At 43.4% G+C, this 124,736-nt stretch overlaps 2 protein-coding genes across 7 annotated transcripts; one reads left to right on the top strand and one right to left on the bottom strand.

Moving 5' to 3' along the window:
• The first annotated feature begins 8,208 nt into the window (after positions 1-8,208).
• Positions 8,209-27,575, top strand: MCRS1 (microspherule protein 1). Of its 6 annotated transcripts, none has more exons than XM_058170319.1 (14): positions 8,209-8,304; positions 14,550-14,679; positions 16,329-16,467; positions 17,223-17,381; positions 18,155-18,264; positions 20,735-20,843; positions 21,503-21,641; positions 21,749-21,824; positions 22,266-22,294; positions 22,857-22,949; positions 23,762-23,844; positions 24,737-24,824; positions 25,825-25,952; positions 26,639-27,575. In XM_058170319.1, the coding sequence occupies exons 2-14, from the start codon at positions 14,570-14,572 to the stop codon at positions 26,723-26,725; spliced, it is 1,350 nt and encodes a 449-aa protein (XP_058026302.1). In that variant the 5' UTR covers positions 8,209-8,304; positions 14,550-14,569; the 3' UTR covers positions 26,726-27,575. The 6 variants fall into 6 exon arrangements, 5 of the variants coding, with proteins under 5 accessions (XP_058026302.1, XP_058026303.1, XP_058026304.1 ...); XM_058170320.1 differs by having other exon boundaries at positions 8,216-8,299; XM_058170321.1 differs by having other exon boundaries at positions 8,246-8,304; positions 14,460-14,679.
• Positions 27,576-27,677: 102 nt separating this feature from the next.
• Positions 27,678-110,936, bottom strand: KCNH3 (potassium voltage-gated channel subfamily H member 3). The gene is made up of 15 exons (XM_058170315.1): positions 110,861-110,936; positions 66,651-66,884; positions 63,323-63,457; positions 55,612-55,742; positions 49,607-49,859; positions 47,592-47,749; positions 46,441-46,648; positions 41,315-41,581; positions 38,934-39,133; positions 35,119-35,368; positions 33,845-34,059; positions 31,812-32,092; positions 31,240-31,343; positions 31,058-31,125; positions 27,678-28,976 (listed from the first exon to the last, which is right to left on the bottom strand). The coding sequence occupies exons 1-15, from the start codon at positions 110,934-110,936 to the stop codon at positions 28,365-28,367; spliced, it is 3,192 nt and encodes a 1,063-aa protein (XP_058026298.1). The 3' UTR covers positions 27,678-28,364.
• Positions 110,937-124,736: the final 13,800 nt, after the last annotated feature.

Genomic DNA, 124,736 nt, shown 5'->3' with positions numbered 1-124,736 from the left:
CACCACTGATACAGTATACTCATGTATCACACATCCATTTTCCAGTGAACAGTAAACTCTTTATATTTCAGAATTCATATATGAAATCTTGATCTCCAGCATTTATCTGCTGTGAGTGTAGCAGCAAAATCAAAATTTGGTTTTGGTGGCTCAACAGACTAATGCAGTCTGTTATTAACACAGCTGCTTGCAATTACTGCAGGTTCTAGTCCCACCAGGCCCAAGGTACACTCAGCCTTCCATCCTTTATAAGGTAGATAAAATGAGGACCCAGATTGTTGGGGGCAATAAGTTGACTTTGTATATAAATATACAAATAGGATGAAGACTATTGCTAACATAGTGTTAGCCGCCCTGAGTCTTCGGAGAAGGGCGGGATATAAATGCAAAAAATAAAAATAAAAAATGGCTAACCTGAATCGGGAATAAGGAACAATGCTTTGACCACAAGGGATTTACAACATTTTTTTTAACCTCTTTTCCATATTAGCAAATAGAAAGTCTGTAATTACATTTTTATCCTTTATGGAAATAACTAAATCCATATCTATCTCTCATATACCAGTTCATTTAGATTCCCCTAGTTATAAATCTAAGAAAAATATAACAAGTGTAGGAATGCTATATAAAACAATGACTTTGGTTGTGCCAATTTTCAGTATTCTGAATATCCTGTTGTTCAGAGGACATAAAAACATACTTTAACTTTGGTTTCACCAAAGGAGTGAGCAACAACCACTGTTATAGCAAAAAATGACACAGCTCTCAACCCTACTGTCCACCACCAGGAAAAACCTGATCACTAAGAATACTTCCCATGAAAGCATTTTTGGAGAAGAGAACCAATTTCAAAATATTTTGCAGTGCTCAGCCTAATAAGCTCACTGGATTTAAATAAATACAATGCAGATGAAAAAAGAATCCTTCAGTGCTAAAAAAACCCCTCTCTTTATGTGAGCATTGTAGGAAAAGAATCGTATCAGTGGATGGTAGCAAACAAAACGGCTCGTAGCACCTTTCCCATCTATTGCATTTTATTAAAATAAACACCATAAAATTTGTTAGGTGGAAAAGGTATTCCCAGATTCTTTCTGACTCTCTGTGAAGTGTTATGAACATTCCTGAACTGAAGCTGCTATTCAGAATATTTCAAGATGTTCCAAATAAGAGTTTAATGAGCGAGCGGGTGTGATTCCCTGCTGTTCATCTTGTCTAGCCATCACACCATGCAAGTCTATATACTCTTAGAATCAGTCGTGTATATTCATAAATAACCGCACTTTGGTGCTTAACTCTAAATAAAATTAGTTGCTATGGCATTATTAGCATCACATATACGGCATGTGGCTGAGAAGGAAGATGGTTATAAGGCAGCCACACTAAGAGAGGGATTTAGGACCGGACAGCTGGAAGGAGAGGCTCCAACAGCTACTAAAAAACCAGTCCTGGTCTCAGAAGTAGTTCAAAAACTTCAGAACACTTTGCTTGTAAAGCAGCTCAAATGCCTTCTCTATAGGGCCATGATGGCATGCCGCACCCTCTCTGTGGGTACCTGAGCTGTCGCCACAGTTCAGCTCCACCGCGGATGCGTACATGCCTCCTGTCAGCCAGCTGGTCTTCAGGTTTCTGCCGTGCGTGGGGGGCGGGACAGGTACATGCATGGGGGTGGGCTGCAGGCGGACACATGCGTGGGGGGCGAGCGCATGCACAAGGTGCATGTGCAGGGCCACGTGACACACGCATTGCGTTTGGGAGGTTCAAGCATGCACTTCGGGCACTCAGTCTGGAAAAGCTTAGCTATCACTGCTATAGGGCAAAGAGAAGATCTTCAAAGTATTTTTCTTTTTTTTTTGTGGTCCAACTATGTCCCTTATCAAAAGAATGATGAAGCAGGGTTAAACCTCCTTATTTTTTGAATTAAAGATTTTTGTAGACCAAAAACAGGGAAAGAAAACTGTTAAAATACAAAATATTTAGGCAAAAATTCACAGCAAGAAGTCAATACACCTGTATCATGTTCAGATCCATCATTGTTATGGCACAGAATTTAGTCACCTTTCTAGAGACTTAGTTAGTCCTGCTCTTTTAATGCGAAACACTTCCATCCTGCATTCCCACAATATATGCGCAGCCACCTTGATTTCTTCCATTTCTGAATATATATATACACAAAAGCACACTGGATAGGGGATATTTACTGAATCTCTCAAGCAGCAAAGCTTTCAAAAATTTTGCTTACGATTTTTGAAACAGTGCTTAGCAAACTGAAGGATGGCCGTTTTTTAGATTCAGAAAATGTGGTGATCTCCAAATTAAACTCTGCCTCCCATGATTTTGACTTTCTAAAAGCATAGTAGCTGATGACTTCTGAGAATAAAATTTTTATAGCTCCACATGTATATGTTTCTTATTCCCTATTCTAAAAGAATGATTATAGCTCCGTAAGTGTATGCTTCCTATTCCTATTCCTATTCCTATTCCAAGGCCCTTTGAAGCTATGTTTTGGACGTAAGTCTCACCTAGTGTGTGAGTGGAGGCAGCTGGTCAGGAACAGGTTTTGGTCAGTAAATGTGGGGAAACTGAGGCAGAGCACCGGTTGTCTAAGGATTATGCTTTGAGAATCACTGATAAGTATTTTAACCCCATCACTTGGTGCCTGGGTCTCAAAACTGGCAACCTTCTGGTCAACAAGCCCAGCATCTTAACTGCTAGGCTAATATGATGCATATAATACATAATGTAATGTATAAAGATACATTGTATCTATTTTGTGATAGCACTAGGTCTCTTTTCAAATTTATCAAGAGCACCTCTCTTTTACTATTATGGCACAGGAAGCAAAACGGTTGATAAGTTCATTATTGATGCTTTAGGACAGGGGTCTCCAGCCTTGGCAACTTTAAGCCTGGAGGACTTTAACTCCCAGAATTCCCCAGCCAGCTTTGCTAAGCCAGATCTCTAAAAAAAATATTTTATTTTTTTATTTTATTTTTAAAACGTTTTTTATTAGTAATCCAAATTAAAAAACAATGGACATTATTATTATTACTATTACTATTATTATTATTATTATTATTATTATTATTATTATTATTATTATTATTATTATTATTATTATTTAGATTTTTATACCGCCCTTCTCCCAAAGGGCGGTGTACACCCAGAATAAAAACAGTACAATATACAAATTAAGACAAAAGTTAAAATAACATATTCTATAAATGGCCGAAAATTTAAAACCGTCAAATTTGACCCATAAAATTCATAAAAATACCCCAATTAAAATTATTAAAATTCAAAAGGTTAAAAATTAAGCCAGTCCCGCTTGGATAAACAAGTGCGTTTTCAATTCACGGCGAAAGATCCGGAGATCAGGTAATTGACGCAAACCAGGGGGAAGTTTGTTCCAGAGGATAGGTGCTCCGACAGAGAAGGCCCTTCCCCTGGGGGCCGCCAGCCGACATTGCTTGGCGGACGGCACCCTGAGAAGACCCTCTCTGTGTGAGCGTACGGGTCGGTGGGAGGCAAAAGGTAACAGCAGGCGGTCCCGTAAGTACCCGGGCCCTAAGCCATGGTTTAACATCTCTGGTTTTAGAATAGAATCGAATAGAATTTTTTATTGGCCAAGTGTGATTGGACACACAAGGAATTTGTCTTGGTGTGTATGCTCTCAATGTACATAAAAGAAAAGATACGTTCATCAAGGTACAACATTTACAACACAATTGATAGCCAATATATCAATATAAATCATAAGGATTGCCAGCAACAAAGTTATAGTCATACAGTCATAAGTGGAAAGAGATTGGTGATGGGAACTATTGTCGTCAAATTTAAGCTAATAAGTAATATACTTATCTTTGTACAAATTTACATTACTTATTACATGTCAAGTATATAGGTTAATTCCTCCTAAACAGCTACATCCATACTCAATATAATCATATCTCACATATAAGTTTATCATACATTGACATATCCATTTTTATACATTCACTACACCTTCATCTTAGCATTCCTCATCTCTAAAAAAAAATATTGATGGCAACTTAGGGCAAAAATAAGTTGTTTTTGCCGTAGCTGCTTCTCCAAATTGCTTTACTCAAATATTGCAAACATTCTGTATAAGCAAAAGAAGACTATAATAATAGTTTAACAAAAGCTGCAAGCTTTGAAGGAGGTTTAATGGCAGCAATCCTAGAGGATGCTGTGAAGAAATAAAGACTAAATCTCACAGCATATGGACAAGGCATAAGCAAAATCTATTTTAATGAATTACCCAGTTTTTTAGAGAGAGAAAAGAGGAAATAAAATTATTTTAAAATCCTTTTTAAAAGGCTCCAACATTCACATATATCTATACACTAGCTGAATACCCGTGGTCCGCGATGAAACTATGTGATTGGCTTGATAAATCGACACTTACAGCTTGAAAATTAATGAGTAGTTATGATTGGCCTCTCCTCTCCCCTTCTCTCCCTCAGGCCTCCCCTACAGGCGCCTCCCCTATCCTATCCCCTTCGCTCCCTCAGGCTTGCCCCACAGACACTTCCCCTATCCTATCCCCTACTTGCTGCTGTGAAAGTAAAATTGAAACTGAAACTCCTCTCCTCTGCTTGTGTTTTGCATTTGGAACAGATTTCTTTTCAAGTGGGGAGGGGGAGTAGAACTCCTTAGCATCAGAACATGTTAATAATAATACAGAAATTATAATGCTCTGATGGTCATTTTGAAAAATCTTTTTATATAGATATAAAAGCCAAATACCACTCACTCATCACGAAATCTCCAGAATGGTAAAACCTACAAACTTGAAATTTGACACGTATGTTCCTCTTGGCTTCTAGGTGCTCGCTAAGAAAGTTTTTTTTCGAAATGAACATCAGATCATTAGTATTTCATATACAGTATTATATTCACACACTCTAATGCTAAGGAGTTAGACGTTCTACTCTCCTTCCCCACCTGAAAGGAGCTCTGTTCCAACTGCCAGTTGCCTTATATCAACATGCTCTGATGCTACCCTTCGCTAAACCGGGCATGGCCAGCGCGTGACTCATCTGGCCTGCGGCTGGGACATTCTACTCCCTCTCCCCCTCTATTCCAACTGCCAGTTGCCCTATATTAAAACGTTTGATACTACAGAGTTACACATTCTACATTAAGTTTCAGGCTTTAAGTGTCAATTTATCACACCTGATCACATAGTTTTGTAGCAAAGCACGGGCATCCAGCTAGTGTGTGTGTGTGTGTGTGTGTGTGTGTGTGTGTGTGTATCACCCATTTCACACGTATATAAGATTACTATGTTAAACAAATATAAATATGTAGTGTTTCCAACCTATATGGTCCTGAGCTTTCTTTTGCCAATGGGGCCCGCAATACTTGCTGATATCATCGATTCATCTTGTTTTAGGTCTCTTTTGTGGATGCTTTTTATCAAGTGGGATCCATTCTATAACTGCCTTGGTCTAGCTGCCATCTCTTCTTCTTGCTATGTGACCAGCCCATTTCTATTTCCATTCTTTTACTCTCTTGATAATATCGTATACTTTCGCTTGTTCTCTAATCCATGTGCAGGTCTTTCTATCTTGTCTTCTAATGCCGAGCATGTATCTTTCCATGGCTCTTTGTGCCATTTGTAGCTTTTGTATCGATTGTGAGCTTAGTGTCCATGTTTCACCGGTATATGTTAGAGCAGGTAGCACACACTGATCGAAAACTTTTCTCTTCAGGCATAGGGGGAGGTTGTTCTTATTCATGCTTAGCTTGCTGAATGCCTGCCAACTACATTTAACATGCTGTTTAATTTCCTTTTTTGTATCACTTTCTTTTGAGATCTGTTGGCCAAAGTATACAGTGGTCTATTACATCTAGTTCTTCTCCACATATTTTTTTTCTTTCTTTAGTTAATTTATTAAACATAATAAATATTTGTTCATTTTGGTCCGTAATGTTCATCTCTTCCAAATCTTGGAACAGAGCAAAACGATTAATCTCAAAATCACTGTTCTCCTTTAACAGCTTTATCAATCTTTATTTTTGTTTTTTGTGACGTCTTTATCATTTTCATAAACTCTTTTTGACAGTTTGTCTTCACTTTAGCTTGTACCATTCTACAGTCACTTCCAATATTAAAACGATTGATGACAGTACAATTGCAGAATATGGTTTTATCACATCATGATGTAGTCAATTTCACTTGTGTGTGTCTGCACACATACATATAAATAAAATAGGAGACCTATTAAGCTGATGTCACCTTTGCTACTGCTGAGTTAACAAACCTTAAATTTTAAAAAGTTGCAATAGGCATCAAATCGACTAACATGTTCAGTCTTGGCACATAAACTAGCTGATGTGCACATCTGTAGCGAATTAGAGATTATGTTCTAATTTATTCATAATAAATTATACCAATTTTTCATTAACAATAACACAAACAACAAAAACATTTCTTCTCTTGCTGTGGCATCAATATCTTTGCTACCATCTCTAATTGCTATATAGTACCACCGTATTTTTAAAAAATAAAGATCAATTATAGATTAATCAATCAATCAATCAATCAATCAATAATTTTAAAAAGAGACTGACCCAAGGCGTTTTGGTGAGTGAGATGTACCCAAATTACCACACCATGAAGACTGCTGCCAGGCCAAGGGACATCCACTTATAATCTCTGGATGAATTGTAAACTCCCAAACTTTAACACAGGCTTTTGTAACACATGACATAAAATGAATGTAACTCAGAATCATGTTTCTTGCTTAACAATTACAGTTTCTAAGACTTGATGATCCATCTATATAGATGCTGTGATGGTTAATTATGTTTGTGCTATAAATAAAAAGTTTGCTTCCAATTAGATAACCTTTATTATTATTATTTTTTCCTGTGGGACTCTGGCACACATTAAAAATGAAATTCTGTTGCCTGTTCTCAAAAGTGTACGCATATGCTATAAACATAGAATAGAATTTTTTATTGGCCAAGTGTGATTGGACACACAAGGAATTTGTCTTGGTGCATATGCTCTCAGTGTACATAAAAGAAAAGATACGTTCATCAAGGTACAACATTTATAACACAATTGATGGTCAATATATCAATATAAATCATAAGGATTGCCAGCAACAAGTTATAGTCAAACATCATAAATGGAAAGAGATTGGTGATGGGAACTATGAGAAGATTAATAGTAGTGCAGATTCAGTAAATAGTTTGACAGTGTTGATGGAATTATTTGTTTAGCAGAGTGATGGCCTTCGGGAAAAAACTGTTCTTGTGTCTAGTTGTTCTGGTGTGCAGTGCTCTATAGCATCGTTTTGAGGGTAGGAGTTGAAACAGTTTATGTCCAGGATGCGAGGAGTATGTATATGTATACATATATACATATAGGAGTATATGTATATACATATACATATGTATATACCTACACACTATAAATACATATAAATATTAATCATAATTATCCCAAAATCAACCATTTCCTTCATGCCTGGACTGAGGTTTGATGGCTGTTTAATTCCAAATAATGCACAGACATGCACTAACTAAAGCAATGTCTTCTGGCACCCAACTGCAACTTCTCCGAGGAGTCCCAAAAGCAAGGCAAATGCCATCCCGTTGTTTGCAACTCATACTCAAAGAGACAGAAACACGAGCTTCTGTTAACAATTGTACTTCGCTGACAAACCAAAAGGAGACTGGGATGGATTTATTTGATCCATCTTATTATAGCAATTCAAGCCACCGTCCTGTCTGCACTCTGTCCATCGTATTTCGTAGTTCCTCTACAACAGGGGTCTCCAACCTTGGCAACTTTAAGACTTGTGGACTTCAACTCCCAGAATTCCCCAGCCAGCAAAAGTCCACAAGTCTTAAAGTTGCCAAGGTTGGAGACCCCTGCTCTATAAGGCTGAGAAAATGATTTTTTAGATCTAAATGTCTGTGGCAGACCGAAACCCTCCTGCCAATCAGAAGGTGTGCAGGTACATCAGGAAATGAATGACATAAACTGAAATCGCGATGTCCGAAAAAAGATCTTTTTGAGGGCAATGAGGTTTCTACATGTTCTGGACAAACAGCAGTGGAACGGTGCCCTTAACCAAAATGGCCGCTTCCTCCGCCCGGCTAGGCGACAATTAAACCGGAACTGATCTTTCGCTTGTGTCGGTTTTTCCTTTTTTTTTTCTTTCCCCGGAAGTTATTGGGATTTTTTTCCCCTCGCGTTTCCGAGATGGACGTTGGAGGGAGGCGGGAGTCGTTGTTGTTGTTATCGTAACGATCGGGAATGGTGAGGTAACGCCGCTACAGCCTTTATATAACATATTGAGATCGGTTGAGATTAAATGGAGAGAACAGCTTCGCTTCTTGGTTAAGGAAACGAACGAGTGAGGCGGACGGGGGGGCGCATGCGCAAAAAGGGCGAAGGGAGTAGAACTGCGCAAGCGCTTTGCTTTCGCTCTTTTCTTTTCCCCCCTTTCTGGGGAAAAAATCTACACTCTGATTCGCTTGGGCTGATTTAATTCGCCTTGTTTGCATGGTTTCATTAATTGTGTATCGTTTTGCTTTTGCTTTTTTCTTTCTTTCTTTCTTGAGGCAGTTGTTTTGTCTTCTAAATACGTTGGATCCCAGATTCCCATAAGGCCAGACTTCTGGAAGGCATTAAAACTAGGGAAGGCTGTCAAATTTTGAACAAGATTCTTTGCTTTGGGACATCTGTTTTCATCCTATCAGTCCTTTTCTTAACCTGTCGTCCTCCCAATGAATTCCTATAATCTTTGATCACGTTAGACTCGGGCTTAGAAGAACTTTATTGTCAATTTGAATGTACAACTAGTTGGTATACATTAAAATGAAATTTCATTGCATACAGCTCTCAAATAAGTCGATATTTTACACGTCTGGGAGGGCTCCAGGTTATTAAACAAGGCTGCACCGATATAAAAATGGGAGTTACCCAGAACCAGATCAATGCATTTGAAATTCTGAGCAAAGATTATCACTAACCATTGTACCACACTATCATATTGATTTGTTTATTTTGTCGTATTTCTTTTTAAGTCATGGAATGAAGCAGCGGCTAAAGTAGGGCTGGGATCTGGTATTTCTTTTGATCCAGAATTGGAATCGTGTCATGTTAGTAATTTTACTTTGTACACCGAAAGAGGCAGCTGTGACAGCACTCTTAAACCACTTTGGGCCTGAATGTTGTATCATTTTATTGTTGTATTATATTGATATCCTAGTTTTTTTTCTAGGAGTTACAACAGAATGGATGGGAGACTATCCAGAAATCCCAGAGTCGTAGAACTTAAATAGGCAACACCAAACCATTTCTATATTCCTACCAAGGAAATAACAGGGACAAAGTGAGGAATTGAGCTTGATATACAGTCATGGCCGAAAATGTTGGCACCTCAGAAATTTTTCCAGAAAATCAAGTATTTCTCACAGAAAAGTATTGCAGTAACACATGTTTTGCTATACACATGTTTATTCCCTTTGTGTGTATTGGAACAAAACAAAAAAAGAAAGGAAAAAAAGCAAATTGGACATAATGTCACACAAAACTCCAAAAATGGGCTGGACAAAATTATTGGCCCCCTTTCAAAATTGTGGATAAATAAGATTGTTTCAAGCATGTGATGCTCCTTTAAACTCACCTGGGGCAAGTAACATGTGTGGGCAATATAAAAATCACACCTGAAAGCAGATAAAAAGGAGAGAAGTTCACTTAGTCTTTGCATTGTGTGTCTGTGTGTGCCACACCAAGCATGGACAACAGAAAGAGGAGAAGAGAACTGTCTGAGGACTTGAGAATCAAAATTGTGGAAACATATCAACAATCTCAAGGTTACAAATCCATCTTCAGAGATCTAGATTTGCCTTTGTCCACAGTGCGCAACATTATCAAGAAGTTTGCAACCCATTGCACTGTAGCTAATCTCCCTGGGTGTGGACAGAAGAGAAAAATTGATGAAAGGTTGCAACGCAGGATAGTCTGGATGGTGGATAGCAGCCCCAAACAAGTTCCCAAAAAATTCAAGCTGTCCTGCAGGCTCAGGGAGCATCAGTGTCATCACGAACTATCCGTCGACATTTAAATGAAATGAAACGCTATGGCAGGAGACCCAGGAGGACCCCACTGCTGACATAGAGACATAAAAAAGCAAGACTACAGTTTGCCAAAATATACTTGAGTAAGCCAAAATACTTCTGGGAACACGTCTTGTGGACAGATGAGACCAAGATAGAACTTTTTGGTAAAGCATATCATTCTACTGTTTACCGAAAATGGAATGAGGCCTACAAAGAAAAGAACACAGTACCTACAGTGAAATATAGTGGAGGTTCAATGATGTTTTGGGGTTGTTTTGCTGCCTCTGGCACTGGGTGCCTTGACTGTGTGCAAGGCATATGAAATCTGAGGATTACCAAAGGGTCGCACTGTAGAGCCCAGTGTCAGAAAGCTGGGTTTGTGTCCGAGATCTTGGGTCTTCCAGCGGGACAGTGATCCCAAACATACGTCAAAAAGCACCCAGAAATGGATGGCAACAAAGCGCTGGAGAGTTCTGAAGTGGCCAGCAATGAGTCCAGATCTACATCCCATTGAACACCTGTGGAGAGATCTTAAAATTGCTGTTGGGAAAAGGAGCCCTTCCAATAAGAGAGACCTGGAGCAGTTTGCAAAGGAAGAGTGGTCCAAAATTCCAGGTGAGAGGTGTAAGAAGCTTACTGATGGTTATAGGAAGCAACTGATTTCAGTTATTTTTTCCAAAGGGTGTTCAACCAAATATTACGTTAAGGGTGCCAATAATTTTGTCCAGGCCATTTTTGGAGTTTTGTGTGACATTATGTCCAATTTGCTTTTTTTCCTCCCTTTTTTTGTTTTGTTCCAATACACACAAAGGGAATAAACATGTGTATAGCAAAACATGTATTACTGCAAAACTTTTCTGTGAGAAATACTTGATTTTCTGGAAAAATTTCTGGGGTGCCAACATTTTCGGCCATGACTGTATTTTCTTTTAATTGGCCCAGTAAGTGGCAGCAACTGTTCACTAAATCAACCAACAAATTCATATTGAAATAACAAACAAGCTTAGTGTGGCTAATACTTAGATAGGAAACAAGTGGACTGTCCCAAAGCTGTCCCAAAAATAAAACAGGAGATTGAAAAAAATATCCTGGAAGAAGAAAAGTGGCAATTTACTTCCATACTCTGGCCAAATAAACAACATTCACATATAAATAACTCAGGAATAACTCAGGATCATCACTTTTTGTCCTTTCAAGAACTCAAGATGGTGTTTGGAGAGAACTCTCTCTCATTTTAATATTCCAACAATGAAACTGTGGAAAAAAGCTGAGCTAAAAGATAATGATTGGTCCAAAGACTGAGTTCCAAACTGAGTGTACAGGTAGTCCTTGTTTTGTGACATCTGGGACAGTCACCATTTGCAGTTACAACTGTGATGAAAAAGTAACTTTGCGACTGATGCCTGGATGTATGATTGTCTCTCTTAGTCATGTAGTCACCATTAGTCGGTCAGTATGCTTTGAGCTGTGCCTGACCCACTTGTTTTCTCTCCTTCCCTACGAGTGGAGAGATTGCCTAAACCAGGGATCCTCAACCCCCCAGTCTGTGGACCAGCACTGGTCCGCGGCATGTCAGAAACCGGGCCCTGCAAACAAGTGAAGCTCCATCTGCGGGATGCAGGCAGCACGCAAAACCACACTCTGGTCTGCAGAAAAAACTCTCTCCACAGAACTGGTCCCTGGTGCCCAAAAGATTGGGGGGCCGCTGGCCTAAACAACCTCTCTCATCCTGAGCTGCTTTTCTCTAGAGCGCTATAGCTCTAAAGAGTGCTAAAAAGCACTAACTGCAAATTAACAAGCTCAGTTCTGCCTGACTCTGAGATGACCCTAATCAGTTCCACACTAAGGATTTTCTTTCACCCCTTAAGCCAGCCTTCCCCAATCTGTCCAGGTTAGCGACCTGGCGCGGGAGGAGGGGAGAAGAGGAGATGGTTTTGTGAGAGGGGCAGGTGTGTCCACATGCACAGTGGCATTTGTGAGTGGCCCGCCACTCCCATGAGTGGAGCTGTAAATGCCAGCACTCATGCAAGTGGGACTGTGAATGCTTGTGCCCATGTGAATTGGGTTGTGCACGCATGCCAGCCCACCACTCACACGGCCCAGTTGCAAATAGGCCGTGGCCTGGTAGTTGGTCTCGGCCCACAAGTTGGGGACCCCTGGTCTAAGCAGTTCCTGGTCAGCTGGCAAACAAGATCTAGTTCATTCTTTTCAGTGCTTATTCTCCATTGTTTGCCTGATTTACAGGTACTCCTCAACTTACAACTGCAGTGGAACCTGCCCATCATAGTTGTAAATTGTGACAGTTGTAAAGCAGTTAAACAAACCGCGGCAGCTGCTGTGACACTCTGGTCATTCAGTGGCCAATTGTTCCTAAGAGCAGTTTTGCTGAAAATTGGAAGTGAGGGCAGGTTTTCAGCAAAAGCCCTTGTAAAACATCATGAGACCATGGGGTGCTGCAAACAACTGTAAATGCGACTGTGTGGCTGAGTGACCAAAGTTCAGTCATGTGACTGTCAGGGAATGCCCAACTATCAGAATCCTGGTGGTAAGTAGCCCCAAAGTGGGTCCATTGTAACTTTGAAGGTTGCCAAGCGACCGGTTGTAAGTCAAGGAGTCGAGTTAAGTCAAGGAGTACCTATGCGCTGTCTTGTAATTCCTTCCTTTCCAGTGAATGTAAACACAAACATCAATTCTCTCCTTGTTAATTATCCCAGGGCCAGGTTGAGCATTCCAAAGGGCAGGAATGGGAAAAAAAGAGCTATAAGTTTTGCCCTTTTACCTTGGCTTCTTTGTGAAAAGAGTTCTGGAGTTGTGTTTGGCTCGTCAGACTGTTTGGAGTTTTATCCTTTTGACAATGTAAAGCAAGGGAAAGTTGAAATAAAATCATAAACACAGTCACAGTCCTAAGTGATTTTTCATTTAGCAATCACTTTACCTAATGACTGAGTCTCTATAACCAATTGTAGTTGCGAAACAAGGACTTCCCGTAGCTGCTCTTGGCAACCAAGCAGAACAATAACCAAAATGCTTATGTCCACTGTTATCTTCCTCGAAAACCATCATGATGGAAATATGCCTTCTATGTAATACTAATTATAGTAGTGGGGCATATTGCTTATTTTCCTCTGAAATCAATTATAGTATAATCCCAAGCAAAAATGTATTAGAATAAAACGGGTGCTTAACTTGCTTTTAAGTTCTATATTCCAAGTACAACTTAAACTTGCTTTTAAGTTATATATGCCAAGTATATATTCCTTGACTTAGAACCACCATTGAGCCCAATATTTCTGTTGTTAAGTGAGACATTTGTTAATTTGCCCCATTTTACGACCTTCCTTGCCACAAGTGAATCACTGCAGTTGATAAGTTAGTAACCCAGTTGTTAAATGAATCTGGCTTCCCCATTGACTTGGTGTCAGCCCTGGAGACCATCTTTTTCTTTGGATTTTCAGGGCTGCCCCACTTAGTGCTGTGGGAATGTCGTAAGGTTGCGAAAGGTGGTGTCGTGTCCCACTCCTCCACTGACGGCCGGGTCAGGGAAATCCAAACCAGGCTTGCCTCTGCAGCTCTGCCCAAAGTCCTAGCAAAGTCCTCAGAGCAGGCAGGAGACCAGAAAGTGACTTCAGCAAGATAAGTTCGACTTTGCCTGACTCAGAGACTGCCAGAAAGCAGATCCTTTATATAGGCCATGGGGTGTGGCTCCATGACTCAGCACTCATTAAGGCCTGCCCCTCCCTTCCTTCTGTTGCCTCCGCCTATCCAGTCTTCTGATGCGAGGGTCACTCCAATCAGCAGCTGTTGGAAATAAACTTTCCTCAGGCTCACATGCTGTGGAGGAGGGGAGGTCTAGCTGCTCCGTTGCCTGGGCATGGAGCCAGGGCCGGGCCGGGGTGCTCCCTCCTCTGCAGCCTGCTTGGGCATGGAGCCAGGGCTGGGGCCGGGAGATGCCCCCTCCTCAGCCTGTCTGGGCATGGAGCCAGGGCTGGGGCCGGGAGGACATTCTTCAGCGTTCGGAAGCAGATAAGCAGACCCCAGCTGCGGTGAGAGCGGGCAAGACACAACAGGTGGTTGCATGACCTTGGGGCGCAGCAACAGTCATAAGTATGAATCATTTGTCAAGCGTTTGCATTTTGATCACATCACGGGGATGCTTCAAAGGTCATAAGTATGAAAAGTATAAATCATAAATCACTTTTCAGTGCTGTTGTAGATTTGAATGGTCATTAAATGAATTGTTGTAAGTCGAGGACTACCTTTATACAATTTCTTTTAGACTTCTGAGACTGCTGGTTAGAGATGAACCCATAATCAGTTTGCACAAAAGTGCTTTCCTTTGCTTCTCTCTGCAGCAGCTACCTAATAGGCATGGCTGCAATTTGGGATCCAATCGGAACTAGTTACCACTAGGCACTGAATCTGTGCTCCTGTCTCTGTGGCAGACACTTTGGATTCCAGACCGATGGCGTCGGGTACAGCTAGCCGCTCCGAAGACGAAGAGTCTCTAGCAGGACAAAAGAGGAGCTCGTCGCAAGTATCGGGTGCCATTCCAAAACGACGGAGCTCATCCAGGTACTGTGATGGACGTGGTTGGGAAGGAAGGTGATCCAGGAAAAGGAAGACATCTGGCTTTCAAACATATCTTTATTTTGGAGAGTTGAGAATTTGAAATTTAGAAATAACGATGCTTCTTGGAAATGAGGGCTAAGGGATGGTTAAATAGGCTGGATTCTTTTCATATGCAGATGCAATGTAACCATTGTTTTCTGAGGATGTTTAAAAGATGGATGGTCATTTTGAGTAAAACCTATTGAAGTTGCAACTTTTGGAGCAATCACAAAGCGTTTTGCTTTCTTTTAATTTGCACCGATTAAGTCAGGAGGTTGGCAACAAACTGTCTAATCAAACTGTAGTTTTCCAGCCAAACGTAGCAGTTTCCCTTGGTATTTCTTTAATTGAGAGAAAAGGATGGAATCCTGGGAGTCATAAAACATACCAGAAGTGACTATATTTCTTCTCTTCTTGAACATAAAATGAGCCATGGTGGCACAGGGGTTAGAATGCAGTTTTGCAGGCTAATTCTGCCCACTGCCAGCAGTTCAATTCTCACCGGCTCAAGGTTGACTCAACCTTCCATCTTTCCAAGGTCAATAAAATGAGGACCCAGATTGTTGAGGGCAATAGGGTGACTCTGTGAACTGCTTAGAGAGGGCTGTAAAGCACTGTGAAGCGGTATCTAAGTCTAATTGCTATTTCTTTAAAAACAAAGAGAATAGTTGTATTCTTGCTGATTAGAAAACAGTATTTGATTTTTCTTCAGTACATTTCATGGGGTCAAATGGCCCTAGATCAGAGGTCTTCAAGCTTGGCAGCTTTAAGACTTGTGGACTTCAACTCCCAGAATTCTCCTGTGCTATGCTGGCTAGAGAATTCTGGCAATTGAAGTCCACAAGTCTTAAAGCTGTCAAGTTTGGGGACCCCTGCCCTAGATGCTACTGCTCTAAGGAACAAGATCTGTTCTTGTGGAATTGCATATAAATTAATAAAATATGTCTCAAACAATGATGTCTACAGAGACATGTTCCTATAATGCATTTAAGTCCCTCGGAGCAGGGGTCTCCAACCTTGGCAACTTTAAGACTTGTGGACTTCAACTCCCAGAATCCCTCAGCCAGCAAAGCTGGCTGAGGAATTCTGGGGGTTGAAGTCCACAAGTCTTAAAGTTGCTAAGGTTGGAGACCCCTGCCTTAGAGCATTTTATCCTGTGCAGATTCTTAACCACAGCTAATAGCTTTCCCATGATTAAACGTATTGTTTTAACCTGGAACAGTCACTACTTTCAGTCAGCACTAACCAGAATTCTACACCAACAATTAATCTTAGTCTCAAGTAAATTGAATTAAAGCTAACTGGAAATAACTGCTGCTCTTAATTACTGCAAAAGTGTGACAGTAAAATCATTGCATGTGATTTGCATATTAATCAGCCAAGTGACTGAGGGTAATTGTGCAAATGTGGAACACTTGTTAAAATGCTGGTTGACCTATTAATGACTAATTATGCCCTCTGCACCTATAGCTTAGGCTTTTCTTAAAAGACTTGGAACACAATTCTATTAAGTGAAAGAATGTCCACTGAAGTCATCCGTGACTCCCTGTTGTTAAAGAAAGCGGGTAGCTGTTTCCTTGAGATTACAGCAATGCGGATGTTCACCATTCTAGGTTCATCAAGCGGAAGAAATTTGATGATGAGCTGGTAGAAAGCAGCCTTGCCAAATCATCCAGCCGGGCCAAAGGCCCCAGCGGGGTGGAGCCGGGACGCTGCTCTGGCAGTGAGCCATCTTCTAGTGAAAAGAAGAAGGTGAGTCAGTGACCGATTTGCATCATTGTGTTTTGCTGGGAGAGGGCCTTCAGAAATCCTCTTATTGTTGTCCATGCCGCACACAAGACACTTTTTACCTTTTTAAATATAACTGACTCTTTTGTTGAATCCACATTCCGGTACAAAATATCCGGGCATAACTTAAATACATAGATACATATTGAGAAATAATGGTGCCCAACCTTTTAGTTGTTTCCCCCCCCCCCCCATTCATTTTTAAGTCTGACTGGCAGTTTCTTTAGAAGCAGTCTTCTTTTGTTTCTCTGTAACTGACAATATGTTTTAAAAGTTGGGCTGGTTTGAAAGTTGGGCCGTGGATAGCTCAGGCTGTTAGGAGCCTGTTATTAGAACACAATAGCCTGCAATTACTGCAGGTTCAAGCCCGGCCCAAGGTTGACTCAGCCTTCCATCCTTTATAAGTAGGTAAAATGAGGACCCAGATTGTTGGGGGGGCAATAAGTTGACTTTGTAAATATACAAATAGAATGAGACTATTGCCTTATACACTGTAAGCCGCCCTGAGTCTTCGGAAAAGGGCGGGATATAAATGTAAATAAAAAAAATAAAAAATCCTCTCATGGAATAAGCCAATCCTGCCAAGCAAAGTTAGATTCCTATGTCCTTGTAGGAAAACAGGAATCCAGGGGCTTCCATTTCCTGGTTGCCTTCTAAATGTAAGGCCTGCAGAAGACTCATTGAGTAGGTGAAATAATCTTCCCCCTCTGTCTCTTCAGGTGTCCAAGTCCATCTCAACCCCTGTCACGCCAAGCCCTGCTCCAAATCCCAGCCTCACCAAACGGATGAAGAAGAGCAAACAACCCTTGCAGGTCACCAAGGATTTGGGCCGCTGGAAACCCACCGATGATCTGTTGCTGATCAATGCTGTGCTTCAGGTAGTGGAATGAACTTACGGTTAGAGAACACAAGTTCCAGATGTTTATTCACCGTGGCTCAGAAAGGCTATTTAAATCCTTTGGATACCAGGAAAACTAGAATAGCTTACCTGAGGCTCCTAAGCGGTTCTCTTCCAAATATGTCTGGAGACCATTCTCACCCTCTTCCTGACTCTTTTTAATGTGTGCCGGTACCAGTTAGAACAGGTAGTCTTCAACTTACAATCAGTTGCTTAGCAACCAAAGCGATGATGGACTCCCCCCCACCCCCACGGGTAATCGCGTATTGGGTGCTCTGCAGCTGGCCTGCATTGACTGCCATTTGCAGTGTCTTGTGGTCACATAATTACATTTTACCATGTTTTTTCCAATACCTGGCACTCACTTCTGGTTTTCAGCAAAAATGCTGCATAGCAAAAAAAATGGGTTTGCTTTAGGACTGCTGTATTCACTTTACGGCCACCGCATCTGCTTAATAACAACAGTGGGAGGCACCATTATGCTAGTAAGACGAGGACTAGCTGTAGAACCAATATTGGAGCTGATTGGTCAGTGGCCTGACTCAGTCCACCTTAGCTGCAGAAGTATATTGATTTTCTAGAAACATCCATTCCTCCCCAGCATTTTTTTGTAATCAGTTTTTGATTGTTCTATCCTCCTTCCCTTCCTTCCCTCCTTCCTTCCTTCCCTCCTTCCTTCCTTTCCTTCCTTGCCCCAAACCGGACTGTTTTGCCCACCCTAGAACTGAGACCTCTTTTTCTTTCTCTCTGAAGACCAATGATCTGACCTCTGTGCACCTGGGAGTGAAGTTCAGCTGTCGCTTTAATCTGCGAGAAATCCAAGAGCGGTGGTATGCGCTCCTCTATGATCCTGTGATTTCCAAGTAAGTTTGGTCATATTCACACAATCTTGATTCTCAAAAGGAGAGGAAAGAGCTCTGGTGAAGGCTCCCACTCTCTTGTTTCCAAAATTAGGCAGGTGGCAACCTGAGCCAGGACCAGTGGGGACTAAAAGCAGATCATTCTCTTAGGGGAGACAAACATTCTGGTATGCTGAAAGATAAATGTGTGTTGGTCTAGTTTCCAGAGAACTTGCATTTGTGGAGATCCTATATGTTAGGGGTCTCCAGCCCCCGGTTATGTGGCCGGCTGGGAACTGGGCCAGGCAAGCGGTGGGCAAGCAGGCAAGCCCACGAGTGTGTGAAGCTCCATTTGTGCAAGCAGAGGGCAGGGATGTGAAACCATCCCATTTCCCCTTTACTGCCAGTCTGCGGAGGTGAAAATATTGGGTACCGCTCAGGGGTGAAATGCTACCAGTTCGCTCCGGTTTCGCTGAACTGATAGTGATAAAAACTACCAGTTTGGGTGAACCGATAGTAAGAAAATGCTTTAAAAAAGTAAAAAAAAAAAAAAGGTTCCGACGATCGCGCAGCACAGCTGTGTTCATCATAACCTTTTGTTTTACTTTTTTAAAGCATTTTTTTTACTACCGGTTCGGGCGAATAGGTTAGTAAAAATGCTTTTAAAAGTTAAAAAAAAAAAGGTTGGCCATGCCCACCAAGCCATGCCCACAGAACCGGTAGCAAAAAAAACTTGCATTTCACCACTGGTGCTACTGCTATGTGCTCTTATTTGGAAGCTTAACGGGCCCTACTTTTAAGCAGTCACTGAAGCAGTAGGCATGAATTTAAATGGACTCCAGAGGATGGTAGAGGACAGGAAGGCCTGGAGGAACGTTGTCCATGGGGTCGCGATGGGTCGGACACGACTTCGCAACTAATAACAACAATAACAACAGTTTTAAGCAGAGCCTTGGAATTAAAGGTTATGTGTGGCTATGTATGCGGCAAAGTATATATTAGGTCTCTCTCTGCCACCCTTATTATATGGAAGTGATTGTCTGGCGAGGGATTCCCCATTCCTTTCAGCATAGCTGCTACTGCTACTTCTTTAGCTTCTCTTGGTAGGAAAGAGAACCCCTGAAACCCCAGTGAGGGTTCATTGAGGGAACCTTCCCCTTATGTGGGGAAGCATGATCGGGGTTCCCACCCTTTCTCCCATTTTATGTGCCGTTTCACAGCTGTTGAGAAGCAGTGTTGATTACCACCTCGCATGACTGTCGGTAGGGAGAACAGACGACAAACAGATGCAACTGCACAGGTGTCATCACCTGGGTGTCATTTCAGCTTGCTGCAGGTGCCATTACCAGCCGAGATCTTTTCTTCCATACCACAGGGGTGTGATCTGACTGCTCAATCCAATTCTTGCAAATTGGATCAAGCAATTAAATTTTCCTCTTTGAGGAAGACGCAAGCTCAGTGTGTTCCAGCCAAGGAGAGAGTAAAGAGTCTCCAGCAGCAGACGTGGTCTGCTTGTACCAGGACTGTTACGGTCTGTTCTCGTGCTGGCTGCTTCCTCTGCAACCATGGCTCCTGCTGCTGCCTGGCTGTTTCATCCGGTTCGCCACTAGGCAGAGTGTCCAAGACAAGTCCAGAAGGCTAGTCAAGCTTGAAGCAGGAAAAAAAGACTGAGACAGAACTGGTTGTTTTCATTGAAACTGGCCATTTCCTGATTTAGATAACATTCCTGCATGTGGTTCATCCATTCCTCCTGCAATTCTTATGGGACAGAGATAGCACACCATGTAGTAAAAGCAGAACGTGGATTTTGCTACATCGTTGATGGCCTGATAGAACCACAGGTGGAAGAAACATAAAAGTAGCACAGATTCCAGATTTCCAGAGGGTTAAAACAAAGTAGTCCAGCTTAAATATTGATGCAGTTATGTTTGTTCTAAATAAGCGTGTCTTCATAGCAGAGATGAATAATGATTCCTGATCATTGTAAGAGATATTTTGATGTTCTACTTCCCAGTCCATATTTTGTTTACTTTTTCTTAGCTAAAGAAGGTTTTTCTAATCATGTGGCACTAAAGACTGGAATCCCACCAGTAGAAAAATAATAAAATTCTTAAACATGACTGAGAGGGGAGGTGGTTTTAAGTTGAGAGAACTAGTTTCTAGTTCATCGGTGCTGGAATAAATATGAAACGTTTATTCTGACATCTCCAACTATGAAATGGTCATCTTGCATTTCTTTGGATATGCAAATATCAGGATAGCTTTCTAAAGCATGAAAAATCCTGACATACCCCCATCGAAAAAGACAGGATGCCTATATCAACTACTTGGGACTTTATTGAATCTGTTTGCATATTAATGAAGAGAGAGGTTCAGTTTACAGCCTTGTTTTTCCTCTTTCGTTCTTTCTGCTGGAGACGCTTGGACAGACAACAATCCCACTGAGTAAGTGAAGCCAATGAATTTTTGGTTCCTTTGTCTTCATTCTCTACAGGCTGTCTTGCCAAGCAATGAGGCAACTGCATCCTGAAGCCATTGCATCTATGCAGAGCAAAGTGCTTTTCAGCAAAGCAGAGGAACAGCTGCTAAGCAAAGTGGGATCGGTAAGGAGCAATAAACCTGGATGTCACACCCCCAGCCTGACAAAGCAAACTTGGGTTTCTGAGAGCCCTTTAGTATCAGTCTTTAAGTTCTGCTTTTCCCCCTTATAACTCATAGCAATTTCCTCTTCTCAGTGCTCAGAAAAGCTTTTTATGAGAGTTGTTCTTTGTTTCTCCAGTTAATACAGATAGTATAATAGGCCAGGTTAGAGGCATTTTAGAGTTGGTGCCATTGCAAACCTTACTGCGATGGACTTTCAGGAAATCTGAAGTTAGCAAATGCATTGCACAACCAGCTTGAGGTAAACTTAAACCTGATTAGCAATAGCAACAGACTTATATACCGCTTCACAGTGCTTTACAGTCCTCTCTGAGCGGTTTACAGAGTCGGCCTATTGCTCCCCCTCCCAATCTGAGTCCCCGTTTTACCAACCATGGAAGGATGGAAGGCTGAGTCAATCTTGAGCCTGTCAGGATCGAACTGCCAAACTGCAGTCAGCCGGCAGTCAGCAGAAGTAACCTGCAGTACTGCATTCTAACCACTGTGCCACCATGGCTATATTAAGATCCTTTGTAGTAAAAAAAAATTACAATAATAACAATAAACACCACTGTGTGTAATAAGAACTCCTCCTTTCACTCCCTTTCTGCTGTTTGCCTAGACCAGTCAGCCTAATTTGGATACATTCCAAGATCTGCTGCACAAACACCCAGAGATTTTCTACCCTTCCCGCACTGCTAAAGTCTTGCAGACACATTGGCAGCTCATGAAGCAGTACTACCTCCTGGACGATCAAACAGGTAAGGCGGTCTGCTGATTCCTTGGCTGAGCCTTGAGCCTGAGCCTGAGCCTGAGCCTGAGCCTGGGTTCTAAATTCTAAACTACCCTTGTGCCCTCCTCTCTGCAGTGCAGCCACTGCCCAAAGGAGACCAGGTGCTCAACTTCTCAGATGCTGAAGACATGATAGATGACAGCAAGCTGAAGTAAGTGATAAGCTGGTAGATCCCTCCCCCTTCTCTCCTTTTAGCCATAGAGTATTGTGCCAGTGAGCTGACTTGGGGGTGGGCAAACATTCCTTCAGTGTTTAGAGTGACAGTTTGAAGCCACTCCTGTTCCCTTCCACAGCGGACTGATTGAATGTCATCTGATGACAGTTATTGACTAGCTTTTACAGCGCCTTTCATTTCCATTTGATCTTCAGCCTGGCTGTCCTGGGGAACTCCAGCTGGAAATGGTTAGCTGTTTGCTTTTTGAAGTTGCCTGTATTGCACCAGCGGTAGAGTCTTAATCTGACCTAAGATGCAGACATATAGAATAGAAGCAAATGCCAAACTGTTCCTGGAGTAATCAAGGGGCAGTCTATGATCTGCTTAACCGTCTGCGTTCTCTCTTTTTCTCTCTACCCTTTTCCCCTTTCCCTATAGAGATGTACGGGATGAAGTGTTGGAACATGGTGAGTTAGATTTGGTTTGATAACGTGAAGCTATGTATAGATTGAAAAGAAGCTTCCTCTTCAGATGGCTGTGTTTTTGCATTATTGGCTTTGGTTCTGATTGTTTTCTGTTTGGTCAAAAGACTCGGAAATACTAACTCAAAGGATTAGAATCCGTGTTGGAAAGCTGGGGAAGAAAAGTAGGGCTGAACTTTACTTGCTTGATGTCTAAGGAAGCGAGGCTACAGGGCCTTCTACCTCCTTTTGGTAAGAACCTCTGAAGTCAGAAGCCTGACAGCAGCAGGGCCAAACGAAGGAAGAAGCCTTGCTGAAGAGATGCGAGGGCTTAAAATGCTAGGATTCTTCAAATGATTTCTGCCATGTTCTTGAGCCTTTCCTTGGCTTTCCTGCAAAAAGGGGAAGAAAGAGCTGCCAAGATTGAACGATGGTAGGAAATCTAAGGAAGGGGATTTGAAAAACAAACACACACCAGAATTTCTAGGAAATTATGTATACCGTTATTATAAAATAATGCCGTGGCATTTCTCTGTTAAACGTATGGTTGTGACCTTCCTCCTTGCAGAACTGACTGTGGCAGACCGCAGGCAGAAGCGTGAGATTCGGCAGCTAGAGCAAGAGCTACACAAATGGCAAGTGCTGGTGGATAGTATAACAGGTGAGAAAAGTCTGCAGAGGCCTCTTGTAGTGGAAAGAGCTACCGGAGAATCTTGGAAGGATGTAGATGGAAGCCAAGCTTTGAAATGGGAGTGGTATAATTCAGGGGTCCCCAACCTCTGATCTGTGGACTGGTACTGGTCTGCGGCCCATTGGGAACTGGCGGGTGAGCATATAAGCGGCCCATTGGGAACTGGCGGGTGAGCATATAAGCGGCCCATTGGGAACTGGCGGGTGAGCATATAAGCGGCCCATTGGGAACTGGCGGGTGAGCATATAAGCGGCCCATTGGGAACTGGCGGGTGAGCATACAAGTGTTGGCTTGTCAGCTGCCGGTCCCTCCGCTAGCCGAATCAGAGGGGGAAGAGGCATGGGAGTCAGGGTCAGCATCAAGGCAACCTGAGAGCACCAAGAGGGAAGAGGGAGTGGAGTTGGCAGAGGAGAGACAGAGGCAGAACCTGGACCATCCGTCAGCCCTCAGATGGAGATTCAACAGCCCCCAGGTCCGGAGGTGGCTGATGAGGAAGAAGAGGAACAGCTGGGTCCAGTGCCTGACGTGTGGATTTGCACGTGCAGGGGATTCGGTTGCGCACACAAAATTGCCCCCTCTCACGCACACCCCGCCGGTCTGCGGAGCCGGAAAGGTTTGGGACCGCTGGTATAAATAACACCCGAGCACGATTGATATATTTATTTATTAAACTTATATGCCAAAGGCGAGCCTAGGCACTTTGCTCTTGCCAAGCTTGCTACTGATCAGCTCCATTTTCCAAAACCTTGCCAGTCTGTTGTTGGGTTTTTTCTCCCTCCTAGGGATGAGCTCCCCTGATTTTGATAACCAAACCTTGGCGGTGCTGCGTGGACGAATGGTGCGCTACCTCATGCGCTCCCGGGAGGTGAGTTCTGTCTTTCATTCAGCCATGCCCAAAAACTAAGGAGGTGAACTCCTTATTACCAGCTTGGATCATGGAGAGGAAGTTGATTCATTTTTCAATAACGCAAATCAAGCGCCACAATCAAGCTGCATTTGATTTTGAGGTACATGGCATATTTGTGTGTTCTGAAAGATCGAAGACTCCGGGCTATTTCAGTAAGAACGTTTTTTTTTTTGTTTTGTTTACATTTATACCCCGCCCTTCTCCGAAGACTCAGGGCGGCTTACAGTGTATAAGGCAATAGTCTCATTCTATTTGTATATTTTTACAAAGTCAACTTATTGCCCCCCCAACAATCTGGGTCCTCATTTTACCTACCTTATAAAGGATGGAAGGCTGAGTCAACCTTGGGCCGGGCTCGAACCTGCAGTAATTGCAGGCTACTGTGTTCTTAATAACAGGCTTTTACCAGCGTGAGCTAAACCGGCTCATGGTTTTGATAGAAGAACAGTTTTTAATTCAAGAGATATTGGTATTTTTTATTTTCTTTCCAGACAGCGGAAGATAACACTGTACTGGCACTGGAGTGGAAAATGAATATTGGTTTCTGATTTACATTACCTTTACCGTTACTCCATTAGGATCTATGTAATTTACTTTGTGACAAAATGACAACCTGAGAACCCATATTAAAAGTGTACTTTTCAATCCAGTGATGAACTTGGCTTCTTTTTCCCCACTTATCTTTGCTTGTCTCCATGCCATCATGTGGTCTTTTAGAAAAGTCAGCATTTGCAAACTCAAAAACAATGTACTGTGTCAGTTCACCTTATTCATTTTGATCGCTGAAGCCGGCAAAACCGTCACCGCTTTGTTACGCAAAGTGAATTCTTTATCTAATTTCCTTTTCTAGATCACGCTTGGCAGAGCCACCAAAGACAATCAAATTGATGTAGATCTGGCACTGGAAGGCCCTGCTTGGAAAATCTCCCGCAAACAAGGTACCGGAAGTGATTCTTGCCTCTGAATTACTGAGGAAAAAAAAAGATAGTTTGTTGGGCAAGATACGTACAGCCATGGTTAAGAAAGCATTACTATGAGGAACCAGATCCCAGAGTATTGTTTGTGGTTCCTGATACACTGGCTTCACAGTGCGAGATGCCCGAGAGTTTTTGTCTTTTTGCTAGAAGAAACAGCTGTCTTTAAAATTTGAAAGTAGGGCAAAAGTAAGATGCTATTTGTTGTTCTAATGACCCTATGAAATCTTTCAGGCATTAGGTAAAATTCTATGGACCCTAGCCAGCTCTGTGGTTTTTCCTCATAGATTTACTATCAGCATGTAAAAAGTACATACAGGTAGTCCTCGATTTACAACTAATTGAGCATGGAATTGCCGTTGTAAATTGAGGCATGACTTGAGCTGATTTTTTTTTTGGGGGTAGTTGTTAAGTGAATGCCCTAGTCATTAAGTGAACACCATGACTAAGCAAATCGGTTTAATCCAATGGGCATTTTTTTGTCAGAAACTGGAAGTAAAGCGTTACAAACTGGCAACGGCATCAAAAACCGCAGTCACATGACCACGGGATGCTACAGAAAGGCCAGGAAGGTGAGCCGATTGCTAAGAGCCCAAAATGCAATCACATGACTGTGGGTGGGTAGGTGGGTGTGCATCCGTCGTAACATTGAAATCAGGTCGTAAGTAGCTTTTGGAGAAAGGGGGGGTGTTATAACCTTGTAAGTCAAGGACTACCTGTATTCAGTGGCCATTCATCAGGCTGCCCAGTTTGAGAACCTTCTCTGGGTGGGAGATCGGCTCTTTAACTTTTGAAGGTAACCGTTTCTCAAGAAAGGTCAACGAGTTCTTTAAAGGCAGTGGCTGGCATGGTGGCCGTGGCCTAAATCCATGTGGCTTAGGACCCAGTGACAGTCCATAGCGGCTTTGTTCTCTTCCTCCTGGGAAAATCCAAGTCGTTGTCATCTCTTCCTAAATGCACCTAGGTGTCATCAAGCTGAAGAACAACGGGGACTTTTTCTTGGCCAATGAAGGCCGACGGCCCATTTATGTTGATGGGCGTCCAGTGCTTTGTGGCAGCAAGTGGAAACTCAGCAATAACTCTGTGGTTGAGGTGAGCAGGGGCCGGCTGTCCTTCATAGCCGAAAGAGTTTGACTTAGATTTTGTCTTACGTTCTTGTTCTAGTCGTGTTTTTTTTTTCCTTTTAGAGGATGGGAAGACTGGGAATTTAGAGCTCAGATTAAATTAAATAGAATTTCTTACTAATCGATGCTGAATCGATCATTTTTATTCTTGTGTTATTTTTTTATTTTGGTTTTGAGGACTTAACTATACTAAAGCATTGAGAACTTTAGATTGGCTACTGTTCTGCCAACTGTTACCTGTGTATTTTTTAAACATTGAACTGCTTGGAATTCCTTAAAGTGGCCAGAATATAAATATTGCTGTAAATTTCGTAATAATAGCCAGGGCAAATTACCAGTGGGTCTGCACCATGGTTACAGCCTATCTGCGTGGACTCAGTTGAGCCCATGCTGTCAGTTCTCATGAGGGTGGCACCTTCAGAAGGGTTGGGACTGCAGCTCTCAGATGGGGAGGCTGCATTAATAAGAGCCTGGCAAAGAAGGAAGACACATGAGTCACTTTAGTTCAAGAACCTTCTAGTTAGCTGCCATTGCAGATCTCCACACCGGTAGAAAAACTTCTCAAGGTGGCTCATGTCTTAATTGGGTGCGAAAGCAGAATCTATACGAACAGACTGATTTAACTCTCTTCTCCCTCCCTCCCTCTTTTTCCAGATTGCCAGCTTGCGCTTTGTTTTCCTCATCAACCAAGATCTGATTGCTCTTATCAAGGCAGAAGCTGCCAAAATTGCCCAGCCCTGAGGCTTGGATCAAACCAAAGGACCCCCCACCACCACCACCTCTCCTTCCTCCAGCAGGGACTGCTATTTTCTTTGCTGCTTGATGCAGCTTCCTCTGGTTTGCCTCCTTTGAGGTTAAGACACAAAGCAATCCTGGGTCTCTCTTTTTTTTTTTAGCATAGAGGAACTCTGTTTCATGTGTGTGCACACACACAGCCACCGGAGAGCGAAAGGGTGGGTGGGGGTAGAGAGGCTCGGGCTTAAACACAGCCTTTTGACTAACAGAAGCCCTTTGCGGAGTATCCTGGGTTGTGTGAGAAATGGCTTACTGCTTCCACCAACTCTTGTGCTTCACTCTCTTTGGGATAGAGTGACAACATTTTTCAGAACTGGATTTGGAGAGAGCCAATGTCAAGCTAATATAAGAGTGATTGGTCCTCTCGTTCTGCACTGTGTTAGTGCCAGTTTTAGATGTCAGTTTTTCCAATATCGTCCACTAGAATCTCAGTTCCTTGGGTATAAAAAAAGGAACTGTTTATTCCATATAAGGTTGGTTGTAAAAATAGAGGTCCATCTGTTCCTATCTGCTTATGTGGTACAATATTACTACTTAACGGGTGTTGACAGACTAATGAGCTATTTTAGCTTTTGGCACTTGCCTCCTAAGTGCAAGCACATCCTTGCCTGTAAGTAACTGTATGTAGAATAAGCTTACCAGAGTGTTGTCAGTCAATAGTTTGATTGTTTGGGATTTTAAAAGCAACGGCAAAAATGGAAGTAAACCGAATTATTTAAAATGCAGCCTTTGCATTGCTAGCTTTTTAAAAAAATCTAACTTTTGTGTGTCCATTAAAATTTCTGATGCAACAGTGCCGACTGGCTAGTGGTCTCTGTTGAACTGGCAGTGAAGTTTATTGGAGAATCTCCTTTTCCGTATATTTTACAACTGACATTTTTTGTTTTTCATTTAACTGTTGGTAGTGGTTCTACATACCGTGATCTAGCATGGGAAAGGTCGCTCACAAGCCTCATAAGGACAACCTCTGAGCAACAGCCGTTCATAAATTAAACAGTCAGCGTTCAAAACATACTTTTTATTTTATAAAAAGGGTGCCCAGCATCACTCTTACACAGGGCTGGGCAAAGTCTTGGACCTGCCTTCCCATTCGAAAAATTACATGCTCAGGGAGAGTTTCCACTCCAAGTCCACTCACTATCCCTGCAGCAATGCCTAACAATCCATCTGCCTGAAGGAAGAGTATCGAAAATTGAATCATGTACAAATATGGGTACGTTTGCATATTTCAAGCTGTGACGCATGGATGTATTCCCCAAAAAACCACTCAGATGGCCCAGTAGAAACTCTTGCCAGTAGAAACTCTTACAGCAGCTTGCAGTTTTCTGCTTTTGCCGAGACAAAAGGGGCCTTAGTGTTCCAGGGTGCTTCGTGGCGTTTGCTGTCTTTTTTCTTCCGTCTCCATCGTGACAACTGCAACTCTCTCAACCTTGGAAGAGCTGATTGTAACCTTTCTGTGTGGTGTTCTCTGTCCCCTAACGTGGGAGAGCATCCGGTCCCATAAAACAAGGGCTAATCCTTGATATTCCCAGGACAGAAAAATCCCAGGGCCGGATTGTCGTGTAATCAGTTGTGCTCAGCACACTCAGATCCCCGTCCCTTCTTCCTCTATCCAGCAGGGCCCACTGGAGGTAGAACCATCATCCCCAGCACCAATCAGCACCATCTCAAGGCTGGAGGAATCACAGTCTTGAGTCCTAGAAGGTTTGGTTTCGGGAGAGCTTCTGTGGTATACTGGATCTGTGGCGGAGCAAGCTTGGGGCAGAGAACTCTCTCTTTGGCTCAGGTTTGGCAGTGGAGTGTTGTTCCCTTGGTCCTTGGGGCCATGACCAGAGGGTGAAAGCACTCCTGCCTCAGAATCCCTCGCTCGGTGTCCCAGGGTCCAAAACGTGCCAGGCCAAGGTGAGCTGTGCCCAGCTGGAGGGGCCCACATCCACTGAACTTTGCCACAGGCTCCATTAGGGCATGTTGCTGGCGGTGGACTATGGGAGCAGAAAGCTGGTGAAAGTCCTGTGTCAACCCGCAGGGGGCTCAGCAGAGGCGTCGTCGGAGCATCTGGATGGGGGAAAGGCCCACAGGCAGAAGGATCAACTCGCTGCTGGGCTGATGTCTGGGAGAGAAGGAAGAGCTGGACAGCCTGGCGCAGAGAGTACAGGCCTTCCCGCATTTGCTGAACTTGTCCGGAGAGCTCAGCCACCTGGAAAATGATGCAAAGGAAATGAGGTCATTGGCTTGGACTGGAGCCCTCCCTGCTTACAAAATCGCTTCGTAACTACTTTGCATTGCATAAAATCTTTCCTCGGGGGTGAGGTGACTTAATAGTTTTGGCAGTAGCTCAGTCGGTCTCTGGAAACATACAGGACCAGTTGGGAAGAAAAGGAGGAATGTGTATACTTTTTCTCACTCCCTGTTTTTTGGCCATTGAACGGTTTGATTTTGGACGGGGTGGGGTGGGGGGATTCTTTTTTTCCCCCCCCACCCAGAACGATATTGATAGCATGAACACACGCACTTGCAATGCTTTGAGCTATGATAAGGCAGAAGAGAAAATAAAAGCTGCCGTTCGCTCGGATGAGAGTCCTATTTAGGTTTCCCTAATTGGGGAAAGTATTGGAGGAGAGGTTAGGACTGCTGCCTCCGCAAAGAATGCTGGGTGAAAGCATCCCTTTCAGTCAGGCTTCAAAGGGGAGTGAAGCTGCCCTGGATGGTTTTGGCTGAGGATGCTTTTCTTGGAACCAAGCTGGGATTTGCAGGGGTTGGGAATGGGAAGCACTGTTTGGGCTTGATAATAGGCGGGCTGGGGGGGGGAGAAGAGCAGTTGAGTTCATAGGCATTCTGTGTTTATGTAGGACTCGGTCCTTTTCCAAATTGTTTTAACACCTACATGAAACTGTAGGTTGGTTTGGATTATCATAACAATTATACACCCCTCCCTCCCTCCTAGATGTGGGAGGTGGGTGGAAATTTAAACAGTTCAAAAGTAATTCCAAGCAAGACAGTTGCCTTTTGTTCAGAAGCCAGGAGGTTTGGTGGTCACCCTTAATCTGACTAGGGATGGAAAGCAGATCGGCAATCGACTCTGGAGATTCTCAGTTATCCAGATCATGGTTGCCCCAAAGGAGTTTTTTTTTTTCTTTCAAAAAGGCCACTGGATTCTCTTATGTTTTTCCTGGAAGATAGTTTTCAGTTTTTCCTCTTCAGTTCAGAACCGAAGAAGCTTCGTGGATGAGGAGCGAAACGTCTTCAAGGAAAAACAAAGGAAGTCCAGTGGCCTTTCGAAAAAACACCTTTCGGACAGATCTGCAATTTGTGGCTTCTGATACATGACTTTCTGCTGAAACTTTTGCTCAGCTTGGAGCTGTCTTTGAAGACTTCCCAGAAGCCAGGCATGTGGCAGAGGTGCATTGGTTGCCACGGATTTTCCAAGTATAAATAAAGTGCTGTGTTTGACCAATTAAACTCTGTAATAAGACTTGAGCCCATCTTTGTCTACAAGGCTGCCTTGTATCCAAGTACAACACGCCTACCCCACAATCAGCTCAGGGAGCGATGCCTGAAGACAAGGTGGGGGGGAGGGAGGGCTTGGAAGCAAGTTTTTTCCTAGGATGACCTTCTCATTCAGGAATACTCTACTCCAAAGGCCAGATCGCCTTCGTTCTTAGAAATTAGGAAAATAGCAAACAAGCCATTTTGTCAGTCTTGAGGGGAGGGTTTGGGATGCTCATTACATTCAAATATCTGGTTTTAGGTTTTCAAAGAGGATAAATACCTCTTTAGTTTTTATTTAAGCTAACTGGACTACGTGAAAATAGGTACGAGATAAATTATGTAAGTATGATTACTGACCCGGTCGGTTGCACCCGAAGAGCCTAGTACCTTTCCTTTGGTGCTCAAAAGGTAAATCACGAGTTTGTGTTTTCAGAAGATCATTTAAATCTACTATTCTCTGTAGAGAATATTTTCTAGACTATTGTTTTGGATTTCCAAGGGTAGCCTGCACATATATGCAGTCTGCTTCCCTGCTGAACAAAAAGCCAGGAAGCTCAAGGTAAACCTCTCTCTAAAGCAGGGTTGTCCAACCTGGGTAACTTTTAAGCATTGCCGGCTGGGGAATTCTGGAAGTTAAAAGTCCACAAGGCTGTCTTTACAAGCCTGCTATTTTTAAGCAGGCTGCTCATGACAGGCAGAGACATGTCCTTAACTTATTGGATGTCAAGCATGGTAAAGTAATGCTGTCAAAGGTACAAACTGATTCTTTTGAGTTAAGAAAAGCCTTACCGCTTGGCGCAGTTTCTCAATGGTGTCCGCACCAGATAACTCAGGAGGGATAGTGAGCAGGCCGCTATCTGGAAGACGAAAAAGGGGATCGAGCTGAGGAAGGCCACAAATTCAGCCTCCCAAGTGCTCTTGTTTCTTATCAACCCCTCTGGGACCCTTCCCCGCATGATGCAGAATATTACCTGTACCAGGTGAAGGGCTGCTGTAATCTGGTCCTGACGGGCCAAGGCGGAAATTGAAAATAGGTTTGTCTGAATTGGACCCATCCTCAATTCCATCTACAACTCTTTTAGAGAAGAAGGGGTAGAAAATCAGTAAGCATTTCAGGAAAGAGAGGCGCCTGGAGAAACATACGTACCTGTGCTTCAACATCTAAAAAAGATTAAAGTCATGGCAACTGGACCGAAGTTTGTGAATCTTGACATGTTTCATTACTCATCCCAGTCAAAAGACGAAATTTAGTTAGGCAGAGAAGCAGAGCGTCGTTGGAATATATTAAATCTTGCCACACCAAATGAAGAAGTTACTTGGATGAGTAATGAAATGTTTCAGATTAACAAACTTTGGTCCAGTTGCCATGATTTGAACCTTTTAAGGATACTTTTGGCCTGGGTGACTGAGTCTTCATTGAAGTACTGTGCTTCAACAGTAACCTCTGCCTGTCAACATGGGGAAAGGCATTTCGATGGGGCCTTGTAGTTGGGTCCCCATTCCCAAAGCTGGCCTGCACCTCCTTTCCATCCTGTGACCTTACCTGGGGCTGAGATCTGGGGGACCGCTGCAGGGCACGCTGTGCAGCCGCAATGCTGTGGGACGTGGGGATGTTTCAGAGGCCACGTGGCGTGGCATTCCTGACCGTGAGGGCAAGTGGCTGTGGCCCCCCGAGGACTTGGGGAGCAAGGGGCTGGCGGGCTCATCCTCTATCTGCGTAGGCAGGCAGGGCATTCTGCGGCATGGAGGAAATGAAATCTCTCCGTCCTTCACCACCGACAGCAAAGTAGCAGGTTCCCTGCTGCTTGGAGATGGTGACTCTGCCTGTGGTGGAAAGAGAACAGTGAAGGAACCCTTGCCTTTCACATTACAGCTGCCTTTGTCTCTAGAATCGGAAAAGGACTATCTAAATGTGTAAACTATATTCCTCCCATAGGATTCTCCCTCTCATTGGTAAATGAGTCTCATTGCCAGGTCCCTTTTCTCCCCTTCCCCAATCTTGGGGATTTTTTAAAAGAAATGATTGCTGTAAGACAGGAATCCTCAAACTTTTTAAACAGCTGGCCAATTCACAGTCCTTCAGACTGTTGGGGGTGCTGGACTGGCGTGACTAGGTGGTCATGCAATTGGGTAGGCGTGGCCAATTTAGCAGTCCATTAAACAATAGGCACAAATTAAACTTTAATTTGTTATGCTCCTGCGGGTAGAAAGGTGATTAGTGAAGGGATGTGACTGCCTTGGTGTGTGTGTGTGTGTGTGAGGGACTTCCGTTTGTGTGTGTGTGTGTGTGTGTGTGTGTGTCCCTCCCTCCCTCCCTCTTTGGAGGCTGGGAAGGCCAAACTCCCGAGGCCTGTGTATGTCCTGTTTTTGGCCTCTGAAAGGCGGGTGAGGGCTGGTGGTAGGTTGGGCGATATGGGCGGGGCAGCCTCATGGTCCCACAAGGGCTGGAATAATGGCTTCAGCAGGCCATATCCAGTAAAAGTTCAGAATCCACTTGATTTTTTTTTTCATCTAAGGGCTGGTTTGAATCTGGAATCGTTCGTATAGATATTAGGAATTAGCCGCCTCAGTGGGATGTCCTGTGCAAGCTATTCATGACTGTCAAAGGTTTCTGAACTAAGGAGGGATAAAATGCAAACTGATGCATTGAAGTAGCTGGAAAGGCATGGAAGCCCAGTTTTATCACCAATTTTCCCAAGTCCAGGTACGTGGGTTAAGATTTTGGATTGGTCAGTAGATTTATCCCAAATTTTCTTATTCACCTTGAGTGACTCTGGAGGATATACTGAAGACCTACCCAGCTGTATAGCTACTCCTTTCTTTCTAGTGGCAAGTTGGAAGCCCAAGAAAAGCATGCTACAGACAGCTATTCTCCTCTAGCTTCCCATGGCCTTTATGGGTTCTATGTTGGCTCTGTGCAGATATATTTAGAATAGCACTTAGACTTATATACCGCTTTACAGTGCTTTACAGCCCTCTTTAAGTGGCTTACAGAGTCAGCAAATGGTCCCCAACAATCTGGATCCTCATTTTACCCACTTCGGAAGGATGGAAGGCTGAGTCAACCTTGAGCCTGGTGAGAATTGAACTGCCAAATTGCAGGCAGCTGGCAGTCAGCAGAAGTATCCTGCGCCACCGTGGCTCATTGGTTACAGTCTTTTACATATTACAGTCTCTTACTAATTTCAAGTAAACCGACTCTTTTTTTTTTGATTTGTCTCTTTTTCTCCCAAACTGCATTTTGTAATTGGATTGGATATACAACATATAGTATCAGAGTGCCAAAATAGAGCCTAAAATGGAGACTTTGCTGATATCCTGGCTGTGACAAATGAAGCAATTCTATCTGTAATCTAGACCTACGTTTATAACATTTTACATTTTGCATTTTCATCTCTTTGTGTTTTTTTTTATTGAAATGTGATGTGGATGTGCCATACGATAAATAATAATTCGTAATTGGATTTACCTCCCTGGCACAATAACTGAATGAATCACTACTGTACCCGGAATGTGGCAATGGCAATTGTTATCCAATAATAACAAATATTTCTCTTATCACCCTGCTCCGCTCACCTGGAACACACTGCCTCCACCCAGGTTGTAGCTGAGTTCACAAGGAAGTTCACGGCGGAATTTGCTGGCAAATTCTGGGTAGTGCTCCAGGCTAGCCAGCAGGCCAGGCAAGCTCAGGCACTGCAGGTCGCAATAGGTGAGGCCCCGCACGTCTGCATTGGCCTGGACCCCCGGTTCCTTGGATGAGATGTGGCAACCAATCAAGTCTCCCTTCCCTGCAAGGGAAAGAGCTCAAGGTGAATCCTTATACCAAGTGGAACAAAATGGAAGCCCTTTCAGACTCTTGTTCTGAAAAGAGGCTCACTGAAAAACCCAAATGGACAGCAGCATCAAGATGAGCAGGATGGGATAGAAAAAGATAGTAGAGCAGAGCTCTTAGAAAGCATTCATTTAAAAAAAGCAGTAATAAAAGGCAAAAATATTTCAAGTCTTATAACATGGGGGGGGGGTGAAACAGCATGCCAAAATGAAAGTTCAGGCCTCTATTTCCATCTCTTTCTGGATATAGAAACCTTTTTCTCGGTGCTAATCTTCAGAATGTGAGCGTTTCTTCCCGAACGCCATCACTCTGCTAAACAAATAATTCCCTCAACACTGTCAAACTATTTACTAAGTCTGCACTACTATTAATCTTCTCATCGTTCCCATCACCCATCTCCTTCCACTTATGACTGCATGACTGTAACTTTGTTGCTTGTAGCCTTACGATTTATATTAATATTGATTGTTTCCTGATTGCTTATTTGTACCCTATGACTATCATTAAGTGTTGTACCTTAGAATTTTTGATGCTTTTCTTTTATGTACACTGAGAGCATCTGCACCAAGACAAATTCCTTGTGTGTACAGTCATACTTGGCCAATAAAGAATTCTATTCTATTCTATTCTATTCTATTCTATTCTATTCTATTCTATTCTATTCTATTCTATTCTATTCTATTCTATTCTATTCTATTTAGAACTTCTCCCATTATACCTGGATTCACACGCCATATGTCAAGTCTAGGTTAAATGGGCTTGGATAATCCCCAGTTTGCTGTGTCATGGGAATTGCCATTGTTTTAACTGCTATGAAAAACAGGCTGTAAGTTGGGATGTGGTTTATTACTCTGGTCATACCCAGATGTGAAGACAACGTGACTGTGTTGTGTTCACCAAGCTTGAGGCTGCAGGAGTTTTGCAAGTCCAGCCAAGTTTTTGAAACTTCCTAGTCTCCCAGGCTTACAACATGGGAAGGGGAAAGAGCAAGGACCGAAGGGGAAGCAGGCATTACCTAGGATGGCAAGCACGGTTCCATCTTTCAGCACCTCCATGGAGCCCGAGCAGATAAGATACAGAGCCTGGAGCGCATCTCCCTGCCGGATCAGGTATTCCCCCGGCGTGCAGAAAGACGTCCGGACACTGAGCGACAGGGAACGCCGGCAGCCTCGGCTTGCTCCCTCAAAGAGGGGCAGCTGGAGCAGTTCCTTGTGAAGGTGCAGGGCAATATCGGCACGCAGCTCATCCGGGAGGCTATGCAGCAACTGGTGAGAAGGAAGACACAGCAGCAGGGTTAGAAGGCCTCTCTTTCCTTGGGAGACCAGGGAGGCTGCCTTTGTCCAGGGTTGGTATAAGGACTCCTGGAGGTTGGAGTAGAAAACCTCCAAAGTCCCTTCTCCAACCCTATGATTCTGTGAGGTTTCTCAATGCTGGGAAAAAAAGAAGAATTGATTGGAAATAAGGTTGAAGGAGCTGCCCTCAAGATAACTAGCAAAGGGGCTTCTCAAACAGGATAGTCATCTTCCATAATTTCTAATGCCCTCCAATTTACACAACCACTCTTGATTCCAAAACTTCATAGTCTCTAGGACTTGACTCCAAAAAAAGGCTTTATCGGCTGATGGTAATGTTTTAAAAGGCTACTAGATATTTTTGGTGAATTCAAGCCTCGGTGGCGAGAGCTGGAATAGGCTATATCAAACTCCCTTGTCATGTTAGGGTCTGTCATTGTCTCCAAAAGGTAAAATAAATTTCTAGAAATATTTCTGAGCTTTGTGGAGGAAAAGTGAAATACTGATGTAAAACGAAGTTGCTGTTTCATTCCACCTTGAACAGATAGAAGGATGTAAATGTTTTAGCTGGCACCTAGAACAAGCGTAGAATTGGCTTTGGGCAGCAAATCCAGCACCCAAAGGAATGTCAATTCTGTTATCAGTAGAATTTGGCTTCTAATTTTTATTACAACAAGAACAAGTTCTCATTTTATTTTCCTTCTTTTAATTCTCTTTATAACTCTGATCTAACCCTTCACCCTAAATTTTAATTTTTATCAAACATTTTCTATCTCTCCCTTTTCTACTCCCTTTATGTTAAACCCCTTTATTCCCATTTAATATTTATACTCTTTTATATCTTCTGCTTATCAAACATCAAAATCAATCATATATTTGCAATTCAGTGACAATTCATGCAATATTAATCATAATCAAATAGAAGAAAAAACCCCAATTTTTCTTCATGATGTCATTTCTAAAACTTTTAGTAAAAGCCATAATAACCTTTATCAATATTTAAGTCATTTAATATATTGCCAACTCTTTTTTATACTTTCAATTTCATTAGTACTTCAACCAATATATATTTCAATCTTTTTTTATTTTCCTCCTTTTTCTATTCCTTTTATTTTTCCTTTGAAAATATATCAATGAACGCATGTAAGATGCGTTGGGAAAGAGCTAAACTTTGTATGAATATGAAACCTGGCTGATATTCTGTTCAGAAAAAATGCATTGTATGTGGTGGTTTGTGTTAAAAAAATAAAAAACTTTACCAAAAGAAAAAAGAAAAGAACAAGTCTCATCACCTAGAGGGGAGGCTGAAAAAATGTCCATTGGTCAGGTCAGCTTATCCATTATCCAGTCCAGCAGAAACACTATAGAAACATATGGGCCAAAATTTCAGAGGGAAGCATTTCAATCATTTTCCCAGCTGTTTCTATACAATATTTTTATTTTTCCACCATTTACTGTTTAGTGATCACGTATCCCTGAGATGGCTAGACAGACAGCCTTGCTTACCTGAGGTTAAGCCAGGTTTTGCTCTTTGTGGGTCCTCCCCACCCCAAGCCCCAGTTCTGATGGGCTGATTCCATTCATGAAAATACAGATAGTCTGTGACTTATAACCACAATTGAGACCAGCATTTCTGCTGCTAAGTGACTTGCACCCGATTTTGTGAGCTTTTTTTCGCCAGGTCATTAAGTAAACCATTGCAGTTGTTAAGTGAATCATTGTTAAACAAATACAGCTCCCCCCCTGGTTTTGCTTGTGGGAAGTCGTCTGGGACAGTTGCAAATCGCGATTCTGGGATGCTGCAAACTTTGTAAATACAAGGAACATGTGACCAAGGTCATTAAGTGCAAAGATTGGTTGTAAGTCACCTTTTTTCCTGTGTTGTAATTTTGAACTGTCGCTAAATGAACAGGTGTTAAATGGAGGACTACCTATATAACAACAGAGTGAGAACAGGGACCAGAAGGTTGCAGTTAAGGCAACTGTGTACAGGCCAAGACCAATTTCAGTGCGATGGGAGAGGAGCACCCACCTTTGTTAGCAGTCTGTACTATTTATACTCTGCTTTCCTGTTCTGCTTCCTTTCTCCAGGTAGTCTCTTTCAATTCCACAACTAAGACAATGTGGCTCATTTGTCAACCTCCTGATTGTTCCCTTTGCTCTTCCTCCAAGAACTTCAAGGTAATTTCCCAGCCATTGACCAGATATTGACCTTCACAATAATTCTGGGAAGGCTGCTTAAGGGCAAGATGGGTATGGAGGAAGAAATTGGCCTAGAGCTCTCCTGTGATTTGCATAGCACCTAATCAATAGGTGCTATGACAGAATGGCTGAAACTCACCCTTTTTATTTGGAAGGCATGGTGCACACATCACATAAATTTTCTCTGCTCTGGGCATGCCCCAAATCAGGGGTCGGCAACCTTAAACACTCAAAGAGCCACAACGGTCCTTACCGGAAGCCTCCCATTCAATTCCCGTAGCTCCCATATAACACCGCTCCTGCGCAGACTGCACTGGCTACCTGTGGCCTTTCGAGTGCACTTTAAGGTTTTGGTCACTACCTTTAAAGCGCTCCATGGCTTAGGGCCTGGGTACTTACGGGACCGCCTGCTGTTACCGCATGCCTCCCACCGACCCGTACGCTCTCACAGAGAGGGACTTCTCAGGGTGCCATCCGCCAAGCAATGTCGGCTGGCGGCCCCCAGGGGAAGGTCCTTCTCTGTGGGGGCTCCCACACTCTGGAACAAGCTTCCCCCGGGTTTACGCCAAATACCTGACCTTCGGACCTTCCGCCGCGAACTGAAGACACATCTTTTCATTCGCGCGGGGCTGGCTTAAATTTTATTGATTTTAAATTATCTATTATTAATTTTAATGGGGATGGGTATTTTAGTATAGGTCAATTCGACGGTTTTAATTTTCGGCCATCTTTTGAATATGTATTTTAATTGTTATTTTAATTTTGTATATTATTGTTTTAATCTGGCTGTACACCGCCCTGAGTCCTTCGGGAGAAGGGCGGTATAAAAATCTAAATAATAAATAAATAAATAAAATAAATTCTGGAGCCAACCAGAAGTCCAGTTCCCGCATCATAGAGTCTCCTCCTAGCACGGCATCCTTTTTCCTCTACCTATCCTAACTGAAAGCCCTATCAATTGTGGAGCTGACTGGTGACAGGGAGCCGCAGCAGAGGGATGAAAGAGCCACATGCGGCTCCAGAGTCGTGGGTTGCTGACCTCTACCCCAAATGCATTGGGCTGCAACTCTGGTCACACATACCAGCATACCTATCAGCTGTGCTTAGCTAGGAATGATGGGAATTGTAATCCAATGCATCAAGCAGGCCATCTAGTTCCTTCCCAGCTGCTCTCTCAGAAGAGTCAGGCGGTCCTGGGTAGAATCCTCTACCTCAGGGGTCTTCAACCATGGCAACTTTAAGACCTGTGGACTTCAATTCCCAGAATTCCTCAGCCCTGCTCTACCTTGTCCACTTTTTCTGCCTAGATCTTGCCCTCATCAGGGTTGGATCTCACCTCCCGCGTATCAATCCCATTGCTGGCACTCCAGGTGGCTTGGAAGTATTCCAGCATGCGCTGCTTCAACGGCGGAGGGATCCGATGGATACGGATGTAGTCGCGCAGATCACGTGTACGGCTGTGATAGAGGAAACGCCGAGCATACATGCGTTGAATGATGGCTGTTACGTTGCCGAAGACAACAGCGTGCATCAGTGCTGGGGATGGAGGAGAAAGAGAACAGACCAAGGCTATTCTGGCTGAGATGGCCAAGGAGAAGGTGAGCAGCAGAAGCACCACCTGGTTTTGTGAGGCCAGTAATGCAGGGGTGAAATCCAGCAGGTTCTGACAGGTTCTGGAGCACCGGTAGTGGAAATTTAAGTAGTTCGGAGAACCAGCAAATACCACCTCTGGCTGAACCCAGAGTGGGGTGGGAATGAAGATTTTGCAATATCCTTCCACCAGGAGTGGGGTGGGAATGGAGATTTTGCACTATCCTTCCCCTGCCATGCCCACCAAGCAGTGGTGGGATTCAGCCAGTTCGCACCACTTCGGGAGAACCGGTTGTTAACTTTCTGCGCAGTTTGGTGAACTGGTTGTTGGAAGAAATCATTAGGGCAGAGAACTGGTTGTTAAATTATTTGAATCCCACCGCTACCACCAAGCCACACCATACCCACCAAGCCCACAGAACTGATAGTAAAACCAATCAAATTCCACCACTGCAGTATTGCCAATGATCACTTCGATAGGAGGAACAGGACAAACTTCATGAGCAAATAAAAAAGAATGAAGGAAGCGTTGGGATTAAAAGTTTTGGACATAAACTTTTATCTAGATAGGAGAACAATGGAGCAATAACTGAGCTAGAACAGAACGGCCTGTAATGCAGATTCAAGAGGCAGGTTAAGTTTTGGGATATTCAATTTATATGGATGGTTTTAAGCATGCTTATATATATATAAAAAAGCCAAGGGAGAAATCCTCTGACCTGGCCTGCTCCTTAGGATGATAGTTTTCTATCTGGCAAGGTGGGTTTTTTTGGTAGAAGAGAGTATTTCAAATAGGTTCTTCTTCATCTACATGACACAGGACAGATAGTCCTTAACTTACAGTCATAATCAGGACCAGAATTTCCATTGCTAAGCCCAATTTTATAACCCCGCCCCCTTTTTTTTGGTGCAAATTACTGCTGTAGTTAAGTGACTCATGTTCTCGGTAAGTAAATCCAGCTTCCCTCATTAACTTTGCTTGTCAGAAGCTAGCTGGAAACATCGCAAATGGTGATTACACAACTCCAGGACGCTGCAGCTGTCATAATTACAAGCCAGTTACCAACAGCACCAAATTTGATTGTTGTGACCATGAGTATGTTGCTACGGTCGTGAATGCAAGGACTGGTCATCAGCTATTTTTTTCCACTCCTGTTGTAACTTTGAACGGTTGCTAAATGAATAGTTGTAAGTCGAGGATTACCCCTCGTCCAATTCATAACTTTTATTATCTCATTCAATGGACATGTTTCTGCATGTCCTGGCACCTAAGATGAAATTGCTTATTTGAGTGGTCAGTTCATTATTTATTATGTTTCTGCCTCTTTCTCGAAAAAAGCAACATCCTCAAAAAAGCCTGGTCTCTAACATACAGACTCTTGCCCCATAACTGTAGTTGTGGCTGTAATCCAACTATCCTGCAATTAAACCACAAACTAATCTTTCCCAATCTTGCTATCTCTAGCTGCCTTGGACCTATAAACATGGCAGCCAAGAATCTGGGGAGCTGAGAATCTGGGGAACATCCAGAGCATATCCAGGTGGAAGAAGCAGCACTAAAACTGAATCAGGAGAAGAATTCCAGGTGGTACTTTCATTGCAACCAATGAATGAGCAGGGAAGCAGGCCTCTCCTTACGTTGATAAGTCTTCTTCTTTTTCCCCTTTCAGTAAACCTTGCTGGAGGTTAGCCCCAGAGCATATGAACGAGAGGAATTTGGTGTGCCCATCCCCTCCCGCCCCACCCCCACCCCAGCCTCTTCTTTCATCTTGGTTTCCTTAGTCTAGCCGTTACAAGTTAGGTCTAAATTTAAAAAGGCAGCTTTCATTTCCCACCACTAATGTGTTCCACAATCTGAGAAGAACTGAGATCGGCCATCTGGTTTTCTTTTCTTACCATTGGAAGGAGGCTAAGGACATAAGAACTACCTTGCTGGTTGTTGGCGATGTACCAAAATAAAACTCACAATAAAAGAAGGTGCTTGGCCCGTTGTCATGAGAACTAGATCGCCCAAGAACCTGAGTTAGAAGCTGAGAGGAGGAGGAGGAGGAGGGGGAGGAAAGATGCTGGGGAGATCTTGCGGGTTCTCCTTCTTGACATCCCACCCAGGGGCAGAGACCAACTCACCCCCCACCAGCATGGTGCAAATGGAGAAAATCTTCTCTGAGTCGGTGTTTGCTGATACGTTGCCAAAGCCCACACTGGTCAGGCTGCTGAGGGCAAAGTATAGGGAGGTAATATAGGCACTGCGCAAGGAGGGTCCCCCTAAGAGTTCCCAAGTTGTGCCATTCAGGGAGGAAGTAGTCTGGTTGGCAGGTTCCTCTTCACCACTGCTGTTCCTCTGAGCCAGGTAATAGGGAGTCTCCAGACGTCGAGCCAGCTCCTGCAGCCAACCTGCAAGGATGGGGAAGAAGAAATCAAAGCTAGAAGAAAACCCTCCTTCTCCTGAATACTATTCCTTCACCCTTATAGATGGGGTTTCTTTCCCAAAAGCATGCCAATTGCAGACACAGCCTGCTCTGGTCCAGTGTCCTGCAGAAGAACCTAAATAGTAGGCCAGGAGATAGAAGTTCCAACACTGGTCCATCAGACAGCTTTGGACAACCAGGGCAGGCAGGCAATTGCCTTCCTCTGCTGCTTGTCTAAAGTATCTGATCCGTCGTGTTCTATGAGGTTTCATTTGAATCTCTTTTAACACTACTGTAGTAAAAAAAAGGGGGGGATACACAACTTATTAGCCTGCCAGGCATTGTTGAACCATAATTCCTGGCATCTTTCCCACTGGTCATACTGCCCGGGATGGATGGGACTCAGAGCCCAACAACTTTTAGATCAGGGGTGTCAAACTTGATTTCATTGATGGCTGCATCAGGGTTATGTTTGACCTCAGGTGTGTGTGTGTGTGTGGCCAGGGTGGGCATGGATAGCTCGATGTCACCTGTGTGTGGGGCCCTGTGGGGGCCAAGTGCTCTGCCAGTGAAAACAGGCTCCTGACCTCTGTTTCCGGTTGCGACGGTTTCCTGCAACCTTCTGCCAGCGAAAACAAAGCCCACAGGCCTTGTGTTTGATAACCCTATTTTAGATGATCACAGTTTTTCTGGCTGGCTTTAATGATAGTTTCTGTGGATGTGTCATATCCTTCTACAAATATAATATCTTTCACCATACACTGAGGGCACACATTCGCTAAGTTCATGGTCGCCCACCCTTCTACAGATCAGTGGTGTTCAAATTTCCCCCCCCCAATTATGGAACCTCTTGGTTCACAAAAAATAATTAATTAGTTCTTGGAAGCCCTGATCAAGTGGTGAAGCTCTTGTTGGTAGAAAAATAGCTGGATCTGACTGAACTATTTTTATTTTTAATCTTCACCTCTCACAGAACACACCGGGTCCTTACAAGACCCCGGGGTTCCATGGGACACAGTTTAAAAAATCCTGGCCAGGGCTGTACACATCATAAGCTTTCTTCATGCAAACTAGTCCCACCTGGAATCCATGCTTAAGCAAGGTGGCACTATTTGTCCCCTGTCACAGCACGTTTAAGCCAGTCATACCCACTGGCATCTAAATGAATGTTCACGCAGGGATGTCAAATTCACATTGTCACTTGACCTATCGGGACTTTTTTCCCCTTCAATAAACTGGGCGGGGGCGTGGCCAGCACATGACGCCTCTGGCCCGCGGGCCGCAAGTTTGACAGCCGTGAGATAGCGCTTTTGCTAAAGCTTCTCTCTTGCAACCATTTATTAGATCTCTCAGAGATCTAGCCAAGTGCAATGTTGAAAATAAATATAGTCAGCACAATCTTCCACTTAGACCAGTGATGGCCAACACATGCGTCAAGGGTGACACGCCATGACATTTTGGGTGACACACCAATGTTCACCCATACCTAACAACAATTATTCTTGAAAGCACATCCCATTCTCACATAATTTTTGGAGGCTGTGGAGGATGCAGAGGCTACGGGAGAAGGCTGTGCTCTTGTATGCGCTCCACAGCCTCCAAAAATTGTGTGAGAATGGAGCTTGCTTTCACGTGGTTTTCAGAGGCTGTGGAAGAGTGTACTCGGAAGCTGCTTCATGAAGGAAACACTACAGAAACACTACACTACTAACCAGAGCTTATAAAACATTTGCTAGACCAATTCTTGAATACAGCTTGCCTGTCTGGAACCCATACCACATTTCAGACATCAATACAATTGAACGTGTCCAGAAATATTTTACAAGAAGAGTTCTCCACTCCTCTGAATACAACAAAATACCTTATGCCACCAGACTTGAAATCTTGGGTTTAGAAAACTTTAGGACCTGTGTTTAACTCATAGAATCATCTATGTGCAAAAATGCACAGGTACCGTATATGTGGTACCTTGCTCAAAAGTAGTAACTGTGAGAGGGATCTTGGAGTCCTAGTGGACAACCATTTAGATATGAGCCAGCAGTGTGCAGCAGCTGCCAAAGAAGCCAACACAGTTCTGGGCTGCATAAACAGAGGGATAGAATCAAGATCACGTGAAGTGTTAATACCACTTTATAATGCCTTGGTAAGGCCAAACTTGGAATATTGCATTCAGTTTTGGGCGCCACGATGTAAAAAAGATGTGGAGACTCTAGAAAAAGTGCAGAGAAGAGCAACAAAGATGATTAGGGGACTGGAGGCTAAAACATATGAAGAACGGTTGCAAGAACTCGGTATGCCTAGTTTAATGAAAAGAAGAACTAGGGGAGACATGATAGCAGTGTTCCAATATCTCAGGGGTTGCCACAAAGAAGAGGGAGTCAAACTATTCTCCAAAGCACCTGAGGGAAGAATAAGAAGCAATGGGTGGAAACTAAACAAGGAGAGATGCAACTTAGAACTAAGGAGAAATTTCCTGATAGTTAAAACAAATTAATCAGTGGAATAACTTGCCTGCAGAAGTTGTAAATGCTCCAACACTGGAAATTTTTAAGAAAATGTTGGATAACCATTTGTCTGAAATGGTGTAGGGTTTCCTGCCTGGGCAGGGGGTTGGACTAGAAGACCTCCAAGGTCCCTTCCAACTCTGTTGTTGTTGTTGTTGTTGTTGTTGTTATTATTATTATTATTATTATTATTATTATTATTATTATTATTATTATTATTATTATTATTATTATTATCTATTGCAATGTCCTTCCCGTTAAAGACCACTTCAGCTTCAATCACAACAATACAAGAGTAAACAATAGATTTAAACTTAATGTTAACCGCTTCAATCTTGATTGCAGAAAATATGACTTCTGTAACAGAGTTATTAATACTTGGAACACACTACCTGACTCTGTGGTCTCTTTTCAAAATCCCCAAAGCTTTAACCAAAAACTGTCTACTATTGACCTCACCCCATTCCTAAGAGATCTGTAAGGGGCGTGCATAAGAGCACAAACGTGCCTACCGTTCCTGTCCTATTGTTTCCTTTCATTATATCCAATTAATATAGTTATTACATACTTATGCTCATATATATGCTTATATATGATATGGTTATTTTCATGCTTATGCTTATATATACTGTTGTGACAAAATAAATAAATAAATAAAAATAAATAAATAAATAAAGGAAGGCCCGGGGTGACCCAGAGCAATTCTGGGTAGGCTGCAGAGCCCTGTCAACAGAAAGGGGACACCGTATGAAGGTTAAGTGGCATGTGGTAGATCCTCAGGGGCAATCGTGCCATTACCCAAGGCTCACACAGGGCAGCTTTTTTGATAGCAGCAATGGTGGTAGGGTTGAATTTGACGTCCAGACCTTGTCTTCAGGCCCAGGCTCATTCCTGCCGCTGCTAAGTACCACTGTTCAGGATGGCCTAGATGGGGGGTGGAGGGGAGAGAGTTTTTTTCCCCTTTTCTTCCTGTGTGTGTGTATGTGTGACACAGCAGCAGAGTCAAGTTAGTCATTTTCTGAATTTTTGACAAGCTGATCCCAAGACGTTCGCCGTCACTGACTTAGACACTGATCCAGGTACAGTATCTCTGAATTTATCCCAATCTCTAATCATTGTGTGTTTCCATTAAGCCTCAGAATAGAAGAATTGCCCCAGTTCAGTAAGATCAGTAAATCCTGCAGTGGTTAAAAGTGAGCTAGAGAATAGAAGAATCCTCGATCCTAATTGCTTTCAGAGATCAATGTAAGTGGGACCGTGAGGACTCAAGAGCTCCTCAGGACTCATTCCAGTTCTCGCAGATCCCAGAGAATTTGAAAAGCCAGAAGATGAAGGGAAGCTCTCTATACAGGCCCCAAACCAGTGGTGGTATTCAGCCAGTTCTATCCGGTTCGGGCGAACTAGTAGCGCCGGCTGTGGAAGGCTGTACACACCTGTCTGGATGTCCTCACGTCCCGTTTTTGACCCTCTGTGCATGCGTAGAAGGCCCTGCATACACACTCACATTTGCGAACCGGTAGCGAAAGTAAGCGAATACCACCCCTTGCCCCAAACCCAAGGTGAAATTCATCCCAATCTTTCTGTAGCTCATTCTCCCAACATCGGTCGCTTTCTTTCTCTCTCTTTTCTATGCGAGATAGTGAGCCAGAGGCAGCATTTATGAAGGATTAAAACAGAATTCCCCAATGAAGTACCATCTGGATGTGCTGGATATCAGTTGCCGTCATTTCACCCAGCGAGCCCAAAGGGAATGGGCCAAATCAGGAATCCGTACCGTCCCCAGTTGAAAGCCAAGGCACTGTATCAGAGGGTGAATATAATTTGAAAGCATGGAGGAAAGAGATCCATCGCTAAACCAAAGATGAATTCAGAGAGCCTGGAGATCTCCCAGCTCTCCTCATTTAAAAAAGAAAAGGGAGGGGAAAAAAAAAACCTTGCTTCACCAAGTTGCAACAGATATATCACCCTTGAGCACTGAGTTTCTCTCTCTCCACACTCCCCTAGGGATTTGGCAGCCCTATCTCAAAGCCAATGCAGCAGTTACTTGCTAATTTGTCGCCATGCGGTCCCTAGAGTCTGCTGGAGAATGGTAATTATGGAAGAGCTCATGGTCCCTAACACGAGAGAGACGCTGCAGATTATTTCTGCCCTTGACTGGCCACAGCCATTCATACATGCCTTTCTGTTTCTACTTGGCCTTACAGAGAAGCTTCCTCTGAGTTGCAACATGCAGCGGTCTGGGGAGCTCCAACTCTAATCTGGGAGAAGGAAATAACACCCCCCCCTCCTCAGTTGCCTCCCTCTGAGTCCCACACCAAGGAAATTAGGCCCCGGCACGCACCTATCCCGGGCAACTGGGAGGGGCTGCTCTCAACTTCCCGTTGGCCGATGAAGTACCAGACGCAGGCGACCCAGTGAGCCAGAAGGGCAAAGACAGTCATGAGTAGGGTGAGCACCACGGCGCTATACTGGGAATACCGATCCAGGTTGGGCAGCAGCCGCAGTAACCGCAAGAGCCTCACCGTCTTCAGCAGGTGTGCCCCAAAGTACTGGGGAAAAAAGAAAAGACCAGATATGCCTACACAGCACCCTCTGGGGTTGAGGGGGAAAGCCGTGATGGCAGAAGGGAAGAAACTTGGCAACATCACCAGGGCCCCTAGCCAAAGGGTACTTGGGTTGCTTTTAAGGGATACAGCTCTCTTGAATTCAATTTAATTTTAAACATCTCTGAAATACCACACCAGCAAGAGAAGAAGAAAAAAATAGAAAAGTCTTCCTTCTTTTAACCTGACAACCAAATTATTTATAGCCATTTGGGTAGTAAGTTTAAAATGCACCCAACTGATACTTCGGTTTCTGAAGTTTCACGCTGGCTTGTAATGAACTTCAGACCCAAGTATGCTCCTTGGTCTTCCCAACATTTCTGAGTTGCAATTACCTGGGCGAAAAGCGCTAAAGGGTACCTTGGATCCTAGAACTGATCCAAGCCCTGCACAATCACCAACAAGCTGGAAATAACCAGACTTAGTTGCAACCATGAACAAAGAGTCATCGGCACTAATGCAGATCTGAACAGGCTGCAAGCCTTCCCAAGGCCTTCTCTGCACTGGTCTGTCCACACTCCCACTCTCCTCATCAGTGGCCTGACCTTCTGCTGGAACAGACATTTCTCCAGCAGGCTCAGTTCAGTGGAAGGCTCCGTAGCCACAGAGCGTTCTCCCTATTAACAGGGAAAACTCTCGTTAAAGTATGTGAGATTCCAGATTGGGAGCCATAACTTTTGAGGACGAAACACTCACCAGCAGTATTTTATCCAGAAATGAAATATTGAGGGAAAGACCAAGTTCAGGAAGCAATAGTGGAAAAGCCAAAACCAACTAAGTTGCAACTCTGACTCTCCACAAAGATGTACCTATGGCTGCATGATATGGCCTTGAATAGTTCAACACTTCTCCTGTGTGCTCCATCATGGAGGTTCTGAGCCCAACTCACCACGTTGACCTTGAAGGCATAGAGAAGGTCGAAGGGTAATGCTGCTAAGAGGTCCAGCACAAACCAACGGGTCAGGTAGTGTAGGAATATAGCATGTGGATCAAAGACCACCTGCCCTGATTTGCTGACAAATGTGGTGCGAAAATTCAACACGATGTCTGCAAAACAACGTAAACAACAACAATAAAAGAATGGCAAAAGTTGGCAACCATTATGCAAGTCGTCCTCCCCTTGGTGTCTTGCAGATATCCTCAGGTCATAATTCTGACAATTCCTGGTCATGCCACCTGGGAATTGTGGACGTTACGGAATGACACAATTCCAAGCAATCTGGTCGCAAAGGCCAGGCTACGTAATACTCTCACCAGCTGATGCTTTCAAGCTGTGAGCCCACCATCATCTGTTTTTCTTACCATGCAAATGGTCACTTGAGTGGAAGCCAGGGAGTGACACTCACGTATAGCTGAAACTGCTCCTTTGCCAGTGAAAGGAAATCACCTCCTGGGAAGGCCCTAGCTTGTTAGAAGTGAATCAGAAGGCCTGGGAGGGAGGCAAAAAGGGCTCCCTTGAAGCCAGCTATGAGCAAGAAATCCTATGAGCTGGTCAAGCAGGATCTAGCTCCAAGCCTCAATTTTGATCTGGGACCACTGTTGCCAGTTCCTTGGTAATCTCCAATGTTGGAAGCAAAGAACTTTTCAGGCAGATGCCATCAGAGCCGTGGTGATGCAGTGGTTAGAATGCAGTATTGCAGGCTATTTCTGCTGACTGCCGGCTGCCAGTAGTTCGACTCTCACCAGGCTCAAGGTTGACTCAGCCTTCCATCTTTCCGAGGTCAGTAAAATGAGGACCTAGATTGTTGGGGGCAATAGGCTGACTCTGTAAACTGCTTAGAGAGGGCTGGAAAGCACCGTGAAGCGGTATATGAGTCTTAAGTGCTGTTGCTAGTTCTATTGCTATCACAAATCTTCACAGGCTTTCCTCAAAACCAGATCCTACCTCCTTTGATTTCAGGTGCCAAATTCCCAAATACATAAGTAAGAGTCTTTCTAACCGACCAGAATTGGGACCAGAATTTCCGTTGCTAAGCAAGGCGCCTGATTTTACATTGTTTGCCATGGTTCTTAAGTGAATCACTGCAGTTGTTAAATGAATTGTGTGCAATTGTGAATCAAATCCAACTTTGCTTGTCAGAAGCCAGCTGGGAATGTCACCAAGGGAAGGAAGGCATGCAAATGGCGATCCATGACCTTGGAATGCCAACATTGTGGTAAATACATGGCAGTTGCTAGGTGCCCACATTTTCATTATGTCACTTTTTTCAGGGTCGTTGTAATTTCAAGCAGTCACTAAACGAATGATTGTAAGTTGAAGGCAACCGGTATTTACACTGACCAGCAATAGATAGATAGATAGATAGATAGATAGATAGATAGATAGATAGATAGATAGATAGATAGATAGATAATAGAGATAGAGATAGATAGAAAGATAGATAGATAGATAGATAGATAGATAGATAGATAGATAGAGATAGATAGATAGATAGATAGATAGATAGAGATAGATAGATAGATAGATAGAGATAGATAGAGATAGAGATAGATAGATAGATGATAGATAGAGATAGAAATAGAGAGAGAGAGAGAGAGAGAGTTAGAGATAAATAGAGATAGAGATAGAAGTAGATAGATGTAGATAGATAGATGATAGATAGATAGATAGAAAATAAATAGATAGATAGATAGATAGATAGATAGATAGATAGATAGATAGATAAGATGATAGATAGAGATAGACAGATAGATAAATAGAGATATAGAGATAAAAGAGAGAGAGAGAGAGAGAGAGAGAAATAGATAGATAGATAGTAATAGAAATAGATAGATAGATAGATAGAGGGGATAGATTCTCCTGTGTCTTGGAATGTCAGGAATTAAACAGGGGATTGTTTGTGTCTTAATCCTGAAGGTTGACAACACGCCCCTCCTCCCAGGTGCTGATACCTGTCCCCATACCTAAGATAAAAAGGATTTCAACAGAAAGATCACAGACACTGGGAGGCGCACGAGAAGCCTCTGGAAGCCCTTCATCCTTGGTGCCATTGAAGCAGACACTGTAGGGCACTGTGACAGCCACGTACAACGTGGCCAGGAGAATCAGTCCGTCCCAGCCAGCCTTGAAGGTTCCGTAATGCAGCAGGATGAATGGTGACTTGCGAGCAGCAGCAACTTTATACTCAGGCAAGGCAGGCTTCTCACCAAACACACCCTGGAGAGAAACCAACAAGAAAGATTAAATGCTTAGAAATGCAAGGCTAGGAAATCACTGCCAACAATGGTCACCGTGCAAAGCAGGGGTCCCAGGATTGAGCAAAGCCTCTCCACCTAGCCTATACGGGCTGGTAGGCAGTGAGACCCCGAGGAATCCATCAAGCAGGGAAGTTAAGAGTGAGTGGGTGATTTTGCATCCAACTGGTCCACCACTGGACCTGCCTGCTTTTTTGGTCCTATCTTTGGGTACTGGTAGAGTGATGGAATATGCACCTGCAGCATCGGGGTGGGGGGAGTATTTTGCCAACTCAGTGCCTTCCTGGAAAGAGGCTCAGATCAAGAGACAGTCCTGGGGAAGAGGTTCAGGGTAGCCACACCCTAGAATCTCTCGGGATAGATCTAGTACAGGGGTGTCAAACTCAAGGCCCGTGGGCCGGATCCAGCCCGCGGGGTGCTTAGATTTGGCCCAGGGGGCCGCCCTGGAAACAGTGAAGGACTGGCCCATGGTGTCTCTGCCAGTGAAAACGGAGCTCGCGCAGGCTGCATGAGGCCCTCCTGAGCTCCATTTTTGCTGGCAGAGGGTTGCAGGAGGCTGTTGCAGCCATTTTCGCTGGCCACCACAGTCACCTCCGACACGAGTGATGCTGAGCTGGCCATGCCCACCCTGGCTACACCCACGCCGGCCCCCTGATACAACCCTCAATGAAATCGAGTTTGACACCTCCGATCTAGTAGATTGGGAGGTTATAGCTTTAGTTTGGCAAGACTTTGTCCACTAGCTGCAAGCAAATAAAAGATTGAACTCAACGGGATCTCATCGTCTCATCTCTAGGCTTGGGCCTGAAAGATAGTAGGTTAAAGAATGTCTATTTGAAATCCTGCCTGGTGCAGCCCCTCTAGGGATCCCAAACTGGTGATCTCAGGTCTACAACTCAGTGTTGTGCCATTGCCTTCCTAACCAGGAAATTCTAGAGGATGCAGAATGAGAATATTTAGAGGGGGCCAGGATGGCCCAGGCAAGATTTAAAATATTAAATCCGTTCCAGGATTATTTTGCCCTGATCCAGTAAAGCTCAGATACATACATCTCAGTCGCTGAATACAGATCTTCTTCACAAAATTATAGGCTTAAGAAGGATAACTAATTAAATATGACTACTACCCATCTGTAACTTCTGGAGGGAAGGGTGTACTGCATTTGGTTGCACGCTCCACTACTACACCACACACTACTACAACTTAAACCAAATACAAGTACATTCAATGGGGCTGTCTGAGATTGCTGGTGTTTTCTGTGCTTTTCAATTTTTTTTTGGTTTCAGTATCTGTTTTGACTTTTGCAGTGAATAAACCTGTTCCATATTTAGTGTATGTTTAATAAAGAAATGTTGATTTAAAAAAAAATGAGCCAGCTGTTTCATTAATCAGGGTGAAGAATTGCCCTGGGCAGTAGATTTTGAGTGTTATTTATAAAATCTGTAACATATTCTTGGAAGACAGAGCTGTGTATGCTGCTGCATACATGACTTATTCTTCATCCTTAAATTAGCCCTGCTCTGTCCTAAGACGTCATAAAAAATACCAACATTGAAGTGAGAATCAATTGCCGACTGGTTGGCTTTGGCATATGGAATAGAAGGGGCAAAATCATTTCAGACTGGCTTTTATTGGCATCAGTTAATGTCTAGATAATCAAGGGAGTACATAGGAGTCCTTGAGTTACGGCCACAATTGAGCCCAAAATTTATGTTGCTAAGTGAAACATTTCTTAAATGAGTTTGCCCCGTTTTATGACTTTTCTACTACCGATTACTACTGATTTTGAGTCATTTGTGCCTGTTCCGGACACAATCATTCAGATGAACATGTTACAAATATTGTGTTTCCCCGAAAATTCCCCAGTTTTATTTTCTTATTTTGGGGGGATGTTTTACTCACTTACCTTAGCACCACTGCAGCTAGGCCTCCCATACCTCAACACTAGTTGCGCCACTGCTTAACTTCTGTGGCAACTTGCAGCCAGTTTCCATGTGGCTCATCATGCCAGTACTACCGCTTGAGACAGGAGGCTGTGTGGCGTGCTGTGCTATTGTGCGCATGAGCAGCAGCACTGGTGCGATGTGCTGCACGGCATCCTGCTCCATGATGAGCCACATACCGTCTGGCCACAAGCGATGGCACCAGCACAACGAGCTTTGCAGTGTTCTGCCACGAGCAGCAGCACCGGCACGGTGAGCCACACAGCGGCCTACCGCAAGCAGCAACACCAGTGCAACAAGGTATGATAATTATGATAATCTGAGACGAGGTCTCCTCAGTGTGAAATCAACCAATTTTGAGGTCCTCCTTCAAGCACCATCTTGTTTAGATGACAGAGCAACGTCAAGTCTAGTGTAGTGACTCATCCTCCCTCCTCTCTTCAGCCGGGCCCCTCCCGTCTCCAACCGGGCCTTTTATCAGACTCAGAGTCTGATAATGAAGATGAATGGCCTGTCATGACTACAGCCCCTGGCCCTGGCCCCATGCCCGGAGAGGATTCAAGGAGTGAAAGGAGAAGCCCAATAAACCTCACTCATACAGCATGTGTTCCTTTGTCTCAGCCTTCAGAGCAGGAAGCCAGCCAGGTGGTGGAATTACTCCCTCTGACCACTCCCTTTCCCAGACACTGACAGCAGATCCAGAGCTGAAAACAATTCAAAGTGGGTGGACCCTCGCTTCCGGAGATCTGAGAGGCGACGCCAGCAGAAGGAAGGGTGGGGCAAGCCTGGATAAATGCTGAGTCATGGAGCCACACCCCACAGCCTATATAAAGGACCTGCTTTTGGCATTCCAATCTTGAGTCAAGCAAAGTCTTCTCTAGTTTGCTGATATCGGACCCTATCGCTGAAGTCACAACTTGGACTCCTGCCTGCCCTGATAAACCTCGAAGGCACTTGGCAGAGGCTTTGTTGCCAAGTTTGTTACGGACTTCCTTGACTCGTTCGTCGGAGTGGGGGTAGGACACAACATCTAGTGTCCGTCAAGGTCCACGATTTTCTTTTTCTCAGATAGTTCAAGTTGCCCCATATTCATTTAATAGTGCTGATAAATGAAGGCACTTTCATTTTAAGATGCTTCGGAAACGTATTTTCAATTATTTCCCGTCCCCCGACTCCCAAGATTGAATCGCTTTGGTTTCTGCTTTTCGGTATGTATGATCTCATCTCTTAATCTTTGAAACTTAATCAAATATTTTGAAAATTTTTTGAATTGTGAACAAAAGGTTTGGAGTAGTGAGTGAACTAGCGTTACCTTCCTTGTCCCCTATGATAAATATTCAGCTCTTTCCCTTCACTCAACAAACTGAGATCCTGTATGGTCTCTTTACTTCTATCCACTAAACTTCTGAAAATCTGTTCTTCCCTTGGCCGTGTCCATTGTTAGAGTTCCAAGTAATGAAATCAAACTTCAAGGCTTGCAATTCCTCAAAGCTAACTTTTATTAGAGATGGATTAGGACAAGTATAAAAAGTGGAAAGAGGGGCAAATAATTAAGGCAGAATATCAGCAAATAGCCCGAGCCTGTAAAGATGAAGTGAGGAAAGCTAAGGCTCACAATGAACAAAGGCTAGTGACAAAAGTAAAAAATAACTAAAAACTTTTTTCCCCAACATGTTAAAAACAAGAAAAAAGTCAAGGAAACAATTGGCCCATTGCTGGGAGAAAGTGGCAAGAAGGTGACAAGCAACAGGAAGAAAGCAGAATTACTTAACTCATTTTTTGCATCTGTCTTTACACAAAAGGAAAAAACAATCCAACCTATCAAAAACAGCACCACAAAAAAACAGATTAGGAACACAAGTTAAAGTAGGGGAAAAAAATGGTAAGTGAACACCTGTCTATCCTAGACAAGTTCAAAGCACCAGGACTGGATGGATTACACCCCTAAGTTCTGAAGGAACTGGCAGACGAGATCTCAGAACCACTGAACTAGATCCTGGAGCACAGGGGAACTGCCAGAGGATTGGAAAAGAGCTGATATAGTTCCCATCTTCAAAAAAGGAAAAAAAAACAGATCCAGGAAACTACAGACCTGACCTCAATACCAGGGAAGATTCTGGAAAAGATAATCAAACAACAATCACCAAACACCTAGAAGCAAACAAAGTAATAACCAAAAGCCAACATGGGTTTGTCAAAAACAGATCATGTCAGACTAATCTCATTGCATTCTTTAACAAAATGACAAAATTAGTAGGTCAGAGGAATGCTGTCGATATAATTTACTTGGACTTCAGTAAAGCATTTGATAAAGTAGACCATAACCTACTACTATATAAAGTAGAAAAATGTGGGTTAGACAGCACCACCAGATGGTTTCGTAACTGGCTGATCAGCCACACTCAACATGTAGTCCTCAATGGAACTACATCCACATGGAGGGAAGTATGCAGTGGAGTACCCCAAGGCTCTGTTTTAGGCCCAGTACTCTTCAACATCTTCATCAATGACTTGGACAAGGGGATAGATGGGGAACTCATCAAATTTGCAGATGACACCAAACTGGCAGGAATAGCCAACACTCCAGAAGATAGGCTCAAGATACAGAAGGATCTTGACAGACTTGACAGACTTGAAAATTGGGCACTATCTAACAAAATGAAATTCAACAGTGAAAAATGTAAGGTTCTACATTTAGGCAAAAAAAACAAAATGTACAGGTACTGTATACGTGGTACCTTGCTCAATAGTAGTAACTGTGAGAGGGATCTTGGAGTCCTAGTGGACAACCATTTAGATATGAGCCAGCAGTGTGCAGCAGCTGCCAAAAAAGCCAAGACAGTTCTGGGCTGTATAAACAGAGGGATAGAATCAAGATCACGTGAAGTGTTAATACCACTTTATAATGCCTTGGTAAGGCCACACTTGGAATATTGCATTCAGTTTTGGGCGCCACGATGTAAAAAAGATGTTGAGATTCTAGAAAGAGTGCAGAGAAGAGCAACAAAGATGATTAGGGGACTGGAGGCTAAAACATATGAAGAACGGTTGCAGGAACTCGGTATGTCTAGTTTAATGAAAAAAAGGACTAGGGGAGACAGTGCTCCAATATCTCAGGGGTTGCCACAGAAAAGAGGGAGTCAAACTATTCTCCAAAGCACCTGAGGGTAGAACAAGAAGCAATGGGTGGAAACTAATCAAGGAGAGAAGCAACTTAGAACTAAGGAGAAATTTCCTGACAGTTAGAACAATCAATAAGTGAACAACTTGCCTGCAGAAGTTGTGAATGCTCCAACACTGGAAATTTTTAAGAAAAGGTTGGATAGCCATTTGTCTGAAATGGTGTAGGGTTTCCTGCCTGGGAAACCAGAGGTCTTCTAGGCCAACCAGGGGATTGGACTAGAAGACTTCCAAGGTCCCTTCCAACTCTGTTGTTATGTTATGTCATATTGGCACATCTGGGAAAACCCGAATCTGAGAGCTTCCGGCTTTTCTTCACCCAAAAGAAAGTTCAAGACCTTGCCCACTTCTCCCACATGTCCATCACTGCTCCAATCAGTTCCTTCGGGTACAGAAGACATCCTCCACTTTCTTCTCAGTACAGCTGTCAGACACCATGGCCTTGAACCCCTCTGCAAAGTTTTATTATGGCTAATTCTACTTTACTCATCCAATCCCCCCTCTCAACTTCCACAGTAGGATTGTGGCAGGCCTGGATCCTGAAGGCACCAAGGTAAAATGGCTTCCAGGCCTGACATCCATACCACGTACCTTGTGGAGTTTGCGTTTTCCTTTGCCCTGCTTCTGGAGATGTCCTGAGAGGTGATAAAGCACAGCCCGGCTTCGCCGACGATTGGCATTGAAACCTTTAGCTCCAGCTCGGTTATAACGTCGCCGTCCACCTAGCAAAAGACAAATGCTGGATGGTACTTGGTACGTTAGAGCAAGAAGGGTTTGTATCTGCTCTTTCAACAATTACCAATGTACTCTCAATGAGAAAATATCTCAACATTTGAGTTTTCGAGAAATGTTTTCACCAAGCTTGGAGACGACGTCTACTGTTACAGAAGCTTACATATTCAATGCTTATCTTTTAGAGGAAAAGCCTTAACTGCCTTCCTTAGAGAATACAGAATGACAGGGTTGGAAGGAACCTTGGAGGTCTTCTAGTCCAACCCCCTGCTCAGCAGTGGTGGGTTTCAAATTTTTTTACTACCGGTTCTGTGGGTGTGGCTTGGTGGGCATGGTTTGGTGGGGAAGGATGCTGTAAAATCTCCATTCCCATCCCACTCCGGGGGAAGGTTACTGCAAAATCCCCATTTCCTCCCGATCAGCTGGGACTTAAGAGGTAGAGAATAGATGGGGGGGTGCGGCCAGTCAGAATTTTTACTACCGGTTCTCCGAACTACTCAAAATTTCCGCTGCCTGTTCTTCAGAACTGGCCAGAACCTGCTGAAACCCACCTCTGTTGCTCAGGCAGGAGATCCTGGCCTAGTGGTAGTATTCAGCTGGTTATATCCAGTTCGGGCAAACCAGTAGTGGCGACTGTGGGAGGCTCTGGCCACCCGCCCGGACATCATCACATCCCGTTTTTGACGCTCTGCGCAGATGCAGAAGATCCTGCGCATGCACAGAGGTGTTGCGAGTGAGCGAAGCGAGTGTGTGCGCCTGCTCATATTTGCCAACCGGTAGCAAAGGTAAGTCAATATCACCCCTGCCCTGGCCTATACCATTCCAGATAAGTGACTGTCCAGTTTCTTCTTCAAAATCTCTAGTGATGAAGCACCTACAACTTCTGGAGGCAAGTTGTTCCACTTATTAATTGTTCTTTCCGTCAGGAAATTTTTCTTGAATTCTAGATTGGCTCTCTCTTCGTTAAGCTTCCATCTGTTACTACTTGTTTTGTCCTCAGTTGCTTTGGAGAATACATGACCCCCCTTCTCTCTGTGGCAGCCCTTCAAATATTGGAAGACTTTTATTGCATCACCCCTAGTCCTTCTCTTTGACTAGACTAGACATTCCCAGTCCCTGCAACCGTTCATTGCATTTCATCCATATGTATCTGTTCATTAACATGACCAGGAAACTGGTCATAATGAGAAAGTAAGATATACAGTAGTACTATAGATGCCACTTCAGAAAAAATGTCTAAATTCAATGACCTCCACTACAAAAGAATTGGAGCCTGAGAGTTAGCTTCTTCTTATTTTTGGATACCATCCTAAATGTTATTGTTGTCTTACATCAGCAGAAATATAATTGGAGAAAAAGCCCTTGCTTATTTATTTATTTTTTATTTTGAGTGCCTCTGAAATTCTGTGTTCTTTTGCATACCCTTCTTTCTAGGCCCACTTCCTGTTGTGGCATGAATACCCATTTTTTTTTTTGTTGATTTGTGATAATCCTTCACAAGCAACAAATGGGCATCTTGCACAGACAAAGGGTTGTCAGGAATCTCATCTAGCAGAGCAGCTCTTCAGAGCTAGCAGAGGCAATTGGCTGTGTATCTATCTATTCTCCATGTGGCATCACTGTTCAAGACAATAAAACAGAGTACAGGTTGTCCTGGACTTACAACCGCAATTGAGCCCAACATTTCTGTGGTTAAGTGAGACATTTGTTAAGTATATCTTGCTCCATTTTGCCTCGGTTGTTAAGTGAATCACTGCAGTTGATAAGTTACCAACACGGTTGTTAAGTGAATCTGGCTTCCCCACTGACCTTTGCTTGTGAGAAGGTCGCAAAAAGGGGATCACGTGACCTTTGGGACACAGCAACAGTCATAAATATGAACCAAATGCCAAGCACCTCAATTTTGATCCCATCACCATGGGGTTGCTGGAACGGCCGTAACGGTGGAAAAACCCGTCAGAAGTCACTTTTTTCAGTGCCGTTGTCTTTTTGAACGGTCACTAAATGAACTGTTATAAGCCGAGGACTACCTGCACTTTGCACCTGCATCTCCAAATCTGGGAGAAGGAAAGGAGCATCCCCTACACACCATAAAACTGCAGCAAAGCTGTGCATCACAACTTAGAGGCTCAATTTAGAGTGCAATTTAGAGGCTCAAACCAAGGGATTACTTCGAACAGAGTCTCCAACCTTGGCAACTTTAATCCTGGAGGACTTCAACTCCCAGAATCCCCCAGCCAGCAAAGCTGGCTGGGGAATTCTGGGAGTTGAAGTCCTCTAGGATTAAAGTTGCCAAGGTTGGAGACCCCTGACTTAGAAGACCCAGACAGAGGCCCCAACTCAATGATAGAGATTTTTTTTTATTCTGAGGATAGAAAGCCCAAACTTCAAAACTTTACCTCTGGCAGATAAACAGCTGGGAAAGTTCCTGTCCCATGCCCAAGAAGAACCCGGGCAGCCAATACAAAATAGGCTCCACTTGGTCAGAAAGTTGAAAGTCCATTATCCAGAGATACAGGTAGTCCTCTATTTATGAGCAATTGTCTAACGACCATTTGATGTTACAATGGCACTGAAAAAAGTCATTTTTTCCCCATTTATGCCTGGTCGTCAGACTTACGACCATTGTAGCAGCCCCCCTGGTCGTGTGATCCAAATTTGGGCATTTGGCAACCGGCGTTATTTATTTCACATGACTGTCATTTTGCAACCTTCCCAGCCGGCTTCCGAGAAGCAAAGTCAATGGAAGAAGTGTGATTCGCTTAACTGCCGTGGCAAAAAAAGGTCATAAAACTGGGCATGACCTCCATTATTGTGTTGCTTACAATGGAGCTTCTGATTCTAATTATGGTTGTCAGACAAGGACTTATTATGGTTGTAAGACAAGTACTAGTACACAACTTAAGAGCCAGAGTTGTGTACGGTCTAGACTTTGGCCCTTATAGCCCCTCCAAAATTTGCTATTGAACCTTTCCACTTCATGAGACAACCTTGTGTATATGCATCAGGAATGATTAAACCAAGGGGGAATTAAAGACTAATTAAATGTAATGGAAATGATTTGATATGTACACTCTGTTACATCAGATGTAATTCTTGTCTTAGATTCATGTTATGAAACTTAGTTCTGGAATTGGGTATGTCTAGTTTAATGAAAAGAAAAACTAGGGGTGACATGATAGCAGTGTTCCAATATCTCAGGAGTTGCCACAAAGAAGAGGGAGTCAAGCTATCCTCTAAAGCACCTGAGTGCAGGCCAAGAAGCAACGGGTGGAAACTAATCAAGGAGAGAAGCAACCTAAAACTAAGGAGGAATTTCCTGAAAGTTAGAACAATTAATCAGAGGAACACTTGCCTCCAGAAGTTGTGAATTCTCCAACACTGGAAGTTTTTAAGAAGAGATTGGACAACTATGTTTCTGAAACGGTATAGAGTTTCCTACCATAGGGTAACAACTCTGGGTGGCTTACAGTTACATAAAATCTAAAATATAAAAAGTTAAATTCAAACATTAAAACCAAGGACACATGGGGGAGGATCTGCTATTACTCAATCAACCACCTCCATTGCGCCGTTCCCCCACTGGGGCCACAAGTCGACTGGCAAAGCCACGTCTATAGGCCCTTAACAAAAGGATAGGAGGATTGGGGCCAACCTCACATTGGGGGGGGGGACAAGATGTTCCAGAGGGCAGGAGCAACAGGAGAGAAGGCCCTCCTCCTGGACCCCGACATCCAGAATAATTGGGTTGATGGGACCAACAACACGCCTCCTCTGCCAGCATGAGTGGTAACAGGCCAATCACAGCGGGGTGAATAGTAACCGTCAAGTAACCTGGAGCCATGCCATGAATGGCTTTAAAGGTGATCACCAACACCTTGAATTGCACCCGGGAGCAGACTGGTAACCAATGCAGCTCACAGATCAGTGGTGTCACAGGGCCATTCTCGGGGTGGGGGTGGGGGGAGGGCAAATTACCCAAGCTGCCGTACTCTGCACCAACTGTAGCTTCCAAATGGTCTTCAAGGGTAGCCCCATGTAGAGGATATTAAAGTAGTCCACTTGCGAGATGATTAGGGACTGAACCACCGAGTAAATACACATGCAGCTCAGTAGTGGGTTTCAAATTTTTTTACTATTGGTTCTGTGGGTGTGGCTTGGTGGGCGTGGCATAGCGAGCATGGCAGGGGAAGGATACTGTAAAATCTCCATTCCCACCCCACTCCAGGGGAAGGATACTGTAAAATCTCCATTCCCACCCCAATCCAGGGGAAGGTTACTGCAAAATCCCCATTTCCTCCCAATCAGCTGGAACTTGGGAGGCAGAGAATAGATGAGGGAGGGGCCAGTCAGAATTTTTACTATTGGTTCTCCAAACTACTCAGAATTTCTGCAACCGGTTCTCCAGAACTGGTCAGAACCTGCTGAAACCCACCTCTGATGCAGCTTATAGAGGCAAAAATCAATACAGTTAGTCCTTGATTTAGGACTCACTATTAGGACTGGAATTTAGATTGCTAAGTGATGTGTTTGTTAAGCTGTGCGTGACTGAACCCAATTTTACCATCATTTCAACCACAATTGTTAAGAGAATCACAATGATCATTGAGCAAATCATGTGATCATTAAGCGATTCATGTTATCGTTAGGCAACTCTTTCTTCCGCAAGTGACTTTGCTTGATGGAAGGCAGCTGGAAAGGTTGCAAATTGTGATCATGGGACCGTAAAACACGGCAATTGTCATAAATGTGAGCCGTCTGCCAGCCACGCCTCTGAATTGTGATCACTTGCCCATGTCCGTGGCAGTGGTGCGATGGTCATAACTTCAAGGATGTTGAGATCATAAGTTACTTTTTCCAAGGCCTTTGGGAACTTCAAACCATTGTTAATGAATAGTTGTAAGGCAAGGGTTACCTCTAAGGGCCACTGTAGTCCTGCAGTTGTAAGGACAATCTGATGATGAATATTATGCTTCGTTTGTTCCTGAGATGAAAGCAGGCAGCTAATGACTGGTGAAATCACAGCAGGATTTCTAATTGTCAGGGAACAGGATTTTGATCTCTGTATAATTCTTTAGTCTTACAGTGATTGCCCAAAACATACGGAACGTGCACACATGGTCAACATATTCAGCATGCCGAGATGTTCCATAAATCTTACTGCTGAAATTGTATTAGTGCTATGTTTGCTTGGAATATCCATACTGTGGAATTTTAAGGCAAAGCTGCAGCTCCTTCAATCGTAAGAAATGCAGCATGCCTATCTTTGGAAATATTATAGATTTTCCAGAAACGGGGGTTGGGTCTAATGGTGAACTGCTCTTGTCCTTCTAAATCTACCATCATACAACCTGTCGGAAGGAAAATCCATCTGGTTCAGTTCCAAGCTGGGAGAAAGACACTGGAAACATGGAGGCTGATTGGAAAGGTGGTTTAATGATGAACAGAACCAACAGCAGTCCTGGGTCAACTGACCAATTGGTTTGATAAGTACATGGGTTTTTATAGGTTTCAGAGATACTGTTAGGGGGGTTGTGATATGTCTGAAATGCACTTAGAAGATTCTGCAATGCAGTGAGCTCTGTGTCTTCTGCTAAATGGTAGTGGGTTAATCCTGTTATGTCCCGAATGGTCATGTCCTATTCGTCTTAATCCCATCGCCCTGAAGCTGAAGGTCTTTTGTTTTGTAGAAAGGCTGGCCCAGTCTTTCTTAATGGGTACAAAATATCTGCAGGGGGAAGGGAGGCTTTTAAGGAAGACTGAGTCTGCTTTGTCTTTAAGAGCATGTTTCTCCATTTCCCCCTTTGGGAGAATATTTGGGAATATTAAAATTCTGCCTTTTTAATATTTCCTAAAATATTTCATTCTTCTAAAGGGGGGCTTCCCACAAACCACTGCTACACCACAATGATCATGGGTGGTGGGATATACTAACATTACCAAAAGAACTGAACTCTGCAAAGGCTGACACTAATGGATATCATTTAGAACAATAAAAGAAATCCGTGGGGGGAAAAGGGAGAACAGAAAGTGCAACATTTCCACATCATGTTCATACTTTATACAGAAATGAAGACAACTGAAAATAGACTGAATTAGCTGCATGGACGGCTAATAAATGAAAACTCAAGTTCCACTAGTAACTTCATACGGTGTTTGGTGAATAGTATACAGTGATACGCCGAAGAAGAGCTTTCTGGCAGATCTCCTGTGTCTGCAACAGTGCATGACATGTCAACAGATTCATCAGCCTTGAGATGCGGAAGCTTTGTTCTGTATTCCAATTGGAAAAGGCCTAGGATCCCTGCCAGCAGACTGAGTCTTCAGCTGTGCTACCATGAGGTCCTACATGTCTTTCCTTGGCATCTGAATCAGTTTTATTTACATGCTCTCTTAACTCCATTTCATTGATGCGCCACTGAACGTTTGTTTGCAGAAGGCTTGACTCTCATTTTGAGAGCCATGCATGGACTAAGAATCACAGAAGGAGAAAACACTGCTGGTATCATCATCATCATCATCATCATCATCATCATCATCATTAGAAGGAAGGAAGGAAGACATTCCTTATTGATCTCACAATTTCTTGAGCATTCTCAAGCCTCTGTGATCCAGTAACCCACCTCCCAGGTATGTGGCAATACAATACGTGCCAAAGCCCACTGCAACTATATAGCAAAAAAGGCTCTAAGAGTTGTTAACTTAATTCTACGTAGCTTCTTTTCAAAAAACACCACGCTACTGACCAGAGCATATAAAACATTCGCTAGGCCAATTCTTGATTACTGCTCTCCTGTTTGGAACCCATACCATATATCTGATATCAACACAGTTGAGCGTGTCCAAAGGTATTTTACAAGAAGAGTTCTCCACTCCTCCAAAACCAATAAAATACCTTATTCCACCAGACTTGATATCCTGGGTCTAGAAAACTTGGAACTTCGTCGCCTTCGACAGGACCTGGGTTTAGCTCATAAAATCATCCGTTGTAATGTCCTTCCTGTCAATGACTTTTTTAGTTTCAATAACAATATCACAAGAGCTACCAACAGATTTAAACTCAATGTCAACCGCTCCAGTTTAGATTGCAGAAAACACGATTTCTGTAACAGAATTATATATGCTTGGAATGCATTACCTGACTCTGTGGTTTCTTCTCATAACCCCAAAAGTTTTACTCTAAATCTATCCACGGTTGACCTCACCACTTTCCTAAGAGGACTCTAAGGGGCGTGCATAAGAGCACAAATGTGCCTACCGTTCCTGTCCTATTGTTTCTTCCCCTATATATATGTGTGTTTATAGTACCTTGTTTCTCCTCATATATATGTTTATATATTATATAATCCTCTATGTTATACTTGTATATATTGTTACGACGAATAAATAAATAAAATAAATAAATTCCCATCATGCCATAGCCAGCATGGACAATGGAGCATGGAGGAGTTCCAAGATCTCAGGAGGCCAAGAATTGGTGCCCTCATAGATAAGGTTGTACCCCAGTTTACAATTTTTTCCTTTACTCCACCTCCTCCCCACCACACCTCCAACACTAGCTTTAGCTCACCTCCTTCCTTCCAGTTTTCTGCGGACGCTCTGGTTTTGGTCTCTGTGATGTCTTTGTGGGAGACTAGAAAAAGGGCCACTTCCCCCTTTTCGTTCTTGATAGGTACCACATCCAAGAGACACCAGAAAGGGACACCTAAAAGATAAGGAGGCGTGTGAGTTGATGATCCTGGGATGTGTGTCAGGGAATGATGTTCTCCACTGCCATTCCCAGCATCATCTTTTTCTGCTGTTGCAAACTCTTTCTGGAGACCTAGGAAATGGTGGGAAAGAAAAGCAGGTCGGCAACTCTTCACAGAAGGCTCAGTGTAAAAGATGTGGCTTTACTGAGCAAAGAGATTGCTGCTCCTAGGTTCTGAAAATCCCAAATAAGGGGGTGTCAGCTTTCCTCCTGCTTTCCTATGCTTCCTGTACAAGCAATGCCACTCTATTCAGACTGGCTTTTGACCATCAAGGTCACATGCTGTGCTATACTGCGCTAACTGGGTGCTATCTGCATCCTTATGTATTTGTAATACAATGGGTTGCACATCGAAGTCTTATTAGCTGATTGGTGGTGAGCTTTAATCATCATCATAAAGGTGGCTGTGTCCATTGTTAAAAATATTGAAATGAAAATGAATACAGCAATAGAGAGAGATAAGAAGGAGAGAGACGGAAAGAGGGAAGGAGGGAGAGAGAAAGAAGAAAGGGAAGAGGAGAGGAAGGGATGGGAAATAAGAGTAGGAGAGAAAGTTAGATAGGGAGGAAGAAGGGAAGAGGGGGAGAAAGGAAGGGGAAGTAGAGAAGGAGTAGGAGAGGAGACAAGAAAGTAGGAAGGATAAAAGAAGGGCGGGAGAGGAAGGAGAAGGAGAAGAAAGATTGCTGTAAAATGGAAAAGATGAAATGAAAGAAAGACAACCTCGAATATGTTTGAATATATCAGGATAAAAACCGAAATACCTAAAAAATAATAAAAGAGAATAAATACTAGTAAAAATGGAGAAATTAGAACTGGAGGGCGAAGGAAGATGTGATTTATATAATTGAGCATGGAAATATTAAGACACGATTAAAATATGGAAAAAGAATACTTCAGCAGAAATTGAAATAAAGTGAAATGTATTTGGATATGTTAAATTGTATAAGACATGATATGGCCAATACTCTGTTCATAAACTATGTATGTGTATGTGGGGGGGGGGGAATTGAAAAATCAATAAAAACTTGTTTTAAAAAAAAAGATGGCTGTGTGAACACTTTTGAGCAAACCGAGGGCTACACAGGTAATACCTCTGCTGCGTGAGCTGCATTAAGTTGCTTCTGGGTCCAGTTCAAGGTGTTGTTGGTTATCAACTTTAAAACCCTTCAGGGCATGGGGCCAGGCTACCTGAAGGACCATCTTATCCTAACTACATTACATCTGATCCAGAGAAGGCAGAGAGGGTAAGTTACAGACCTATCAGTTCAAGAATTTTGACTGACAGGAGCTAGGAAGAAAGTTTTCTCTGTTGTGTGACCCCTGCCCTATGGAACATCTTGCCCCCTTAAGTGAGGCTGCCCACCCCCACTGCTCCACCCTCACTCTTCTGGCCTTTTGGAACTGGCATAGAAGCCTAAAAATGGTATGCAATCTTGGGGGTTGCTTGAGGGTGCTTCTTCCATCTTTTTAATTCTGTTTTTTTTTAACTGTGACTTTTTATGCGGCTTTATGGTTTTCATCTGTAAACCTCTCAGTCAGATAGCAAAATAGGCAGTATATCACTTTAATAAATAAAAATAAAATTGCATTTTTATCTTTTGTTCTATTGTTAGTTGTATCATGACCTGGTTTGATGAGAAGAAAAGCAGGAATTGAACCAAAGAATCAGCATTGAAACTGGCTGAAACGCCTAGGAATAATCCTGGCTTCATTTCTATTGCGTTTTATAGATGCTGAACTAGAAAAGAAAAATGGGAAATTAATACTGTATATGGAAACGGTGGCAAGATTATTGTATGCACAAAGAAGAAGAAGAATGAAATACCCACAGTAGAAGATCAGGATTATAAAATTGATAGAAATGGCCAAGCTGTCCAATTTGGTCAGGGAAAAATGAGAAAGACTTAAAAAGAAAATCTAGAAGCCTTAAAAGGACTTTTTGATGAAATAAGGAAAGACTGAATTGATGATTTATGGACTTGGGGATTAAAGAGAAGGAGAAACAATAAGATGGCAATTACTTGGCAGAAAAGGGTGGAAGTCATAATGAAGCTCCCTTTTTCTAACCTTCTATTTTTCTCTTCCTTTTTTTCTTTCTTTGCTCCTTTTTCACTGATTTTTCTTTACCCGTTTTTCTCAATTTCCTTGGCTTTAATCTCTTGATTTAATAAATTATTATGTTTATAAATTTAATAAAATGTGCGTTTGTCTGTAGGTGGGTATATAAATGGACCCACTGCGGCATACATGTCTATTAGTATGGTGACATCTACGCTTCCCTTGTTGCCCCAGTGCTGGTATCTGCTTCTCACGGTTATTGAATAAACCTCTCCTCTATCTGTTGGCCTCCTTTACTCATTGGGTAGAGAATTGTTATTCCACAACATGGCACTCACCATCTGCTCTTAAAACATCTTTGATGTTCACGCAGAAGTGGGAGGGGTGGTGTGAACAAATCTCAGCATGCGTGTAGGTGTGTGACTACGGGCATTCCTAAGCATGCTAAATAAAATAGCAGTCTTTTCCCCCCCAAAACTGCTTCTTCCTTGGCAATGGAGAGAGTCACAGATCAAGGATATATAGGGGAGACAGACAGTTCAATCCAGGGCACTGGTTTTGGGGTGCAGAGGCTGCCTTTGAACCCCCACACACACTTTCAGTTGAAACGAAAACCAAGGAGCAGGGGAAAGCTTTGGAAAGCCGCTTCTGTTCATGCTAGAGGTGAAGAAAAGAAAGTGCTCTAAAGCCCACATTCAATGTTCTTCACACACTTGAAATGCTTCCAGAAGGATCTCTGCTGCAAGAGGTCCAGATAGCAAAGACAACAAGAGCACTGCAGTTGTGTAGAACAGGGAAGCAGAGCAATGCAACTTGCTTAGCCAGCCCGAGCCAGTAACATTCACTTGCTGTATATTATTAAAGATCTTCTTTTCCAGCTAATTTTCTCTCAAGCAATAGTCATAACACAAAAACACAGAGAGAGAGACACACAGGAGGGGGGGCGGGCAGGCGGGCAGGCAAATAGACAGACAGGCAAACTCACTTTCTACATTATCTACTTCAGCTTCCATTTTCCACTCCATGATACAAACTCTCCCCCCAACGGTTCCTTTGCAATTCAAAGTAAGTTCTGAGAAACCGGACTCACCACTTTTCCTGTAGAGGATGAGCTCAGCTTTAAACTCCTTGCGCTCATCAAGGGCTTTGCGGATCTGGGTGCGCACCAGCTCACTAGTGTCAGGCCCATAGAGGAAGTTGCAGGCACAGCAACGTTGCATGACCTCAGCACGGGAGAAGCCGGTCAGTTCACAGAAGCCGTCAGAACAGTACACCACTGGGAAAGCTCCCCTGACTTGGGCATTGCCCAGGACAAAATTACTGTCTGAAGAGAAAAAGAAAAGAAATGATGATCACTAGCCTGGCTATCCCAGCTATCGCAGAGAAAATCAGACAGTCAGCCTGGTGTCTACTAAATGAGTTACTATGCGATTGGGTTTCCCAACCTTAGCAATTTTAAGACATGTGGACTTCAACTCCCAGAATTCCCAAGCAAGCATAGTTGCCTGGGGAATTCTGGGAGTTGAAGTCATGTGTCTTAAAGTTCGCAAACCGTGCTCTATAGCAGGGGTGTCAAACTCGCAGCCTGTTGTGACTCGTCCTCCCTCCTCTCCTCAGCCGGGCCCCTCCCGTCTCCAACCGGGCCTTTTATCAGACTCCGAGTCTGATAATGAAGATGAAAGGCCTGTCATGACTCCAGCCCCCGGCCCTGGCCCCATGCCCGGAGAGGATTCAAGGAGTGAAAGGAGAAGCCCAATAAACCTCACTCATACAGCGTGTGTTCCTTTGGCTCAGCCTTCAGAGCAGGAAGCCAGCCAGGTGGTGAAATTACCTGGGCCTACTCCCTCTGATCCCTCCCTTTCCCAGATGCTGACAGCAGATCCAGAGCTGAAGACAATTCAGAGTGGGTGGACCCTCGCTTCCGGAGATCTGAGAGGCGATGCCAGCAGAAGGAAGGGTGGGGCAGGCCTGGATAAATGCTGAGTCATGGAGCCACACCCCACAGCCTATATAAAGGACCTGCTTTTGGCATTCCAACCTTGAGTCAAGCAAAGTCTTATCGAGTTTGCTGATACCGGACCCTATCCGTATACACAACATATCCCTATGTTGTGAAGTCACAACTTGGACTCCTGCCTGCCCTGATAAACCTCGAAGGCACTTGGCAAGCTGCAGAGGCTTCGTTGCCAAGTTTGTTACGGACTTCCTTGACTCGTTCATCGGAGTGGGGGTGGGACACGACACAGCCTGCAGGCCGGATGCATCACACACTGGCCACGCCCACCCCCATTTTAGCAAAGGGGGGGGAGAAGTCACAATACGTCACATGATGGCAATGTGACGCCACGGGTTTGACACCTCTGCTCTATCGCTTTGATCTTTGAGACACCAACTTTCAAGACTCTTTCCTAAATGTTGATATTGAATTGTCACTATTGAAAAGCACTGGTGTACTTTATTCACAAAGACACATGACAGTCAATGCTTGAATTAATTATGACAACCCTGTAAAAATTTTGAAAGGCTTAGCTTGAAGCAAGTATTCATGATGATTAGGTCATGATTAGGATTGATATCTTAGCCAGTAATCCTATATACACTTAGCAGTAAGTCCCATTGCAATCAATAGGGTTTACTTATTTTTTGGTGTATATTAGATTTCACTATATATCACATTTCTTAGTTTTCCAGGATATTTGTAACCACACTACATATTTATTAATGACATACATGCTGTTAACATAAAGTTTATGGTTTAAAACAACTGCTACTACTGAACATAAACATCCACCAGGATTGGGATGACAGAAGACAAGAACCTTATTTAATTGCTTTCATTGTGATCCCAATGAACATTTTCTCCATCTCACCCAAACTGCAATTAGCTGGAAGAAATGTTTTCTCTCATGGCTAGACATTGCCTCTAATACGGTAAAAAATAACAATAGCAGTTAAAATGAGAGATACCGTTCTTAAACCTTACGTACGTCATTTCCTCATTGCAACTTATAGTGTCTTCTAGAGTCATCCAATCACTGCTTTGCCAAAATAGCAGTAATAAAAACAAGAGTCATGTTAATGAAACATTCAGAAACTAAATTGAAACAAGCTTGGAGAGCAAACCTCTATCAAGGTTCGTGTAACTCCACAATGACCGAATGCTGCTAGGAAGTTGGTTGAAGTCACTAACCAAGTTAGTTGGTTCATTACCACCACTATATATTCATACTTTGTTTATTCAATGGTTGATCAGCTTTCTGACGTCCTCCTGATTTCCACTGGACCATTAAAACCATGGAATGCTAGCAAGAGAGCCAACACATCTGTGTTGTAGGACTGTAGTTCCTTCACATCTCAACTGCACTAGTTTAGGGTAGGTTGCTACTTTTATTGCTATGAATCAGGCTCAGCTTGTAATGTGGGATTGAGACAACAGGTTATAATAGGAAGGAAGGACATGGAGGACTGTGGGTCTTTAGTGCTCTCTGAACTTAGTGGTTTTCTTGCAGATGTTTCATTCCTAAACTAGGTAACATCATCAGTACCAAGAACAGGAAGGAGTGCAATGTATCTCTGAGTGAGATGTATGGAATAATAGCTGTAGCAGAATGTGGATACTTTTGAGGGACAGAAAAAGATAAGGAGGTGGATTGTAATCCATGATAATCTATGACTGTGATGGCGAACCTATGGCACGTGTACCAGAGGTGGCACGCAGCACCCTCTCTGTGGGCATGCGAGCCATCACCCCAATTCAGCTCCACTGTGCATGTGTGCACACCTCCCATCAGCCAGCTGGTCTTTAGGTCTCTGCCGTGCATGCGCAGGGGTGGGGCGCATATGCGGGGCACACACAAATTGCATTTTGGGGATTCGGGCGCGCTTTGGGCACTTGGTCCAGAAAAGGTTAGCCATCACTGGTCTATGACATATTAAATTTGTCAGTCTTTCAAATGCACGAAGCTCCGGTAAAAGCTTTGCTGGGATTATTTATTTATTTATTTATTTATTTATTTATTTATTTATTTATTTATTTATTTACATCCTTCCTTTACTATTGTTTACAAATACCTCAAGACAGCAAACATATCCAACACACCTCCTCCCCCTATTTTCCCCACCACAACAATCCTGCGAGGTGAGGTGGGCTGAGAGAGATTGACTGACTCCAAAATCACCCAGCCAGCTGGTGTTGTAGCTCCCGCCCCCGAACCTGGCCCCATGCCCGAAAGTGCCTTGGAGTCGGGCCAGCTGCCAGAAAGTGATTTGGACAGTGAGGGGGAAGGGCCATCAGGACTTACCTCGGAAGCACCGGCCTCCCTGGATCAGCTCCAGGAGCCAGAAGCAGGCCAAGCGAAAAAGATAACAAGGCCTCCTTCTCCTGACTCTTCCCCCCCCCAGGCCACGCCTGCAGACCCAGCTGACAGCAATCAGGCTTGGCTCAATCCCAGGTTTCGTAGGCAGGAGAGAAGAGAATAACAGAAGCAGGGGAGGGGCAGGCCTAGGAAGTGCTGAGTCATGGAGTCACACCCCACAGGATATAAAAGGCAGCAAGATCTGGTGTGTCTCTTTGTATCAGGCAAATCCACGGATTGACTAGAGCTGAAGGTTGTGACTCACCAGCGTCTTGGCAGCAAACGAGGGCTCTTGGCAGACGCTGGCTTTTTTGCTGCCAGAGCTGATAAGAGCCGGCTAATTAAGCCATCGTTCGGACGGAGGCGAGGAGGACATAACAGCTGGGCTGTTGTGGCTAAGGTGGGACTAGAACTCAACAGTCTTCCAGTTTCTAGCCTGGTGCCTTCACCACTAGACATCCTGGCTGAGGCAGGGGTTAGAAACACAAGTCTCTAAGAAGACTGGCCAACAGCTGCAGTTTGGGGGGAAATGGGAAGAGGAACCATGTACTAGAGCTGGGATCTCAGCATGCCCTAGATGCCTCATTCCCCAGATGCTTCCTAGGGAGGGAGTGAAGCCACATTCTTAATTCCTTCCCCACTCTCTTCCCAGGAGTTGGCACCATCTGGTGCATCTCCAGTTTCTGACTATTTTTACCCTGTTTGTTCTGTGCAGGGTTTAGTCATCGCCTGCGGCAGCTGGACTCAAACCCCCAACTTCTCACCAGGCAGAAAAAGCCAGAGCCCATCCCCAGCCCTGCCTGATCCATTTGCATAGATTTGAATAGGAAAAACAGAGCCCTGAAAGATAACACAGATGCTGGAGGGACATTTCCATATCCAGAGACGGAAAAAGGGAAACAACCCAATTGGTCCGGAGAAGAAGACTGGAGAGAGAAGGAGACGATGCAGAAGAATGTAATCTAGTGACTGAAGCAGGATGAGGGAATGGAGGAGAGAGTTCCCAGTTTTGAGGGTTCCTTAAAAAGTCCAGGAAACTTGGACAAGTGCACACACCCTTCCTGATTGTACCTGAAACCTAACAACAAATACTTCCGACTGTTTGACTAACAACTCGTTGCAATTGCAATCAACACTAAAATAATCCAAAAAGGCACAACACATGAAAGACACACAGGGTTTGCACATTATGAACGGAAGGTAAGAAATGTTCAGGTAGAAGCCAAACGAATTTGTTATATTTGTTAGATTGAAAGAGTACCGAAAACCATCTCTGCAACAGCAGAAAAAGAGAGTTGTTCACAGAATTGGGCTGGTGCCACACTCAGAATGTCACTTTTGCATAGACACACCATGTTTTTTTATAGTGGGCAAGGACTAAGACGGGTGCTTTTCAGCCGTTCTGACAGGTTCTGGAGAACCGGTAGCGGAAATTTTGAGTAGTTCAGAAAACTGGCAAATGCCACCTCTGGCTGGCCCCAGAGTGGGGAGGGAATGGGGATTTTGCAATATCCTTCCCCCAGGAGTGGGGAGGGAATGGAGATTTTGCAGTATCCTTCCCCCAGGAGTGGGGAGGGAATGGGGATTTTGCAATATCCTTCCCCCAGGAGTGGGGAGGGAATGGAGATTTTGCAGTATCCTTCCCCTGGAGTGGGGAGGGAATGGAGATTTTGCAGTATCCTTCCCCCAGGAGTGGGAGGAATGGGGATTTTGCAATATCCTTCCCTGGAGTGGGGTGGAATGGAGATTTTGCAGTATCCTTCCCTGGAGTGGGAGGAATGGAGATTTTGCAGTATCCTTCCCCAAGAGTGGGGAGGAATGAGATTTTGCAATATCCTTCCCTCAGGAGTGGGTAGGGAATGGAGATTTTGCAGTATCCTTCCCCTGGAGTGGGGAGGGAATGGAGATTTTGCAGTATCCTTCCCCCAGGAGTGGGGAGGGAATGGGGATTTTGCAATATCCTTCCCCCTGGAGTGGGGTGGGAATGGAGATTTTGCAGTATCCTTCCCCTGGAGTGGGGAGGGAATGGAGATTTTGCAGTATCCTTCCCCCAAGAGTGGGGAGGGAATGGGGATTTTGCAATTCCTTCCCCCTGGAGTGGGGTGGGAATGGAGATTTTGCAGTATCCTTCCCCCTGGAGTGGGGAGGGAATGGAGATTTTGCAGTATCCTTCCCCCAAGAGTGGGGAGGGAATGGGGATTTTGCAATTCCTTCCCCCTGGAGTGGGGTGGGAATGGAGATTTTGCAGTATCCTTCCCCCTGGAGTGGGGAGGGAATGGAGATTTTGCAGTATCCTTCCCCCAGGAGTGGGGAGGGAATGGGGATTTTGCAGTATCCTTGCCCTGCTACACCCACCAAGCCACGCCCACAGAACTGGTAGGAAAAAAAAACTGAATTCTACACTGACTAGGAGTCCGATCCTTATGGAGAACTTTATAGAGTCCCCTCCCTCCAACAAAAACTTTTTACTGCTGACAAAATCCCCCCCCCCCCCAATAAAAAGAACTCAAGGACAAAGGAAGGTTGTACAATCTTTTTTCCTAACCAGGAAAAATTATAGGGAAAAAGTTTGAGAAGACAGGGCCTGGAAGGAAAAAAACCTGCCCGTCTTCTTCTATCTTATAGAAGATGGGTGGCATATAAATTTAATTTATTGTTCTAGTGAGATGGGCAGTATGTAAAGTTAATAAATGAAGAAATAAATAAAATAATAATAAATAGAAAATCTTGCAGCATCAGCAAGTTTCCCAGGGCCATTTAATACATCCACAAGTAAAATTAAATTATAAAAGAACTAGATTGCTGAAGGACGGAAGAAATATTTCATAGCATGAATATTAAGTGTGGAAAAGAGAACCTGGATTGTATATGTGTATGTCTGTGGCTAAAAGTGTAAAAGAATTATTTAAAGAGGACTACAAGAACCTGCCAAAACAATAATCCCTTGAATCAGAATTTACCATTTTGAGAACTTGTTATAGTCAATTGGTAAAATCAAACTCTTTGTGTTACAAAAGTAAGGAAAAGAATCTGCCAGACAAACTCAAGGTGTTTTTTTTAGCATTTTACTCTCCATTCAATTTTGAGTAAGCAATTATTCCTACAGACTGTTTCCTGCAAGGTATTTTGAAAATAGAACATTATTTGTAGGTTCTGAGTATTGTTTCTAAAATAGTGGCTCTTGAGACAGACACGCTTGTAAAGTGGAAAGATCCATCCAAGACGCCAGCATTAAAGCATGTACAATAAAATATTATATTTTCAAAACAGAGGAGTCAAAGAGAGTTTTGTTTTAATTGTCATAATTTCAGCTAATTGTCTAAATATTGAGAGGCACAGCTGACTTCATGTTTAAAATGCAGTAGTAACACATGCATCGAAGACGCAATAAATTCCGTTTCAAAAAGCTTGCATCACTGTGGCTCAAAGCCATATTTGTCAGACCCAAAGATTCCACCCACTCTTTCTCCAAAAGCAGCTCACTATTCGTCTCTAAAAACCTCTGGGTTCATGTCACTCCCTTTCTCTTTTGCCCAATCAGTGCAAAGTCATCGGGATGTTTGTCAAAAACTCAGCCTTTCCTTCTCCTTCACATCAAAGGGAGGACTGGTGTCCAAACCTGTGGGGAAGACAAGTCTTTCAACCCGCAAGAGAAACTGTGTGTGGGTACCAAGGCAATGTGACACCAGGGAAATGGCCCTATAACTAGTGGTGACGCAGCGCAACTGAACGGTTTTCAGAAACACACACATATGAAGCTGGGGCTGGTAACACTTCTTGCAAAATAAAATAAAATAAAATAAAATAAAATAAAATAAAATAAAATAAAATAAAATAAAATAAAATAAAATATCCTTCAGTGACAGGCTAAAATTCTATAGATTAAACTGGGTTGAAATAGTGAACCTATGCCAGCTGGGAATTGTAGTGCTGTATATGGAGTGCTTGTTAAGAATGTCCCTGTTTTCACCAATAGAACTACAACACCCAGGATTCTGCAGGGAGAACACTGATGGGTCAACTACAGAGATACAATAGATAGCATTAATGTATCTTGAGTGTAATTGTCCATGAAATGGAGGTCTCCTCAGGGACTGGAGTGATTTCCAGGTTAACTAATGTTCTTGCTTCCTTGGTTGAAGTTGCAGTTTCAAATGAGGTAGGCAAAGGCACCAGCCTCTTCGAAAGCACCCAGATCAGGATTAAATAGCTCCTTTACTAAGGAGTCAGATGGCACAATTGATGTGGAAGCTACTGAACTGGAATCTGATGGCTGAATAGTTGGAAAAACAAAGAAGAACCTTTGGTTTCGGCATCTTTATCTTAACAGTTTCTTTTCTGCAGAGCAAACTACTGGAAGGGATTATCCTCACATCCTGCTTATCATGCCACAACTCCTTAGTAACCTTTTGGAAGGAACACGTCCTTGTGACATCACCATTTCATCCCCAACCTATAGCTGAGACAGCCCAAAGTAATTTTTAATGTTCTAGTCTGGCAGCCATGTTTTTCCTCTTCTCCCAACACAAAACGTCCCATCAGGACAGTCCAGGAAAGCAATTTGCTTAACTCCCATTGACCCAGCATATCTGCTGTATAATCCTCGCTCCCCATCCAGTTATTGGAAGCACTCCACTTCTCCATCTCTTTGGTTTTTGCTGTGAGAATAACCAAACTCCTGATCTATAGGTTTCAGATTTTTTTACTACCAGTTCTGTGGGCATGGCTTGGTGAGTGTGGCTTGGTGGGCGTGGCAGGGGAAGGATACTGTAAAATCTCCATTCCCACCTCACTCCAGGCAAAGGTTACTGCAAAATCTCCATTTCCTCCCGATCAGCTGGGACTCAGGAGGCAGAGAATAGATGGGGGCGGGGCCAGTCAGAGGTGGTATTTTTTCCGGTTCTCTGAACTACTCAAAATTTCCGCTACCGGTTCTCCAGAACTGGTCAGAACCTGCTGAAACCCACCTCTGCCTATAGAATATAAAATAACAGAGTTGGAAGGGACCTTGGAGATCTTCTAGTCCAAGTCCCTGCTCAAGCAGAAGACCCTATAACTTGTCAAATGTTTGTTCAGTTTATTCTGAACATTATATGCACCAAGACAAATTCCTTGTGTGTCCAATCACACTTGGCCAATAAAAATTCTATTCTATTCTATTCTATTCTATTCTATTCTATTCTATTCTATTCTATTCTATTCTATTCTATTCTATTCTATTCTTAGAAACCTCCAGTGATGGAGCCCTCATAGCTTCTGGGACCAAACCATTCCACTGGTTAATTGTTCTCACTGTCTCCTTAGTTCTCAACTGTGTCAGTGAAAATCTTCAAGATGGCGGACTGTGTTGACAGGAGCCCTGGCCTTTCCGTACATCAAAAGGGTCGCACTGCCCATCCTGCAGATCTTGAGCCTTCTGCGGATGCCTCTGCTTGCCACTCTAATAGAGAGTCAACCTTTGCAAGGTGGGTGGTGCAATGGAACAATGGAAGCCTCCTCTGGCAGACCCCAAAGAAGGCAGCTCCCCAAGGTTGCCAGCATCTGAATACGCAATCTTCTGCTCTTCACACAGAATACTGAACACCCAGAAGAGCGATAGCTCTGGGTAGTGTGTGTGTGTGTGTGTGTGTGTAAGAGAGAGAGAGAGAGAGAGAGAGAGAGAGAGAGAGAGAGAGAGATCATAAGATAATAATTGTCATTTACACCCAAAAGACCTGAATGCAGAGAATATAAAGAATCCTAATGAGGCATAATGGTTAGGGTGTTGAATTAACTAGGTTCAAGTCTACTTTCAGCCACTGAACCTCACTGGGTAACTTTGTGGCAGTTGCTTCCTCAAACCCAAGCAGTGGTAGGTTTCAAATTTTTTTACTACTGGTTCTGTGGGTGTGGCATGGCTTGGTGGCCGTGGTTTGGTGGGCGTGACAGGGAAAGGATACTGTAAAATCTCAATTCCCTCCCAAGGGGAAGCTTACTGCAAAATCCCCATTTCCTCCCGATCAGCTAGGACTTGGGAGGCAGAGAATAGATGGGGACGGGGCCAGTCAGAATTTTTACTACCGGTTCTCTGAACTACGTCCGCTACCGGTTCTCCAGAACTGGTCAAAACTTGCTGAAACCCACCTATGCACCCAAGGAAGTGTTGGGCTGTTGATGTGGGGAAAATGGGAGGAGGGAGTGTCATGTATTTGCCTTGATCTCCTGGAGGAAAGGCAGGACATAAATCTAAAAAGTAAAAATATAAACCATTGGTAGCACAGTGGATCAAGTGCAACACTGCAGGCAAAAACTCTGCCCCACTGCCTGGAGTTCAATCTTGATGGACCTCAAGGTTGACTCAGTCCTCCATCCTTCCGAGGTTGATAAAATGAGGAGCCAGATTGTTGAGGGACAATATGTTCACTCTGAAAACTGCTTAGAGAGGGCTGTAAAGCACTGTAAAGCGATATGTAAGTCTAAGTGCTATTGCTATTGCTATCACAAATAATGCTTCTATCCACCCACCGAGTGCAGCAAAGCACTATGTGTCCGCATCCACAAATGTGGAATGGGTCGGGGGAGGGAGAGAAGTGGCATTTTGCTTGACTAAAACTTAGTTGGGGGAGGGGGGAAATTAGCACCAGGAAGGAGAGGGAAAAGGGAAAAAGAGACGCAATAGCAGTAGCACTTTCTCATTTTTTATTTCAAATCAGCTCTTCCTCTCACTCTGGCAGATTTTGGTGGAGGAAGCTGCATTTGACCTACCATTGATTTAATAGCACGGTTTCTGACAATACTGTATAAAATAAGGACAGCTACTGAACATGACATTTTAAAAAAATATTAATTTTATAAAAAGAGTCCTAATGCCGTAATTTTTAAGTCCATATATTGTCCTGTCTCCAAGGAATTTGGTTCTTTGGAAGATTATTATAAAATCTTCTACTCTCCCCTGAGTCCAGACCATTCATGGGTATATGGTCTATATAGGAAAAACTCCTTTAAGATTGGGCTATGTTTCAGTTTGGCTCTCAGATGTTTTCTTAACGTAATTATCTCTCTGTGTAAGTTATTTTAAGGGGAAGAAAAAGCTTAAGGTGGCTTAAAAATAGTCCACACAGTCCTAGCACTCACAATGCAAGTGAAATATTTAGAAAGCAATTCAAAGTACTTTAAAATGTTAACTCTCTTGGGTAAAACATCTATTTGCTCTTTCTTTCAGTTTTCTATAGTACAAATGGTTTTCCTATGGAAAAAAAATAGACATTTCTCCTTATATATGGGTACAGATATAAATTTAGTCACACAAGTGTATCTTGTAAAAGGTAAAGGTTCCCCTCACACATATGTGCTAGTTGTTCCTGACTCTAGGGGGCGGTGCTCATCTCCGTTTCAAAGCCGAAGAGCCAGCACTGTTTGAAGACGTCTCTGTAGTCATGTGGCCAGCATGACTAAGTGCCAAAAGGCACACGGGACGCTGTTACCTTTCCACCAAAGGTGCTTCCTATTTTTCCACTTGCGTTTTTTACGTGTTTTTGAACTGCTAGGTTCTGGGACAAGTAAAGGGAGCTCACCTCTGTTACGCAGCAGCACTAGGGATTCGAATCCTTGAACTGCCAACTTTTCGATTGACAAGCTCAGCATCTTAGCCACTGAGCTATCTTGAGGTCTCTGCAATTATGTGACTAAGTTTGTATCTGTAGCCACTTTATGAGGAGAAATGCTTAATTTTTCCCCATAGGAATTTAAAGCAAATTAAAACTTGGCAATTGCAGTGTATTGATGGCAAAAGTAAGTTTCTGGATCCTTATTTTAGCGACCTCAGAAGAATGGAAGGCTGAGTCAACCTTGAGCTGGTCAGGATCGAACTCCTGACAGTGGACAGAGTTAACCTGAAATATTGCATTGTAACCACTGTGCCGTCATGGTGACTTACAACCTATCCTCTCACAAGCATTGCTGCATCTCCACAATCATGTGGTCAAAATTTGAGTGCTTCGCAACTGGCATGTATTTATCATGGTTGCAGTGTCTGAGGGTCATATGATAACCAACTACGATTTCCTCAGCTGGCTTCTGACATGCATAGTCAATGGAAGCCGCCGAGTTTGTTTAATGACTGCATGACTCACTTAACAATTGTAGTGTTTTGCTTACCCGTGGCACAAAAGAGATTATAAAGTTGGCACAACTCACTTAAAAACTGCCTTGCTTAGCAATGAAAATCCTGTCCCACTTGTGGTCATAAGTTAAAGACTGACTACCATACAGTCTGATCTAATAATAAACATGTTGACACTCTGGAAAGAGTGTAGAAAAGGGGCCCAGAGATGATTACGGGGCTGGAGTCTATAACATATGAGGAATGGTTGCAGGAATTGGATATGTCTAGTCTAGTGAAAAGAAGGATTAGGGCAGTGGTTCTCAACCTTTATAGTGCTGCGATCCCTTTAATACAATTCCCCATGATGTGGCGACCCCTTTAATACAATTCCCAACAATGTAGCGACCCCAACCGTAAAATTATTTCCGTTTTGAATTTATCGCGCCTGAAGCCGTGTTGGCTAGCGATCTGAACTGCTTGTGATTGCCTTGAGGACGGAGGCATTAAAGCGGAGACTCCTCCCCTATTAAGTTTATCGCGCCTGAAGCCAGATTAGGCTAGCGATTGGGAGTGATTGCAGCTGGCTTGAGAGGGAGACATCAAAGCAAAGATTTCTCTCTTTTTTAATTCATCGCGCCTGAAGCCGAATTCGGCTAGCGATTTGAAGAGCCTGCAGCTGGCTTGTGGAGTCAACCATTGGAGCACAATTCTTCGACTCGCAAGTACACTTCCCATATTTCCGATGGTCTTAGGCGACCCCTGGCAAATCGTCATTTGACCCCCAATGGGGTCTCGACCCAAAGGTTGAGAACCGCTGGATTAGGGGATGACGTGATTGCAGTGTTCTGGTTATTTGACGTTGAATGGGGGGGTCAACCTATTTTCCAAAGTACCAAAGGGCAGGACAAGAAACAATGGATGGAAACTAATCAAGGAGAGAGGCAACCTGGAACTAAGGAGAAACTTTATTCTTCAGTGAGAACAATTAACCAGTGAAACGGTTTGCCTTCAGACTGGAGATGTTTAAGAAAAGATTAGACAGCCATTTGTCTGAAATGGTATAGGATTTCCTGCTTGGATGGTTGTGTGTGCGTGCGTGCGTGTGTATGTGAAGATTAGAAGATCTCCAAGGTCCCTATAACTCTGCTATTCTCAAATATTGCAATCTAAATTCTGAAATGTCGTCTTCTCCATTTCTCACTTTCCATGATGTGGATTAAGGTTTAGGAATGATCTTCCTGATCATCTGAAGAAATGAAACTTACGATATAGATAAAATAGCTTAAGAAGATGTGTACCATCAATTACAAGGAACCTCCTAAAATATAGCCTCAAATGGAGCTTCAAATAGAATTTAATTGGAACTGTAACTTACCAACGCTCAGCCTCAAATCCATCTACCTGAGCTTTACATATCAGGGTGGATAAAAATCAATATTTAAAAAAAAATCAAAAAGATCGGATTTTTAAATTTTAAATCAGATTTTTTTTTATTTTTTATCAAATTTATTTTAATAAAATGGTTTTGGAGTAAAAATCTATCTACACGTAGTTTTTCATTTAAGATACATTAATAATTTAGTTTATTCAGCATGAAATGGAGCTTGGTTGTGTAGCATGAGGCTCTATATTCTGCAATATTTACATTTTTGGTAAAGTCATTCAATCAATCCAAGCTCTGTAAGCTGAGATAACATGCAGTGCATTGATGCTTTCACACAATTTCACAGTAACCATGAGATAAATCATAAAACAAAGTTCAGGAATATTCCTTTGTCCCATTGTTTTGCAAATCTATGTACACTACAAACTGTATGATTGTTTGAAGGGAAATGCATCTGTACCACCAGGGTCGAAGTGTGAGGAGGAAGGGCAGGCGTAAAAATGAAAGTGAAACCTTCTAAGTAGCTTATAAGTATAATATTAAAGAGCACCTGTCGTTTTAGATCCATCATGGCAGTGCCTGTTAGCAGGCATCCACTCACTTACTGCCTGCCACATCCCTCACCTGGTATCACTGCTGCATCACCAGCCATCCCATTAAAGTGAATGGGATTGTCGGTGAGTCAATAGCGGGTCAGAGGAGAAGCTGCTACAGGACAGAGATGACAACTGCTTTTTAAAAATTATGATTTAAATTGAGTTGATTTAAATGAAGCCTTTTTACTAGTGATTTAAATCATGATTTAAATCGTGATTTAAATCATGACTTAAATCGTGATTTAAATCAACTTGATTTAAATCAAATCCACCCTGTTACATATGGCCCATTGTTACATGACTCCACCTTGACAGTTTAATGTAACTTGGCTGCATTAATTATCCAAAGATTACTCCTCTGTTCATCATTAAAAGTGACGAAATTTATTAAAAACTGAAATTTATTCTACTGTATGTCCCAAGAGGCTGTTGGACTTCAATTCTCAACAATACAGCCATGAATGGAGATGATGAGAATAAATTCCAACAACACCCAGATAGCTATGAATTTCCCCTCTTGATTCCAGAGTTCGTTAGCTGGGGGCTCAACCAATTTTATCACACCATCAACACTGCAGGAGACATGAGACTTGTTCAAAGTTGCACAGTGTGTTTTTATATTAATTAGGGGGGAAAAAATAACATGTTTTTCAAATGTTTTGGATTACTAGTCCTGTAATTGCTCAGGCTAGCTGGGAGTGGTTGCCAGCCTGTGTCTTAGTTAGAAAAGGGCCGTTTGGGTCTTTTTCCTTTCCTATTTCATTCTGAAACCTTTGTGGGGCAGAAGACTTAACACCTCTGAGTTTACCCAGAATGCATTTGCATCCCTGGTGATGTTATTATTGGCTAGCGGACATGGCCTCCAGATCGCAATTGCCTACCAGCTAGTCCTATTGCTGTGGCTCCAGCCCTCCCCGCTCCCCGGGCCTGCTCCCCTGCCAGAAAGTGACTCAGAGAGTGAGGGGGAAGGGCCATCAGGGCTCCTCTCTGTAGGGCCGGCGTCTCTGGCTCAGCTCCAGGATCCAGAGTCAGGCCAAGTGGAGGAGGTGACAAGGCCTCCGTCTCCTGTATCTCCCCCCACCCAGGCAACGCTTCCAGACCCAGCTGTGGACAATCAGTCCTGGTTAGATCCCAGGTTTCATAGACAAGAGAGGCGGGAACAACAAAAGAAGGGGTGGGGCAGGCCTAGAGAGAGCTGAGTCACAGGGCCACACCCCACAGGGTATAAAAGCAGGAGGGGCTGCTCTACTACTTCATGATGGACAAATCAAACTGACTGGAAAAACTTGAGCTGAACTATTTGACTGAGCATTTGGCCTGGACTGCTGTTTGCTCCTGACTTCCTGGCTGCTCCGGTAACATCAGGGAAAATAAAGAAAATCTTGGCAGACGTTTGCTGGTTTGCTGCCAGAGCTGATAGCTGCCATGGACTAAATTACTGGTTAATTGAGTCAGTTCACGTGTCACCTGGACTGAGGTGTGGGGGGACAGAACACCTATGCTCATCCAAACATCTACTTTTGGAAGTTGTGCCTGTTGTGGTCTGCTAGCAGCCTGCGGAGCTGGCAGCGGAGTCAGACAGTGAGAAGGCTGGGGAAGACAATGGGTCAGTCCTGGAGTCGGGGAAGGCCTGGACAAGGGCTCTGCATCGGAGGCAGAGATGAGATTAGGGCCATCTGGGAGTGATGCACGGACTCCGGAGCCTCCAGAGGCAGACAGCAGAGAGGCAGAGGAATAGGAGGAGCCTGTTCCTAGTGCACGCATGCAAAGAGCTGCCAGAAGGCGAGAGCAGCTAAAGCAAAAAGGACAACTTGGGAGTAAGGCCAGGAGATGATTGGCCCCTCCCATAAGGCTTAAAAGAGCAGCAATGGCTCTTGGGTACTTCGTAGGAAAGCCACATATCTACAATTGTTTCTTGTTTCCAGTTTCCGAACTTTGTGGGGTTCTTGCCAAGAAAAGCCTTTGGCAAGGTGCCAAAGAAGAGAAAAGGTTGTCATAAGGCTGAAGGACTTTTTATGAAGGATTTGTTTTGGATTTAATTTGGACTAAGCTGAGAATGAAGTAGTTCTCAGCTGTTCTAATAAAATATGTTTGTTTAGGACTGATTGTTTCTGGTAATAACTACTTGGGTGGGCCTGGGTCACAACACTGCCAGCTTTCTGAGCAAACATTCCTGATCTCAAAACACGTACTAAACTAGAGCAAGGATATCAAACTCACGGAGTTGTCATGTGATGCATTGTGACTTCCCCCCCTTCACTAAACCGGGTGTGGCCGTGGCCAGGGCATGATGCATCCAGTCCACGAGTTTGACAGACACGAGTCTGTCCTAGAGGGACCCATTTTTCTCCAAATCCTGGATATCTCACCTCATATAGAAAATCTAAAGGCTTCAAAAGTATGTACAGGTAGTCTCGATTTACGACCGTTCAACGTTATAACAACACTGACAAAGGTGACTTTGCCACCTTTGTTTTTCACACTTATGACAATTGCAGTACCCCCATCGTCACATGATCAAAATCCCGATGGTTGGCAACTGGTTCATATTTATGACGGTTACGAAGTCTTGGGATCATGTGATCATCTTTTGCTATCTTCTGACAAGCAAAGTCAATGGGGAAGCCGAATTCACTTAACAACCGTGTTACTAACTTAACCAATGCAATGATTCACTTAACAGCTGTGCCAAGAAAAGTTGTAAAATGGGACAAACAACTTAACAAATGTTTCACTTAGCAACATAAATTTTGGGCTCATTTGGGTCTCATTTGTTTTATTTATTTATTTTATTTTATTTATTTATTTTGTCACAACAGTATATATAAGCATAAGCATGAAAGTAACTATAATATATAAGCATATATATAAAAGCTAAGTATGTAATAACTATATTGATTGGATATAATGAAAGAAAACAATAGGACAGGAACGGTAGGCACGTTTGTGCTCTTATGCACGTCCCTTATTTGGGTCATAACTTGAGGAGTGCCTATGTTCTTCACCCCATAGGCCAAGTTAGTTCAATAAAAGATATTGCTCAACTGTTGCAAAATCACCTTTAGCGAAGATTAAAGGAATCCCTCCTCAGAAATATGTTCTGTTTCAGAAGTCCCCTTTTGTCATCACTCTCCTTAATGGCCTTCAGTTCAACATGGCAGCTTCATTAGGAGCCAAAGAGATTTCCCATTAATTTATCACCGGGTACATTTACCATCCAGTCCCGTCAAACAAGATACAAATGACACTTTTCTTCTGCAAAACTCAGTGACAAGAAGAGAAGGTGCAAGCAGGGATCTAAAAATAGATTTTGCCAGCCGTTCATTTCAAGCTGGTTTCTGCCAGTTCACCACTTTTGGAAATCACAGGAAAGTTCTGGGGATTTTGAGACTGTCAGAGAAATCGGACTGCTCCAGGGTTTTTTTTTTAAACGGATTGCACAGAATTCCTAAAGGATCCAAACTTTTGACAGAACATGAAGTCAAGTCCTTTCTGCTGGAAGATCATCCATGCTTTTCCACATTTCTGGCTTTTGGTTCCAGGTACTACAGCACGTCCACAAAGCATCCAAACAAAAGCCGAAACCCATACTTGCAGCCCCAACTGTGTAACGAGGATTTGTAAGTTGTGTACTATTATTTCAGACATCCAGTCCAGTTATTTTCATTTTCCTTCTGCAATAACACACAGCTTATACTCCAAAAGACACCAAGCAGAACATTTTTAAAGGGCAAGGACATGCTAGAGCCAGCTTTTATACCAATTACCCACTGATGGAACTTAAACTGTGTTAGGAAAACGCTGATTTTTTAAAATCAGTCTTTGTCCTTTGTCTACCTCAACCTTCTCATGCCATATAGAATAGAATAGAATAGAATAGAATTTTTATTGGCCAAGTGTGATTGGACACACAAGGAATTTGTCTTGGTGCATATGCTCTCAGTGTACATAAAAGAAAAGATACGTTCATCAAGGTACAACATTTACAACACAATTGATGGTCAATATATCAATATAAATCATAAGGATTGCCAGCAACAAGTTATAGTCATACAGTCATAAGTGGAAAGAGATTGGTGATGTACAGGTCGTCCTCGATTCACGACCACAATTGAGCCCAAAATTTCGGTTGCTGAGTGGGACAGTTAGTAAGCAAACTTTGTCCCATTTTACAAACTTTCTTGACACAGTTGTTAAGCAAATCCGGCTTCCCCCGTTGACTTTGCTTGTCAGAAGGTCGCAAAAGCTGATCACATGACCCCTGGGGACACTGCAAGCGTCATAAATACGAACCAGTTGCCAATTTTGATCACGTGACCCTGGGGATGCTGCAGTAGTCGTGTGAAACACAGTCATAAGTCACTTCTCCCAGGGACATTTAAACTTCAGTCGCTAAATGAACTGTTGTAAGTCGAGGACTAGAATAGCCCTTCAAAATAGCCCTTCTCCTGTTTACAATGCAGTCCTTTCAGCAGGTCCAAGAAGGTTCCGCACCAGAGGTTGGATTCACTCACCTTCCCTACTGGTTCGCAAATGGGAGCGTGTGTGCGTGCGCTCGCTTTGCTCATGCGCACCACCTCTGTGCATGCATGCGGCCTTCTGCGCATGTGCAGTAGTCCTGCATTACGTCCGGGCGGGTGGGTGGAGCCTCCCGCAATCACCGCTACCAGTTCCCGTGATCCAGACAGAACCGGCTGAATCCCACCATTGTTCCGCACTCATTTTTGCACTCTGATTCAGGCGACTCTGAGGATACAGATGAAATTCCCAAATGGCCTCAATGACTCTCAGAGTGCTAATGACCAGATGACTGCAAAGAACATAAATCAGGGGTGAAATCTACTTACTTTCCTTATCAGTCTGGACTTGCTTTGCTGGTGCGCGTGTGTCACATGCGTGCGCAGACCTTCTGTGCATGTGCAAAACCTTCTGCGCACGCACAAAGGTAAAAAGCACATTACTTCCTGGTTAAAACCAGGAAGTAATAACACCCGGGCGGGTAGGTGGAGCTTTGCTCTATCATTGCTATCGGATCACCGAACCACCGGCCAAGATCGCTACCAGATCACGAGATCCGGTGAGAACCGAGAGCATTTCACCCCTGACATAAAACCTTCCATTCGCCACCAGACAGTTGGGGAAGAAGCTTCTTGCATGAGGACTGAAATATTTTCAAAGAAAAAACAAACAAACAAGGAAATGAGCCAGCAGTGAGCAGCAGCTGCCAAAAAAGCCAAGACAGTTCTGGCTTTTAAACAGAGGGATAGAATCAAAATCATGTGAAGTGTTAATACCACTTTATAATGCCTTGGTAAGGCCACACTTGGAATATTGCATCCAGTTTTGGGTGCCACGATGTAAAAAAGATGCTGAGACTCTAGAAAGAGTGCAGAGAAGAGCAACAAAGATGATTAGGGGACTGGAGGCTAAAACATATGAAGAATGGTTGCAGGAACTCGGTATGTCTAGTTTAATGAAAAGAAGGACTAGGGGAGACATGATAGCTGTGTTCCAATATCTCAGGGGTTGCCACAAAGAAGAGGGAGTCGGGCTGTTCTCCAAAGCACCTGAGGGTAGAACAAGAAGCAATGGGTGGAAACTGATCAAGGAAAGAAGCAACTTAGAACTAAGGAGAAATTTCCAGACAGTTAGAACAATCAATAAGTGAACAACTTGCCTGCAGAAGTTGTAAATGCTCCAACACTGGAAATTTTTAAGAAAATGTTGGATAGCCATTTGTCTGAAATGGTGTAGGGTTTCCTGCCTCGGCAGGGGGTTGGACTAGAAGACCTCCAAGGTCCCTTCCAACTCTGTTATTATGTTATGTTTTGTTAAATCCAGTTGCCTTTTGGAAAAACAAACACCTTTGGGAGCCCTTACAAATCCCCAACCAACATGACCCAGCCAGCACCTACTCTAGGGAAATCTGGCCCGTTGAATACATTGAGGGGATGATTGAGGTGTCAGCAGCAATTCATTTTTCTGGTTCTCGGTTGCCTTATTTTTCTTGCTGATTCATTTATATAGTTCTGCCGGGACCCCACCCCACCATCCCACGTGTTAGAAATCTTTCCCTCTTTTTTTTTTTTGGCATCAAAGTGGCACTGGGTAGAGGGAAAAGCCATTCCTTCTGCTTTGCAACAGAAGTTCTAACATTACAAAAGACTGCTGCAGGCAGCTACCTATAATTACCTACATGCTTAAGGCTGAAATGGTAATCAGAGCATCAGATGAGGAAATACTCTATAAATAGTTGTTCCTAGGCCATATCTTGTACCCAAAGACCTTGAACTACACTCGCAGGTTGCTTTAGTTCACTGACAGGGTTGCTGTTAGTTTCTAATGTCCACCCAACCCTGAAAATGTGCCAAGAAAATTTGCAGTTTGCAACCCGTGCGATTTACACCGATTCACTGAAGCAACAGCCACAAAAAGATGCTTGTTCCCAATAACGTGTCCCTCTTCTGCCAGTTAAAGGAAGGGGACAAGGAGGGTGGAAATCCCACCTCCTGACTAGAGCCAGTTTGGTCTAGTCATGGGTAGAAACCATGAGATTGTGATTGGGCGGGTGACCTGGGCCAGTCATTCTTAACTCAACTCATGGGGTTCTTGTTGTGGGGAAAAGAGGAGGAGGAAGGAGTGTCGGATAGGTTTGCTACCTTGAATTATTTATAAAAAGAATAAAAGTGGTGGGACAGTGCAAGGGTGTCAAACTCAAGGCCCAGGGGCCTGATCTGGCTCACGGATCCTCCCTGGAACCAGTAAAGGATTGGCCCGTGGTGCCTCTGCCAGCAAAACCGGAGCTTAGTAGGGCTGCCCGCAGCCCTTGTGAGCTCTGTTTTTGCTGGAAGAGGGTTTCAGGAGGCTGTCCCAGTCAAAAACAGAGCTTGGTAGGGCTGCCCGCAGTCATTGCGAGCTCTGTTTTCGCTGGCAGAGTTTTGCAGGAAGCTGTCGCAGCCAAAAACAGAGCTCAGGAGCCCATTTTCATTGGCAGAGCGCTCGGGCTGCCATAGGCGCCCCCCGACACAAGTCACGTTGAGCTGGCTATGCCCTCCCTGGCCATGCTCATCCTGGCCCCTCAAGGTCAAATGCATTCCTGATGCGGCCCTCAATGAAATTGAGTTTGACACCCCTGGCATAGTGATTAGAATGCAGTATTGCAGGCTAACTCTGCTGATTGACAGGAGTTTGATCCTGAGCAGCTCAAGGTTGACTCACCCTTCCATCCTTCTGTGGTTGGTAAAATGAGGACCCAGATTGTTGGGGGCAATAGGCTGACTCTGTAAACTGCCTTAGAGAGGGCTGTAAAAGCACTGTGAAGCAGTATGTAAATCTAAGTGCTATTGCTATTAAAAAAATTTTTTTAGAAGTATTATTCCACTCTCTAGACAGTTTGGCAGGTGTTGCACTTTTCAAACTATGTGGAAAGGAGGAAGGTCTATGCCCTAATATCATTGAATGCCTTTCCTGTGCTTCAAATAGCCTTTAAAATGAAAGGTCAACACTAAGCCAGGAAATAGTCTTTCATTCAGCAGAAAGGATATCTCTCCAAACCAAGTTAGCTCACTATGGTAGCATTAGTCCTGCAGCTGCTCTTTTCAAGCTCTCCCTTCCTTCCTTCCTTCCTTCCTTCCTTCCTTCCTTCCTTCCTTCCTTCCTTCCTTCCTTCCTTCTCTGAACAAGCTTCTTAATTGTACATGTTGACCCTACAAGAAAGCCATTCCGCCCCCCAAAGAAAGTCTCTACTTTGAGCCAAACTGTCTTGAAGCCCCTTGCTCTCCATTGCTTTGTTATACACCATTTTGAGCCATGATGCAGCTAGTTGAAATTAAGAGGCAATTAAAATATGGGGGGGTAGGCAGAAGCCCCCGCTTTCTGCTGCCTGTTTAAACTGCACCACACAGCTCCTCACTACCCTCTAATTATACCCAGGGTGACAGCAGCTTTCAGGCTCTGCGTGCATCCGTTAGATCTGCTTGACTTGGTGCCTACGAGAGCTCCGAGACCTGCTCTGTAATTTGCCTGCTGCTGTTACTCACTATTAGCAATGTGGGGCGGGGTGGGTATTTATAGAGCAGCCGATTGCTGGTGGGATCCTTGTGAAGTCATCTGATGAAATGCAGGAGGGGGGAAGGTAAAGGGACAAAGGTGGTCACGCAGGCCTGGGCACCTTCCATGAGCTTGACAATCCTCATTCTTTGCAAACCCAGGCACAGTAGGTAGCAAAATGGCAGGAGGAAACAAGTGACCCGTAGCCTTGGAAAGTCAAAGACAGGGCTGCATGCAGAGCTGAAAGTCCTGTCTAGGTTCTGCTGTGCTACTGTTCTCCTAACCCTTATTATAACAGAGAAGTCCCATCTTTCTCCACTGCTCCTCTCTGGTTCTTGGTCTCCACAGTGGTTGCCCTTCATTAGCTGGTTCTCTTCCAGTAGCCTGCTATTTCACAGCATGGCTTCTTCCATCCAGCATTTAAACTGCCTCCCCAGGCAAGGCAAATTTTTAGACAAAGAGTCCTAGATATCAGTCCTCAAACTGACATGGAATTATTGGCCAAAAAAAAATAATCTGTAAATTGGCTTGGCTAAGAACAAAACCATTCTTCAGTTTGAAAAATATCTATCAAGGAGGTTGAGCCAATTCTCAGGAAGGGACTATTCTACAGCCAGATGTGAGTTGTTGACTTCCAGGGCCAAATATGGGTGCTTCCATCACCTGTTGTATCATGAGAAAACCTGTATATGTGTTACTCCAGCCATTGAAAACGTTGCTCATGTTTTGTTTGACTGTCAATGATAGGCCCCTCTTGGGCTTTGATACTTAGCATCCTTATTCGAAAGAAAGCCCACTGGGATCTGAATCGCAAATTGTCCTATTTCCTCCTAGGAACTAATCTATGCATTGTGAGCAGAACTGCTAAATTTGCAGTTGACTAAGAACCCATAATATCGAACAGATCAGGGTATCCTGTAAAGGTGATGTGTTTACCTGAATGTTCGTTCTTTGTATTCACTACATATTTTATGTATTTTATTACTGTATTACCTTTTATCTATATTACCTGGCCATTAGAAGTTGTATTTTATTTTGGTTTTGTATTTTTGATATGTCGTAAGCCTAATCAGTTGACAAACTAAACTACTAGTAGACTGCCTTACTTGTCATGCTTCAGATTAAGCTTTGATATTTTCTCCACCCTGCCACTATGCTACTTTATAATCATATCTGCACAAATGAATACATGAACATTATTTGCAGCATGTAGTACAAAACTGATGCAGCGGACTGTTAAGACATCAGCTGGAGATCTTGATTCTGCATTCACAGCTATTCAGCTGGAATATAAAATCTATTAGCCCCCAACAGTTATACATTACACATTTATTGTAGAAACAGAAGGATGGAAACTGCTCGTTTTGAAGAGAAGCTTCTAATTGTTACGACTGCAGGAAAGAAACATGTTGTGTAAGAGACACTTCTAGAGCAGCCATGGCACACACATCTAACAAGCTTTAAATACAACCAATTATACTGCACAGATTCGCCAAAGAGTGAGTACAGGGCAAAAACCAAAGAACATAAGCTATCACAGGAAAATGGTTTTAAAGAGCTAGTTTGGTGTAGGGTAGTGTTTTTTAATCCTGGCAACTTTAAGCTATGTAGACTTCAACTCCCAGAGTTCCTTGGGAGTTGGCTGGCTGGGGAATTCTGGGAGTTATAGTCCCCATGTCTTAAAGTTGTTTAAGATTGAGAAACACTGGTATAGGGGTTCAGGTATTGGACAAGAACCAAGGACAGCCAAGTTCAAACTCCAAATAAATCAAAGTTCACTTTGGACAGTGCTGTTACTTCAGAATACAGTTGGAAAAAGCATTAAATACACTCATGTGTTTTTTCTGGATAAGAGTGGGATGCAAATTTAACAAAGACATTTTAAAGAAATAATGCCAGTGTAAGAAAGTCTAATGCTGTGTCTCTCTCAAGTTACACTATCATTATATGTTACCTGGAATTCCTTTAAAATATGGTGAGAGCATGGAGGTGATCATTTGCCAACTTTCTATCTGTCAATTTCCATTCAGAACATCACTTCCCATCTTAATGGTCTTTTAAGTTGCCTGATAAAGAAGGAAGAAGCCACTGTATTTGCCATTACAAGAACATTTCAAAGGGCGCAATGGAAGGAGCAAGATAAACCTGTTTAATTGAGGTCCACGCGCATTCTTAGGTCAGCAGTAGACTTTAAAAAGAAGAGCAGCTAATTGTGTTTGTGTTGCTGGCACGTGCAGCTACAGTATTTGCTGCTGAGCTGGCAGTTAGTCTTTTCTCACACTGTTTTTCAGACATAGTACTTTCTGCCAAACACCCCAGAATCCAGAAAGCAGAGTCCATCTAAGATGAGTGCATTTTAAGTGTTGTACTTTAGGCAGGAACCCATGTTGACTTAGCATAATGGAGATGTGCTGTTGTGGCTCCAGCCCTCCCCCCCCCCGGGGCTCAGCTCCAGGAGCCAGAGGCAGGCCAGGTGGAAGAGGTAATGAGGCCTCCGTCTCCTGTATCTCCCCCCGCCCAGGAAACGCTTCCAGACCCAGCTGAGGACAATCAGTCCTGGTTAGATCCCAGGTTTTGTAGACAAGAGAGGCGGGAACAACAGAAGCAGGAGTGGGGCAGGCCTAGAAAGTGCTGAGTCACGGAGCCACACCCCACAGGGTATAAAAGCAGGAGGGGCTGCTATACTGCTTCGTGATGAACAAATCCAATTGCCTAGAGAGAACTTGAGCTGAAGTGCTGTTTATTCCTGACTTCCTGGTTGACACACCGGCATCAAGAAAGATAACAGAAAAACCTTGGGAGATGCTCGCTGGATTGCTGCCAGAGCTGATAGCTGCTGTGGACTCAATTGCTGGCTAATTGAGTCATTTCTTGTGCCTCCCGGACTGCGGTGGGGGGACAGAACATGTACCTTGGAAGGGAAAGGAAAAGCATTCCTTTGGAGCCCCCCTCCCCTCCCCCACCAAATGAATCAGGGAGTAAGCACACATCAATAAAATGAGGAGAACAAGAACTCAAGTTTCTGTGAAGATGCATAAGAACAAGAATCTTCATTGAAGACTTTTTCAAATAACTGCTTCCCACAGTACCGACGCAATATATGTATCAATAAAGTGTACAAAGCATTGCCAAAAGAAGTAGATATCACTTTTTCTTGGAACACCCAGCCCACCATAAGCAATGCAAAACCTGATAGGTACCTTCGTGGGAAAAATGAACATGCTGAATCTGTGTTCTTAACTCCCAAGGTACGAGTCTTCAGAATAAACTTTATCTGCTGTTTAACTGATCATATTTAAATATTATATTGTATCATCTGTCTTTTAATGGATTTAATTGAATGTATTATATTATTTTGTACAACTTTTGTACTAATCTATTCGCAAAGTATAGTAAAGAGGCAGGAATACTTGCAGTTTACACACAAAAGCTGACTATTTTTTTAAAAAAGACCATCTTTAACATCTTTCATTTCCACTCCATATTGTAGCAAATATTATGTTACTAAAATAGTTTTTAAATAAGCCAGCATGTCCTTAAATGTCAGCTCCAGTAGTTAAATTTTCCTTTCACAACTAAAATTGGCTTCTACCAATTTAGCCAGCTTTTGTTTTCTTTGATTATTGTGCTGTCTTAACTGATTTAACCTTAATAATCATTTCTTTATAAAGCTTAAGATCCTAATGCCATATTGTGAATTGTACATGAAAAATATAGAGTGGGGGGAAACGGTTTTTTTCTTTCTTTCATAAGTGCTAAAGGCTTGCTAGTAGCTAAAATATGTACTGTACTGTAGTCATTTGAATGCAAGTTCTAATATCTGCATGGAGCTGTCCTGGGTCCTGAATGCATTGATTTTTAGTAAGCTAAGATAGTTTCTACTAAATTTGATTCTGGAAGAAAAAAAATTCCCACCCCCCAAACTTCTGGTCTTATTTTTTGAAGCAGCCCATATTTTATAGAGATTCCATTTTGAAAAGAAATTATTTTAAAATAAAATAGAAGTGCACTGTTAACAATGAAGGTAACCTCAGCTACATGAATAGCAAGCAACCTGACACCATTTCAGCAACCCAAGAAAGTCTAATTTAAACATCTGCAACCTACACCCACATTCCATCTTCTGACGGTAACTAAATGAAGAACTCCTCTCTTGACTATCAGCCACTATCCATCTTCCTTTTCCCTTTGTTTGCCTTCTTGCCTAAGAAGAATTTCTGAAGAATAGAAAAGCTTGCACAGAACAGAATTGGTGCCTCTTAGGGATTTGGAATAATGATTGATGAATTATTGTTAAAACTGAGCTAATAGTTGTTAACATTTATTTTAGTCCTTGCCTTAATCTGTCACATGGAAGTACGGTATGTGTACATATTCATGCACCGTAGAGCAGTGGTGGGTTGCTACCCGTTCGCCCCGGATTGGATGAACCAGTAGCGGCGGCGGGAGGCTCCATCCACCTGCATGCACAGAAGCATCGCGCGCACACACAAGCACAAGCACGCCCATGAGCGAACCAGTAGCAACGGGTTTTGAAACCCGCCCCTGCCCTATAGTGATATAAAGCTATTGAACATGAACACACCATGTACCATAGCTATGATGGGATTCAAAGGCTCACATATTTGCCTGAATTTCCCCATTTTTCAATACCTCCCATTTTTTGTAGTAGTAATCATGTCCAACTACACTAGAGTTACATTCAGCCTTCACTGATGATTTTGGTGGTTGACAGATTGAGGAGGAAAGGAATGATAGGAAAGCTTTGTTTTCCTATCATTCCTTGGCTTAATGCTCAAAGTCGGTCGTCCCCCAATTTTTCCAGCAGAAATGTTGAATTGCAACCCCAACAATTTTCAAACGGGCATACTCAAGTTGAAGAAGGCCTAGCTAAGCTTTCGTCCCATATATTCAAAACTGTGATATTCTATAATGATGGTGAGGAATAAATGAATACATTCATATTTTTCTTCAAGTTGGGAATTAGTTGGTTCCCAAGTTTATAATTTTGGAATTGAATTGTGTTTTATCATGTATCCCCAGATTTTAGTAATTTCTGTTAATTGTAATGGATTAACTGTAAATAAATTAGTTGTAAATGGATTACTGCATTTGTTGTTTTTAATCCCCTCCATTATTATTTTTATAAATAACTCAAAACAGTGAACATGCCTAATCTTCTTCCTCCTATTTTCATTACTAGAACCCTGTAAGATGAGTTGGGCTGAGAGAGAATGGTTGGCTGAGAGTCACCCAACCAGCCTTAATACCTAAGGTGGGACTAGAACTCAGTCTCTTGGTTCTAGCCTAGTCTTAACCTCTAGACAAAGTTCCTGTCAGTTTCATTTGTGCATCATGTTCTAGGATCTTAGCACCCTCATTCTAAAGCTGTGATGTACAGCTTGAACAGAACCTAGAATGAGAATGCTAAGGTCTCACACAATGCCATAGACAAGTGAAAAACCTAGCAATAAACCAATACAATTTAAAGGACCATTAAAAATTGGAAAAGCATGATAAACCCCCATTAAGTAAGACTGCATACCACAACGAATTAAAATTCAGAATGCTAAGACAAGCAACAGATACAGTAATAAAGAATTAATCTGGAGTGAGGAAGCAAGGCTAGGATGTTTTCTTTTTAAAAATTTGGCATAGTGTCAAACAAGATAACCCCATGAATTGGCCACTTCCCTAAAAAGAATTTTTTTGAAACAGTGGCGCCTTCGATGAAACAGTCTCCTTCATAGTAGTACATTTATAGCCCTGCCATATTATTGCTAAGAAAGGCATATCTATGAAGTTACCAGCAACTGAATTTAAATTGAAGGAGACAACCTTGTTTTTTACATGTGTTGACTCTGAAATCAGTCCACTGTGGAAATCAGTCCTCTGTGATTTCTTCCTATACTTTTTCCCACTATTGCTATTAGTGGTTCTAATTTCAGATACGGCATCTTTCAGCGTCGTCATGAAACTTGGATGTTTCTGTCAGCTTGGGAAATTGAGTATGTTCAGAAGAAAGCTAGCACACATTTTGTAGGGCATCTTATGGAATGGCTTTCGGGGCTCTACACTCACAGTTAGATAAGATGGGTGGTTGGGAAAAGAGACTAGTGTACTAGAATGACATTGGAAAAGCTAAGTGTGAATTCTGGGGACAAGCTAACAAGCTGACATCTGTGCAGATTATTAAGGATTAATGACTGAATTAATAAAATCCAACTCAATAGTGTGGACTAACCATGCCTGATTTCTTTGTATTCATTTAACTGCATTTATTTATGAGATTCTTGGCTCATAAATAAGCTTCTTGGATTTCCACCCTGAGCCTCCATCACCTCATTCTCTTCAGCTACGCCAAGAGAAAGTTTTGCTGCTTCATTTGCACAGTGGTGGATTGGAGCTCATATTTTATTTCACCATAAAAATAACGGCAAGGAAGAGCAAGGCAGGTGGCAGGGCATCAGTTAGCAGTTCCTGGTGCTCCTTCCCGTGGCAGTTAAAGAGTGTGCTCACTGACGGATGGAGAGGAAAGGAGGATAATTGTGAAGTGGTGTAAAAGTGCTGTTCAGAATCAGGAGAAAGGACTTTTGATACACCATGTGGGAGAAGAAGTGATAGAACCTGGGGGTGGATTAGTCTAGGATCCCTTCATAGCCACAAGTGGACTAAGTCCAACACCCTTGAATTTTGTTGACCCTGTTCTAAATAGGTGCTAACCGCTAGTTGAGGCTATTCCTGTGCATAGGCATGAGTAGTAATAAATCAATTGAATTGAAAGACATGTAGACTTGATCTTCTGTATCTGACAATTGCTTGTGTATCATAAGCCACCTGCTAACTATGCAGATTGACCCTGCAAGTCATTGAAGGAAATAACTGTCCATGCTCTCCCAGGAATACTCGCTTTACAAACCTACTATTAGAAGAAAAGAAGCTGCTTTTCTGCGTAACAGGAAATATCGGTGAAACCATAGGGATTATTTTATTTTTTTAAAAAATATCCAGCAGGCACCAAATGAAAGTATAAGAATTCTCAAGCAGGTTAATTGTACCAGGAACATCAGAAGCGCAGGCAAAACAAGTTACTGTCTATGGCGTTAGCTTACCCAGCAACAGGAAAAGGCTATCTTGGAACCAGATAGTAGGATGACCAGAGCATAGGTGTTGTGGCTCCAGCCTACCCCCCGGGTCCTGGCCCCCTGCCAGAAAGTGACTCAGAGAGTGAGGGGGAAGGGCCATCAGGGCTCCCCTCCGCAGGGCCGGCCTCTCTGGCTCAGCTTCCTCCAGGCCAGGTGGAGGAAGTAACGAGGCCTCTGTCTCCTGTATCTCCCCCCACCCAGGCAATGCTCCCAGACCCAGCTGAGAACAATCAGTCCTGGTTAGATCCCAGGTTTCGTAGACAAGAGAGGCGGGAACAACAGAAGAAGGGGTGGAGCAGGCCTAGAAAGTGCTGAGTCACTGAGCCACACCCCACAGGGTATAAAAGAAGGAGGGGCTGCTCTACTACTTCGTGACGGACAAATCAAACTGACTGGAGAAAACTTGAGCTGAACTATTTGACTGAGCATTTGGCTTGGATTGCTGTTTTGTTCCTGACTTCCTGGTTTGCTCCGGTAATGAGCTTCTGACACGCCAGCATCCAGGAAGATAAAAGAAAAGCTTGGCAGATGCTCGCTGGTTTGCTGCCAGAGCTGATAACTGCCGTGGACTAAATTGCCAGCTAATTGAGTTATTTCACGTGCCTCCCGGACTGAGGTGGGGGGACAGAACAATAGGATTAGACGGGAACAATCTGCATAACTTTCAGCCTTACCTTAATAGCAGATCAGGTGGAAAACCTGCCTGCAAATTTTACCGTGTCAGATAGTAGATGGAGATTTGCAGCACTTATTACTTCTCTATGTAAAAAAAAATGAATACTGTAATATCTAGATGTAGAAAAGCCATATTTTACATTAACCTGATCTCCAATCTAACAAGTTCCTACCTGTTTAGAGACTTTAAAAAAATATTAGTTTATGGGAAATGATGGAGCTGTGTAAGCTTCCCACATGCAGCCTAAAATAGCTCAGATGCAAGCCCCTAGCCTTCTCAAAGAAAATGCTCTTGGCCAACTGATTGATCACACTTTCCTCTATTTATAAGCGGCCCATAATACAGGCAGCAGCTTTCAAAGTATTTTAATAGTCTCCCAGTCCTAAATTATTCTGATCGTGCTGCCAGAAAAACTCACACACATATAAAAGGAGGGGAGGGAACCTGTCAACAAAAGGAAAATCCCAGCCCTCCACAGGTATAGTTCAGCAATGCTCTCTTTATGTCCTTGCCTCGTTCCCTATGCCTCACTCCCTATCCAGAAATCCATGTGAAACCCTAGCCTTCTCTGGTAAAATATATTTTCCACTGGAAGAACAATCGGTGCTGTGGATAGGAAATAAAATTTGACTCCAAATGGCCACAGTAGAGGCATATAATATTACAAATAATTACTAGAAGTTTCCCATCAAGACGGTCATGAGCATTCATCCCTATCTAACAGAAATGTCCCATTCTGGAAGCAGACTTAACACTTTTTTAAAAATCAGATTTGTTGAGCACACATGCAAAGCTTGTTTGGGCTATGTGAAGCTAGCCACATCAAGTAATGCTAACAATACAATACTATGCACATCTTTTTCAAAGTCAGTTCCATCCAGTCCAATCCAGGAATTCATTTTAATTAAGTGGATACAGGAATAGTTAGTAAAATGCCTAGTGGATTGCTATTTTTCTGCCTCGGGGCAATAGGCATTTCTTCTTGAATGTTTAAGCAGCAAAACAAAAAAACTTAGGCTATTTCTGAAACTTGCCACCCTGCACCTTCCAGAGAAGATGCAAGATGTACAAGTAGTCCTCAGGTAATTTAATGACTGTTCAAAGTTAACATCAATGAAGTTACTTAATTTGGATAAGGAAACTTCTGCAAGAAAACAACCGAGCTCAGAGAGCACCAAGGACTCCTCATTTCAACTCCGAGCTACAAATATTCTCCTCTATCAGTTAAAGATTTCTGCTCTCCCCTCCCAAATCACAGTTTAAATACAATTATAGTCGGTGAGATATCACTTTATCTTTCTGCTGCCATCAGCCAATGCAAAAAATCTCCACATTCGTGCCAGAAGGCCAGCAGGCAAGTCAGAGAATGAAAAAGTAGACCAGTCTTCACAACTTGACAATTGCCCTTCCACAAAACAGACAGCACCCAACCCAGTCCCTTCCCTGCAGAGCAGAGCAGTGTCTAACACAACATGGACGTGTGGCTGCTATAAAAGATGAGATGTGTGTTGAGGCCATCTGACCTGTGAATACACTGCTTTTCTCCAACATTTATCCTCCCACTAATGGTTTACCACGACTGTCTTCCCCTATCTCTATAAACATCACAATGAATAATGCCTCTATAGTTATAGAGGCATTATTCTATAACTTATTCCACAAATAAGTAGTGAAGATTTTGACATTTTCCATTTTTAAAGCACTTTGCATGCCTTACTGTTCTTATAATAGACCTCTAAAGGACCTCAGCATCATAATTTCTTCACTATTGTAAAGTAGAAGCTGAGACTTGGAAGACCTCCCTTTTCTAAGGTCTTAATTTCTTAACCTCTGAGTTAAACCAGCTCAGTCTTTATAGTAGATTAAATGGAAGTTGGAATTACACAAATTCTGTAGCTCTGGTGTTACTAGGCAAACCTACAACCGGGGTTAGAACTACTTTGCCAATTGTTGAGGGATGTGTACACTTATAAAATTAAGACATATGGACAAGGACAGAAATATTCCTTCTTGAGCCTGGAAATCACACAATAAATTCTTCTTTTATATCCAGTAGTTTATTATTGGCAATAAGAGCAGGAGAGAAGAAGCATTTCTTGGCAGCTGCTTCTGATTTCTTCTTAATCTTATGGAACCAAGCCCCATTAAACACAGTGCACTGTGTTTGCAGTGAAAACTTGCACAAAATTGCATTATTGTACCTATTTCACATTGCAGGTAATGAGGCACAGCCTCTATTTATCTCATTAAGGGAGACATGATAACTTTTTAACTATTAACACCATTACAAAATTGGGCTAATTTATCCAGTGATTATGAAAGAAGGATGAGGTTATATCCACTCACTGCAAAACCGTAAAGGATTTTAGGCGTAAACTAATGAATGGTCACCCTGGATCTTGGTAAGAGTTCAACCTCTGCGATAATGAAAAAAGATAGGCAAGATAGCCAGTTTGGTGTAGCGGTTAAGGAATCGGGCTAGAAACCAGGAGATGGTGAGTTCTAGTCCTGCTTTAGGGATGATGTCAGGCGGGTGGCCTTCATGAGCCAGTCTCTCTTTCTGTTAGCCCAATTTACTCACAAGGTTGCTGTGGAAAAAAAAGGAGGAGGAAGGAATATTATGTGTGTTCACTGCCTAAAGTTGCTTAATACAAATAGTCCTCAACTTACGAACACAATTGAACCCAAAATGTATCTTGTTTAGTGAGAATCTGTTAAGGGAATTTTGCCCCATTTTATGACATTTCTTGCCACAGTTGTTCGGTGAATCAGGGCAGTTGTTAAATTAGTAATTTGGTTGTTAAGTGAATCTGGCTTCCCCATTGACTTTGCTTGTCAGAGGGTTGCAAAAAAAGTGATCACATGACCCCAGGACACTACAACGGTCATAAGTATGAACCAGCGGCCCAAGCATCTGAATTTTGATCACGTGATAGAATAGAATAGAATAGAATAGAATAGAATAGAATAGAATAGAATAGAATTTTATTGGCCAAGTGTGATTGGACACACAAGGAATTTGTCTTGGTGCATACCCTCTCAGTGTACATAAAAGAAAAGATACCTTCATCAAGGTACAACATTTACAACACAATTGATGGTCAATATATCAATATAAATCATAAGGATTGCCAGCAACAAGTTACAGTCATAAGTGGAAAGAGATTGGTGATGGGAACTATGAGAAGATTAATAGTAGTGCAGATTCAGTAAATAGTTTGACAGTGTTCATGGAATTATTTGTTTAGCAGAGTGATGGCCTTCGGGAAAAAACTCAACTTGTGTCTAGTTGTTCTGGTGTGCAGTGCTCTATAGCGTGATCATGGGGATCATGATAGTGATCATGGGGATGCTGCAAAGGTTGTAACTGTGAAAAATGGTCATAAGATCACTTTCTTTTCAGTAACATTGTAACTTTGAACGGTCACTAAGTGAACTGCTGTAAGTCGAGGATTATCTGTAAAGGCAGGATAAAGATGTAATAAATAAAATACAACACATAACCCACCCCCCATAATCTAAATATTCTTTCTTTTCTACCTCTGATATTCCTGGGGGATTAAAATTAGATCAACAGAGTAAAGGTTTTCTCATTCAAGACTAGAATTTGGCAGGGAAAACTAGGAGAAAGCCCATTTGTTATACCAGTGAGAGGGTGCCCGGGTGCAGTTGGAGACTACATCTCACTGTGCCATTTTAATTGCCCCCAAATACAGGAAGGGGTGCAAGACAGAGAGGAAAGCAGATTGGTTCAGTTACTGTTCAATTTACACAGCAGGCCAACTGCAGCAATATTTCTAAAGATTATATGGGAGGGTAATCCATTTATAGATGGATGCAGATGTTGTTCTCCCTTCACCACCTTCCATGCCTGAAGAAATTTGCAAATATATATCCCTCCAGGTCGTCTCTTCAAATGCCCAGATTGATTGAAAGATTAAACATGCTACAAAGGCATGACCTGATAATTTGGATACAACAGATTCAGAGGATTATTATTTTAGGAACTACTGACATTCATCAGTCTAAGTGTGCTGTTTTGGATGGCAGCATTATTCAAACTAGAGCCAAAGGCAGATAGCTTTGCCAGGTTGTTTCTTAAAAGAAATTATGCCTTTTAGCTGAAGCATGCATTGCTGGGATAGCCTGCTACACCCACTGCCATAGAAAAGGCAACCCTTCCCCATTTTTGTGTCACATGTGATAGTTACAAGTCACCTTTGCAAATTTGATTCTGGGTGTAATTCAAAGGGTTGGTTATGTCAGGCGCGAAGGACCAGTTCAACATGTGATGGATCTATTAAACTGATTTATTGTTATAGCCTTTGCACAGGAAACTTCTCAATTAGTGGTTGGCACCTGCTTACAGTTAAATTAAGAGTCAACATCACTCAAGGAGGATTAGATTTAGGTCACTTGTGGCTACATAAAGACTCTAGGCTGATACCTCTTTTAATCCCAACCCTCGCTTCTGCCATTCTTTCTCCCACAGATTGGGAGAAAGAATGGCATATTTTCCATTTTCATCCCCAGGATGACCTAATCAGCACAGATGTTATAAACTTCCCCCATTTATTGACCTACCCTATAGCAACTGTTACTGAAAGGAATGGGAACTCCGAACATAAAAGAATTCATTTGGTTAGTAGGCATAAATAAAAGGTAAAGGTAAAGGTTCCCCTCACACATGCGTGCTAGTCATTCCTGACTCTAGAGGGCGGTGCTCATCTCGTTTCAAAGCCGAAGAACCAGCGCTGTCCGAAGACGTCTCCCTGGTCATGTGGCCGGCATGACTAAATGCCAAAGGCAGACGGAACACTGTTACCTTCCCACCAAAAGTGGTCCCTATTTTTCTACTTGCATTTTTTACGTGCTTTCGAACTGCTAGGTTGGCAGAAGCTGGGACAAGTAATGGGAGCTCACCCCATTACACGGCAGCACTAGGGATTCGAACTGCTGAACTGCCGACCTTTCGATCGAGAAGCTCAGAGTCTTAGCCAACTGAGCTACTGCATCCCAAGGTATAAATATTATACCATATATGTTAGCATTATTTAAAAAAAAAAGTCCAAGGTGTTGTTTTTTTTTTGTAATACTGAGTTGACTGCTCTACATTTATTGTAAGAAGAAGAAAAAACCCTCACTAACCAGTCCAGGGCCTTTTCACTAATAGTTCAATGGATTTAGTCTAGAAATCAGGCAACTGTGAATTCTAGTCCTGCCTTAGAGATGAAAACTGACTGGGTGACTTTGGGCCAGTCACTTTCTCCCAGCCCAGCCCATCTCACAGGGTTGTTGTTGGGGGAAAATAGGAAGAGGAAGGAGTCTATAAATAACTCACCCCCTAGAGTCATGAACAGCTAGCACATATGTGCAAGGGGAACCTTTACCTTTATCCATATAATTATTTACTTTTGTAAGGGGTGCGAAAATATATCAGAAGCGTTCTAGGGATATGGGGCAGTGATGGGTTGCCCCCAGTTCACAAGAACCGGTAGTAAAACCAGTGGGAGGCTCCGCCTACTGATCTGGACATCATCAGGAAGCTTCTGCGCGCACGACCGAAGTTGCAAACCGGTAGTAAAGGTAAGTAGAATCCACCCCTGGTACGAGATATTGAAAAGGTATATATATTATATATATATAATGTATATATATGTTTATGTGAGACATCATTTGCATGCAGGTAATTCCTGCTTCACCCTATGACATTTCAGCAGAGTTAAAAAGGGGTTTGGAGGATTTAATCCAAAGAAGACAGGATTTAGAAGGGGGAACTTGCTGAGTTAGATAAAATAATTAATTTGGCATTGGTAGGGCTGGAGTCTTTGGGAAGATTTAAGTTTGAGGCCTGGGGTTTATTCCCAACCGACTCTACTTTGGGGAAGTAAAGCTTGTGGCAATAACTAGATAGTCTTGTGCCAAATTCATTTGATTTCTCATTTGCAACTTTACCTAGGAAATGCTGATTTGGCTTCTGCTGCACTTTCTCTCGCTGCAAACCGACTAGGCTTCTGTTCCTATTTGGCGTGGCATATGTCTGTGCCAAAGACATTTTTAGACAATAAGAGGGAAACCAGACTGCTCTTTTTTGAAAGTCCATCCCACTTGATGATGAGTGTTTTGTGACTGGATGCACATTTGATGACAGCAAGATCATGAGCACCCCTAGATTCCCTATGCACCTAAGGGCTGAAAAATGTGGATTCTCTGCTTTGCAAAAAAAACCAAAAAACAAAGTTGGGATCCAATTATTACAGGACTGCCTTCAACTATTTCTAGTTGTTTTTATTGTTTGAAAATGTTTTCAGCATTTTGACTATAATATATTTTTCTAATTATAAGCGTATTAGCCACCGAGCTATCATGTCCCCAATTATATGCATATAATTATGCATATATACTATAATTTTGAACCTTCTAAACCCAGGTTTTCACACACCCTGGAATATCCTCCTGTAATCCCCGGTTGGGAATCCCTGACATACATTGTCAGGAGAAAATATTTCCAAATATGTCTTTTTATGAAGCCAATGTTGTAGTTTCTGGTTAGCTCCTTGCTCCTTGCAACATGATGGCTATGGAAAACACATGCACATTAGTTTCTGCTTATGCTATATTTTAAGAAATTCAAACCAGCATCGCTTAGTAACCGACACTGTTAAATGCAGAGGAAATGGAATACAGGTAGTCCTCAACTTACAACAGTTCATTTCGTGACTGTTCAAAGTTACAATGACACTGAAAACCCATTAGACCCGTTCCAGTCCGGCTTCAGCACCGAGACGGCTTTGGTCGCGTTGGTGGATGACCTCTGGAGGGCTCGGGACAGGGGTTGCTCCTCTGTCCTGGTCCTGTTAGATCTCTCGGCGGCTTTTGATACCGTCGACAATGGCATCCTGCTGCGACTGTTGTGGGGATTGGTGGTGGGAGGTACCTTTATTGGTGGTTCTCATCCTATCTCTCTGACCGTTCGCAGACGGTGTTGGCAGGGGGGCGGAGATCAACCTCTAAGTGCCTCACTTGTGGGGTGCCTCAGGGGTCGGTTCTCTCGCCTCTCCTGTTCAACATCTATATGAAGCCGTTGGGTGAGGTTATCCGTGGTTTCGGGGTGGATTATCATCTGTACGCTGATGATACTCAGCTGTACATTTCCACCCCGAACCACCCCAGCGAAGCTGTCGAGGTGATGGACCGGTGTCTTGAGGCTGTGCGGGTCTGGATGGGGAGGAACAGGCTCCAGCTCAATCCCACCAAGACAGAGTGGCTGTGGGTTCCGGCGTCCCAGTACAGTCAGCTTACGCCTTCGCTGACTGTGGGGGGTAAAGTTCTGACCCCCAGGGGAAGGGTGCGCAACTTGGGCATTCTCCTGGACGATCGGCTGTCCCTAGAGGAAAACTTGACGGCCGTCGCCAGGGGAGCATTTTATCAGGTTCGCCTGATGCGCCAGTTGCGCCCCTTTCTTGACCGGGACTCTTTACGCACGGTCACTCACGCTCTCGTTACCTCTCGCTTGGACTATTGCAATGCTCTCTACATGGGGCTCCCCTTGAACAGCACCGGGAGGCTCCAGCTAGTCCAGAATGCGGCTGCGCGGGTAATAGTGGGAGCACCACATTGCTCCCATATAACACCTATCCTACGTGGCCTGCACTGGCTGCCGGTAGCCTTCCAGGTGCAATTCAAGGTGTTAGTTCTCACCTTTAAAGCGCTCCATGGCTTAGGACCTGGCTATTTACGAGACCGCCTTCTGCCACTGATAGCCTCCCAACGACCTGTGCGCTCCCACAGAGTGGGCCTGCTCCGGGTGCCATCAGCCAAACAGTGACGGCTGGTGGCCCCCAGGGGGAGAGCCTTCTCTGTGGCAGCACCGACCCTATGGAATGAGTTATCTCCAGGGCTGCGTCAACTTCCTGACCTCCGAACCTTCAAATGGGAACTGAAGACTCTATTTTTTAACCGGGCGGGACTAGCCTAAGTATTTTAATTTAATTTTAATTTAATTTTAATTTAATTTTAATGTATTAATTTATTTATAATTTTAAATTTTAAAGGTTTATATTGGGTTGGACCGTTTTAGTCAATTTGGCCTGTTTAATATTTCGTTTTAAATGTATTTTAAATCTGGGATTTATTTATTTATTTATTTATTTATTAAATTTTTATACCGCCCTTCGCCCGAAGGACTCAGGGCGGTGTACAGCCAGAAATAAAGCACAAGATATGTACAGTTAAAAACAAATTTAAACATAGCAAATTACGAGAACGGCTGATAATTAAAATTAAATTTAAAATTTAAAATATTTAAAAAATGTTAATAAAACCCCAATTTAAAATTTATGTGTATTTATGTGTTTTAAATAAGGCTGTACACCGCCCTGAGTCCTTTGGGAGAAGGGCGGTATAAAAATTTAATAAAACTAAAACTAAACTAAAACTAAACCATTCTGGCACTTTCTATGTGTATTGGCTTTTCAGTTCCCAGAATTCCAACTTTCCAGCAAAGATGGCTCTGGGAAGTTCCACTGCATATATTTTATGGGAATGAACAATATTTATCCAAACAGGCCTATTGTTGTGTCTGCGCCCCCCGAGCCGGGCCCCCTGCCAGAAAGTGACTTGGAAAGTGAGGGGGAAGGGCCATCAGGACTTACCTCTGGAGCACCGGCTTCCCTGGCTCAGCTCCAGGAGCCAGAGGCAGGCCAGGTGGAGGAGATAACGAGGCCTCCGTCCCCTGACTCTTCCCCCCCACACACAGGCCATGCCTCCAGACCCAGCTGATGGCAATCAGGCCTGGCTGGACCCTAGGTTTCATAGGCAGGAGAGGAGGGTACTACAGAAGCAGGGGTGGGGCAGGCCTAGGAAGTGCTGAGTCATGGAGCCACACCCCACAGGATATAAAAGCAGTAAGGGCTGCTATACCTCTTTGTAGCAAGCGAATCAACTGCTTAACTAGAGCTGAAGTACTGTTTGTTCCTGGTTGACTCAGCAACAGAGATAACAGAGACATTTGGTAGATGCTCGCTAGTTTGCTGCCAGAACTACAATTACTGCAACGCTCTCTACATGGGGCTTCCCTTGAAGGGCATCCGGAGGCTGCAGTTAGTCCAGAATGCGGCTGCGCGGGTGATAGAGGGAGCACCTCGTGGCTCCCGCATAACACCCATCCTGCGCAGGCTGCACTGGCTACCTGTGGCCTTCCGGGTGCGCTTCAAGGTTTTGGTGACCACCTTTAAAGCGCTCCATGGCATAGGGCCGGGTTATCTACGGGACCGCCTACTGCGACCAGATACCTCTCACCGACCCGTGCGCTCTCACAGAGAGGGACTCCTCAGGGTGCCGTCAGCTAGGCAGTGTCGTTTGGCGACGCCCAGGGGAAGGGCCTTCTCTGTGGGGCTCCCACCCTCTGGAGCGAACTCCCCAGGACTCCGTCAACTTCCTGACCTTGAACCTTCCGTCATGAGCTCAAGACACATTTATTCATCTGTGCAGGACTGGCTTAGATTTTTAAATTTTAAAGGTTTATATTGGGTTGGACCGTTTTAGTCAATTTGGCCTGTTTAATATTTCGTTTTAAATGTATTTTAAATCTGGGATTTATTTATTTATTTATTTATTTATTAAATTTTTATACCGCCCTTCGCCCGAAGGACTCAGGGGGGGGGACAGCCAGAAATAAAGCACAAGATATGTACAGTTAAAAACAAATTTAAACATAGCAAATTACGAGAACGGCTGATAATTAAAATTAAATTTAAAATTTAAAATATTTAAAAAATGTTAATAAAACCCCAATTTAAAATTTATGTGTATTTATGTGTTTTAAATAAGGCTGTACACCGCCCTGAGTCCTTTGGGAGAAGGGCGGTATAAAAATTTAATAAAACTAAAACTAAACTAAAACTAAACCATTCTGGCACTTTCTATGTGTATTGGCTTTTCAGTTCCCAGAATTCCAACTTTCCAGCAAAGATGGCTCTGGGAAGTTCCACTGCATATATTTTATGGGAATGAACAATATTTATCCAAACAGGCCTATTGTTGTGTCTGCGCCCCCCGAGCCGGGCCCCCTGCCAGAAAGTGACTTGGAAAGTGAGGGGGAAGGGCCATCAGGACTTACCTCTGGAGCACCGGCTTCCCTGGCTCAGCTCCAGGAGCCAGAGGCAGGCCAGGTGGAGGAGATAACGAGGCCCCCGCCCCCTGACTCTCCCCCCCCACACACAGGCCATGCCTCCAGACCCAGCTGATGGCAATCAGGCCTGGCTGGACCCTAGGTTTCATAGGCAGGAGAGGAGGGTACTACAGAAGCAGGGGTGGGGCAGGCCTAGGAAGTGCTGAGTCATGGAGCCACACCCCACAGGATATAAAAGCAGTAAGGGCTGCTATACCTCTTTGTAGCAAGCGAATCAACTGCTTAACTAGAGCTGAAGTACTGTTTGTTCCTGGTTGACTCAGCAACAGAGATAACAGAGACATTTGGTAGATGCTCGCTAGTTTGCTGCCAGAACTACAATTACTGCAACGCTCTCTACATGGGGCTTCCCTTGAAGGGCATCCGGAGGCTGCAGTTAGTCCAGAATGCGGCTGCGCGGGTGATAGAGGGAGCACCTCGTGGCTCCCGTGATAACACCCATCCTGCGCAGGCTGCACTGGCTACCTGTGGCCTTCCGGTGCGCTTCAAGGTTTTGGTGACCACCTTTAAAGCGCCCATGGCATAGGGCCGGGTTATTCACGGGACCGCCTACTGCGACCAGATACCTCTCACCGACCCGTGCGCTCTCACAGAGAGGGACTCCTCAGGGTGCCGTCAGCTAGGCAGTGTCGTTTGGCGGCGCCCAGGAAGGGCCTTCTCTGTGGGGGCTCCCACCCTCTGGAACGAACTCCCCCCAGGACTCCGTCAACTTCCTGACCTTCGAACCTTCCGTCGCGAGCTCAAGACACATTTATTCATCTGTGCAGGACTGGCTTAGATTTTAAATTTAGAGGGGTTTTAAATTGATTTTAATATTTATATTTTATATTTATATTTCTATTTTTAATTATCTGGGCGTTAGAATAAGTTTTTTAAGGATTATTTTAATTTGTATACTGATGTTTTATATGCCTGTGAACCGCCCTGAGTCCTTTGGGAGATAGGGCGGTATATAAATTCGAATAATAAATAAATAAATAAATAAATAAACTGATAGTGCCGGCTAATTAAGTCATTGTTCGGACTGAGGCGAGGGGGACAGAACACCTATTTTGGAAACTGCTTTTCCTACTGAAGAAAATATAGTGAGAACCATCATTTCTTCCCCTCCTGATGATACCAAGTCCACTCTGTTCCAGATTCACTAACCTGAAAAAGGATGTTCTGTCACTCAAAAACTTACCCACACACATACCCCACCCACCCACCCCCCGGTAAAGTTCAACTAATTCTGCCAGATCAACTGCTCTATCTGTATTAAGCAAACTTGATTACTGGAAATCCCTAGTTACCCAAATCCACCTCCTCCGGGTTATGCAAGACGGATTCAACCAACAAGCAAGCTGATACACCAGAGGTCAGCAACCCGCAGCTCTGGAGCCGCATGTGGCTCTTTCATCTCTCTGTTGTGGCTCCCTGTTGCTGGTCGGCTCCACAATTGATAGGGCTTTCGGTTAGGACAGGTAGAGGAAAAAGGATGCTGCGCTAGGAGGAGACTCTATGGTGGGGGAACCAGACTTCCGGTCAGCAGAGGAAAAAGGATGCTGTACTAGGAGGAGACTATGATAGGGGAACCGGACTTTTGGTCGGCTTGAGAACTGAATGGGGGCTTCCGGTTAGGACCTTTGTGGCTCTTTGAGTGTTTAATGTTGCCGACCCCTGTGATACACTAACTCTTCGGAAGGCTTTCCTTGGGTGGATGACGCTGAACTCAGATTACAATCAAGCAGCTAAATAAACCAGAGGTGCTTGATCACAAGACGATATCCTCAGGTCACCTAAGGCACAATAAACCCAGAGGCTCTAAATTCTGAAAGGATTAAACTTTGGCTCGTTTTATTTTTAAATTATTTATTAAATTTATATGTCGTCCCTTTCACCTATAAGGCAACTCTACACTCAACAGACTCCCTACCCCCGCCCACTGCATTCAACCAAAAAAACCTCAACCCACACAAACTTCTGCATAAGATGAGGCAAGAAGACCGGGAGGGAGAAGGAAAACCCCTCTTTCCTTATTCAAGAGTCTAGCAGACATCCCCTCCCCCTCTAATCAGAATAGCCCCTGTCCTTAGATTTGTAAAGCCCCTATCTTTACCAAAAGAGATTATTTTCAGGCTTTTGGAGCAGATCCCTTTTGAACATTTGAGCTCTGAAGAGAAATCAGATCAAATAAAAACACACCTAAGATTCCAACTTGCTGTAAGTTTTTTTCCCTCCAGTCTTTCTCTCATTTGGATGGCACAGGAAAAAAAAAATCCTGTCTCTTCTATAGGAAAGCTAGGCAGAGACGAGGTCTGGGAGTGGGGGGATGGGTTGGGGGGGGCATACAGCTTCTGTGTGATCAGGAAAGCTTCCCCCCTCCCCCCAATGTTGACTGCCCCCTTGCTTCTACCAGCTTAGATAGAAGTAGAAGCATGACAAGCAGATGTGGGAGATAAAAACAGAGATGAAATCCGAACGCATATAAACCAACAAGAAACATGTTTGCTGATTAGACTATCTATAGCAGCACCTTACCCATTATGCAATTCCTACTCAGAAAGTATTTTTGTGTGGAAAATACCACGCAGCCTAGATGAAGAGGGAGACATGGGAGAACCAGACAGATTTTTCTTAACTAAATAGCCTTAGGACCTGATGGCGATGTACAAGTTAATAATAATAATAATAACAACAGAGTTGGAAGGGACCTTGGAGGCCTTCTAGTCCAACCCCCTGCCCAGGCAGGAAACCCTACACCATCTCAGACAGATGGCTATCCAACATTTTCTTTAAAAAGTTGCAGGGGGAATTTACTGGAGACCCAAATTCCACAGACAGTAAGTGACCTGTGGTTTCTTAGCTACAACAGACGATAACTATGACGAAGACTGTGTCATAATTTTGTAATAGGTTTCAACGTTAAATGCATTCAGTGCTTCAGTCTCCCATGACGGACATGAACCATAGACTTGTCATTGGATACTAATTCGAAGTTGCATTTGTTTCCCTCTCTTTTTAAAGCCAATGAAGCCCCAATTTTGATTTTTTTGAAAAGTTTCCTTCAAAGATTGTGCGGCTAAAGTATCTTTGGTTCTCTTTCCTCATGATAGGATGATTCATCTTGGCATGTAGAGCAGGAGGGAAAGATATGATGAAATCCATCTCTCCTACTTTCCAATTACTCCCCAAATTAGCAATTAAAAAAAAAGGTAAGGAGCATTATAATCCTTGTTTCCCGTATATACATAGCACCTCTGTCTTCCAGAAAGTGCCTCCATTCTTCCATAAGCATCAGACAACAGTTGATTCCTTCATTTTCAGCACAATTACTTGAAAGTAACTAGTAATGACCTAGAAACCAGGAGGCTCTGAGTTCTATATCTGCCTTAGGCATGAAAACTGGCAGGGTAATTTTGAGCCAGCCAGTCCCTCTCTCTCAACTCAATCTACTTCACAGGATTATTGTGGTGGGGAAAATAGGAGAGGGAAGGAATGAATATTAGATCTGTTTGGTGCCTTGAGTTACTTATAAAGTAATAAAGTCATGATAAAAATCAAATACATTTGTGCAGATTATTTGGAGAATCAAGGAGAAGGCTTAGTGGGTAGAGTTTGATTGGAGAGAACTAGGTTCAGGATCAACTTGTGAGTTAGGATTAAATTATCTGTCACCCACCTCTATATTCTTTCTATATAGAAAGAAAGAATGGTACCTAGCTGCCAGTCTAAGTAACTTGACCTACAAATATGATCAATTTTATAAGGGTAACAAAATCATTCTTCATAAAGCAAATCATGTGGCAGGAACATGGTTGAAAGTATTGCCCTTCCATACCCAATGCCCTTTTAACCAACTTCCCATTTCACACATTTTACATGTAATACCTAATCTTTTAGGTACTTGTATTTGCTGGCACTTAGTTCTCATGTTTATATGTTGCTAATGTACCTCCATGATATCAGAGCTCCATACTATATATCCTATTACCCACACATTTTATTCTCTAATAGGAAGCCAACTTGAAGCTTCAGACCTTGAGGGAACTACTGCAAGGTATCTGTATTTGGAAAGAACTTGTTTTGCTTACACAAATGATGCATTGGGTCAATTTTCACCTTCAAGGATGTCCAATACAGGTTCAAAGATACTTCTATATTAATGACTGGGTGTGGATCTGTTTGATATGGCAACCCTTGGATGGCCAGATGCAAGGCTGAGGTTGCTGTAGTCCTTGACATGCAAGGTGGGACTTTCAAGATCCACCTGACAAGATCCACCTGACAAAATTCCCCATGGATGTATGCTGGAGGAGTTATCCCTGGCAACCTGAATGGCAAAGGATCAAAAGTTCAACCACATCAAACTCTCAAGGCTTCAAGAACCCTTTGCACTTTAGGAGATCATTAGAACAAATTCCCCAGATCATCAGAGAACCGTGCACGACCTATATGTGTGTTGCATGTATATCCTGTTCTGGAGAGCCACCATCTCTCAACTCTCCATCGGTGCCTCCATTGCACGTGCACACATGCCATGGGCAGTAGGTCAACTGACAGATGTCACACAAGGTTCCTTCCTCAAAAGGGACAGAGCCCGGCCTTTCTTGAGAAGTACAACTTCATCACTTCAGGGTTGTGGTAGCAAAGGTGAAGGAGGATGGGGCTGAGAGAAAGGAAGGGAAGAAGAGATCTTTTACAGGAAGGAAAGACAGGGAGAAACACCTGGAAGTGTGAGCCCTCGAGTTTCCTTATGGAAGACCAGACAACAAGGGGAGAGGAGGAGGAGGAGGAGGAGGAGGAGAGTAAAAAAAAAAAAGAGTGGGAAGCCAACTCACGCGTGCCATCAAAGCGGGTTGCTATGGTATCCAGGAAGGTGTTTTGGGGAGCCAGGAGGCCCCTCATTACCGGCATTTTAAGACTTGCTGAAGGACATCGACATCGTCCAGTTGGAGGGGAAAATAAACCAGAGGTATCGGAGAAGGGAGGCCCTTCGCTTCCTCTCCAGGAGTCAGGCCAGGGGGGAAGCGGGGCTCTCTCCGCCCGCTGCTGCCAGAGGGGCGCCTGGGGGAGGGGGGGTTCGTGCAAAGGCTCCAGGGGCCGCCTCCACCACCTCCTCCTCCTCCAATCTCGCTGGCGCCCAGACGGGAGGCGACCGCAGCCGCGACGGCAGAGACCGCGAGGTCAGGCAGAGGCGAGGGGAAGAACCCCCGAAGAGCTCCGACTGCAGCGAAGGCGAGCGGCCACCGCTTCCCCGGTGCGCGGCGGCAGGGCAAGTCCTGGTTTAGGCTGGCCCGAAGTCCGACGTGACTCGCTCAGCCTTGCAAACGGCCGGCCGAAAGCCGAGAGGGGGACGCCCGGGCGGCTGCCGCCTCTGGATCCTAACTGGAAAGAGCCCCCCGCCGCCGCCGCCGCCTCCCGCTCAGGCAGGGTCCCCATTCCCCTGGGCGGCCAGGGGCAGCAGAGCCGCTTCCCTCTCCAGAGCGGCGTCCAGGCTGGAAGTCCCAAGGCTTTGCGGCAGCGTCGCTCGATGCCTCGATCTGCTCTGGCTGCCTTCGCATGTCCGACGGCGAATCCCGAACGGACGGGCGCCGCTAGCCAGTTTCGAGCGCCCGGGGCGGCATCGCAGGCGCAGCCTTTTGCAGAGCCGAACCGAGCCGAACCGAGCCGCGCTCCTTCTCGAGCTCTTCTCGCAAGCGCCGCCGAGCCTAAAGTTGCTCGACTTGGCGGCGAGCGGCTCCTTTACCCGCCTCTTGTATGGGAGCTACCGCGCTCGCCTCCGGAGCAGCCGTCCGCGGTTTCAGCCGCCCCGAGGAGCAGCAGCAGCGGCAGAAACAGCACCCAGCATCCTCAACTTGAAAGTTACCATAGCTACTGAGGACACACCCGGCGGCTCTTCCTTAAAGAAACAAGCCGCTCGGGGGGGGGGGGGATAACTGGCTGGGTGTGGTTTGCGTGGCGGGGTTTCCTCGGTGGGGCAAAAGTTTCCTAGCTCCAAATTGGGGGCCGGCAGGTACAAAACTCCCCTTTCAAGGTAGTTTTAGGAAGACGGTTGACCTACTGAATGCCAATATATGCAGAGTAAGGAAGTTTTCCCATCAGCGCGTGCTACCTGTTCTAAGGTATGTCAGTGAAACACAGACACTCACCTCACAATCAATACCTCAAAGGTGCTTTTTCAAAGAGGCAACCGGACTTCTCTTTTTTCTTTTGAAGACCTTTAGTTTCTCATCCAAGAAGCTTCTTCGGCTCTGGTGGGGATTGACCATCCAGTCATCCATTCCCCACCATCTAGTCAGAACTGAACAAGCTTCTTGGATGACAAATTAAAGGTCTTCAGAAGAAAAAAGAGAAAGTGCAGTTGCCTCCCTGAAAAAGCACCTTTGGGGCAACCATCACCTGCATGACTGAGAATCTCCATAGACCCTCACAATAGATACAAAAGCTGGAAAGATACATGCTTGGTATCACAAGATAGAAAGACACCCCCCCCACATGGATTAGAGCAGGGGTCTCCAACCGTGGCAACTTTAAGACTTGTGGACTTCAACTTCCAGAATTCCTCACCCAGCTTTGCTGGGAATTGAAGTCCACAAGTTGCCAAGGTTGGAGACCTCTGGATTAGAGAACAAACGAAAATATATAATGCCATGAAAAGAGTAAAAGAATTGAAATGGAAATGGGCCGGTCACATAACAAGAGGAAGTGATGGCCGGTGGATTAAGGCAGTCATAGATTCCACTTGATAAAAAGCGTCCACAAAAGAGACCTAAAACAAGATGGAGTGATGACATCAGCAAGTATTGGCAAAGGAAAGCTCAACCTCCTGCAGTGGATAAACAATGGCTAGAATAATGATGAAGGAAGATTACCAGAAACTCTTTGTAGGCCAACACTGGAGACTGGAATCTCAGTTTTTTGTGATGGTTGTGGCTGAAAGCTGAAGCACCAATTTACCTACTCCAGAGATGGGATATTACTCTAACCCGGGTTAGGCAAACTTTAATTGGTTCATCTTGATTTGGTTCAAATTGCCTGACCTGAGCTTCTTTAAAAAGGGGTAGGAACAGGGGTGAAATCCAGCAGGTTCTGACAGGTTCTGGAGAACTGCTAGTGGAAATTTTAAGTAGTTCGGAGAACCGGTAGCGGAAATTGTCAGTAGTTCAGAGCAGAAGTCTCTTTAAGACTTGTGGGTCTCTTCAGAGACAGAGGTTCTTTAAGACTTGTGGACTTCAACTTCCAGAGTCCCTCAGCCAGCTTTGCTGACTGAGGGACTCTGGGAGTTGAAGTCCACAAGTCTTAAAGGGACCAAGGTTGGAGACCCCTGGTTCAGAGAACCTGCAAATTTTGCAATATCTTTCCCCCAGGAGTGGCGAGGGAATGGGGATTTTGCAGTATCCTTCCCCTGCCACGCCCACCAAGCCACGCCAACAGAACTAGTAGTAAAAAAAATTGGATTTCACCACTGGGTAGGAATAAGCCAAACTGGCCTCCCAAATAATGCCAAGCAAGTCAAAAAGAGTAAACTCCTGTCAAAGTGAACAAACCCAAACCCAGCATAACTATGTGTATGAATCAGATCAACGTCTCTGTACAGAATTACCAGAAATACTGTGTTTGGAGTGCCAGATCACCAAAATAGGTTGGTTTTGATGGGGTTTATTGACAAACCTAAAGGCTTAAATTGGGTGTCATGATTTTAAGATAGCCATATAATACCCTGGGCCTTTCATACAGAGCAATTAATTGAAACCTTACCCATCACTTGCGTTCCTGCCAGGAAATGCATCATCACTTAGTAAACCGAAATGTGACAAGCTTCTGTTAAGCAAAGGGCCAAAAAATGTGGTATGTTTGTCAGCCTCTCGAACCCTGGAGGACATTTTCAAGCCTCTTCTGCCCTCTTTCTATTCATAGCTACTCATATTTGGTAGACACGGAGAACAGAATCAATCCAATTACACCTAACCCTAATTTTCCTTAAAAGCAAATAATTTCCCCCCCCCATTTCAACATGGGGACGACACACAGCGAAGCAGGAGGCAGACTGGAGATTTGTTAACTTTAAAAAATGGGGAATGTTAGCTCCTTATTCGTTGTTCCTGAATGTGAAGTTTAATCTGTTGCTAATGAATATATTCAGTTTGTAATCTTGAGACTGACTGTAAACTGCAGATCTCATGGCTAAAATTGCTGGCCTAATTTTTGGACTTTGCTGCTTTGTCCACTTTCCGGATAAAGGGTTTGCAGGCTTCAAGAGTTTGCAGGGGTCCCAGAGGTCTGGTGAGATCTTGAGGTGGCTTCCTTGTCAATCTAATCTCTTACGTAACTTGTGCTTTGTGACAATGATAGTTTTTTAACATGTTCATTGTTTTATCCCTTTGTTGTATGGCACCCAGAGTCACCTCTAGTGAAATAGGCAGCCATCTACATTTGATATAGAAATAAATATAGAAATATTTTTTAAAAAAACATAACATAGGTCCTGCCTTTATCAGAGCTGATGATGAGGAAGACAAGAGGCCAAAACAGAAGTAGCAGCACTTCATTTTAAACCAGGATGACGGTAAAACAGCTGCTTTCCCCCTAGCCAGTCTAAATTTGTACTGGAAAATTTGAACCAGAATTTAGGATTTTGAAGGTGGCCATGAACTGATATTGATGTGGTTGTTGAACAGATGCTGGGTTAGGATTAGCACCATTGAATGTAGGTTTTGTTCTGTAGGAAGTTAGCACCCCCCCTCTCCTAGAAGAATGAAATATTTTAGGAAATATTAAAAAAGCAGAATACATTTCCCTGGATGAGAAATGGAGAAACATGTTTTAAAGACAAAGCAGCTCCCACTGTCCTGCCTCCACCCCTACCTTTGTCAATGGACCAGAGGCAGAAACCCAATCCCACCCCATCTTTGTCAATGGACCATCATCTGCAACACAATAGGACCCATCTAGCAACAGAAACTCACCACATGGCACCTGGGGAGATTACATCAACCAGCAAGGCTAGCTAAGACCCCCACCCTTTGGGAGTCTGACAACCAATCAGGATACTCTTCCTGTGCCCCAGGAAGTTCAAAGCTCAGAGAGGGCATAAAACCAATGCACGCTCAGTATCTCATTCCTTTTTTCTGTTCAGGAACTCAAACCATGTGATCCTGACCACCATTAAGCAGTCTCCATGTTTCCAGTGTCTTTTTCCCCACTTGGAACTGAACCCAGATGGACGTTTCTTCCAACAGTTCCACACTCGAGCCCAGCGTCCTTCTCCACACACTTTAATACAGATTCTGGTGGAAAGACCAAAGCGCTCCATTGCTCTTAGCTCCAATGGAGATTTGCCTGGTAAAGTCTCTCCTGAACTTTCAGCTATTGGAGAAGGAGGAGTATATTAACAGTGTCAATAACTGTTATTATTTTGCTCTTCCAGAGCCAGTAGTTTAACTCAGCAGGAAAGCCCTTCACTCTTTGGTTAGCAAAGGCTGGGTTTGCCTCAAATCCCGCTTCATTCCCTGCATTAGTCAGAAAGAAATTTCAAAGGCAACACCTGTATTTAAATTAATTCAGCTTGACTAAAGAGACACAGAAGTGTATTCTTCTTTTTAAAAAAAAAAATAAATAAATGCAAAGAAAACAATATCCCCAGAAAAGAATCCAAAATAAAACGAAGCAGGAACTGCTCTATTGTGCCAGTGTTGATCTGATGCGGATGAGAGGCCTCTTCAACCACAGATCTGCTCCATACACAAATAAGCCAAGCAGGTGAGCTCTGCTACATTTCCCACTTATTTCCATGGACTTGGAGAATGGGGCCGAACAATTTAATCTTTAATTTAAAAAAAAAAAAGCAAGTATATGATACTTGTTTATACTGTTTCTTACCAAGTCCACAAAATGTTCTGTACAGATGTGCAACTGGATGGTCGCAAGAAAAAGGGCCCACCATACGCAGCACTCCAACTGTATCTGCTAATTGGTTTAATTCCCTCAGTCTCTGTTTTACTAATATAGAGTAAGGTAGGAGATCTCAGGATCTGGGCAGGCATTTTAAATTTCCAGGATGATGGTACTAAGAGGGCACAGAGCAAAGATCCAAGTATCAAGCAGATTAAAAGCCTGACCATCCAGCTGCCCACTCATAGGTTGGTTTAACACAGCAGATGCTGAGGCAAAGATGCCTTGTGGAAGGCTACAGCAGGGGTGTCAAAGTCAAGGCCCACAGGCCAGATCCAGCCTGCAGGGTGCTTAGATCTGGCCAGTAGAGGGATTCAAATAATTGAACAACTGGTCAGGGGGGAAATCTACTTACCTTCCTCACCAGCTTGGAAGTGCACGCATGTGCGCGTGCCATACGTGCATGCAGAATTTCTGCACATGCACAAAACACATTACTTCCCAGTTAAAACCTGGAAGTAATGACACCCGGGCTATCGGATCACCGAACTACTGGCCACGATCGCTACAGGGTCGCACAATCCGGTCCAATCCAGTAGCATTTCACCCCTGCAACCAGTTCTCTGCCCTAATGATTTCTTCCAACAACCAGTTCACCAAACTGCTCAGACAGTTATCAATGGGTTCTACCGAAGTGGTGCGAACTAGCTGAATCGAACCACTAGATCTGGCCTACGGGGCCATCCTGGAAACAGCGAAAGATCAGCCCACAGTGCCTCTGCTAGTGAAAATGGAGCGGCCCTCCTGAGCTCTGTTTTCGCTGGCAGAGCACTTGCGTTGCCACAGGCACCCCCGACACGAGTGATGTTGAGCTGGCCACGCCCACCCTGCCCACGCTCCCTGCCCTCCCCCAGGTCAACCACAACCCTGATGCAGCCCTCAATGAAATCAAGTTTGACACCCTGGGCTAGACCCTGCAGATGAGCAATGTAATTACGGTTTGCTCAGCAGTTCTATCCTTCCATTTACAAGGACCCAGTAAAAGAGGAGAGCCTTTCATCCTTGCAGCCAAAAAACACGGGTTTGTCTGCAGTTGTGATTTCTGTGCCTGAATATTTTCTTTATTGGTGCGTGTATGTTTTGTGAGGAGATGGAGAATGTCTGCACGCATTTTTTTTAGTGCAGTCTGTGTTTTTGCTCACATGTATTTTTGTGGAACCACATTTTATTTTGGCTTCTACAGTGTATTCAGAGATGGGACAACTGCTATGTGCTTAGGAGGGAACTGGGTATGGAAAAAATACTTTCACTAGAAAAAATGAAAGGTGCAAGGAGACTCATTTGATTTTTAAGCCACCTTTATAAATAACTCAAGGAGGCGAACATGCCCAATTCGTCTTCCTCCTCCTATTTCCCCTCAGTAACAACCCTGTGAGGTGAATTAGACACAGAGAGAGAATGACTGGCCCAAGTCACCCAGCTAGTTTTCAAGGCTTAGGTAGGATTTGAACTCACTGTCTTGCAGTTTCTAGCCTTAACCATTATACCAAACTGGCTCTCTTAGTTAAAGTTCCTGTTTTTAGCTGCCTTTGCCTTGCACCCATATCCAGTTAATGGGAAAAATGAGGAAATAAAACCACATGGTGAATAGCTCAAACTTTCAGACAAAGCAAACCGAGGGACCAACACTCTTCATATGATACATTAATGATCTCTGCAACCATATTAAAAGTAATTGTGTTCTCTTCGCTGATGATGTCAAACTATTTAACACTACCAACAATACAGCTACCCTTCAAAAAGACCTTGACTTTGTGTCAGAATGGTCTAAAACCTGGCAACTCCAAATCTCAACCAGCAAATGCTCTGTCTTACACATTGGAAAAAAGAATCCAAACACTAAATACAAAGTCGATGGACATTACCTTACAGATGACCCCCACCCTGTCAAAGACCTTGGAGTCTTCATATCCAATGACCTAAGTGCCAAAGCCCACTGCAACTACATCACAAAAAAGGCATTAAGAGTTGTAAACCTAATCTTACGTAGCTTCTTCTCCAGAAACACTATACTACTAACCAGAGCTTACAAAACATTTGCTAGACCAATTCTTGAATACAGCTCGCCTGTCTGGAACCCATACCACATTTCAGACATCAATACAATTGAACGTGTCCAGAAATATTTTACAAGAAGAGTTCTCCACTCCTCTGAATACAACAAAATACCTTATGCCACCAGACTTGAAATCCTGGGTTTAGAAAACTTAGAACTCCGCCGCCTCCGACAGGACCTGTGTTTAACTCATAGAATCATCTATTGCAATGTCCTTCCTGTTGAAGACTACTTCAGCTTCAATCACAACAATACAAGAGCAAACAATAGATTTAAACTTAATGTTAACCGCTCCAATCTTGATTGCAGAAAATATGACTTCAGTAACAGAATTGTTAATGCTTGGAATTCACTACCTGACTCTGCGATCTCTTCTCAAAGTCCCCAAAGCTTCAACCAAAAACTGTCTACTATTGACCTCACCCCTTTCCTAAGAGGTCTATAAGGGGCATGCATAAGAGCACAAACGTGCCTACCGTTCCTGTCCTACTGTTGCTTCATGCTTATGCTTATGTATGATGTTATGACAAATAAAAAAATAAAAATAAAAAAATATTGGATTAATTTTATGTGAGTGTCAGCCTAAATGCTCTCACTTCTTGATTTAGCATCAGTTTGTTTGTAGCTATGGAGGCTTCTCCTAATATTGGCAAAGAAGCCCATAGCTTGGTCATTTTTACTAATTGTTGTTCAGCTCCATAATGCAGATTTCAACAATTTTTTTAAAAAACCCGATGAGCCAATCAAATTGCATAGGATAGATTCTGTATGGAATTCCCTGTGTGGATACAGAAGATGAAGTGGATGGTTGCAGAGACATATATCTGCCCAACAGTTTCTACAGACACCATTCTGAGTAAAATATATCCACTTAAACTGATTCCTTAGAGCAGTGGCTATTGTTGTTTCACTCAGCTGCTTCACCTGTTTCTCTCCCTGCGTGATGAAAGCACACATTTGGCCTTTAAGGTTGTTTCTCAGCAACAGGTCCCACAAGAGCAGCACAACCAGCTCCCTTCAGAGTGGCTCAGGAGTGCAGCCAAAAGCTCATTTGCAGGAAAGGTACCAGCTCTTGAACCTGGCTAGCAATTAGCGAATAACAGCACTTGGGAGCGGAGAATCCGTTGGCTATCGGTCACCATTTACATTTTCTTCTAAGAGGGGTGCTGTTTCCTACACTTTGCCTTTTGCAGTAGGTTTTAAGGATTTTAAGGAAGATAAATTCCAGCAAGAATAAAGTAGGGAATGAACACAATTGATGTTCTGCACTGTTAGGAAGCTCTTACGAACGGTATTTTCTCTTAGAAGAGATTCTGGTGGAATGTGTTTTCATTTTCATGTGCATCTCACGGTTATAAAATTGCAGACAGTACCAAATAGCCAAGAATCTGAAGAGATCCCCGAGGAAGATCTACTGATTTGAATCATCTTGTTTAAGCCATTAAATTAGAGTGTGTTATGTTGCTATTATCACCTTAAATTAATCCCCGCAGATAAAGATCTCTTTATTGAAGATTAAAGACTGTAATCTACCACATCGGTCCAGTCTGGGTTGATAGTTAGATATTGGCTTCTTGGCCCAGGATTGGCCCCAAATTTTCTTGGCTAGATTCTCTACCCAAGTGAAGACTAAAATCTAAGTCTCCATTACCTCATCCCACATTTTAATCATTGAACCACATTGGTTCTGATCTATCTATCTATCTATCTATCTATCTATCTATCTATCTATCTATCTATCTATCTATCTATCTATCTATCTATCCTTTTGTGACCTTTAACAACCATCTTGCTAACTTAACTGCAATGATTCACTTAACAACTGCGACAAGAAAGGTCGTAAAATGGGGCAGAACTCATTCAACAACTGTCTTGCTTAGCAATAGAAATTTTGGGCTCAGTTGTGGTCACATGTCAAGGACTACCTGTATACATACCATGCAGCAGTATTCATTCCAATGTTCCCTCAGGTTCTGCTGATGGTGCCAAACAGGATTGCTTTAGTCAATCCTTTTGTTAGGATAATCTCTGAGTGATCCCACCTCTTGCTGGTTATTTTGCTAAAGAACTGTCTTATTCTTTTTTCTAGAGATAGGAGAAGAACAAAACAAATGGAACCTTGCCGATGATTTCCCAAATCCATTTGTGCCGTTTTTTTGGTTTGCATATGTTTTTAATTTGGTATATTTGACAAGGGAATAAAAAAGCCCTTAGCAGTCCAAACTAGGAAAGGAAAAAGTTTCTGGCCATCCAAGCAAAATCCTCCCTTTTATAGCTCAACTGAGCAATGTCCCCTTCTCCTTCTCTCTTTCTTTCCACTTCCTCCTTTCATCAGAAGTTCTGTCCATTTCCTTCACATCCAAACAACTAGAAAAAAATTTGTGTGTGTGTGTTTAAAACCAATTTTGGATTATTTGAATTGGTTCCTAGATCAATTAAGCTCTTCTTTGATTGTCTTTTTCTTACATTTTCACCACAAAACCTACCCTAGCAAACTTTCCTGAAGTCTATGTCCAATATTGCTCCCCAAAACCTTCCTTTAGAAGTTGTTCTCTAATCCTGTTTCAAAGTCATTCTTACCCTCCCCTTTCCCAAACCTTTCTGCCAAAAACCTCTCTCAAATAAAACAAACAAACAAACAAACAAACAAACACATCCTGTTTCCCTGAAAATAAGACCTCTTCAGATAATAAGCCCAATTGGGCTTTTGAGCGCATGCGCTAAAATAAGGCTCCCGAAAACAAGCCATCTCCGAAAATATTTAAATACATGCGCAGCTGGTCCCTGTCATTTCCTCTGGTTAGAGTTAGGGAAACAGAGCTGGAAATCAGATAAGACGGCAAGAGGAGCCCCGTCTTGCTCTATGCGCCCCAAAATAATATCTCAAAAATAAGGCCAAGCGCTTATTTTGGGGTTCAAAAAATATAACACAGGGGTCTTATTTTCAGGGAAACACGGTATTTTCACTGGATGGAGCATGTTCCGTAATTGCTTTTTCATTTTTTTAAAAAAATATTGCTTAAATTTCCCTTACAGATGTTTTGAACCTGTTTTCATTCATTTTGTAATCAGCTGCTCCTTTCCAAAGCTTTTGGACAAGAGAGAATCCTGCAGATTCGTTTTCAATTCATGTCTATGTCACACACAGGTGTGTCACCAAGCACATTTGATAGCAATATTGTTTGAACATTGTAGATTGTTTTCTACACAAAATCAAAAAACCATTTCCAAACGCAACTTTGTACACAAAATCTGTCAAGGGTTCTAATTCTATAATATTGAATCTTACCTCCCCACCTCCTGAAAGCGAGTGACTAATATCAAAGGAATAAATTCACTGAAGTTGTTTGGTCACAGACCAATCTATGGTTCTTAAAGTTGGACCTTAAAAAAGGAAAACAGGAAGAAAATCAACTCATTTGAGCTGTGCTGCTGGAGAACGCTCCTGTGTATTCCTTAGACAACGCAGGTGACTAACAAGCACATAACATCAGACATGTCACTAGAAGGGAAAATCACAAAACTGTGTCTCACTACTTTGGGCCACGCCATGCGGGGGAATTCACTGCAGAAACATTTATGTTTGGAAGAGTTAGCAGTAAAAGGAAACCAAGCTATCAAAGAACATGGTGGCTGGACATCATCAAAGCTGAAACCAGCCAGAACAGAAGAAGTAGTGCAGGTTCCAAAGATGTGGAGAGACTGGCCCCATAGGATCGCCAAGACTTGGACATGACTGAATGGATAACATGATCATCATCACCACCATTTTTTTCCCAAAGCAACTGACTAATATCAAAGAAATAAATTCACTGAAATTGTTTAGTCACAGATAAAAGGAATAAAGAGCAAGTGTTTCTTTCACACTCTTCTGTCTGTCCGTGTATCCATCTCCCTCTCTCTCTCCCTCCTCTCCCTCTCTCTCTCTTTCCCTCCTTTCCTCCCCTCTCTCCCTCCCTTCCTTCTCCCTCCCTCCCTCCATCTCTCCCTCCTCTCCCTCTCTCTCTTTCCCTCTCTCCCTCCCTCCCTCTTTCCCTCCCTCCCTCTTCATCCCTCCCTCTCTTTCCCTCTCTCCCTCCTCTCCCTCTCTCTCTTCCTTCCCCCTCCCCCTCTCTCTTTTCCTCCCTCCCTCTCCATCCCTCCCTCTCTTTCCCTCTCTCTTTCCCTCTCTCCCTCCTCTCCCTCTCTCTCTCCCTCCCCCCTCTCTTTCCCTCCTTCCCTCCTTCCCTTCCTCTCTATCTCTCTCTTTCTTTCTTTCTCTCTCTCCCTCCCTCCCCCCCTCTCTTTCTCTCTCAGTGTTAAATTACTGGACTAAAACTAAGGAGGAGATCCAAGTTCTTGTTCTCCCTTACCCAGAGAAACCAATTGGACGACTTTGGGCCAGTGACTCCATCCTATCCCTAGCTTGGAAAGTGGACACTATTTGTTTATCACATTGCATCAGACCAGTATGGTGGGTTATTGTACATTGTTTTTAATGAGGCATTTATTTTTTTATTTATTAAATTTATATACCACCTATCTCACTACCAAGCAAATCTTGGTGGTATTTATCCTGCAATGATTTGATTTGATAGGGGCTATTATCAGTGGTGGGATTCAGCCAATTCGTACCACTTCGGGAGAACTGGTTGTTAACTTTCTGAGCAGTTTGGTGAACTGGTTTTGGAAGAAATAATTAGGGCAGAGAACCGGTTGTTAAATTACTTGAATCCCACCACTGGCTATTATACAACATAGAATAATAGGAATACCATAGTATCATATCATATATCAATTCTGAATATCATGTTTTTCATTTGTTCAGGAGTGAAAGACAGCATAACATACCATTCCTCACAATAACCGCACTGTGAGGTAGGTTAAGATGAAAGCTGCTGGCCGTAAGTCATCTAGATGATTTCCTCTTTACTTCAAGAGGAAGTAAAATTGTAGCTGGATGAATTTGATCAGATCCTGAAGGAGAAAGAGACCAGATGTTTATAACCTGCACTGCATATCGGACATTAATACAATTGAACGTGTCCAGAAATATTTCACTAGAAGATTCCTCCACTCCTCCACTCACAACAAAATATCTTATGTCACCAGGTTTGAAATTTTGGGCTTAGAAAATTTAGAACTATGCCGCCTTCGGTATGACCTCATAAAATCATCTGCTACAATGTCCTACCTGTCAATGACTACCACAGCTTCAACCACAACAATACACGAGCACACCATAGATACAAACTTAAAGTGAACCGTTCCAAACTCGATTGCAGAACATATGACTTCAGCAACAGAATGGCCAATGCCTGGGATGCACTATCTGACTCTGTGGTTTCTTCCCCAAACCCCCAAAACTTTAACCTTAGACTGTCTACTGTTGACCTCACCCTATTCCTAAGAAGTCTGTAAGGGGCGTGCATAAGAGCACCAGCGTGCTACCATCCCTGTCCTAACATTACCTTTAATTATATTCATTTTATGCATGCTTATACTTATATATATTATCCAGTATGTACTCGACAAATAAATTTTAAAAAATGGATTGATGGAAATAAAAGTAGCTTGTAAGAAAAGAAGGGAATAGAGAGATATCATGAAGAATATTTGTGTTGAAAAAATAAAACCAATTTTTAGCTTACTATCTTACTCCTTTTCTGTATGATACATAATAACACGTGCATGCAATTTCTCTCAGTTTCAGCTTTGCAAAGACTAATTAGAAATTGCATGTATTCAAACAAAGCTAAACGTGTGATAACACCACAGCTCAGGGTTAAGCCCATGTACATGAATAATTGGCTTTCTTCACTATTAAGATCAGGCATTTGGTCTCTTGAGGAAAAAGCATAAGCTGGAAGAAGTAGAGCTGAAATCTTACCTATGTTTACCTGGTCCCACTAAATTCAATGTGCTTCTGAATAGATATGAATAGGATTGTTTGCAAATTTCAGCAAAGTACCTGTGTTTCTATGTTAGGAAAAAAACCGGTAACTTTTCTTCCTAGTTTGAACTCACTTCTCCCTGGTGACATAATTAAAATTATGAAATTATTTTGGATGTTAACAAAATCCTACATGGAATTACCAGGTAAGTGTGATTATATTAACTCTGTGTACATCTTCGCCTGGACATGCGTAAGAGACACGGCTGACTTCTCATCTTCAGAGTCAGCACAAGGACAAAGTCTATGAATGGCAAGATTTTTAAGCAGGGAGGAGCATAAATTTGCCATCTGATCCTGTTCAAATTAATGTAAATTCCAGCTGAATGGCAAATTGAAAGTAGGCTCACAACTGTAAGCTGCCTTGTGGAGTGCTTGTTTGTAGTCTTGTGTGTTGCTGGAACAAAGTCAGCGTGATTTGAAAACCAGCATTTGTAGCTCATTGGGTTCTCTTGATTCCAACTGTGGTTAAGTCAATAAACCATCATTAATGCAGAAGCCAAGCCACGGGGGTGATATTTGTTAATATACAGTATGTGTTCATCACTGCTATTTATTATAACCATAGCTTTAAATGGAGGGTTTCATTATGCAAAACTACAACTCAAGCATTATTTAATCAGAGACTTCCCCTCACTCACTCACATTTGTGAGTCAAATTCAGATGGACTGGGATTTCATTTAATAAATACATGTACCTGTGAAAATTGGAAATCTTTGACTATGGAATCCTGGTCCTGGCCCTGGTATGAGGCCTTCAGGTTGCCTAGACTGC

Source organism: Ahaetulla prasina, chromosome 2 (genome assembly GCF_028640845.1).
Source record: "Ahaetulla prasina isolate Xishuangbanna chromosome 2, ASM2864084v1, whole genome shotgun sequence".
NCBI lineage: Eukaryota > Metazoa > Chordata > Lepidosauria > Squamata > Colubridae > Ahaetulla > Ahaetulla prasina.
The sequence above is the reverse complement of the archived record's forward strand: the minus strand, read 5'-3'. Positions and strand labels throughout refer to the sequence as shown.

Bases quoted from the DNA above. Each gene is read 5' to 3' on its own strand.
- MCRS1 (XM_058170316.1), top strand. From the start codon at position 10,557: ATGGCAACAAAGCGCTGGAGAGTTCTGAAGTGGCCAGCAATGAGTCCA. The intron at 22,950-23,761 runs GTGAGAAAAGTC...TCTCCCTCCTAG, and splicing joins GCTGGTGGATAGTATAACAG to GGATGAGCTCCCCTGATTTT. The intron at 23,845-24,736 runs GTGAGTTCTGTC...TTCCTTTTCTAG, and splicing joins ACCTCATGCGCTCCCGGGAG to ATCACGCTTGGCAGAGCCAC.
- KCNH3 (XM_058170315.1), bottom strand. From the start codon at position 110,936: ATGCCGGTAATGAGGGGCCTCCTGGCTCCCCAAAACACCTTCCTGGAT. The intron at 55,743-63,322 runs GTGAGCTAAAGC...GTCTTTTGCTAG, and splicing joins AGAAAACTGGAAGGAAGGAG to GTGGACGGCGACGTTATAAC. The intron at 32,093-33,844 runs GTGAGCGGAGCA...TTTCCACCACAG, and splicing joins GTGGAGGCAGTGTGTTCCAG to GCAGAGTCACCATCTCCAAG.